This window comes from Eptesicus fuscus, chromosome 8 (genome assembly GCF_027574615.1).
Source record: "Eptesicus fuscus isolate TK198812 chromosome 8, DD_ASM_mEF_20220401, whole genome shotgun sequence".
NCBI classification, from domain to species: Eukaryota; Metazoa; Chordata; class Mammalia; order Chiroptera; family Vespertilionidae; genus Eptesicus; species Eptesicus fuscus.
In genome coordinates this window covers 96,738,699-96,882,877 of record NC_072480.1, presented here as the reverse complement: position 1 = coordinate 96,882,877, position 144,179 = coordinate 96,738,699, and the positions used below count along the sequence as shown (strand labels likewise).

General features: G+C 49.4%; 1 protein-coding gene across 1 annotated transcript; it reads left to right on the top strand.

Annotated features, from left to right (window-relative positions):
• The first annotated feature begins 24,115 nt into the window (after positions 1-24,115).
• Positions 24,116-124,037, top strand: STOX2 (storkhead box 2). The gene is made up of 4 exons (XM_008151890.3): positions 24,116-24,294; positions 107,303-107,455; positions 115,659-117,927; positions 123,568-124,037. The coding sequence occupies exons 1-4, from the start codon at positions 24,129-24,131 to the stop codon at positions 123,761-123,763; spliced, it is 2,784 nt and encodes a 927-aa protein (XP_008150112.2). The 5' UTR covers positions 24,116-24,128; the 3' UTR covers positions 123,764-124,037.
• The last annotated feature ends 20,142 nt before the right edge of the window (positions 124,038-144,179 follow it).

Here is a 144,179-nt window from a genome sequence, read left to right as displayed (position 1 = left end):
AAGAACGAGGGCGAACACGCTCTCCAAACAATGGACGATGCTGTGGAGGGCGAACACGCTCTCCAAACAATGGATGACGCCTCTTACAGAGCCTCTCTGCCTTCAGTGGGACGAAAGTGAATTGTCTTGCCCTAGCTGGTTTGGCTCAGGGGATAGAGTGTCGGCCTGTGGACTGAGGGGTCCCGAATTTGATTCCGGCCAAGGGTACATGCCTGGGTTTCGGGCTTGATCCCCAGTTGGGGGCATGCAGGAGGCAGCCTATCAGTGATTCTCTCTCATCATTGATGTTTCTCTCTCTCTCTCTCCCTCTCCTATCCTCTCTAAAATCAATAAAATATTTTTTTAAAAAAGAAAGTAAATTGTCTAATCTGTGCTCCGAGGGCAGCTGAAGTTACCTATGGGCCCCAAGATAGTCCAGGAAAGAAGTGCAACCTCAGGCATCAAGGGGGAGAGAAAATCTTAGGCCCCCTCGTGGAGAACAAGAAAAGACTTGTCTGTGAATTGAAAGGACATCATTGCAGCACAGTTTAGGCTAAGTATTCATTGAATAACTACATAAAATTGTTGTTGTTTGGAAAACTAGAATTCAACGTGAATTATGCACCCAGGTTGTATAGAAAAACCTCATTAAAATATGGAAATTTCCGTGCAAGATGATTTTTAGGCCGAAATGCATAGAAAGAATAATTTTTTATGTTTAACTATATGCTATTCGCGTCCCTTCTCAAGCCTACTTCATACAGCAATTTAAAATTTCCATCTGACCCTAGCCGGTTTGGCTCAGTGGATAGAGTGTTGTCCTACGGACTGAAGGGTCCCGGGTTGGATTCCAGTCAAGGGCACGTACCTCGGTTGCAGGCTCGGTCCCCAGCCCTGCTCGGGGCGCGTGCAGGAGGCAACCCATCGATGTGTCTCTCTCACATCGATGTTTCTCTCTGTCTCTCCTTCTCCCTCCCACTTTCTCCAAAAATCAATGGGAAAGTATCCTTAGGTGACAAAAATAAAAATAAATAAAATTTCCATCTGATTTCATTCTCTCTATGGCACGTGAGCCAGCAAACTCGTTGCTTTGTAACACTGACATACTGATCGGACGTATTATAGATTGAGACAATTTTGGCATCCTTCATTCTGGAGGTGGAACTTCATGTGAACAAGCAACTTTTAAAATAACTAGTTTTAACTGGGTTGAACTTGAACTGACCTAGAACTTAATTAATTACATGTAACGAGGGCTCCAGCTCATGTACCATTCGGTAATGTGTTTTATGACCAACAGCGCCATGTGAGACGTGTGGGCAAGTGACAGGTATTAGGACCTCAAGTCTAACGCACATAAATACCCCACTCGCTGTTCTGGGAAATTGCAGTGGGAATGTTGGTTCTAAAACAAACCCCAGCCTGATCTCTCTTTACGAGGACTCCGAAATGGAATTTGGGGAACCGAATCCCAGCGATGAAATGCCATTCCCGCCATCCCCTTAGATCCGCCTTTGTTTTTCTGTGCATAGTTTTCTGTTCATTGACCCTTGACGCTGCACACATGCTGGTCTTTATGGGTTCCTGCGTGTTGGGTTCCCATTTTTTAAAGCAATTATAAAAGAGAAAACAGGGCATTTCCCAGACATGAAACTCTCATTTCCCAAGGGGTCCGTTAATCCCGGGATATAGTGAGTTCTGTGAAACCGATTTCAATTAAATTCTATCCCTTCACTATCCCAGTCTGGAGTCTGCCCCTGGCCGCATAAAGAGGAACAAAGCCAAGACTTGGGTCGATGTCAGAAAAACATCTTTCTCCCGACATTTAGGTTGAATGCTCAGTTCTGGTGGTTGAACAAATGGATGGCAGAGTTTTAGCAGCTGTCAGGGTTCACTGTGCCGGGGGGTGCGCTTGAAACTGCTCGTCTGACATGTTTAGCTGCTAATTGTTAGGTAGGCTTCACATTTCATAGGACCTTACAGCTGGAAGAGGCCTTGGGAAACTGCCCGTCGGACCCAGTGGTTTGAGAAATGAAGCAACGAGGCCCACGGAGGTCAAGAGACTTGCTGACGGTCACAAAGCCAGCAGGTGACCAAGCCGGGACCCGAACCCTGGCTTCCTACCACTGCTCCAGTGTTTTTTGTTACTTATTTCTGAATAGAAGTTAGTGATATTTTTCATCCCTGTCCAGAGTCAGGAGGAACATTTCTCAAGGAATGCACGTTATTGTTGGAGATTTAAAATTCAGTCCATTTTACCATTAGACTTATGGGGGGGGGGTATGTGGAGGGGGAGATCACTTGTAAGTTATATAAATGTCTAACCACTATACTGTACACCTGAAAGTAATAAAATATTGAATGTCAGCTGTAATTGAAAACTTAAAAAAACACGTAGACAATTTTACATAGCCGTTCCTTTTCTTAAATTATTATTATGCACAATTTCTAACGTGTACAGAAGGGGGAGAGAATAGACACATAAAGCCAATAGCCAGCTTCAACAATGATGAGTTTATGGTCCACCTTGTTTCATCTGCCTCTCTACTTCCTCTCCAAGCCCAGATTATCTTGAAGCAAACCCAGACATCATTATTATTTCACCCATACATATTTCAGTACGTCTCTCCAATAGATTAAGACGCTTTTTAAAAACGCAAGTAGGATACTATTAACCTAAGTAAATTAGCATGATTCCATAATCTTGCCAAATGTCCTATAGTCTTTTCAAAAATCGATTATAGTAAATATATGACCATTTTATTTTCAAATATTTTTCCCCCCAAGGGAGGAACAAACTCTGTTAAGAGCGGTGGGTGTTGTGGGTCAGTGAGAAGAGAGGGCTGGGAAGGACTTGGGGTCGCTGACGAAACGTGCCGGACTGACAGCCGCTGAGGCATGGCCTAGGTACTCACTGTTTGGAGTGTTTTCGTCCTCCTTTCTGCCCAAACGAGTGCATTTTTGCACGATGTTTTCCAAAGACGTTGCAGCTGTTTTATTTTGTGTCCCCTTATGTGTCAGTGTCACCACGGAGAAGGAGAGCGTCGTGGCTATTTTTGGTGGCGGGTCTGGAACTGATTTTTCCTCCGTGTCAGCAGCTGTGAATACCCTGAGCTCCCGGCGCTCTAGTTTCCAGCACGGGATATGAGGTATTTTATGGTTGGAGACATGTTCTGCTCACCATCGGTCATATTCCAGGAAAAGCATTTTAGGGGAGATGGGTTGATCCTTTTTGGGGACAGGGTTGATAATGCATATATTTCTTCAGCTCATTTTTAATTTCTTTTTTATTTTTTTTAAGGAAAAGAGAGGGAGAGAGAGGTGGAAACATCAATGATGAGAAAGAATCATTGATTGGCTGTTTCCTGCTCTGGGGATGAGCCTGCAACCCAGGCATGTGCCCTGACTGGGAATTGAACCGGTGACCTCCTGGTTCCTAGGTCAATGCTCAACCACTGAGCCACGCCGCTGGGCTCATTTTCAATTTCTTTAGTGATGGAAGCCAAGAGCAGGTTTTCAACGACTTACACCTCAATACGTCAGATTGGCATGGAACTTCATGCCGCAGGACACAGAGGACAAAAGAAAAATGTCCTCCTTGCTTGTCTGCTGTGAGGAGATGCTGTGAATTTTGTCAAGCTGGCTACACCCAGAAATGTTCCCTGGAGACATTTCCTTCCTGGAGAAAAGCTAGGGAGAGCTGGGTCCTGGGAGTAAGAAGCGGGAAGCAGGGTTTTCCCGGAAGCAGCAGTCATTGAAGTAAACCCCCCAGGGCGTAAGCCAGCGGGTAGGAAAGGAATATGCCCTCATGCGTGGGTGCCGTGTCCCGTCATCACATCCGGGGCCTCGCAGTGGAGAGAAGTGTGGTCTGAAACTGGCTTAAGGCTTGCTCTCTCTGGATCAGATTGGCTTCCGGGGCATCACAGAGCCAGTGGCCACCGGGCAACAGGCAGATCTTGGGGTTTGCTTAAGATTTTTTCTCTCACTCCCCCATCCAAGGCATTAGTCGTCTCCCCGCGACCTGTCCGAATTTGGAAAAAGTCCTTCTTCCTCACCTTTCAATTAGTGCTTGTTGTTGTCTGTTGGTTTTGTTGTATGTTGGTTGTACTTGTTCTATGTTGGCTGTTGTTGTATGTAGTTTGATATATGCAGGTTGTATGTTGGTTGTTACTGTATGTTGGTGTTGGGTGTTATATGTTGGTTATGGTTGTTATATGTTGGTTGTTGTACCTTGGTTGTTATATGTTGGTTGTTGTTGTGTATTGGTTGTTGTATGTTGGTTGTACTTGTTCTATGTTGGCTGTTGTTGTATGTAGTTTGATATATGCAGGTTGTTGTATGTTGGTTGTTACTGTATGTTGGTGTTGGGTGTTATATGTTGGTTATGGTTGTTATATGTTGGTTGTTGTACCTTGGTTGTTATATGTTGGTGGTTGTTGTGTATTGGTTGTATGTTGGTTGCTGTTGGGTGTTGTTGTATCTTGGTTGTTGTAGTTATTGCTGTATGTTGGTTGCTGTGCGTTGGTTGTTGTGTGTGGGTGGTTGTATGTTGGTTGCTGTTATTGTGTTTGTTTTACTTTTACCCTCTGCCATTGGTCTTGGCTGGTTTAAGACGCAGAAGTGTTTCAAAAAGAAAGAAAAGAGGGAGGCTTTGTGACCGTAAGCTGTGCTGTGACGAGGGTTGGCCTTCGGCTCCCCAAAGGCCAGCTTCGGTGACCGTGGCCTCCTGTCTGCGGCCTCCTTGCCGAGTGTGAGTTATGGCGCCTCTGGTTCCCCTGTGAGGAGACAAACGAGGCTTCTCTGCTGGGGGGGCTCCTGTCTGCTCTGTCAGTGGTGCTGGGAGGCAGAGGGAACACCTCGGCTCTGGAGGCTGAGCAGTGCGGACACCGCTGATGGGTGGGGAGAGCCTGCGGGCCCACTGACCGGCCGCTAGCCACAGGCCTGCTCTTAAACCCGCTGGAGGCTAACTCTCTGCCCTGGCATTTGTAGGAGGCCCTCCTTTAAAGTTGCATAGTTCCTGAAAGCGCATTTAGTACAACTGGCCAGCACCCCACAGCCCAGACCCGTGGTCGGCAAACTGCGGCTAGTGAGCCACATGCGGCTCTTTGGCCCCTTGAGTGTGGCTCTTCCACAAAATACCACGGCCTGGGCGAGTCTATTTTGAAGAAGTGGCGTTGGAAGAAGTTTAAGTTTAAAAAATGTGGCTCTCCAAAGAAACTTCAATCGTTGTGCTGTTGATATTTGGCTCTGTGGACTAATGAGTTTGCCGACCACTGGCCCAGGCCAAGCGCGTTCCCAGCAAAGGGGAGCCACGGCCCCTTCATAACTGTTCACCTGGAGACGTTCTTTACGAGTTCAGTGTCCCGTGTCTCAGCCCGTCCCTGAGGCTGCTGGCCAGGGGCGTAGACTTCCTGGCCCCAAAGACGGGGGCCCAGATGACAGAGTGGACCTAGAGGGTTCTGGAAGGGAATAGGGTAACCCTATGTCCCCATTTGCCCAGGAGGGTACTGCTTGAAGCGTTAGGTGCTACTATAATCGACAGCATCTTTTTAAACTTTAAAATGTGTCCTACTTGAATAATAAATAATACAGTAACCCTAATAAAAGCTACTGGAATGATGCATAGGCGATAGCTAATCCCTCTGTGTCTGAAATAAAAATTCACAGCACCTTTAATATACCAAACGAATAGGAAGATTGAAGATGATTACCTATTAGCCTAATTACTCCTCAACATTCAAAGTTTAAAAAAAAAAATCTTTCAGATGGACTTAGCAGAAATTACTAAATAATTACATCTGTGTGTTTTGCATTCTACTTTAAAGTTAAAAATACTGTGAGTAATGATTAAATGACATCACATGGACGTCCTATCACTCACTGGGACTCAAAAGTGGTTATTTTTAAATAGAGTCTGGAATTTAAATATTATAATTTGATGGAATAGGAAACGAGCAAAAACCTTGCTTCTTTTTTGATACACGAGTTTAATTGTTCATGTATAGCATTCCCTTACGGTGCAGAAAGCCACGTGTTGGGAGGAAGACACCGTTGCATATCCGTCTGTGTCACAGGGCGCTTTTCACTGCTGGGGTGGTGACTTGCAGGCAGAACTGAGAAAGGAAACCTTTAAGTTGATGAGTCTGAAGGGCTTACCTCCAATCTCAGGCGCCATCCGTAGAAACCCACTGAGGGGCCAGCGGAGTCACGGGGAGAAATTTGTCTTCTATTTTACAGGCACCTATTCAGGGGTGGGGAACGGCCGGCCAGGGGGCCGTGGAAGGTGCGTGAAATCATTGGGTCTGGCCCTGCCAAGGCCTTAGGGGTGAGTTAATGAAATGTTTGACCAAAAACAGCAGGCTAATTTTTACGTTGATAATTTTGTATGGCCTGCGAATGATGTGACAAATGTCCAAATGGACCTTGGCAGAAAAAGGTCCCCCCGCCCCCCTGCATACATAAAAAACCCGCATGAGATAACTTAGAAATTTGGGGGTCATTCTAGCAATATAAAGATTTAGATTAACTATTCATTCTACACAAAAAGCACTGAACAAATAACCCTAAATCTGCTGACATCAGTCATTACAGAGGTAGAGGGGTGGGGCAGAAAAACACCCTGGACCATGACCCTGGGCAAATCACAGCCTTTGAGCCTTCATTTGTTTCATTTTTTTTTTTTTTTTAATTTTAATCCTCACCCAAGGATATTATTTCCATTGATTTTTTTTTTAGAAAGCGTGGAAGGGAGGGAGGTAGAAGATATATATATATATATATATCAATCAAGAAATATCAATGTGAAAGACACAGTGACTGGTTGCCTCCTGCATGTGTCCTGACCCGACTTGGAAATGAACCTGAAACCCAGATATGTTCCCTTGACTGAAATTGAACCCACGACCCTTCAGTCCACAAGCCGATGCTCTAACCACTGAGCCATGCTGGCCAGGGCCTTTTTTTTTTTTTTTCATCTTTAATTATGATAACCCCTACATTGCTGGCCTCGGACCTGATGAGACTCAATAAATAATCATGTCCTAGGCAAACGTAAGGCATTCCTTATTATTTCTTAGCTGCAGGCAGATCAGAGGGAAAAGGAAGTAGGTATAATATTGGTTCCTTGACGATCCCAAATCCACTTTATAAATCCAGGGTCATTGGTTGCATTTCCGCCGGACACACAGAGGGCGGGGGCCTACCATGAGCACGCACACAGGGGTGCCGAGAGCCTGGCTTTGGAAAGGCTCGGGCATCCGATGATGACTAAGGTGCAGTCTTCCCCGGCCACCCCATTGATTGATTTACTATTTTATTTTATTTTTCAATTACAGCTGACATTCAATCTACTTTCATTAGTTTCAGGTGTACAGCGTCGTGTGCAGGCATTTATATTGTTTAATACGTGACCCTCCTGATATATCTAGTACACCCCTGGCAAACTGGTCCAGCCACTATGGAAACAACAAGGAGGTTCCTCAGAACGATAAAAATAGAACTGCCTCCCAACCCAGCAGTTCCATGTCTGGGTACATATCTGAGGAAATCCCAAGCTCGCATTTGAAAAGGTCTGCGCATTCCTGTGCTTACTGCAGCGTTATTGACAACTAGAGGCCTGGTGCATGAAATTCATGCACAGGGCGGGGCAGGGTCCCTCAGCCCAACCTGCACCCTCTCCAATCTGGGATTCCTCGGACATTCCTCTAGCAATCTGGGACCGCTGGCTCCTAACCGCTCACCTGCCTGCCTGCCTGATCATCCCTAACCACCTCTGCTTGCCTGATTGCCCCTAACCTCTCTGCCTGCCTGCCTGATCACCCCTAACCACCTCTGCCTGCTGGACTGATTGCCTCTAATTGCTCCCCTGCTGGCCTGATCGCCCCTAACTGCTCCCCTGCCTGCTGGCCTAATCCCTAGCCGCCTCTGCCTGCTGGCCTGATCGCCCCTAACTGCCCTCCCCTGCTGGCCTGACCACCCCTAACTGCCTCTGCCTCAGTCTCCGCCACCGAGGCTTTATCCAGATCGATGTCCGGATGGATATCCGGAAGATGTTGGGTCTAATTAGCATATTGCCCTTTTATTAGTATAGATAGCCAAGATAGGAAAGCAATCCAGGTGCCCATCAGCAGAGGGTTGGATAAAGGAAATCTGGAACATCTATACAACGGGATATTGCCCGGCCACCCCTTTTTACATCACAAACCTCCAGTCTCCGTCTTCCTCCCCGGAGTTCTTTTCTTCCATCATGCTTACCCTTATTTCCTCTTCTGTACAATGTCCTGATTTACATGGGTTGCTCTTTTCTCCCGTTCATTGGCCTGTAGACTCCTCAGTGACAGAAGGCTCTGTCCTTATTGCTGTTATTTGGTTTTGTTTTTAAACGTTTGTATCCCTGAACTCATCGCCGTTACTAGCACAGAGCAAGTGCTCAGTGAACATTTGGCCTCAAGGAGCACAGGCCGGGGAAGCACTGGATGACTCCGTACAGTTGTAATGCTCTCCAGTGGGCGAGACCTGTAGTCGAGAGGCACCTGTTGTTACACAGACAGAGCAAGGGCTTCCGATGCTGCAGGAGGATGGGAGCCCAAAGGCTGGGGGAGAAGATGGGCAGCTGGTTGGGGAACTGACTGGCATTTGAACTTGAAGGATGAGTGAGAGTTTTCCAGGAGGATGGGAGATGATAGGCATGTGGGGCGAACAGGGCAGCTTCCCAGAATACCTGGAGATGGAAATGACGTTGTTGAGAAGCGGATGGAGTCCGGTATGTTACGTACACTGAGTTGGCCAGATTATGATGATCTCTGAACGCATAATAATCTGGCCACTCAGTGTGTGTGTGTGTGTGTGTGTGTGTGTGTGTGTGTATGTATATTATATATATTATATATATATTAGAGGCCCGGTGCATGAATTTGTGCATGGATGGGGTCCAGCCAGCCTGGCCAGGGGGAGGGGACATGGGTGGTTGGCCGGCCTGCCTGCTGGTCGAACTCCTGGTCGAGGGGACAATTTGCATATTAGCCTTTTATTATATAGGATATACACTGAATGGCCAGATTATTATGCATTCAGAGATCATAATAATCTGGCCACTCAGTGTATATTGCAACGAGAGCCCCAGGTGACTCCTTGGGCCAGACGATGCACGGGGGCTGTGGCAGGACCCCGCGTCACCCGGGGATATCTGTGAGCCCCCAGGTGGAGGCTGTTTCTGGGTGGCCCCGTGCGGTGTGTTACTTAGGGTGTGACTCCCTATTGCGGTGTCTCTGTGCTCAGTCAGTGGGTTTTCAGCTCACATGATCTTCATGTTTTTGTCATGTGATGAGTAACTGTGAAAGTATTTTCTACCGCATAAGCGTCCACTGGTTATCTTTTTTTTTTTTTTTTTTTTAATTTCTTTATTGATTAAGGTGTCACATATTTGTCCTCATCCCCCCATTCCCATCCCACCCCTCTCCCCACGCATGCCCCAATCCCCTGTTGAACTTAACCGTTGGATAGGCTTATATGCATGCATACAGGTCCTTTGGTTGAACTCTCCCCATCCCCCCACCCTCCCCCTACCCTCCTCTATCCTCCCTCTGAGGCCCGATAGTCCGATCGATGCCTCCTTGATTCTGGTTCTGTTCTTGTTCCTCAGTCTATGTTGTTCATCATTTCCTCTAGATGAATGAGATCAAATGTCACTAGATATATACTAATAAGAACTGAATGTGAGACGAGCAATAATATTTATGCTGACAGGCAAATGAATCAATCTGTAGCGAGCTTCCCCCTGGACCAACAGTTCTTTTGAGACCCAATTTCAATGTCCAGTAGTTCCTTATGTGTACATGTCAGCACTGACCCCTCAGCTCTGGATGGTGGACAAATGGTGGTAATGGAGGTCCGACTCCCTCTGGTTTGGTCTCGGCCGAACCCAGGGGCACGGCGTCACCTGGACTAAGGGGCACGTGGCCTCACCCATACCCAAGGGGCGCGTGGTCTCACCCGGGCCTGTGACCCAGCCTCACCCGGATGGATCCAGGGGCGCACGGCCTCACCCGGACCCAGGATCTGGCTTCACCCGTACCCAGGGACGCTTGGCCTCTCCCAGACCCAGGGGCACGTGGCCTCACCCGGGCTTAGTTGCACAAGGCCTCACCTGGATCCAGGGACACATGGTCTCACCCAGACCCAGGAACGTTTGGCCACTCCCAGACCCAGGGCCACTTGGGCTCACCCGGGCCTAGGTGCACGAGGCCTCATCCGGATCCAGGGACGCATGGTCTCACCCGGACCCAGGGACGCTTGGCCTCTCCCAGACCCAGGGCCACTTGGGCTCACCCGGGCCTAGGTGCACGAGGCCTCACCCGGATCCTGGGACACATGGTCTCACCCGGACCCAGGGATGCTTGGCCTCTCCCAGGCCCAGGGCCACTTGGGCTCACCCGGGCCTAGGTGCACGAGGCCTCACCCGGATCCAGGGACACATGGTCTCACCCGGACCCAGGGACGCTTGGCCTCTCCCAGACCCAGGGCCACTTGGGCTCACCCGGGCCTAGGTGCACGAGGCCTCACCCGGATCCAGGGACACATGGTCTCACCCGGACCCAGGGACGCTTGGCCTCTCCCAGACCCAGGGCCACTTGGGCTCACCCGGGCCTAGGTGCACGAGGCCTCACCCGGATCCAGGGACACATGGTCTCACCCGGACCCAGGGACGCTTGGCCTCTCCCAGACCCAGGGCCACTTGGGCTCACCCGGGCCTAGGTGCACGAGGCCTCACCCGGATCCAGGGACACATGGTCTCACCCGGACCCAGGGACGCTTGGCCTCTCCCAGACCCGGGGCCACTTGGGCTCACCCGGGCCTAGGTGCACGAGGCCTCACCCGGATCCAGGGACACATGGTCTCACCCGGACCCAGGGACGCTTGGCCTCTCCCCGACCCAGGGCCACTTGGGCTCACCCGGGCCTAGGTGCACGAGGCCTCACCCGGATCCAGGGACACATGGTCTCACCCGGACCCAGGGACGCTTGGCCTCTCCCAGACCCAGGGCCACTTGGGCTCACCCGGGCCTAGGTGCACGAGGCCTCACCCGGATCCAGGGACACATGGTCTCACCCGGACCCAGGGACGCTTGGCCTCTCCCCGACCCAGGGCCACTTGGGCTCACCCGGGCCTAGGTGCACGAGGCCTCACCCGGATCCAGGGACACATGGTCTCACCCGGACCCAGGGACGCTTGGCCTCTCCCAGACCCGGGGCCACTTGGGCTCACCCGGGCCTAGGTGCACGAGGCCTCACCCGGATCCAGGGACACATGGTCTCGCCCGGACCCAGGGACGCTTGGCCTCTCCCAGACTCAGGGCCACTTGGGCTCACCCGGGCCTAGGTGCACGAGGCCTCACCCGGATCCAGGGACACATGGTCTCACCCGGACCCAGGGACGCTTGGCCTCTCCCAGACCCAGGGCCACTTGGGCTCACCCGGGCCTAGGTGCACGAGGCCTCACCCGGATCCAGGGACACATGGTCTCACCCGGACCCAGGGACGCTTGGCCTCTCCCTGACCCAGGGCCACTTGGGCTCACCCGGGCCTAGGTGCACGAGGCTTCATCCGGATCCAGGGACGCATGGTCTCACCCGGACCCAGGGACGCTTGGCCTCTCCCTGACCCAGGGCCACTTGGGCTCACCCGGACCTAGATGCACGAGGCCTCATCCGGATCCAGGGACACATGGTATCACCCGGACCCAGGGACGCTTGGCCTCTCCCAGACCCGGGGCCACTTGGGCTCACCCGGGCCTAGGTGCACGAGGCCTCATCCGGATCCAGGGACGCATGGTCTCGCCCGGACCCAGGGACGCTTGGCCTCTCCCAGACCCAGGGGCACGTGGCCTCACCCGGGCCTAGGTGCCCGAGGCCTCACCCGGATCCAGGGACACATGGTCTCACCCGGACCCAGGGACGCTTGGCCTCTCCCTGACCCAGGGCCACTTGGGCTCACCCGGACCTAGATGCACGAGGCCTCATCCGGATCCAGGGACACATGGTCGCACCCGGACCCAGGGACGCTTGGCCTCTCCCAGACCCAGGGCCACTTGGGCTCACCCGGGCCTAGGTGCACGAGGCCTCATCCGGATCCAGGGACGCATGGTCTCGCCCGGACCCAGGGACGCTTGGTCTCTCCCAGACCCAGGGGCACGTGGCCTCACCCGGGCCTAGGTGCCCGAGGCCTCACCCGGATCCAGGGACACATGGTCTCACCCGGACCCAGGGACGCTTGGCCTCTCCCAGACCCAGGGTCACTTGGGCTCACCCAGGCCTAGGTGCACGCGGCCTCACCCGGATCCAGGGACACATGGTCTCGCCTGGACCCAGGGGTGTGTGGGCTCTCCCTGACCCAGGGGCGCTTGGCCTCGCCCGGGCACGGGATCCAGCGTCATCCGGGTCCAGGGGCACTTGGCCTCACCCGGTCCCGGAGTCCGGCCTCACCTGGACCCAGGGGCATGTGGCCTCACCTAGACCCAGGGACGTGAGGCCTCACTTATACCCAGAGGCGTGTGACCACACCCAAGCCCAGAGGCGCGCAACCCTGCCCGCACCCGGGTCTCAGCGGGGCCCCGTCTTCCCGATCCCATTTCCTGCCGGTCAATCCCCCCTCAGCAATTCCCCTGGCCATCCTTCCGGAGCTCCAGTATGGCTGCTGCAGAACTTGTCGGGCGGCGGCTCGGCGAAGCTCCGGTGCACCCGGTGCATGGCGGTGGGCCAGTCTGGCGTCGCTGTGTCGGCCCTTGGGTCTGCATCGGTGGCCGGTCGCCGAGCATGCGCACCTGGCCGCTTCCGGGGCGTTGAGATTCTTGACGGGCTCAGAGGTCAGCAAGCGCGGAGTCTCCCACCCCATGTCTCATAGGAGCTCGTCTGTCCGTGCTTGGCTGCCAGTGGAGCCGTCCCCTCAGCCGGAGACCGCCGGGGGAACTGCGCCGAGCACGTTCCAGGCCGGTGTTGTATCGCCTGAGCCATAGTTCTTTTGTGTCGCCTGAGCTGTAGTTCTTAAAGTGTGGTCTTTGGGTCACCGGCATCAGCATCATCCCACATCCCCCTCTTTTATTCTAGTTGTAGAGCATCTACTCAGCCAGCCCTATGGTGGTCTTGGATGGTGTCTGCTCTGCTCTCTTGTCGTAGTCTCAAAGTTGTAGTGGTAGGCAACAATCAGGCTTCCGCCCTATGCCTCCATCTTGGTCCTCCTTTGTATAGTTAAGTCTTGATTGGTGTTGGTGTCACTGGGGGGGCTCTCTTTGTCTATAAAGGAAGAGTTGCTGTGCAGGAGATACGTTTATGGGCCGGGTCTTGGTGCAGCAAAGCTTTGGCGCTCACTGAATATTCCCGTTGAATGTGTCCCTTATGCACGTGGTTGAAATCTGGTGTCATCTCCCACAGACCACTGGATGCCCTCGTTTCTGGGTCTCCAATGGGGTGTAGATCAGCTACTGCCTTAGGCACTCAGCAAGGATTACAGCAAAAACTGTAGTTTCTTCCTCCTGTCTGAGTGGCCCTGGAGCAGTCCGACTAGAACAGCAGATCATCTGGTCCGCTGCCAGAGGGCAGTCCACCCACATGCATAAGCCGTTGCTTGGGGCGCAGGTGTGCCTGCAAGACTTGCGGGGCAGGTCTTCAAGACGTGCGGGGCGGGTCCCAGGGCGGGGCGGGGTCTCAGGGCGCCAACAGGCCATGGTGCGGCGAGCCTTGATGGCTGTGAGTCTGGTCCTTCTGCCTTCCATGTATCTAAGTCCCCTCGTTCCGCACTCCAGCGCAGCAAACACTGATTGCTGGGCGCACCTCTGCAAGAGTCCCGCCTCTCCCCGCAGGCATCTGGGTCTCCCAGGGTTCGCCAGAAGATGGGTTTCAGGGTGATGGAGAGCTAATCTCCCTTAGGTTTGGAACAAAAGCCCCTTTCCCCCGCCACCAGCCAGACCCAAGCACCTCCACACCTCATCCCCTCCGATTTCGCTGGGTGCAAGGCAACAGAACAGCCTTTAACCTCCGCCGCCATCTTTTTCAAACTTCTCAATTTGTACTTCTTAATCCCTTCATTTCAGTCAACTTTACTGAAGTCTAGCGCCGCCGGGAGGTGCACGGAAAGGGCGCCCGGGCCTCCGTCCGGTGCGCGGTGCGCGCGTCCCGCGGAACCAGGCGCGCGAGGGCCGCGCGGCTGGGACGGGCGCTGGGCGGCCGCCGAGCTCCAGGCACCACCATTGCCGTGTTCCGGACGTCGCCGCCGCGGCGTCCCCCCAATTTATACTTCTTAATCCCTTGAATTCAGTCAACTCTACTGAAGTCTAGCGCCGCCGGGAGGTGCACGGAGAGGGCGCCCGGGCCTCCGTCCGGTGTGCGGGGCGCGCGGCCCGCGGCACCAGGTGCGCGGGGGCTGCGCGGCGGGGACGGGTGCTGGGAGGCCGCCGGGCTCCGGGCGCCGCCGCTGCCGCGGCGTCCCCAGCGTCCCGGGCCGGGCAGCCTGCGGGGGCGGCGGAGTTGCAAAAGTGAGTGAGTTTCCCAGGGTTTCGCCCGGAATGGGGTTCAGTGCAATCGGAGCCGGTGCTCAGCGCACTCCGGAGCCTTTATCTCCTTCCTGCCAGTGAACTCCGGCCAGGTCATCAGCCGCCCCCTCCTCTCCGGTTCCATCCTCCCCGCAGGCGCGTGTGCTCGTGTCTCCGCCCGTTTCTCCATACCTCAGGCTTTTACGGCTTCCCCGACTGTCCCCGTGGCCTTCTCCTTCCCCCCAGCTGTGGGCATTTCAGTCCGCCAGCTCTCCTGTGGTTCTGGACGATGTCCGTTCTGACCTCTAGTTGTATTTTTGAAATTGTTGTGCCCGGCTGCAGGTTAGGTGTTTAACCTATGCCGCCATCTTGGTTTTTGCCCACTGGTTATCTTGTAGCAAAGTCCTTTCAGGACTGTTCAATGTAAAGTTCAGGTATGCATTTTTCTTTATAAAGCGATGAAAGTTACAATTTTGCTGACCTTTTCTGAATACAGTGAGGTTGATAGGATGCCCTGCAGTGGGAGGGACCCGCTGGGATTTCAGCGAGGCCTTTGTGGTTAGTCAGTTCTGAGCCGAACAAAGGAGTTCCCTGGACATGGTGTGAAGTTGTGGCCGAAGTCTTGGGTGGTCCAGCAGGGAGCTCCTCTGCCCAGAGGAGCCCAGCAGTCCGGGCGGGAGTTACTCACTGTTATGTACACAGGCTGAGCCCGAGAGGTACCCGGTAAAGGGGAAGGATGACTCAATGAATCGCTAGCACTGTCACTCATGTAAATCAGGCCGTTACATCTCTGCCTTTTCTCCCTCAACTTGTGGAGGACAGCGACTCGAAGCAACTATAGTTAACCTGAACCTTACTGGATTTCATGTGAGAACACCTATTATTCATTTATTTGGGTTTCAGAGAAACATTAGGTCTTTATAAAGGATGCCTGTTCTCTGTGAGAGTGTGCCTGGTTGCTCCTGGCTTTGCAAATGACCAGATTTACGTATATTAGTATCTATATTTATTGATTGATTTTAGAAAGAGGAAGAGAGAGAGGGAAAGAGAGAAAGAGAGAGAGAGAGAGACATCGATTTGTCGTTCCACTTATTTATGCATTCACTGGCTGCTTCTTATATGTGCCCTGACCAGAGATCGAACCTGCAACCTTGGCGTATTAGGATGAGGCTCCAACCACCTGACCCCCGACAGCCAGGGCCCAAATGGAGTGTTTGTTCACATAAATTTTCAGGAGCAAAAACTTCAGAGTCTATAAACAAAAACAAATATTTTTTCCCTCTAGATCTTTACAAATTCAAATACATTCTTGAAAGACCCATTTCCCAGTAATAAATGGGTGAGACCTGACCCTTTCGGTTTACTTTGGAGCTTGTTTTGTGTTTACGGTCTGCCTGATGGAGTCTTTGTCTTTGGAGATAATAAAGGGAGGACGCGTGTACCCAGGGTGAGCAGGTAGGAGGACCAGTTCACAGGCCTTGGTCCTCCACGCTGCACACACAAGGCCACTTCTCGGCTGGGACTTTGTTCCTTGCTCTCTATTCTTCTAAATTTTGATTATATATATACTAGTAGCCCTGCGCACGAATCCGTGCACCAGTAGCTTACCAGTAGATCGCTGCTGCCCTCCTGTAGCTCCCTCCGCGCCACGCACCCCCCCCCCCCCCAGCTTGCTTGCTGCCCTGCCCCCTCCTGTAGTTCTCTGCCGCCCGCTTGTAGCTCGCTGCCCCACCCTCCTGCTGATTGGTGATCTGGTCATTACGTGGTTGGTCATTACACTTCATGGGGTAACGACCATTTGCATATTACATCTTTATTATGTAGGATATATATATATATATATATATATGTATACACATATGTATGTATATATATGTATATATATCTCCTATGCATATATATATATATATATATATATATATATATATATATGATTTTCCATTTTTATTATTTCTGAGTGCACAGTTCAGTGGCATTAAGTACATTCCCATTGTTGTACAGCCCTCACCACTGTCATCTCCAGAACTTGTTCATCTTCCCAAACTGAGACTCTGTGCCCACTGAACACTAACTCCTCTTCCCCCCCTCCCCTTTAGGCCCCGACAACCTTGGTTCTACTTCGGATTCTATGGATTTGACTATGCTAGTACCTCACTAGGTGGGGTCCTTCCATGTCTGTCCTTTTGTGTGTCTGGCTTATATCGCTTGGCTTAATGTCTTCAAGGTTCATCCATGTGACAGCACATGTCAGAGTGCCCTTCCTTTTCCAGACTGATTAACATCCCGCAGTACGTACAGACCACATTTTGGGTATCCCTTTGTTGATGGACACGTCGATTGTTTCCACGCTCTCTGGGTTCTGTTCTTGCTTGCAGTGACCTCTCCACCTGGACCCAGGTGTGCGGGGCACTGCTGAGTGCCACGGCCTCCGTGTACACGCTCGCTGGGCTGGGTGTGGCTGCCTTTCTGTTGTCTAAACCCAGTTGGTGTACTTGACCCAACGGAACAGCCCCTACAGTGCCGCTGTTACCACCTATAGCATCCTTGGCCCCGTTCAGCCTGTTTTGTTATTCGATGCAAAGCAGAGTTCATAAAACAGAAGGATCTAGCAAGGATTCAGGTTTTTGAATAGTTTCCCTCCATAGTGATCGATAGTAATACTAGGATTGGCTATTTTTTTTTTTATTGGTGCTTCTACTTGCCAGCAGTGAACTGGGACACTTATATTTATCTCAGATGTTCACTGCAGCTCTTTAAGAGAGATAGTATTACCATCACAATGGGAAAAAAAAGGCGCTCAAAAACTTTTCCCAGGCCCCCAACGAAGTAATGAAATGGCAGTCTCCTTGGCGTCACCCACCTCTCTGCCCTCTGCTGCTCTGACTGCGATTAGTCTGGCCTGGAGATGGCCTGGGACTGTGCCCACTTACCCCATCAACAGGCCTCCGAGAGACCCCGACCCTTCTTGAGTTGCTTCTCCTTGGTGAGCCCCTCCATCCCCAAACATTGCTTTCTTTGGGAGTAGAATGCACTGACGACCACTACTCATTCTAGCCTGTCAGGAGTGGCCTATAGGCGACCACTTACCTAGATGAAGAGACTAAGAGGAATCCAACTCGGCTTTTGTACAAATGCACCAGCTATGCATTCCCATCATGCTCAGCGGTTCTCTTAACCATGTGCTACCCTTAGGATTGCTCCCTTCCCAGGGTGTTTCACATGCCACCTGTCTAGATCTGTCTCCCGAAATGTGCTCCGGCAACAAGTGGTCCTATGATGAGTGCTTCCTGAGAACTTTTTGGTGATTGACAAGGGGCATTAGCACATTAAAGGCTCTAAGGGGCCCAGTGGGCCTGTTTTAACGGTAACACATTTTCTAAACTTGCTTCACAGTGGAGCCCTCTTCTCCGGTCACGTTTGTTCAGATCGCCTCATGGGGAGCTGCAGAGCCGAATGCTGACCGTGTGACCACCGCCAAGGCACACACAGCGGGGCGGCACAAGGACAGAGCATCTTCTGAGGAAGACCCTCGGTGCTGGGGCTTTCGGATACAATTGCAGCTGACAGTTTGGAGTCTGAGTTAAGGAAGACCAAATGTATTTCCCACAGTGCCCTAGGGACAAAGCGTTGGTCAGCTGGCTACCTCAGTTAGCTGCTTTTGGAGGCAGAAATACCCTAGGCCACTTGGGTGTGCAAATACTAGTACATATAGTAGATATAGATATAGATATAGATATAGATATAGATATAGATATAGATATAGATATGTGTGTGTGTGTGTGTGTGTATGTATATACTGAGTGGCCAGATTATTATGATCTCTGAACGCATAATAATCTGGCCACTCAGTGTATATCCTATATAATAAAAGGCTAATATGCCCATGTCCCCTCCCCCTGGCCAGGCTGGCTGGACCCCACCCATGCACGAATTCATGCACCGGGCCTCTAGTATACATATACATATACATATACATATACATATACATATACATATACATATACATATACATATACATATACATCTATATCTACACTAATAAAAGAGAAACATGCAAATTGACCATCATTCCGCTACACCCACCAGCCAATCAGAGTGAATATGCAAATTAACCCAACAAAGATTATGGTTAATTTGCATATGCAGGCTTGGAGTGAAGACTGAAGACAGCATAGAAGGAAGAGGGAGGGAAAGCTGAAAGTGGGGCGGCGGCTGCAGGAGGGTAAGTGCAGGGGTGGGGGACTGTGGCTGTGGAAGGGAAAGTGCGAGGGAGCGGCGGCTGCAGGAGGGAAAGCGCGGGGGAGGTGGTAGCTGCGGGAGGGAAAGCGCAGGGGGCAGCAGCAGTGGGAGGGAAGCCCGCACTCCCTTCTCTGCTTCACTCAGGCCGCAGGAAGCCCTATTCCTGCAGGAATCTTCCTGCAACGGGCCTCTAGTGTGTGTGTGTGTGTGTGTGTGTGTATACACACACACACACACACACACACACACACTGAGTGGCCAGATCATTATGCGTTCAGAGATCCTAATAATCTGGCCACTCAGTGTATATACACATGTATGAACATAGGGATGTAGATGTGCGACACGTAAGAACCTGCCCCAGTTCTCCACCTCGCAGGCCTCTGAAAGCCCTCCTCCTCTGGGAAGCAATCTCTTCCAGATTCCATGGAGCTCCATGACCTGGGCCACACAGCCACCCAATTTCAAGGGGTGTAGATAGATGTGTTTTTTATTTGATTAAACAACACATTTAGTAGAATTAAACTATTACTATCTTTCACACATCCTATTTCAGGAAGAAGCAGAAAGATACATTACTGTCAGACTTAGAATTCCGACTTTTATTTAACAAATACTTTAATCACGAAGTTTGCTGTCTATATCCGCCCATCCATCCATACAGAGACACCTGTTTCTTTCCTGCGTTTTCAGGTCTCTGGTTGCACCAAAGTCGCACTTTGGCAGACAAAGGAGGCTGTGGGCAACTGTGGCCGTCGTTCAGTAGAACGCTCCTGAGTTTGAAGAGTCTGGTATACGGCTGGAATTGCCAGTATCATATCAGTGGGTGTCCCTGCACCCCAGGGTATTGTGGGCCTAGGAGGTCCCGGATTGGAATTCCTCTTCTCCAGGCTACAAGGTCAAGACTCAGGCCCGTTACCTCTTACGGTTATTTTCCACTCCTACCAGTCTGCCTTCTTCTCACTTCAGTGGTTCGGTTTCTCGGAACTACTACATCTCCTTCAGTCCAGACAGTCGGTATGGGATCTTCAGTGTCTGAGGGGGGCTTTCTGTGCACAGCGAAGACCGGTTACAGATACTCAGGCCTTAATTAAGGTTCAATATCCTAAGGGTACAAATTAAAAAAATCAAGATTCCCTTTGCTAGAGATAACAACCGAAAGTCAAATTGTCCTTGAGTCCTGAATTCAGTTTGTTCTCTTTGTAAATTTGGTAATGTTTAAATAATCAACTAAACACTTTCAAAAACATCTGTCAACTCAAACTGAAGACTCATTTAGAAACACAGTGAAGTGTATTTCCTTAACTTGCATTGCATTTGTAAACATAGTATATTTAAAATGTAAAAAGCACTTAGCATGTGTGGTTGGGCAGGTTTCGAACCACGTCTTCCAGAGTACTCAACCACGTTCACTCGTTATCAAATACATGCCGGCATCGCTGGCCACCGGAGATACATCTCTCAATAAAAGAGAACAATGAATGACAATGCACAAAACTCCTGACCTCATGGAGTCTGCATTCTCATAGCTCTTCGATCCATTCCGCTCTTGCAAATCTAATAACCTGACGTTTTAAATGAGGAAAGTTTCAAAGTCAAAATTCTCATACTTTTCAACTCAAAACTGCCAGTCTAAAATCAATTATACATTTGAACTAGAATCACAATGCAAATGTGTCTAATTAGTGTCTCTAATTATCTGATATGGCAATACCAAATGTACAAATTCTTCTTAAGCCTGAATTTTAAAAATACTAATACTATAAAACTGACTTGCCTTGTCATTTCCCTATTTAATTCTAAACTTTCCTATTAGGTACTGGGTCTATTCACCTGAGCTTACTTGACGGACAGTTCATAACCCAGATTGTCGTTAGTAGGTCCACAGATTTGAAATCAGGACTAGGGACACAGGGCTTTCATGGGACCAGTGAGTCTTCCCATGGGACAGGTGCACACGTGGAGTGTGATTTGAACAGTGGCTATAACAACTGGAACTTCACATCCACCTTCTTCAGGTAGGATTGGTCTCACAATATGCTGTTTGCTAGATTCAAGCCTTACCTTCCTGACCTCGGTTGATGTTGTCACGTGACCTGAGTGGATAAATTGCTTAACGGCCCTTCCTCTCTGCTCTGAGTCAGCCACCTCAGCCTGTTTACTGCCTGCATCTCCTGTGCCCAGCTTTGTGGCCGTGGCTCCAAGGGCATCTGCTGAAAGTATGGGCACGCGATGATGTCACTCCTCTGCTAGGCCCGCATTCAGGGGTGCCTGAATGGAGGGGTAGACCTCTTTCCACAATATCTATCACACTACCCCTCCCCGTTCTTTCATATGAACAATGAATATTTTCTGGTTTAAGTTAGCTGCAGTTCAAACTTACTTTCCAGAAAATTCTGGCCTGACCACTTCCCTTTAAACAGATTTCCTCCTCAAGCCCTTCTTCATAGAAATCCTAAAACATTGCTTTTTTGCTTTTTTTTTTTTTTCTTATTACAGCTCTTCAGTGGCTCACACTGCACTTGGAATAGAATACAAAACCCTTAACATGGCCTGCAAGTTGCTGCATGATCTGGCTCTCGCGTTCCTCCATGACCTCATCACACACCTTTTTCTTATGCTCCAATTCCGGTCACACGGGCCTTCCTTCTCTTCTCCCAACAGAAGCCAAGATTCCTTCCCACCCCAGGGCCTTTGTATGTGCTGTGCACACTTTCTGTAACATCGTTTTCCCCACTGTTTGCTGAGATAACCCCTCACCCTGTAGGTTTCAGGTGAACTGTCATTTTCCCAGAGAGGCGGTTCTGCTTTGTGGAATGCACTCAGTCCGTGCATTTATTTGCTTACTACTTAGACCAGAAGCTGCATGGGACCAGGTGGTATTCTGTTTGCTCAACACCCATCCCAGTGCAGGCCTATACTAGACAGTCCATAATTACGTGCTGAATGAATGAAGATCACCGTTGCCACAGCAATCACCATTAGCCGTCAGTCATTACTACTGTAATCATTCATATAACCGCTTTCGGCTCCTGGGAGGTCCTGAGTAATTGTTTTTTTGAATTGAATTAAGATACCTAAATGCTAATATCTTCTGCATTCATCAATGCAATATTGTTTATTACTTTTCTGCTTCTTTACACATTTAGTCTTCTATAGCTTCATAAACTTAGATTAGTGTAAATATAAGTATCATGATACTTAATGGTTTTTGTTTGTTTTATACCCCGGGTATCCTAAGAGAGAGATTAGTTACATTAGCCCCAGGTTACAAAGGGCAGTCTTGAGATATGGAATGGGGGCTCTAGTTCTGGATTCTGTAATGCTTGTGGCTGAAACCCCGTCCCGCTCTGCAAACGATTTTCCAAAAACCTTGCTGCCCCCCAAAGAATTCAAGCCTTGGAATGGCACTGAATTATGCTAGCACTGAATCTGAACCATTTAGAACCCGCTGGCTCCCTGCCCCCCCCTCCCCCCATCAGCTTAAGATCCTAGCCCCTGATTATAACCCTGTCTCTGCACCACGGCACCTGTGGTTATGAAACCACAGCGTAAGGAAAATGATTTTGGACGGTGCATCGTCACACATGGGGAAACCGCTCAAAGATGCCACATAAAACACGACGTCGCAAAAGGAAACTGGGGCTTCTTTTTGTTGTTTATCACACCACAGCGTTTTTGGAAACCCCAGCAGGGAGAGGGGTGTTTTTGCAGATCCGGTAGCAGTGCAGCATCGCGGGGACTCGCGGCCGTGTGGCGGCTCGCCTTTAACTCCGGTGACCTCCGCGTCCCCGCGCCTCCCGGGCCGGATGCCCGGGCTGGGGCGGCGCAGCGCCCCCGCCTCCCCTCCGCGCCGCGCACTGTTGTCCCTTAGCGATTGGCGGTTGGACCCGCAGCCGCTGTGCGGAGCCGGGCCGGGGGCCGGAGCTGCGGAGCTGGAGGCAGGTTGGCGGGCTGGCGGAGGCTCCCGCGGGGGCTCCCGGAGAGAGGACGAGCCGAGCCGCCTCCACTGCGTTTCCCAGGCGGCGGAGGCCGGGCGCCCGGCGTGTGCGGCGGTTGGAGGAGCTCGCGGTGGGGCCCCCGCCTCCCCGGCTCCGGCTGACTTCGGGGTGGGCGCAGGTGGGCTGCGCTGGGCTCCGCCGATCTCCGTTCCCACCGGGCGGTGTCTCGCCCTGCCTGCGCCGGGGAGGCCCCTCCTGAGCGGATGTAAATATCCAAGCCTGGTCTCCCAGCCCGGGCGCCAGTCCAGGCCCGGCGCCTCCTCCGCGGGGTGTTTCACATGGAAACGAGAAGCCTGCCCGGATCCGCGCTCTGACTCAAGGCAGCTGGGTGATGAGCGTGAGACCGGGCGTCCGCCCTGCTTCCTGCCCTTCAGGAGCCGTTTTTGCGCGCTCGAACCCGAGCAGCGGTGCCGCCGTGCGGGCGTCTTGTCGGCTCGCTCCGCATCCTCGGCAGCCATGGCTCCGTCGCCGCCCTGGCCAGTGAGTAGGAGCATGCCTGTGTAGGGGGCACATGCGTGTCGGGGCCCACGCGCGCGCGCGCGCGCACACACACGCGCACAGGCACGCACAGCACCCCGGGCCCGGGAAGGAGCGAGGTGGCCGAGACGCTGCGGCCGCGAGGACGACTCCTGCGCCTCCTGGACCCGGCGGAGCCCACCGGCCGCCGCCGCCGCCTGCAGAGCTCGCCCGGATCCCGATGCACCCGCGCCGCCCGCGCCAGCCTCTGGGATGAAGACGGCCCCCCGAGGACTGCAGGGGAGGCAGCGCCCGCCCGCACCTGGGACTGCGGGCCGCGCGGCGGGTAGGCCCAGGGGGACCGGGCTTGGACACTGTCATCCCCACGCCTCGCGCTGAGCCGCCCCCTCCGGCTGCCCGGTGAGGGGGGGAGCCCGATCCCGGGGCAGCCCCGGAGGCTGGGGCTCCCTTGTTTGTTTGGGTCTTTTGTGCCGGGCTCCCAGTCGGCTGAGCACTCCTGCGCTGAATCGGGCCATTGTCTGCGCTCCCATCGCTTTCACGCTGCAAGTCTCGGCGCCCCCACCCCGCCCGCCCCCTCCCCGCCTCCTCCTGGCCGGGGAGCCCCCTAACGTGCCTTTCCCCCAGGAATCTGGAAGCTATAAGCCGGGCGGATTGCAAATGAAGTGTAATGCATTGTGGGACGTGTGTAAAAGCGGAGCCTTCGCCGTGGGGGGGTGTGGGGGCGTGGGGAGGGCCGGACCCGCTGCCGGCGGTGTAGACACCGACGAGGAGGGGCTGGGAAAATGCGCGCCGTGTGCGCCCGGGTCGTGCCCGCCGTAGACGGATGAAGCCGCACGCTGCGCCCCGGCACTGAGGCCCCCCCCGCCCCCACCCCCCCGCCAGGATCGGGGCAGCAGGTCGCCCCTCCGCACCATGAAGAAGACCCGCAGCACAACCTTGCGGCGAGCCTGGCCTAGCGCGGATTTCTCGGACCGGGCCTCGGACCGCATGAGGTCCCGCAGCGAGAAGGACTACCGCCTGCACAAGCGCTTCCCCGCGGCCTTCGCGCCCCAGGCTTCGCGGGGCTACATGACATCAGGTGGGTGACGGCGTCGGCTGGCGGCCGCGGGCCTGGGCCGCGGGGCGGGCTCCCCGCGCCGCTCCCTCCCGGGGTGCTGGCAGGGGAGGCCGGGCGCTGATGGATGCGCTAAGTTATGGGGAAAGCAGGGGGAAAAAATTAGCTCCCATCCACCATTTTGTACCTCCGCAAGATCCACAGCAGGCCCTCTCAATATGGGGCTGGAGAGCGATTCGTTCGGTGAAATAGGGAGGGGGCCGCGCCGGGCGCTGGGGCCGCGGGGAGATCCACGCCCGCCCGCCAGCCGCGGGCAGCGGCCCCCGGGAGCTCTGCGGGGGAGCCCGCGCCCAGGGTCGCCCCGCAGTCCCGGGCTTGCTGGCGCCTGCATGGTGGCCAGCCATCCCCTTGGGCATTGAAGCAGCCCCCCTTTGGGGAAAGGGAACAGGTTCCGCGCACAGGTCTGAAGGGTTTGAGTCAGGGAAGAGCCCGCATCCGTCCCCGGCTCGGCCGTGTGTGTGTGCACGCCGCCAACTCTGCTGGAGCTCACTGAGTGCATTCTGTGGGGCAGTGCTGTGTATGCGGACGGCACGCTCACATGATTCTGCGTGGACTGAACATAGGTTGCTTTGGGGTCGGTGGTAGGGAAAGAATGGAGGCTGTCTTGGGTATTTGCATGTCAGACGGGAAGGACAAACAAAACGGTCAACGGAAACCGAAGGCTCGGGAAAGGGTTGCATCTTAGAATGCAGAGCCGGGGGCCAGGCGTTTCCGAGGGAGGCAGGTTCCCTGGGAAATACCGCGGAATGGCTGTGGTGTGGGACTGGGGAGCCGGGGGGTAAAACCCCGGAGGAGAGGCTGCAGGAAGGAGAGGCTGGCACCCTTTCCTGGCTTTCTCCTGACGTGTGGTTGACCGTTTGTATGCAATCATGTGTAAGACATCAATTTCTTGTGTGGTTTTTTCATCCCAGAAGGATTAATTTTCTTCTAAACACCGAGTAATGAAAGTACATCGAAACCCAATCATTGCAAGTCCGGTCTTAACTGGGAAGATGGCTTTAAGCTTGTGGTTGGTACTTGAGAGTCTAACCCCACTCTCTTGCTCCTAAAACAGCAAGTTTTAAAACACTGGGGCAGTATACCTCATGCTGTAAAAATGTCCCTGTGACCACATTTCCATGAATATAAAACCTAAATAAAATAGCCATCTTTTTTTTTAATGCCAAACCTAGCGACAGAAGGATGTTGGCGCTGGGTTTTCTTTCATGAACAGCCAAATCTGTAAACGAAGCGACAGCTACGCTTTATACTTCAGTCACTTAAGTCGATCGCAGCTGTGGTTGCTCTATTCTTCCGACTGGCACGAGGAAATTTCGAAATACACCTAAATCTAACCCCAGAACGCATGTGTGCATACACCCATGTCGGCACGGCGTGTGCAGGTAACCCGGGTTTTGTGTGCTGAGGGGTTGAAAAGGCTTCATTCCACACGGACCAGGCGAGTGCCTTTCTTGGTGCCCCCGGTCCGTGCTCAGACCAGGTGTGAAGCTACAGGAGGGCAGGTGGCCGTCATTTCTTCAACGAACCTGCAAGACGCTTTAAGTGAGTTGGGGCACATTTGCTTGGAGCCTGATTTTGGTTACCTGGGCATAGCTCCATTACGATGCCATTTGCATTCTTCCCTCAAGAACAACTCTGCCATGGCCCGTCGTGCCAGGCATGTTCGTTTGGTCCTCTTTCCTCGTTTCATTTCTTGCCCTGCACATGGTGAGCACGTCTTGGGGGGATGTTGAAGGAGACGCGGTTTCAGGCTGGTGGGTGGTTCTCTGTGCAGCTTCAATGTTAGGTTGCTTCTGAGAAAAGAAACCCAAAAGGTGGGGGAAGAAGGGCTGTGTCATTCATTCAGCATTTTCTGGAAGTGACCCCCGCCCGGAGAGCCTTGCTAGATTCTTCTGGGGCCACAGGATGGCTTATCATCTGGCTTTGTCCAGGGAGGAAGGGCTGTTATTTATTCTTTATTTTAAATGTTAGCCGATGCGAGTAAGAAAAGCTGTGATCGCCAGTGGCAGGGAATTGTACATGTTCAGACGCCGGCAATGAACCCTGGAAGAGTAGGTGGAACCTTTTTTATACGCATCTTTTTGTTGTTGTTGTTGTTGTTGTTGTTGGGGGAGGGGAGGACCTTATCAATTTCCTTTTCAAATATGGCTCCTTTCCAAGTAGGAGTGTTGGTGGGAATGGATGGGGCCTGGGAACACTTTGAGATCACTTCCCGCTAGGCCTCTTTCTCTTAGGACACGCGGAGCAAGTCCACTTGGGTCAGGTTCGTGACTCTCGATACAAACAGAACCTTTGTCCCATGAAACGAAACGGAGAATGGAGCAGCTTAGGAACACACGAGGCTTTTCATATTTCTCCTTCCTGTTTGTCCAGCCATTTAGCGTGATAACTGCCGGTATCATTATACTTCGCTGTCACTAAAAAGAACTTTTTGTTGTAGGGATCAAAGGATAAGACAAGCCTCTTCAGAAATATACTAAATTAAATAACTTCATTGAGACTATTTTTAGAAATACCCCCCCCAACAAATATTCCTACAAAACCATGGGGGGGGGGGGGAAACGTGTTGTTGTTTTTTTTTTTTTTTTTTAAAACTTTAGGGAAAGTGAGAGATCCTTGAAAATTTTATTGATAGTTGTTCTTGTGGTCTGGCGTCCCTATCACGGAGTAGGTATGTCAAGTTTTACTCTGTTTATTAAGGCAAAATGGCAGGCATTCCATAATAGCTTTCCAATGGGACAGCACCCTTTTAAGCAGTCTTTTCTCCACTAATAAGTAATGACCAGTTTGAAAAGTGATTTACAGCAATACCCTTGACATTTAGCCTGTTTTTGTTTTTTGTTTTTTGTTTTTGTTTGTTTGTTTGTTGTACACCTTCAGGATAAATTACGCTCAAGCTCTAGAGGTTAGAGCAGACACCTTTAAAACTTAAAAATATCCTGCAAAAGGACAGTTAGAGAATTCCGAAACGTTCATGCCTTATATGACTGTGAAAGCCCCCGATTGATGCTGCCAAATCTACAATAATCCTAAGCATTCACAGGCCTCCTGGCAACCAGCAAGTTCACAGGCCGCGAGATGAGTTCATTGTTCATCTTGAAGATTAATTTCCCAATGAGAGTTTCTGGGTAGAAGGGGGTAGGGGGCGGGTGGGGAGTCTGGCCTTTTGTTCAGATCAAGATGAATAATCAGAAGTGCCTGCATTATCTGAAGAAGAGAAGGCGGTAGAACAAATGGGGTCATTCTTCCTCATTTGCTGAAACGAGAGGTAAAAGTAAAACTGCCACCCAGAGGGAACTGTCTGTGGTCCTCATGAGAACATGCTCATGTGCCTCCATGGAATGTTTTCCCGGCCCGGAGCCTTTTGCTGAGGAAGCTGTTGGAGCCTCCTGTGTTAGAACTGTGTGAACTATGACCTCTTGGCACAAACGATGCTATTAGCCTTTAATTGCATTCACGGCCCTCTTCCCTAGCCCTGAGGCTGCGTGCTCCTTGACATCCCCCGTGTAACGTCACCAGGTTTGGGCATTCTATTAGTCAAGATCGGAAAGTGGTTTTCCACCATAAAGTTCTACGGAGCCTGTCCATTAAAGGTGTTGCTTATGAAGGAGACCCCCCCCCCCCCCCCAAATCATGGCACTTTTCGTTTGATATTTACCACTTTAAAGCGCAGTGAAGCACTTTTCATAATACCGTTTTAAAGGATTTGAAAAGAAAGATGAAACAAAAGCCTCCAAACTGACATCTAATAAAATGTAAATCCTTTTTTTTTTTTTCTTTCCTGCTGATCTGCTATAAACAGAGGGAGGACTGGGCAGCACCCCGCCTTCATTAGTTTATTAGTTTTCATTTTATAGAAACAAGTCCTGGGGCACCGCTGATGGTGTCCCAGTTCCTCGTGTCCCGTTATTTTAAGAGACGGGGGGAGTTTTCTGAGAGCAGAGAACGGACAGCGAGGTTCTGATCTGGGCCTGTCAGGTGCTCCTGACCCCCGCCCGTCTGCTCAGGTCCTCCAGGTCCGCGCTCCCGTTACAGAACCGGCGGGGCGGGGGCTCTGGAATGAGCCAGCGCAGGGTTTCCGAGCACTCGCACAGAAAACGTTAGCAGTGACCTCTGCCCTTTCTCCTCATTGGAGTCATGTGCCTCCGCGCTTGGGGGCAGGTGGGAAAGTGCTCCTTTTGCAGAGAAGCCCAATTCCTGTCATCCCCCCACGTTTCAATCACTGTCCGCCCCTTAGGGCTTGTCCGGGTGACCGGAGGGATGGTGTGGGGGCATGATGGATGGACACCTGGCACGTGATAACCGTACACAGGTTTCAGTAAACAGCATCCTGCTGCCTTCGCCCCCCTCTTTGCAGAGACCCGTTCTCAGCCTCGCCGCCCCGGCCGGGTTTTAATTTGAAACGACCTGTGTTGACTGCTTTCGCCGGGCAAGTGGACGTGAGGGATATTACACTCGCTGGTGAATGACTTGGTTCTTTATTTCCCAGGAGAACACTGTGCTTACCAGAGGTCACCCCCCTGGGTGTTTCAATACCTTTTACACCCTTGCGAACGTTTTTACTCGACAAAAGGAATATGAGTATGTTGTATAAAACCCTTAGCATTTTTTACACCTCCAGAGCAATTCTGGCTTAAACCCCCTGTACCCCGGAGAGCCGGGACAGTTCAGACAATGGTATGTCCTTCGGCACAAGATCGCTTATGCTCGGTGCAGGTATAACCCAGAAGCAACATCCGGTTAGATCCTCGCCGCTGGGACCATTGGCTGACGCGTGAATTTAGGACAGGCTTTCGTAGATCAGTCCCAGACACGTGTGTGTGGCTAATCTATACGGTACAAAGTAGAGGTTCTTGTAGTGTGTAAGACTGTCGACTATAGTAAACTCTTAATTAACCTCAGTCACAGCCACGCAAGAAGGAGGTGACATGGGTAGTTTTGTAAGTGGATGATAAACTTTCCCTTCAGTAGTTCATCCCTAGACTCTTTTTATTTGACAGTGGAATGCATACCCCGTTGGTCAGAAAATCCTAATGATTTCTGCCTCCTAGATGTTTCTACAGTCCGCCCCCTCCCGCTTCATCTCTGTTGTTTAAATCTGCTCTTCCGTCACAATGTCTTCCAAACTGACCTGGCTTCCAGTCCAATTCCTCCTCCCCCTCCACGTGTGCCCAGAGGGGGTTTTATTTTTTTAAACCTCCCCTAAAGCAAAGCTGGTCATGTTACATCTCCTTTTACTGTCTCCCTCCTGCCTGGGGATGAGGGTCTGGGCCAGGGCTCTTCCTGGCGTGACCAGTCCACCTTCCCAAGCGCTTCTTCTCTCCCTCCCGCCTCTACCCTGTGCTCCAGGCTCCAGAACCCCTTCCGCTTCCAGAGCCACGCACACACCCCTTCTCCCTAAGTCTCCCTCCAGTCCTTCCTAGAGGAATCCCTCTCCGGGCATTTGTTAGCTACTTGTGGTATGGCGACGTGGTCGCATCGCGTGGCATCAGGAGTTGATGTGTGTGTCTCCCGTGCTAGCTGGCAAGTTCCTCGGTGGCCATACGTGTCTTATGCACGTCTCTGTTTTGCCAGCAACCACAGAGCTTGGCACAGAGCAGGCACCCAGTCAAAGTGTATTGGACGAATGAATAAAACACGGCTTCTCCTAAAAAGTTGGATGGAGCGATGGTTTGAGCTCCTAATGTGAGTCATCCTTCCATAACTACGGGATAAATATACATTCACATACGTAAGTGTCTGTAACGATAGGAGATTCTACTCTCCAAGGACCTGTTACCGTAGTGGTCGACCAGGAGCCTCCTCCTGTCGTGGTAGACGGGACCAGCTCTCAATGCGCCGACCGTTAGGACGCAGTAGGTAAGAGCATATAACCAAGAGCCCCGCGGGGTGGCTGAGAACGGTTGGCGGAAGTGGAACAAAAGGTCAGAGAGGAGAAGAACGTCAGATTCGAAAAGGCCGCCTGGAGGGAGGACTTGCTTGTGCCGTGAAGGACTGGGTGGGATTCCAGGAGACGGAGGAGGAGAAAGATGGGGTGGGGGAGGTTGTGGAGGCAGGTGAAAATGTCTGTGTGAGGCTGGCCATGCTGTCACTCCGGGGAGTGACTGGAAATAATGTGGAGCTAGGCCGGGTGGGATCTGAAACGTGGGTGGGATTCGGAGTTGATGGGGTGGCTCACAGGTTTGTGCGTTTGGGAGAGAAGGGACGAGAGGAGTGTTTTTGGAAGAGGTGTCTGGCTGTGGTTTGCAGGACACGGGAGGAGAGTCTGGAGGCCGGGAGGCCGGGAGGCGGTGGAGGGGCGATGTGGTCAAGCAGTAGGTGATGGGGGACCCCCACAGAGCAGTGTTTTCCAGTGCTGCTAGGCATCAGCACCCCCCCCACCCCAGGTTCTCCTACCCATGTCTGTATACCACCTGTACTGTTCTCGACGTCGTATTTTCCATTAACTTGACCTACCTCTTAATTTAAATGAATTAAAGAGAAAAGGTTATATTTTATGTGAAAGTAAAAGTTTCATTTGATAATTATAGTTTTCTAATCCCCATTGGGACGAATACGCTCCTCTTCCAGTAAAACATACTCACTAAGGTGACCTCCCGTACCCGGGTGGCCCTCCTGCCACACGGTGGGGAACCTGCAGCAGCCACGGGAGGAGGGATGGGCCGTGAAGAGGGAAGGGAGAATCGGGAGAGCAAGGAACTGACCGTTCACCGTAACTGACTCGATTTCAGAGGGGAAAGAAAATCAAAGGTGAATCCGAGATTTTGGCTGGAAGAGTGCGATGATTGACCAGGAAGCAGGGGGAAATGGAGCAGGCGATGAGTTCCACTTGGGACATGTGGGTTGATCGTCCAGGCATAGAGGTCCTTTAGGCACACAGGTGAACAGTAAGGGTTAGGGGTGTATTTGGAGGTCACCCGCTTAGCCACGTTAGTTGGGAACATGAGAATAGCTTAGCTTTTTATTTTTAAACTAGAGGCCCGATGCATGAAATTCGTGCAAGAGTAGGCCTTCCTTCCCCCCGGCTGCCGGCACCGGCTTCCCTCTGGCACCCGGGACCCGGGCTTCCCTCGTAGCCCCGGCTTCGTCCAGAAGGTCGTCAGGTCTAATTAGCATATTACACTTTTATTATTATAGATACATTTAAAAAATATATATTTTATTGATTTTTTACAGAGAGGAAGAGAGAGGGATAGAGAGTTAGAAACATCGATGAGAGAGAAACATCGATCAGCTGCCTCCTGCACACCCGCTACTGGGGATGTGCCCGCAACCAAGGTACATGCCCTTTGACCAGAATCGAACCTGGGACCTTTCAGTCCGCAGGCCGACGCTCTATCCACTGAGCCAAACCGGTTTCGGCTATAGATACATTTTTATTGATTTCAGAGAGGAAGGGAGAGGGAGAGAGAGATAGAAACATCAGTGATGAGAGAGAATCATTGATTGGCTGCCTCCTGCACACTCCCTACTGGGGATTGAGCCCCCGACCCCGGCACGTGCCGGGATTGAGACCATGACCTCCTGGTTCATAGGTTGATGCTCAACCACTGAGCCACACCAGCCAGGCTAGCTTAGCTTTTTGTACTTCATGTTCCGCCTCTTAAAGGGGGCCGATGACTGATTTATTTTCCGGCAGATGGAGGATCGGTTGGATTCCCGTAACTTGGAGTCCTACTTGCATTTCTGAAAGCCTGGGCCGTTGAGGTTAGGATTTCTTGGAGACCGACTGCTCTCCTGTCTCTAAAAACAAAGTACTTTTTAATTCTAGGACTTGTTTTATTGGTGTTTGCGTTCATTCAGAAGCTATTGAATTGTTGATGAAAGGGATATGCTTGTGATATTTATAGTCAGGGTTTGGAAAAAGTTACAGCCATACAAGTAGCAGCACAAAAGACCAGACCAGCTCTGTAAATAACGTGTATTTTAAACATCTGTCTTATACCTATTCCGTTGAAAAATTATGGCTCAGGTAACTCATATTCACAGTTCAAATCTCCATTTATCTTTTCTGCTTCAATCCACGATGGCCCCTCCAGGCCAAGTCTTCTCTTTCTGCAGATAAAAGAGCTGTCTGGCAGCTGCCTGCCGGGCTTGGGGGAGAAGGCCCGTCTTTCTGATGGGTGTGGTTAGAGAGGGAGGCACCCCCTAGCTCCCAGTTCACCCCCAGTGCAACCCGACTCCAGGTCCTAGCTCGCTGGTTCCCTTAAGACAGCTCGGAGACCTACCTTTTCTTGCTTTGGGCGTATCCAGCTTCTGCTTTGAAATCATTTCATTGTGAGATGAAATGAAGGCCCTCCTAGCGATGGAGGTACATTGGATACCTGTCATTGTTTTGGCTGCCCGTCCTCTGAACCCCCTTCCTGTGTGGTTTCCTACTGTTATGAGGCGAGTGTGCCCTCCCAAAGGAGATGTCCAAGTCCTCACTCCTGGTACCTGTGACTGTGACCGGACTTGGAAATAGGGTCTTCGCAGGGGAAGCTAAGATGCAGTCATACCGGAGTAGGACGTGTCCTTACAGGAAGAAAAGAGACACAGCTGCAGGGGGAGGCCAGGTGAGGAAGGAGGCAGAGACAGTGACGTGTCCACCAGGGAGTGCTGGTCACCAGCAGAAGCCAGGAGGGGGGCCTGGGGCGGATTCTCCCTCAGGACCTCGGCGGGAGGGGGGGGGGAATGCGCCTGCTTCTGCCCTCAGCCTCCAGACGGGAGGGGATTCGGAGGGGATGCGTTTGGCTTGTTTCCAGCCACCCAGCCGTGGTGTTTTGTTTCAGCACAGACCGGCGACCTCATGCACTGCCTCTGGCCCGTGGGGGGAGGCAGCACCCCATTTCTCTCTGCAGATGCTGCTGACCTTGCCCTGGGATTGCTTTCTTGGACTGCCTGAGATCGAGGGCATGGGCGTGACCTTGGCCTCGCCAGTGACCCTCTGCCTTCCAGACTTTGAGTCTGGCGCTGTGGGGCAGGGTCGTGGGTGGCGGTGGTGTTGCAGGAAGATGGCACTCCATGGCAGTGGGGCAGCCGCAGGGGGCGTCCCGAGTGGTGCCAGCCACAGTGCCTGTGCTTGCTTTTGGCTGCCCGAGAGCCCTCGCCGTCCCACGCCTCCCTGCGGCCCTCTGCGTGACCCAACGCACTTCTGTAAACAGAAGGCCAGGATGGAGAGCAGAAATACAGGCCGGTCGCGTCATGACCCAACCTCTCCGTTACTGACTGGGGGGTCTTGGACAGGTTGCCTATTTCCTCAGGGCCTCGGTTTCCTCACCTGCGAAATGGGAGCAAGAATGGTGCATACCATTATTTTTTGGTGGATTAGTATAGGTAAAGCACTTAGAAATAAGCTTGGCACATAGCGAACATTATATCTGTGTTACCTGTCATTAGTATTATTAAAAGAGCCAGCATTGGTTCTCTCACATGTAACTAAGGCCCCAGAGGACACGTAGAATCTTGGTAGTGGTCCCTTCTAAGTCTGACATGAAGAGGAAAGAGCGTATAGGCTGCGTAAGGAAGTGTGGTTGAGTCTTACTCTGCAACCCTGTCGCCTTCATTTTGTAACAATCTCCCAGGGCCCTCCCCACGAATGCCAGCTCCCCTGTCCTCGGCATCCGGCTACCTCCTCGCGTTTCAAACTCAGCTCACCTGTTCCCCCTGGAGGAAGCGCCGTGGCCTGATGGGATGTGAGAGCCCCTCCTGTGTACATCTGAGGTCATGTGCATGGCACTTGTCATTTTCCCGTCGGGCCCGCCCTCTAGACGTAAACTCTTTGAGGACGTGGCTCCTGTCTCGCCTGGCTGTGTTGTAGCAGGTGCCAGGTACGGAGCCGGTAGGTCGTAGGGGCCCCGTTGCCCTGCCAGCATTCCCGGCAGGGACAGTGACATCGGGACCTCTGTGCTCCACTCCTTTCTTGAACCGCAGTCTGAGTGGGTGCCCCGAGGTTGATGCTAAGACGGAGGCCTGCAGGGTCACTGGGGGCTGATCGGTAGTCTTGGTCCATTCACACTGGGCCGGGGGAGTGAGCACCTGTCCTGGGATTTTAAAAATGCCGCATGGGTCTTTGGTGAAATTAGGAAACACTATAGCTTTCGTGAATCCACTGAACTTCTAAGATAAAACCTCACGTTAGACTAGGTGCTGCCGCTTACGTTATAATGGGACAAGAAACCGAGGAAACGCATTTGAAGTTTCACCCTGAGTGGCTTTAAATTGAAAAGAGTATTTAGACATTTTTTTTTCTCCACACTGGCCCACTGGTTATTTGTAACCAAGACAATGAGTAGCTGTTGATACCCTTTTTAAAAAATGCTTTGAAGAGGTGTGCTTAGCCGGGAGAGAGCATGCCCAGAAGAGTCGAACCGCGAGTGAGGTCGCGGTGTCGGTGGGCTTCCTGCCTTGGCGATGCGGGCTTCCGTCGGAGGTCCGTGAGTGCCGTCAGACAGCAGAGCGTGTGACGTAGGCCTGCAGTCCGAGGCCCTGGGGCCTGCACCCACTCGCCGCCTGTGCAGTCTCGGCCTCTTACATGATCAGGGTATCCTGTTTCTGGTCTGTAAAATGAGGATCAAATGACACCTGATTTATAGTTGTTATGTGGATTAAGTGAGCAAATATATGCAAAATAGCATCGTGCTCAACACAGGAAGAACCTAGCACATTTTTGCTACTGTATTATTCTTTCTTTGGGGACATACCTCTGCAGGATCGACTCGTTTCTGCTGGTAAATGTTTTACACCCCAGGGTGCGGAAGAAGCGGACAAGCCCAGCCGGCGTGGCTCAGTGGTTGAGCGTCGGCCTGTGAACCAGGAGGTCACGGTTAGGCTCCCGGGCAGGGCACATGCCCAGGTTGTGGGCTCGATCCCCAGTGTGGGGCGTGCAGGAGGCAGCCGATTGATGATTCCCTCTCATCATTGATGTTTCTATCTCTCCCTCTCCCTCCCTCTCTGAAAATCAATAAAAAATATTTTTTTTTTAAAAAAGAAGGGGGATGACAGGCAACTAAAGTAGAGTTCAGTCCGATTCTTAGGCTTGGTGCTCATTTCATCGGAAACCAACTGTTCCATTCCTTACTGACTTGAGTGTGGGATCTCCTAAGAAATCTCCGGAATTATTCGCTTACCTAAGTGGGTTTGCTTGTCCTTGGATTTCCAACTTAGGAAAAATGGTAGAGAATCGTCGTGTATTTAACATTCCGTGAGAGAGAAATCTCAGCGAACGTGGCTTCCCCTAACACCAGGGAGAGATGCTCCGTGTGTGTAGTCAGACGCGGTTAATCCGAGGCTGTCCTGTTGGCGTTTCAGTGAAGGTTGGAGCCGAGGGTGGAGCCGTGTGTGCGTGTGCCTGCGTGTGCAATAAAAGCATGTCCCCGGGACTCAGTGTGCGAAACACGGGCCAGGAGAGCAGGTCCATGTTTCAAGGCCCGCCTGGAAAGTGAAGCTCAGCGGCCTCTCCCCAAACCGAGGGCGTTGTCTCCTCTGCAGTGCCGGCCCCGCCCCTCAGGCCAGTGTCCCCCGTGCGGCTGGGGACCGAGGGCCCCGGTTTCGAGGAGGACTGCGTGAGCGGCAGGCGAGGAGGGCCTGAGCCCCACCACCTCCATCTCCACCTCCCCCTGCTTCCCAGCCTCCCACTCCTCCTGTATCCGCTCCTGAGCTTCCACTTCCCCTGTTCATGTTCACCGCCCTGCCCTCCCCACCCCCTGCCCCCCAGTGTCCCTTCCTCAAAGCCCGAGGGAAGCACCTAAAGAAGGAGAGGGTGCTGAGCAGCCTGCTTTATGGACATGGCTGTCGCTAACTCAGAACTTCACAGGCCTCCTCTCATGATGATTCCAAAATGCGGTCCAGGCTTCGGTTGGTGAAAGCCCAGCTTTCGGAGGCTCCAGACCTCGTGGTCCTGTGTGCGGTGCTGTGCCCTGCTGGGCCTGGGCGGTGGGCACGTGTGGCGGATGTCAGAGGACATGCGTGTGGGAGGCAGAGGGCCTGGTAGGTGGTGGTATCACCCTGTCGTCCTCATCGTAAGGGCCAGAGGGAAGGTTTCCGTTGTCAAGTGCAGACGGAGGGGAGAACGCAGCACGTTCCCTCCGGCGCAGCCCTGCAGCGCGTCTTAGGCCGGGACTGAGCCTGGGGCTCCCAGGAGGCGTGGTTCACGGATACTCGGTGTCTTTCTGTCTGTCCGTCCGTCCGTCCGTCTGTCTGTCTGTCGTGCACGCAGGTCCTGCCAGGCTTCTGCTCAGCGTGGTGGTGGGAAGCCACAGGTCGGAGGGCCTGGGGCCGAGGCACAGGCTTCCTCCGGGGCCTGAGCATGGGCTTCCTGGCACAGCAGCAGAGCTCCCGAGCGCTCCTGAAAGGCAGCTGTCCAGGGGGAGCCTTTGACCGCTGCCCCTTGCCCCCACGGAAGGGAACCCTTTTTACTGAGCAAGTACTTGGTGCCCGCCAGCGCGTCAGAATGCCCTCCTTTAGTCTCAGAGCAGTCCCGGGGGCAGCCGCCAAGTCGTGTTTGAGGCAGCACAGATGACAAAACAGAGATCTTATTCACACACACACACACACACAAACACACTTTAAATCACGTATGTATCCAATGTCGATATGTTAACGGTTAGTTAACTTCTGATTTGTAAGCAGTTATGAAATACTGTCTCTCACTAGGGCCCCCGCCTGAGAGGCCTCTGTCGTGCGGGGAGGAAAGACGTTTGAGTTCCTGCTTACTCCAAGGCTCTGACCTCCAGCATTGGTGTACCTTCCATGAAGGTGATCTCTGCCCTGCCAGCTGGAATTCTGGGAAGACCGGGCCTCGCCCTCTCCCGGAGCGGACAGAGGGTGGGGGTGGGGGTAAGGTTGTAGCTGAATATTTCCCGGTCGCTGTTTCTTACCTTCTCTTCGGAGCGGGGTTCTTCTCCGTCCACGGTGAGCCCCTCAGCGGTCTCCACGGGCTGTCCGTCATGCAGGGGGCAGCCCCGATCCCGGCGGGGTTGAAATCGTTGGGGTTGCCCAGTTCCTAGGACTCAACTTGCTTGGCACAAAGGTAGCTGACAACAGCTTTGAAACTTCAAACGCAAAGGAGTCCCTCCCCCCGCCCCCCCAAACATAATTTCATTCACTTGTAAACCGTTTTCTCCTGCTGACTCATTTTCTCTTGTACTCCTCTTAACTTACGGAAATCTGCTGGAGAAACCCTGGATTCAGTGCAATCTATCTTTTACCATCTGTTTTTGGGAGAGTGTAGACTGAACATTATCCCGAGTATAACAATAGGCCAGCATCCAAATAACTGAATGTGACAATATACCCAGCCCAGTAATTTAAAATAATGGTGCCGGGGCGAAGAGGGAGGAGTTTTATGGGTCTGAATGATGTAAAACAGGATTCAGTCCAAGGTCATCAAGAAATTAATAAGCTGGGCATTTTGATGAAGACGATAAAAATGTAGATGGTTACAAGTGGGTAAATGGACTGTACCTTTGCTAAGAATCAGTTACGGTTCAGAGCACATCAGGGGGATGTTAAAAAATCTTCAGTTTGGCGGAGAAAGAGAAAAGTGTCCTTGCAGTTCCCCGGAGGAGGGTCACTGAGACAATTCTTAGCAGCCTCTCCCAGCTTTTCCGCGGTCAAGGAGGATGAGTCCTGTAACCCATGGCAACGTGGTGAGGGTGACTCACAGGAAAGCGTGGTCTCCATGTACTTGCTGCTCCCGCCCGTGGGAGGGGAGGCCGACGCCACGCGTTTGCGGTGGCATTTCCTTTTACATTTAATTTGATGGAATGATTTCATAACTGGTGCACTTGAGTCTGAAATGCAGAGGCAGGGAAACCAGACACTCGAATGTTTCTGGGGTTGGCAGTTAGCCAGGCAGGATCAGAGCGGTCACCCCGTCTCCCCGTGTGACCTGGGCGTGGAGCCAGAGCTGGTCACCTCGCCGGGGCTGTGGTCTGTGGACGCGCCGGTGCCGGGAATGAGGTGATCGTGGGTTCGGCTTCATCTTCTGGCTGGTTCCCTGGTGATGGTAATCCGGATACCGAAACGGCGAATCTCAATGGGAAAGAAATGCAGTAGGCAGAAATTGGAATCTTTTTCTCAAAGTTACCCAAAACTCACTTTTGAAGTGGTCTGAAGAGTCATTGCAGTCTAAGTACAGTGTCATAAGACCTTTTTCTGAAGGACCACCCATGTTCTTCTCTGGCTCTAGTCAAGAAAAATTGATCATCTAACAAGGCCGTGTCGGGGGGACTTGCTATGCGTCTAATGTTCCACTAGAGCAGGGGTCCTCAAACTTTTTAAACAGGGGGCCAGTTCACTGTCCCTCACACCGTGGGAGGGCCGGACTATAGTTTAAAAAAAAACTATGAACAAATTCCTGTGCACACTGCACATATCTTATTTTGAAGTAAAAAAACAAAACGGCAAAAACACCCGCATGTGGCCCGCGGGCCGTAGTTTGAGGACGCCTGCCCTAGACAATGTAATAACTATAACCAGGTCTGGAATTACACTAATTTGGGATAATTAGGAGGAAGATTTCTCTAAATAAGTGAAAGATTTAAATTTTATAGAAGGTTTAATGAAATGGAGTCATTACTTTCATGTCCTTAGGCAATCTGAGGAATGGATAAATTATTTATTATTAGCATATCAATTGTTGCCATATCAGAGTCTGCTCCTTTAGTATTTGAAAATAGGTTATTTTTTCCTTCTTCAATTATTGATGTGGCCCCGGAAACCTTGTTTATGCCACTTCTGCGTGCTCACTGAAGATGACCTTCAGCCTCGTCCCATCTCCTAATCCCCAAACTCCAAGTTGGTAGATTTCAAATGAAAATGCAATTGTGTTAGATGGGAGGATGAGCTCATTCTGCTTCCTTAAAGACATCACGAGTCTTCAGCTTTCTTTTTTAAAAGAAAGGAATAATGCTGTCATTATGAGAACAGATGTGTCTTTAAAACTCACAAACAATACATTAAGAAATCATAATACACAAATGCATAATACATAAACAGATATTGAGGATAAATTATTCAAGATAAACTTAAAAGGTAAAGTGGAGAAAGATGATGTTCAAGATAAAAATAAATAAATGATAAAAATTAAAAATAAGTGTACCATTCAAGATGAACATCCAAAATGATAAATATCCCGGAAGAGATAAATAATAAACACAATGCTTTCTCCAAAGAATATTTTAGAATGTGTGGTAATCACCTCACTTAACTGAGGGCCTGTAAGATGCCAGTTATATTCTCTCACTTAATTCAACCACCCATCCTAGGAGGTTGGCACTATGAATATACCAGTGTGCTGATGAGGAATCTGAGCTTGAACTGTATATAGAGTTAAGATTCAAATCCAGATCTGAGTTTTCTTAGTAAGAACCTTTAGTACTTCACCCTCCACTTTATTTTTATATATATTTTATTGATTTTTTACAGAGAGGAAGAGAGAGAGATAGAGAGTTAGAAACATCGATGAGAGAGAAACATCGATCAGCTGCCTCTTGCACACCCCCTACTGGGGATGTGCCCGCAACCAAGGTACATGCCCTTGACCGGAATCGAACCTGGGACCTTTGAGTCTGCAGGCCGACGCTCTATCCACTGAGCCAAACCAGTCTCGGCTTCACCCTCCACTTTAGAATTACAGTCAAGCAAATGGTGTTTTTAAGCAGACCCATAAAAGAATTAGGAGATGGAAACTGGGCAGCGAGCGAAGGATCAACAGACTATTAACAGAAAGAAAAAAGTGGTGTTAGTACAGAAATGGCAGCGTATTCTGAGGATCAGAACAGCCCGTCTTGATGAGTGGCAGTCATGGACCCGGGTCTTTTTCCAAGACCGTTATCCATTCTTTGCACACACAGACTTTGCCGTTGGTTTTCGGCTGGAGAAAAAGTCAACGCCAACAAGTGACTCCAGGCCCAGGTTTGGGGGAGGCAGCGTGTAGCCTGGCCTCTCCGTGTCCCGGGCATACACGGGAATAATGACCGCCCTCCTCGTGGGGTTGTTCTGAGGATTAAATGCCTTAATAAATGTAAAACCCTGAGAATAGTGCCCGGCACATAATTTGTGCTCAGTAACAGTGATTACTTATTAATAACAAGCTTGTGGTCTGAGTATGGGAATAAGCAGCTTTGGGTCTCCAAAAAGGGGTCATGTATTTCTTATTACCCACCCCCCCCCCTTTTTTTCTTAGAGGTAGGAAAGGTTTAACTGCCAGTAATTACAACCCCCTGACCTACAGGGGGCAGTTTTAATAGCGTGTTTAGAATAGGCTGGTTTTGCGGAACAGACATGATACTTCTTCAGGCCGCGTGCTGCTGATCTGGAAGGAGCAATGAGGACGAAATGGTCATAACGTCGCCAGCTGACGTTTCTGATAGGAGGTAGGCGTGTGCGTGTGTGCTGGGCTGACGTCCTAATTATGGCCGCATTTGGCCCTTTCGGGGGGCTTCACCCGGCGCCCCGCCTCTGGGGGGCTCTGCCGTCAGCCTGCCTGTCTCCTCCTCTCTGTGTGCAGGTCAGTGCGCAGACCCTCGGCAGGGCAGCTCCCGCCTGTGCCCCAGAAACGCACCCGGCCCTGTGCCTCTCCCGTGGCCGGCGGGTTGTCTTGCGGAGGATGTGCCGGGACCGGCGTGGGGTCGTGGTCCTCCACAGAGAGGACAGGACTGCACCTGTTCCCAGCGGGACAGGGCCCGGCTCCGTTTCGCATTGCTGGCTTCCCAGCGTAGTGGCAGCCGCTTCCTAACAGAGAGGCCTCCAGCCAGGGCCGCCTGCCTGTCCTCGGTGCCCTTGTTCCTATGGCCTGGGTGAGGAGGGGGGCAGCTCGAACCATGAGATGGTTTTCGATCGGGCATTGCCCTCCTGTTCGTCGCCGCGTCTTCCAAGCCCACTGCATGCCCACAGCCCCGGTCGCTGCCTTTCTTTGCCAAAGGACAACTCTTGGGGTAACAGCAACAGCAGAACGCATGCGCATGAGGCTGCGTCCGTGCCGGGAGGAGCTTGGGTTTCGCCCTCTTAAGGCTGGAGAAAAGTGTATTCCCGTGGAGGGAGGGCTGCGGAGGGAAGGCGGGAGAGAGGAGAGCCCTGGCCTTCAGGGCTCCAGGAGAGGCTTCAGTGACTAACGGGTGGTCGGGAAGTGGCTCCAGAACAAACTTGTGATTCTGCGGAGGCAGGCATTTTCCTCGTGTGTCCTGCCACGGTGGGTGGGGGCCCTCGCCCAGTGCGTGGGCCGAGCCTGGCACCGGCGTTCGGGCTGGCGGGGCTCTGTGGTCTGTCCTCACGGCTCCTGAGACAGGAGGGGTTACACACGTGGTGTCCTTGGGGAAATGGTCCTACGTTGGGTGCCAGGAATTCAGAGGAAATGGAGATGTCTGACAAAGCCACCTTTTCTCCAGGGAAAAAGAAGTTTGGGTCACGTGTGACCTGCAGACCTGGGTGCTGGTTTGGGCCTGGGGTATAACTCAAGCCCCGAAAAAGCGCCCCCTGGAACCGTGCTGAGAATGTACCCCGAATACATGTTAATTGCTGTCTTGGGTTTCATACACACAATCTGTAAAGAGGGAACTTCAAATTTTGGGGTATTGGGAAGATTACGTGGAATATCACCCAATTTGAAAATGCAGAGATTTGTTGAAGTCAGGGGACCCATCCATGACTAATGACTAGTTTCTTTTGTACGGCGTAGAGGGCGAGACCAAAAGAATATAGGCTGTGCCCTGTGTACCACGTCACCAGCTGTGGGTAAGTCAAGGGCTTTGTGCTATATTTTGATTCTGTGGTGACACTGGCCTTCCCCGGGATAACGCTGTACATACCTTAGATGCCGGTGCTGCAGGAATTCAGGGAAAAGCGTGGTGGGTCTAGAAGAAGTGTGCCTTTGCTCCTTGCACCACATTAAGTGGCAATACGGTGGGTCATTGCCTACCTGAGTGCAGGATTGAGACACAGTCTGTACCAATAACCCGCGGCCTGCCGGGCGTACTCCCGGTATTCTGACCGAGACTGAGAAGGTGACGGACTCCCTGGCCACAGATCGCACCAGCTTCTTCTGAGCCTTTTGTAAACATTAGAACTAGATGCACAGAGAGACTCTTGCTAAGGGTAACTCTCACTTCTCACCCCACCCCCACACGTGCCCCCACAGAGACCGCTGAGCAGCCCCGAGTGGTGGAGGCGGGGGCACTGCCGAGCCGTAGTTAAATGCGTGTCTGGGTGCAGCAGCCGGGCAGGCACACCTTCACTGCTGCCCGATGGCCTTTGCACACCCACGCACAGCTAGGTATCCCAGCCACATAGCTGTCCTTAAAAAAATATTTTGATTGATTTTTATTGATTTCGGAAAGGAAGGGAGAGGGAGAGAGAGAGAGAAGCATCAATGATGAGAGAGAATCATTGATCACCTGCCTCCTGCACTCCCCAAACTGGGGATCAAGTCTGCAGCCCTGGGGCATGTGCCCTGACAGGGAATGGAACCGTGACCTCCTGGTTCGTAGGTGGTCGCTCAACCACTGAGCCACGCCAGCCAGCCATAGCTTTTGTTTTTGAACAAGGAAATTGGATTTCATAAAGTTTTAAAGCTTAATATAATATTGGAAAGCTATATTTCTTTCCTTTTTTTTTTTTTGAAGAGCCATCTTTCCTTTTTATGCCATCCCTCGGTGTTTTTGAAAACCTGGTTCCAGACCGATTCAGATCTACAGTGTTCTCTTTTTTCTTGCATAATATTCCAGGCGATGTCTGTGGCTTCCGTAGGCGTCTCCAGTCAGAGAGACTGGGCCTGACCCACACTAGGCAATTCTATTGGGGATAATGGAAGTGTCTTGATTAGTGTCAAAATAGCCCTTAAAAATATTCCTCTGGAAACTAGGACTTGTTGTTGAAATGGTGGTATCAAACCCAAACTCTAGCTTGCGAGAGTAACTTTCTTCTTTAAATCTCTCAAAAGGTCTTCACTTATCATCGGTCATATTGGTTATATTGACCATGTGGTAATAATGCACCTCACTTAACTGAGGGCCTGTAAGATGCCAGTTATATTCTCTCACTTAATTCAACCACCCTTCGTCTGAGGTTGGCACTATGAATATACCAGCTTGCTGATGAGGAATCTGAGCTTGAACTTCTCCCAGTTTCCATCTCCTAATTCTTTTATGGGTCTGCTTAAAAACACCATTGGTTATATTGACCATAATATTGGCTATATTGCCATGTTTCTGGCGTTCTCTTCTGCTGGCTTCTTCGGTGACACCTAGCTTCTAGATGCAGGCGAGGTGTTCGTGCCAGGAGTCTGGGGCAGGAAAAGCACCGGCTCCTGGCCTCACGGCGTCGCAGACCGTTGGGGAAGACAGGAACGAGAGCGACTCAGTCTGCCTGGGAGGCTGCGTGCAGGGGAAGGAGAGGCCCACTGAGTGTGCAGAGTAAGGGGACCAGGAGGGCCTTTGCGAGCAGGCGGCCATGCAGTTTGCCACCCAAACTGGAACACCGGGGCCCGTGAGAGGGGCATGTTGTAAGTACGCCAGCAGAGCGGTCATAGACCCCAGCTGTCCCACACGCACTGAGACACCGGGGTACCCTGCTTCCAGGGGTAAGGAATTGGCGTGTCATTCAGGAGGAGATGAACTAGGAACCGGGCAAAGTGTTTCAATCTAGCAAGTGATGTGATAAAACTTTGCCTGTGGCAAGCAGCAGGGGAGGCATGGAGACCATGTGAGTGCCCGGGCCTGAGGGGAGCTGGCCGGGAGGGATGACAGGGGAGAGGCAGAGTGGGGGAGACCTGAGCTGTGTGTGGAGACCCAACTGACCCGGCAGATACAGTGGACGAGCCGTAAGGAATTGAGTGGCGCCACTGATCCTGTGGGTCTTGAGTGACCCGGTTACTGTTTTGAGCCTTGAGAAAAGTGCTGTTATGGCTGCCCCTCTCGAAGCAACTTGAACGTGGCTGTGACATGGGGAACCCGGCTTCCTCCCGCCCCCGCCCCCCAGAGCGGTGGACGGTGCGGCTGTTTCTGCCGCCGGAGAGCTGAAGGCATGCCCGGCAGGAGAGCTCCTCACCGGACCAGTGTTCCCAGCCCCTTGCAGAATGCGGCTCCAGAAACACCGAGTGTTTACAAAGTTTCATGCTCCAGAGCTGGCCTATATTGTCCCACGTATTCCTGGAATATGCAAATGAAGTTGGCAAGAGGCATATCCACATTCTGAATGGCCATGACAATAATAGTCATCAATATGACAATGCTTTCTGAATGCTTTACTGGTTCCTGTTTACATTGCTTCGATATTTAAATTTTTAAGGTGCATCAATTTAGGTTTCTCCTGAAGCTCCTGGGTGATTTCAGAAGCAGATTATCTGGATTACGTCCAGAAACATTGATTTGAATTTGTGGACAGATACAAGTATCAGAGCTTTCCCCAATGTGTTTTAAATGATAGTAGTTAATTTTAAATTTGATAGTGCAGGTTTTGCCAAAGACATAATTGGGAACGGCTTTTCTTAAGTATTTAATCATATTGAAATTAAAGTGATTACATAAAAATCTATACAAAAACAACAACAAGGGAGTTCTGGGTCATAACACAGGGTGTCCAACGTGGGCAATATAATGATTTCCATTTTGGGGGATACTGTGCTTAAAATTGCAGTATCTTATGTTTGGAAAATCATTTATCATTTACTTATACTGTACCGCATCCTCCCTTCCCCCCCAAAGGATTTGAATGGAATAGGTAGATATTTAAATATAGTATGTTTTTAAAATTAAATAAATGGAAAAGTGGACAAAGGGAGAATTAAAGGAAGAAAGGTGGGGTGTTTAAGAATTCAGGAAAAGGATATAGTGCTGGAAGCCACAAGAAATTCAAACTGCATTGCAACCTATTAAAAGATAAGAATATAAATATGCTATTTAATTGAATAATCTCTTCTCCTCTCTCCTGAATGCCCTGCCCACCCCTATTCTCTTAAATCAAGAAAAGACTTTAGCCCTAGCCAGTTTGGCTCAGTGGATAGAGCGTCGGCCTGAGGACTGAAGGGTCCCCGGTTCGATTCCCGGTCAAGGGCATGTACCTTGGTTGCGGGCACATCCCCAGTAGGAGGTGTGCAGGAGGCAGCTGATTGATGTTTCTCTCTCATCAATGTTTCTGACTCTCTATCCCTCTCCCTTCCTCTCTGTAAAAAAATCAATAAATATATATATTTTTAAAAAAAGACTTATTCAGTCACCTTGATTTACGTATATAGTTATCTTTTATTTTGATTTAACCTGTCTTTTATTTCTGTCTCCTTTATTGACTTATGTGGGCATACAGCACATAGTGACAGTGAATGAAAACAAATACTGTATCCAAATTCTTTTATCCCACAATCCCTTCATTTATGCAGGACTTTTCAACCCTCTGGGCCTCAACAGACCTTTTTTCCTTTTTTTTTTTTTTTTTTTAGGACAAATACTTGGGTAATGCTTCTTTTCCTATCCAGAAACATAATCTCACTAACACACCTAATTTCAAAAAAAAAAAAAAAAAATCCATGTGTTACCTGATGGTAAAAGAAGTGGGAGACAAGAAGAACGTAATTCATAATAAAAGAATGTGGATTTTAATACTCGAATGCGAGGCTCGGGCTGCACGAGAAGCCTGGAGCTGCCAGCGGCCGGCACCTGTCGGGGCCTCACCACGCCGTGCAGACACAGCTGACCCAGCCGAGCTGCCTGGGCGGCCCCAACAGGATCGCCGTCCCCCCGGGGGACACAGTTTTCTGAAATGAGCAGTCACTCAAGGCACCATCCCAACAAAGCCACGTGTGTTCCCCGTCCAGCTGTGACCCCCGAAAATGCAGTGTTACGAAAGCTGGGCAAAAACAGCTGTGTGTCCCTGTGCCCAGGGGAGTTCTGTCCTCAGTGAGAGTCATTACCAATAAATACTCCACCAAGTGCATGTTCACTGGGACACCGGGAAGCAGGGACACGCATCCTGGGGCCCACCCCGGGCACTGCGGAACTCCCAGCGCGCCCCCGGAAACGTAACCCCCTGGAGACAATGGCACCTTCTCACAGGCGTTCAAAACTTCTCTAATCCGTGCCACCCTGCTGACAGAGAAGAAGAGGAAGGTGAAAAGAAGCAATTTCAAGTTCATCGTTAGGGCAGTCTGTCCCTTAGGCCGGGACCATAGCATTTGGGGATCGGCTCCTTAGAGCACGATAAGGGTCAATGGGTCTGTCTCCCTGTTCCAGAAAAAAATGGAAGGGAAACTGAGGTGAGAGGGATGAAAAGTGGGGTGAGGGGTCCTAGGCTGGGCACAAGGGCAGAGCGTTGGTAGCTTCAGGGAAATCAGGCCAAACTGAATCCGGAAACATCTTTTAAAAAATCTGAGTATCTTCCGTCACCTGCAGCACAACTACTCAGGCCTCCTTTAGAAGGTGGTTGTGCGCACGAATGGGGTGATAACATATTGAAGGGACTGGCATTGTGCCCGAACCCCGACGTCCTTCAGAACTGCCCTTCAGAGCTGCCGGCTGCCCTGCCCCTCTCCGGCAGAGGTTTATAGCCAGGGTGTTGCATTGCCAGGAGCGGGTGTAAGACTAGCCATTAGGTGAACTTTTTTCTAGGTTCTTAATTAATTTTTAAGGTAGAAAGCCTGATATATGCTGCATTATGTGCCCTGCAGCATCCTGCATTTTCATTGAAATGAACTCTCTGCATTCCAGATTTGGATTTTACATTTCAAAAGATTCAATGAAGGGGAAAAAAGTTATTTTTTTTTTAAAGTGACAAAAGAAATACTTTGCTGTAGGAATTTCAAACACCGCACTTGTAAATAAAATTAAATGTGAAATCCTTGCCAATCCAGCCCAGCTTGCTAAGGGTAGCCAGCTGCTGGTGGATTGTAGACTTCCGCACTCCTGCCCTCTCCCCTGGCCCGGGCAGAGGCTTCTCCGTCCGGAGCCTCCGCACTGTCCCGGACCCTCCCTCCTGTGTCCTGCGGAAGCCCCCGGTAACAGGCCCACCGGGGCTGCGTGTGCGGCTCGACCCGGCACGGCTCCTCTTTGTCCGCAGGGCTGTGACCGCTGCCGTCACTTTATCTTTCTCCTGCGAGGGTTTGGCATTTTTTTTTTTTTCTTTCACAGTGGATCATGAATTTGTGGAATACAAGATTCTGATTTATTGTAATAAATTAATTTTATTTTAAGGACTTACGATTTTTATTTTATTTTATTTTTGGTATAAGAAAGTTGCTCAAAATTGGAAAATCTGGACCAAAACATTGAAATTGTGATTACACACGATGCTCTATAGGCAGAACTGTGTGTGAAGACCCATGAATGGAAAACCTGTTTTATGAGAAACTAAGGACTTTTTTAGACACTCAATCAGAAGTAAGTTTACTGAAAAGAAATACAGGTGTGTGGAAGTCTTTAACATTTAGAGTTGCCAGCTCGCTTATATTCCCATATGGTGTGAACAGCTGTGGGCTGTGGACAGTTTGTCTTATTCCATAACTTCATGCAGTATTCTCTCTCATAACCACTGATCAGTCTTGTAAATGCTGTGTCACCTATTTCCATCAATAACTAATGATTGGAAAAAGTTTTCAAGAATGAGCAATTCTTAAAGCATTGGAGATGTAATGTTGTGGCCAAAGAATGGAGGCTTCTATGTATTAGTAGTGGCCCGGTGCATGAATTCGTGCACATTGAAAGGAAATTAATTAGAAGAAATATTTTCAGTCAGGTCAAGTTTCTAAGCTTTCTAAATCTCCGCGTTCCAGCTAATGAAAAGAAAATACGATTCCATCGAGTCTCCTATCTACCTCCTCCAGGATTTCTGTGAGGATCAGGTGAGATGAGGCTTGGGAAAATGCTTCACAGACATTTGGTTAAAGTGTAAAATGTTTGCACCTGGGTATAAAGCAAGTCATGTTCCTGGGCTGAAGAAACTGCAAGGAGGCTGGTCACTAGGAAGCTGGGCGTTGCTACGTGACGTCATTACCTGGTGCCCACAGAGACCGTTTCTGGGCTGGGCTGGGCTGGGCTGTGGGTCGCATTTTGCGCCATGGGGTCTCTGCAGTGTCAGCTGCAATTTGGTGGGGTGTCACTCCGGGGTGGTGGCGGGGCCTGTGTCCCACTTGGGGGAAGCTGAGTGTTGCTTTGTCGGTCAGGTCCGCAGTGCTGTTTCTTTGTAAATGGCAAGTGTGCGTCACGGCAGCTCCTGCGTTGAGCGTCTGTCCCCTGGTGGTCAGTGCGCATCATAGCGACCGGTCAGACAGTGGATAGGACACTTAGCATATTAGCCTTTTACATATGTAGGTGAGTTTTCTTTGCAAAGGCATTATCTTATTAATATTAACAAACTTAGAAATAGGCATTGTAAGCCAGGAGGGGAGGAATCCTGACGGCATCTTGAATGTCCACGTGCACAGATCTCTGTGTGCTCAGAGGGGTGCATGGGTGTCTTTGATGCCGTTGAAGCGTCTCTGGTGGGGACTGTGATGATCTCCATCCCATGTGATGGGCCTTCATTGGCCTTTTTCTTCTCTGAGTCATGCCCTGCCTAAGGGAAAGGTCAGCATGTGCGAGGAAGATCCCAGACACCTGGAACTACGTAACCTGTGTGATACTTCAGTTGAGATAAAAACCCGTCATTAAAAAAATTATTAACCCGGAATTCTAGTTAATGTCAGTTCTCCATTTAGACATCGTTTGCTCGAAAGGCCGTAATCAGTTCTTCATCTGACGTGAAGGAGAGAGTGTCCGGTGGAGGGAAGAGCCTTCTGGCGTCACTTCCAGCACGCTCTGCCCCTCCCGGAGCCCCTCCCCCTGATGTGAGGCCAGGCCCCTGCTGGGGGTGTCAGCATGGGGTTGAGACCTACTCAGAGTGAGTGGGGCTGGTGGGCAGGTCCATGAGGACTTACATTAGAAAGCCGAGTGTTTGTCAGTTACACTGCAATAAAGCTGAAACAAAATAGCCTTCCTTTGAAGGGAGAGCTAGGAATTGTGTGAAGGTCATCTGAAACATAATCTAGTCTCTTGCCATATACATACGTTTTTACTCCTTAGTTTGTGAGTTACATGCCTATAGACTTGAAATCAAAGTTGTAAAAAATATAAAAATATCCATCACCTCCTGTCCTCTTTATTTAGTGTGTGTGTGTGTGTGTGTGTGTGTGTGTGTGTGTGTTAAGAACACAACATAGGATTTACCCTCTTGGCAGAATTTTAAGTATACAATACAGTGTTGTTAACTATAGATATTACGCGGTTCCATGGGTATATACTTATCGCCCAAGTCATCCAGGGTGTGCAGCCTTTTGTATGTCAGTCATCCCTCAATAAAGTCGTTTGAAATATTTAAAAATTGAAAGCAGGCACCTACCAGCTGATCGCAACTTGACGTTTGAGCAGTGTCTAAGCACGTTGTTAGTGGTCTGTCCCACTGGGTCCAGGCGTGGTGTGTGAGCGGAGCTGGTAGGAAGTCATTATCACACGCCCCACTTTAGGAGTAGTTTCTGTAGCCCAACAGGCCATTTCATCAATGGATGCTTTAAGCTCAGTTCCCTGGGCGAGTTGTTGGCACTGACTACTGATGAAAGATTAAAGGTGAGTTTTGAAAATCCAGTACCCCTGGCTCTATTTTGAGTAACAGTTAGAAAAAATATTGCAAGCTTGCTGAAATGGCTGTAACATCTTCTCCCATCGCCATTAACATTCCTTGTGTGAGACGGGCTTCTCAAGTATGACTTATTAAAACAAAACACCGGAGCGTTTTAGATACACATTATCCCTGCAAATAGCATCGCCGTCCAACCAGGTTAGATCAGTAAATTAACAAGCAGGAAGCAAACTCATTTGTCACATTAAAAACTTCACTGATATACTTAGTTTGTTCAGGGTGTGAGCATAGACATTTAATATAGGATTACTATTTCTCTCTAAATTACAAAATGACAAAGAATTATGAGTATAACAGCATTTCTCTAGATGAGTCCTTTATGGACACACTTTCTAATATTTGTCTTTTTTCCCCTGTGTTTTATTTGTTCTGATTGTATATATTAAAATGTAATTTTATCGCTGCAATATAATAAATAAAAATTTGGAAAAATGAAAAAGTGTAGGTTTGCTCTTTTTGTTTTTCATTTCCCCCCAGTAATTCATTTTTATTGTATTTTACAAAAGTATCCTTTGCCATAGGTGGTTTGCGAAGCACTCGTGCCACAATCCATCTGCAGTTGAAGAAATAAGGGGCCGTTTGGTTTATAAGCACTTAGGGTTTTTTTCAGTTTACAGTTGACATTCAATATTTTATTAGCTTCGGGTGTACAGCATAGTGGGTACACATTTATATACTGTATGAAGTGATCCCCCCCGATAAGAGTAGTTCCCAACTATTACATAGTTATGACAGTACTAGAGGCCCGATGCATGAAAACCGTGCAGGAGTAGGCCTTCCTTTCCCCGGCTGTCGGCACCCGGGACCCTGGACCCGGTCGACTCTCAGCCCTGGCTTCCGGACGACCAGTCAAATTAGCAGATTACGCTTTTATTATTATAGATTATTGGCTATATCTCATCTTACAAACATTCCTTTTTCTGTGAGTTTTTAGTGACTGTGCCTGTGCCTTATCGGGTCTTCACCATCTTTTCTGTTCTTTTTCAATGATAGTTTTTTCCAAGTTATTTTTCCGTCAGTTTGTTTACAGTAAGAGTCTATTTTATTCACAGAGTTTGTTCTTTCAAATGCCACGGCTCCCGTATGGTGACTTTGATTTCCATAGCTCACTGTCACCGTGGAGACAACATCCTGCCTAATTTTAGGATGTTTGTTTTGAAATGCATTTTAGAAATCCAAGCCTTCAACTTGTAATATCACTTATTACATTATACCAACTCTGATTAAAACTGCTGGTCTAATAGACTACTAATTATACATATCATAACTTCCTGATTCATAGGTCGAGGCTCAACCACTGAGCCACACCGGCTGGGCATAAAGGAATTATTTTTAAAATGAGAACTGTAAGATAAAATTGGTGAATAGAGTCAGCTCCTTGGTGTATACTGGGTAGAGGTCTGTCTTCAGATTTTGGACTTGTAAAATCTATCAGTAGTTCATCAGGTGATATGGATTTTTACGTGCTTTATAACAAACTTAACTGCTTGGTGACCTGGACCTAAGGATGGGGTATTAGTAACTGGGTAATATGGATTTTTAAAATATATATATATATTTTTATTGATTTCAGAGAGGAATGGAGAGGAAGAGAGAGAGATAGAAACATCAATGATGAGAGAATCATTGATTGGCTGCCTCCTGCACGCCCACCACTGGGGATCGAGCCTGCAACCTGGGCAGGTGCCCTTGACTGGAATCGAACCTGGGACCTTTCAGTCCACCAGCCGACACTCTTATCGACTGAGCCAAACCAGCTAGGATAGTAATATGGATTTTTAAGTGGTTTAACAAACTTAACTGCTTGGTGACCTGGACCTTAGGATGGGGTATTAGTAACTGGGAAATATGGGTTTTTAAGTGGTTTAACAAACTTAACTGCTTGGTGACTGGATCTTAGGACGGGGTATTAGTTTCCTAGGGCTGCTGTAAGAAAGTACCATAAACCTGGCGGCTTACAACAGAAGTCTCTTCTCTTAGAGTTCTGGAAGTCTGAAGTCCAAAATCTAGGTGTCAGCAGGCTCATGCTCCCTCCGAAGGCTGGTGAGTCCTTCCTGCCGCTCCCAGCTCCTGGTGGCCCCGGCATGCCTTGGCTGGTGGCTGCATCACTCCACTCTCTGCCTGTCTCCTCAGGGCTGCCTCCTCTCTGGGTGTCTTCTCTTCTCCGTGTCTTCCAGGACCCTTGTCATGGGGTGTGGCCTCACACAGCTAATCCAGGATGATCTTCTCATCTCAAGATCCTTCATCTACGAAGACCCTTTTCTAAATAAGGTCCCAGTCACTGGACTTAGACATACCATTTTAGGGGCCACCACTCAATCCCCCGCGCGTGGTAACAGATCTTCTTGGTAATTCCTGAGCATCTCGCGAGTGTTGTATCTGATGTGGGACAGTGGCTGCTGGAGGAGTGTGAGCGGGGGTAGGGTGGAGACGGCCGACTTGGGAGTCCACAGTCCTGGGCTGGAGGTCAGGTTCGAGTGTTCTCCTGGGCCATGTCTCTTAATTGCTCTGCGTCTCAACTTCCTCACAGGCAAAATGACGGGGTGAAGAGGCATCATACGCCTAAGAATCCCAAACGTGATAGATGCGTCCAGAGGCATCATCATTACAGCATTCCCTTAATTAAAGATGGACATTTTTTATCATTTCTGAAATCAGGGTGCCCCTTGCGATCAATCACTGGTTCCCTGACTTTGTGGGTTCAGGGTCTCTTTCATGCTTCCGTAAGTTTTTCATGGCACTCCTAAGGCAATAATAATAATAACAACAACAACAACATCACCAGCACCCTTCCCCCCAAACCTCATGCTGTTCTGTTTGCTAGGGAGGTAGGTCCAAGTGGTATTTAAACGATGTCCTAAAATTTCAGGAACAATTTGGAAAGTACTTTGTTCTGCAGTAACTCCAGTTCCTACGGAGATGGGTGCACAGGCTGGGCCCTGCCAGCTCCCCAGTCCTGGGAAGGAGGCTGGGAGGCGCCCCCCACTCGTCCTCCATGCCGGTTTTTACCCAGCGACCCCCACGGGGCCGGCGGTGGCCCCGCGAGGCTCCATCACCGGGAAGGCAGCGCAGTCTCACCTGAAACTGAGATAACCCACGCCGGTGCCGACGGGATGCCCGCCAGGGGTCAAGCGTTGTTTTCTAATTCGGTCACTGCATTTACCCCCAATCAGCCCCGGAAAAGCCTGGCTCTCTCCCTTCACATGCCCCGGTCCTCATTCCCCTTGCTGATGTAGGTTTTACATCTTACTCTAAACTCACTGCTTCTCCTCCATTTCCAACCCCATTGATTTAACGCCCTCAGGTTTGGTTTCATAATTCCTGCGTCCGATACCTGCTCCGTGAATGCGTGCTGGCGGATACCCCGTCACACAAACGACCTTTCATTCGGGCGAACAGAGGAAGCACTCGGGTCCATGGAGCTTGTGGCTGCCACTCTTTACGCCGCCAGCTCTGACCCAGTCCGTTGCATACAGAGGCCAGAGGATGCGGAGTCAGTAAAAAAGCCCTTAGTTGACCTTCTCATGAACCAAACTGATTCCTTTCTGAGATGACTGTACCGAACGATGGATTCAATGCACGGATAGAGACTTTAGTCATATGCGTTTGTTCATAATATTCCTTCTCACCCAGTCTTCTGGTTCTCTTCAGTTCTTTTGTGGATTCAAAAAATGTTTCTGGAGCACCTCGGTGTTTGTGTATAGGGCAGTGGTCGGCAAACTCATTAGTCAACAGAGCCAAATATCAACAGGACAGCGATTGAAATTTCTTTTGAGAGCCACATTTTTTAAACTTAAACTTCTTCGAACGCCACTTCTTCAAAATAGACTCGCCCAGGCCGTGGTATTTTGTGGAAGAGCCACACTCAAGGGGCCAAAGAGCCGCATGTGGCTCGCGAGCCGCGGTTTGCCGACCACTGGTCTAGGGGACCTGCGCCTACCGAGTGAGTACCAAGCAGATGGTGATAGGCAAGACGGTATCACATGACGTGCTTAAAGTACTTAGCACAGTGCCAGGCACATAGGAAGTCATCAGCAAATGGAATTAATATTAAGTTTATGCTTTATGCATTAAAAAGCCCCACCTGCCCTGGCCGGTGTGGTTCAGTCGGTTGAACGTCGTCCCATAAACATCGAAAGTTTATAGGTTCGATCCCTGGTTGGGTTGCGTACAGGAGGCAACCAATTGATGTTTCTCTCTCTTTCCCTCTCTCTAAAAATCAGTAGACATATATTTTTTAAAACAGCTCCACCAGAAGGATGAACGGTAAATCAATAGATCGTGAATATTTTATTGTAAACTTTGGCTAGAGAGAGAAAGCTGGACTTCTCTCTGACGAGACAGTGACTCCCTTGTTGACATTTGTCTGAGCGTCATGCCTGGACACCTCTCGCTCTTCAGTGATTAGGTTGCACATGTGTTGAAGGATCTGCCCTCGACCCATTGAACAATATGTATAGTCCTGAGGGATAGCTAATACATCAAAAGTGGTAAAACCCCTCAAGGATTAGGAAGTCATTAGCCTTCGTGCCCAATGTGTAAACAGCAGAGGACGCTGGCTTTGGCTCCATCAATGTAATTCTGATGTTCACAGATCAGCAGCCGGCAGTTAAATCAACTTTGACACCGGGAGTAGGCGTGTCAACAAAGGCACAATCCGATTTACTGTTGATTGATCAGCCCTCTAATTTCCTTTTAGTTTAGGCAGCTGTCAAGCACATTTCGCACCTCGTTGTGATACGCATATGTGCAAAGCTTCCTGCTTTAAAAAACAACAGAGAAGATATTTAGTAGATGTAGACCACTCCGGACTCACTCCGTGGGACCGGATTCGGGTGGTTAGGTCCTAGGACGGATCACTAAGAGGTTCTGGTACCCTGAGCGCATGCATACCTGTGAGATAACCCTTCACTCTTCATTTTTCTAACCTGTTTACACACCCATCTGGGTCTCTATTCCGCTTTAATTATAATTCTCCTTTTCTTAAAGAAATCGATATTGCATAATTTCCATTTGTAAATGGCCTTTTTAGGCACACCACAAAAACTTCTTGTTTGTAAAATACGGGCCAACTACTGTTTCAACTTGAGAAAAACAGCAGCCGGGACCTCGCAGAACCGCAGGGCTAGTGCAATGTTGAGATGTGACATGTACATGGATTTTCCCTATCGTGTGGTTTTTTAAAAAAAAACACACTTTAAAATAGTTAACTTTCGAAAGCAGTTCTTGTGGACCTGAAATGAGTCATTCTTACTGTTCTCGTCGTATGTTTTCATTTCATAAAGAAATAGGCCTCTTCCTTTGTATTTGGATAAGCAATTACTTATCAGCTCATCTGGGGCTTTGAATCCCAATCCTGGCAGGCGTGAGGTAGGACTTTGAGGAAGAACTTCTAGGAAAACATCTGTGATGCAATCGGCTTGCGGAATGGCATAAGGAGAGACGGGGATTTTCCGAATTTAATAGGGCTCATTCTTCCAGATGAAAGTGTAGGCTGGAAGAGAAGGGTGGCCCTTCATCATGAAATGTATTTAACCCCTTAACTCGCACTAATCGTTGGTATGGGGCGTATGGGGCAAGGGCCCTGTGTGTGCAAAGTTGGCAATCCGGGAACTCTCATCGTGAATAGGACCAGTCGCTAGTTGTTCAATTGATAACTTAGCTGACGCAGGGAGTCTTTAAAAACATATATATATATTTAAAATACTTTCTTTTAAATGAAAACCCCTTCTTGGTGCCGGGCCAGGGACTCCTCTTTGCATGTGAGTGTGTGTAGTTTTTCTTGACTAAATCATAGCTGTACTGGATCATCTCTGATTCCAGCGTCGGTGTCTGGGAAGAGGGATGGAGTGTGTTCATTACGCTGGGTGGTAGGTACAGGGGTGTTCATGTCCTGTTCTTCCAGCTTTTGAATATTTGGAATTCTTCATGTTACACATGTTTCTAAAATAAGAATGTAGAGAAATAAAGGGATCAAGAATTTAAAACACGGAAGGAGAAATGGAAGCGCAGGATCATCCTCGAGTTTTATGGTTCTGTAAACATCTAGCCAGGAGATGCACGGCGCTGTAGCTACTCTTTAGCATTGAGCTAAGGATCTGGGTTCATAGAAACCCATGGTGTGGTGGACAGAAGACAGACATGTATCCCACACAGTTACATTACAGTTATAAATCCTCTATCAGAGGGAGAAGGAGAGAACTAAACCTTCCTCGGAAGCTGGGGGAGACGTCCAAGAATAGTTGACGACACTAAACGAGAGAAAAGCAGTAGGCATTGTTAGTTCGTCCCCGCTGCCCAGTCTTGGCCGGGCTGTGCATAAGGAAGGCAGGCGCTCCCTGCCCCTCCACAGACACGCCGCCCAGCACCGGTGCGCAGCTGGGCTAGTGCACGCGGTACTGACCTGTGAGGCCTCCAAACTCTAGTGAACACTCAACCAAGACGATCTCGTTCCTCCTCGGGTAGTCATTGAAGATGCTTTTGTTTTTTCTAATTTTTAAAGGTATTTATATCGAGGTCTAGTTGACATTAACATGATGTACGTTTCAGGTGTACAACATGATTTGACACCTGCCTATGTTGCAAAATGATCACCACAGTAAGTCCAGTTGACATCCATCACCACACATCGTTACAGTTTTTCCCTTATCGTGAGAACTTTGAAGATTTACTCTCTTGGTAACTTTCAAATATGCAATACAGTATTGTTAACGACAGTCACCACGCTGTACATTCCATCCCCAGGACTGACTTATTTTATAGCGGGAGGTTTGACTGCTTCATCCATTGTGTCCACCCCTAATCCTCTGCCCATTTGTGTCTTTCAGCTTGGTTTTGTTGGTTTTGTTTTTCCGATTTCACATATGAGTGAGGGCATACCGTACTTGTCTTTCTCTGTGACTTATTTCCCTTAGCATAATGTCCTCAAGGTCCATCCAATGTTGTCATAAATGGCAATATTTAATTATTTTTGATGGCCAAACAATCCATGCATATTACATTTTCTTCATTCATTCATTCATTCATTCATTCATTGATGGGCCACTTAGGTAGATTGTTTTCATATCTTGGCTCTTGTAAATAATGCTGCAATGAATATGGGGTACAGGTATCTCTGTTTAAGTCGTGTGTTCGTTTCCTTCGGATAAATACTCAGAAGTGGAATTGCTAGATCAAATGGTGGCTCTGTCTTTAATTTTTTGAGGAACCTCGACACTGCGTTCCGTGGTGGCTGCACCAGTTCACTTTCCCAACAGCCGGCACAGGGCCCCCTTTCACCACATCCCTGCCAGCACTTGTTATCACTCGTCTCCACGTTCTGACAGGTGTGAGGTGATACCTCCTCGTGGTTTTGATCTGCATTTCCCTGATGATTAGTGATGTTGAGCACCTTGAGCATGCATTGAAAATGGGCGGACCAGTCATTTAAGTATAAATTCTCTGTTTGCGTTTGAGCACCAAGATGTCTGCTCGTCAAAAATGTTTGGAAGAATCTGTGTACTCAGCAAACAATGGAGCTGCCCTATTATAAACCCGTCTCATTCATTCAACAAATATTTATCTGGTATCTACCATGTCCAGACCTCCTACTAGGGACTGGGCACATCAACAGAGAAGACAGACACGGCTGCCGAACGATACACAATATGATACAATGCACTTTAATTTTTTATTTTGCACCTAAAAAACCCACACACATCATTTATGCATCCATTCACTTATGAGAAAGTGTTTTAAATGTACCGGAAAGATTGACGTCAAGTCCATGAGCATGATTTCCTCTGGGTATGGAGACGGTGAATGCATCACCTTTACCTAAAAGTTTCCATTCCTTCCATGGAAAAGATTAGGATACAATTTCCAACAATTGTCAATTTGGGGTGGTGACTATCCAGATATTTGCTATTTTTTAAATTTTCTCTTGTATTTTTATTTTTTCTTATGTAAAAAAACATACTTAATTTTATATTTCCAAAAGGGGAAAACGCAAGAGAATCTTATTGGCAGAATTTGGGGGATGGAGAGCAGGAGAGACAGAATTCGCTTTAGCTGAGGAGAGAGCTATGACCGCACAGCCATTCCTTGGTGAGAAAGCAAAAGCAACGTGACTTGCTATTTATTGGCTATAACTTTGTTTATTTAGAACGTTAAGTACTTTTATCTTTAGACTTGATAGATCGTTTCCAGGTTTCATCTGTGTTTTGAGCAAAGGATAGCTGGGCTCAAGTTCCTTCGAATGGGCGCAAGGTTCTCTGTGTGCCGCCAGGCCTGCATTCCAAATGGAACCCGTTGCATTTCTGGGGAGCAAACGTTTTGTGAAAACGAAGCAGGTTTGGTTTCCTTGGGGGTTGTGAGTGTTGCAGAGGATTGAGGGGAACCCTGTGACATGGGACAGCGAAGTTGTTTTACATCCCTGAGTCAAAGCACACCGCTTTAGCGGGGCGAACGGACACAGTACTGTGGGTCCTAAGACTTGGGTCTGACCCTCACCAAGGAATACATTCTTTCATCTCCGTTTGTTTTGTGGGACACGTCATTCCCATTCCCACAGCCACCTCGTCCTCTCGTGGAACGTTTCTTCGGGCTCTTTAAAAACCTGTCATGAAATGCTTCATGTTCTCAATCTGAAGAATACATTTTGAATGTAACTGCACAGCTCCTTTAGGACTACAGTTGTTGTTTTTTTAATGGAACAATCTAAAATATTTTCTGTGTAAATGGGCAGGCCAGGTAGATGGTTTTGGTACGGAAGCAGTCCTATTTCCTAAGTGTAGCTGGTCCTTTTCCAAAACAAATACGAGGTCTAGGCTGAATTTGAGGTAACAAACCCTTTTTAATTGTATGCAATGCCCTCTCGGTGGTTCATGAGATAGCAGGATCACCGAGCGGCTAAAATCCTGGGCTTGCTAGTCAGACTGACTTGATCTCAGTCTGACTGAATCCCGCATTTATTTGCTGTGTGACCTCGGGCAAATGTCATGCCTTCACTTCCTCATCTCTCTGTATAAAAGCCTAATCTGCAAAGTGTCCCCTCGCGAGTTCAACTGGGAGACCTGGAGTTCGATCCTCGCTATGACGTGCACTGACCACCAGGGGGTGGTGCGGATCGAAGGAAGGCCCTGGCCGGCAGCCTCTAGGGACCCTACCCATGCACGAATTTCCTGCACTGGGCCTCTAGTTGTAAAATAACTAGTCGTCAGAATAGCTCCTCCAGAGGTGATCGTGGTGGTGCGGATTAAGTGGGATTGTGTGAAAAGCGCCAAGCACAGGGCAAGGCCGTGATGACTCAGACTTCCCTGTCGGTCTCAGCACTCAGTGCTGTTAGTTACCCACGTAGTGTGCAGGCCTGTCTTTTGCCTCTCATACAATACACATCCCAAAACATGCGCGCTCGTCTCCGCCCTTTGGTGGTACACAGCACTCTGACGCCCACTTGCGGTATGATTTATGTAATTTCTCTGCGCTTCTATTTCCCACTCTGTGAAAAGTGAATAAATAATAGTACCCCCTCTTGGGCTCGTCCTGCGGATGAAATCAAGTGACCGTTGCTTCTCTCCGCTTCTGTGTCACACACACTCTTCGCTTGAAATGCCTTTTCCCTTGACTCCTTCCCGAAGACGCCTCGGTTGGGACCGTCTCTGTGGCGTGTGTTAAGGGTTCTTCGGGCCAGAGTTCCAGTGTTCCCTCCTGCGTGTCTCAGTCCCACGTGGCGCATACTAGTACATACTAACCCTACAGCAGCTGGCCTGTTGTCGTATCATGCGTTGGCTCTTGACTTGATTCTCTGCTGCCCTAAGTTGTGTAACAAGGTGCTGCTGTAACAAGCTCACATTTCAGGGTGTGTAGGGAGTGAGGTTTAACCATCTTGGGGGGGGCCTTATTTCCTTCCAAAACTAGAAGGCGATACACAGACTGTTCTTAGGTTGCACGTGTATTATTTGTCCTGAAACGCACAGGGAGCATTTCAAAATGGCCAGGGTATGTGTTTTCCAGTTTTAGGGTTACGTCAGTTAGTAGTGGGTTCAGCACACAGTTTGGGGAGTGGTCACTGGGCAGGGACCCAGGTGCTCTGGGCTGTTGCTCTAGGGACCTCGTGGCTCGGCACAAGCGGTGAGCGCTCTAGTGCTTCCTTCTGAGAATGGAGATAACGCGGGCGCCGCTGAGGTGGAAGGTGAGGGCGGAGGGCGTGCAGGAGGCAGTGGGTCAATGACTCTCTCATCATTGACGTTTCTCTCTCTCTCCCTTTCCCTTCTCTCTGAGATCAATATATATGTTCGGTGATTGGCTGTGTTCACAGTGCAGGCCTTCTGACAGAACTCGTTCTTTGACAACATTAAGCAGTTTGTTTCCAGGGAGGTAAATAGCACGGGATCTCCGGCTGCTCTTCCTCAGAAAACTTCAGGACTGAGTGCCCTCAAGAGGCATGAGAAGCACATGCGTGTGAGATAACCCAAGCCGTGCATATTTCAAAACGGGAACATTGCTGCAGAAGCCACGTGCTGCTTTCTTTTCTAAAAGGTGTTTTAACGGAGGTCTTAGGATACAAAGGCTATAATAAAAAAAGCATAATATGCTAATTAGACGGGACTTCCTTCCTGACGACCTTCCAGAAGCCCGGGTCCCGGGTGCCAGAGGGAAGCCGGTGCCGGCAGCCGGGGGAAGGAAGGCCTACTCCTGCACGAATTTCGTGCATCGGGCCTCTAGTCATTACATGTACTCTAAAAGCCACACCACGTCCCAGTTCACAAATTACCCACGAATCAAACTGTTCTCCTAAACATGAGGGTAAAGCATTGAGTACTGATGTTACCTTTATTCTAGAAACTTCTTTGGAGCTTTTCCTTGGTTCTGAATGATTTGAAATCAACCATATGATCATTTTCAAAAGTCTATCAACAGATCTCATCAACACATTAGATTCCTTTTCACAAAAGTAATTTAGTTAGGGGAGGTTCTGTTATATAATCTCTTTGCTGCTTTACAAATATGGAAACTTTTCAAATGGCCACAATAACTGGGATGGGTGACAAGGGAATTGGAAAGGCTGAGAAATACGCACTTTTACGATCAACAGCCATGGCTCCCGGGACGTGTTAGTGGCGGACCAGCTTTGTGGCACTGGGTCTGGAGTGACAAAGGGCTCTGTGGTCACAGTTTCTGGGGAGAGACTGGATTAAACAAAGTTCAACCATTTTTCTGGACTGTAGGAAGCGTGGAGCTATAAATACAGCAATACGAGTGCTCACTCTCCCTAAGGATGTATAACTAATAGTTTCCCAGGCTGATTTGACCACAAAACTGTTTTCTAAGAAACGTTTACTGGGAATCGTGTTTTCCGAAGTTTACTTTGGAAATGCTGATCTTTCCTGCCAGGGTGCTGAGCGGAGGTGGGGTCTGTGAGTGTGTCTCCCAGCCCCTGAGCGGAGGTGGGGTCTGTGAGTGTGTCTCCCAGCCCCTGAGCGGAGGTGGGGTCTGTGAGTGTGTCTCCCAGCCCCTGAGCGGAGGTGGGGTCTGTGAGTGTGTCTCCCAGCCCCGGGGGCCTGTGAGTGTGTCTCCCAGCCCCGGGGGCCTTTGTGCCTTTACGGCCTTGTGTTGTGATTGCTTCTTTATGGCCACCTCCCCCAGGCGTCCTGGGGGCAGGGGCTGTCTCTTGTTTGTGTTGTTCCTCAGTGGCCAGCCCAGGGCCCTACCTGTAATAGTTTGAACACTGTGCTGGATGGAGCGTTTTTTCTGTGCCGCGCACTATTAATGTGATATGTGCTATTATCATACCCCTTTTACAGAGGAGAAAACTAAGACACTAGGACGTTAAAAACTTGCCCTAAGTCACAAGCTAGTAAGTGGTGACCCATAGGAGGTGCTCCATAAAGGTATGGCTAATGGACTGATTTTTGCTCTACCCACGCCTGTGCTATTCATGGTAGTTTTGTTTTTATAAGTTAATGTTCGCTTTTGCAAAGGTAATTATGTACACGGAGTGGCCAGATTATTATGATCTCTGAATGCATAATAATCTGGCCACTCAGTGTGTGCGTGTGTGTGTGTGTGTGTGTGTGTGTGTGTGTGTTAGAGTCCCAGTGCATGAATTTGTGCACAGGCGGGGTCGGCCAGCCTGGCCAGGGGGAGGGGACATGGGCGGTTGGCCGGCCTGCCTGCTGGTCGAACTCCTGGTCAAGGGACAATTTGCTTATTAGCCTTTTGTTATATAGGATATACACTGAGTGGCCAGATTATTATGCGTTTAGAGATCATAATAATCTGGCCACTCAGTGTATATACTTTAGGAAGTCAAATAATACAAATACTGTAGTAAGTACACACACACACACACACACACACACACACACTCTCTTTCTCCTATCGAGTACAGTGAAAAATACCAGTTACCTGTCACCTCCATCTCCCACCACTTCTGATCCCCACTTCCCAGGGGCAATCCTCTAAGACACGTTTAGGTGTTTCTTTGGTATTTATTTAGTTTCTCAATAATTTGCTTGTGATGCTGTATCTTGATTTATTGATTTTGGATTTTACCTTTTTCTTCCTGATAAGGTAAATGAAAATTTCTCTTTCCTAATATACTCACTTCCCCTTCCCGTACTCTCTCAATGTAGTTATATAAGAATTTAAAAATAAATCAGAAATCAGTGTTTGTATTATGATGTGCATATAACTTTTATTTTTTAAAAGACCAAGTATTGTACTATGAGAACATTTACAGCCATTTACTTCACCTGGAGTTAAGGATTGTCTTTTTTTTACTGACTTTTCTATGTCTGTCTTTAATATTTTTCTCCAAGTGCTCCATCAGATGGGCCCTGTGCTCACCAGTATTTATTGTGTGGAGAGTGGTCTAGTATTTCAGATAGTTGGTCCATTTTCCCGTTTTCCTGGAGAATTTCCTTGGGGAGCGCCTGGCCTCCTCGGATCTGGCTGAGTGCTTCCTGGGCTGGCTGGTAGCTGTTCTTGGGGGTCTCCTTCTCACCGCTCCTCGGTTGGACCCCCTGTGTCCTAGACTCCGCGTCTTCACGTTCCGGGTTTACGTCCTTGTTTTGCTGGGTCACATCTCCAATAGCTTTCTGGGAATAATATGTTACGGTTTTGGGGAGGGTCCTTCTGCTCTGTGCCCTGTCTCTGTTTCTTTCAAATCCCTCCTCGGGCCTTTGTTTTGCTTTGATCTCTGGAGGCCCTGAGGTGCGGGCGGGTGGAAGCTCTGTGTGGGGCAGGGCTGGTCCTCTGGCCGGCCTCCTGCAGGGAGGGCTGAGCGGCTGCAGCGGGTCTTTCTCCTCCGCCAGTCAGATTCCCGGAGCGTGTGGCAGACTCTGCACTGGCTGCAAGCGTTCTAGAAGCTGAGGAGCAGCACGCCACTTTTCACGTGACCCCATTGTATTCAGAACCTCATCAGCTGCCCTAGCTGTGCTTGGGCCCCTCCGTTAAAGAGCTGTCTGGTTTCACCTCTCCAGAAAGGAACGTTTCTGCTGTCTGCCTCGGTTGAGAGGTAGCTCCCTTAGATAGAGGGGAGGGACCGAGTGCCCAAGTCTCCTCATGAAGTTCTCCAAACAGGAGTCCTCTTTCAGGCTGGCCCGTTCCTCATCTTGAGCAATAACTGCATTCCAGTGACTTTCCAGATTTCTCTCCCCCTCCAGCTTTTAATTTACTTCGTGTAACGTAAAAATTATAAAATGAATGAAGTGGACACCAGTGTACCCTTCCCCTAGGTACATAACGTTTTGCTACATTTGTTCCTTCTATCCGTCCATCCATCCATCCACCGTGTGTCTATCTTCTGTACCATTTGAGAGTAGGTGCAAATCATGACACTTCACCTTTAAGGGTACATTTCCCACGAACAGGATGTTCTTTCACATAATGAAATGCGAATCACCAAATTCAGGAAGTTGAATGTCGCTATACTGCTGTTACCTAGCGTACAGTTCATATTTACATTTTTCGGTTATCCCAATAATGCCCCATACAAATATGCCACTAATGCCCCTTTTTCTTATTTTTAACTCTTATTTTTCAATCCCAGGCTCTAGTCAGCATCACGAGTTGTGTGTCCTTCATCTCCTTTAAGGCAGAACGGTTCCCGGCTCCCTCCTGTCGCCTGTGCGGTTAACCTTGAACATTACAGGCCAGGTGTTTTGCAGAAGATTCCTCAACTGGAAGTGGGGCTGTTGACTTCTTCAGGATTAGGCTTAGATGAAGCCCTTGGCAGGGGATGCTCACGGGTGATGTTGCTTTCTTTTCAGTGCAGGGCATGAGGAGGCACAGGCTGGCTCTTGGCTCACCGGTGAGGCTAAGTTTGGTCATTGGGGTATGGTGGCATACCACTGTCTTTTCCCCTTTGTAATTAAACTAGAGGCCCGGTGCATGAAATTTGTGCACGGGTAGGGTCCCTAGGCCTGGCCAGCGATCAGGGCCAGTTGGGGCCTTCCAGCTGCCAGCTGGGGCCTCCCTTCCCTGGCTGCCCGCTGCCCGCTAGGGCCTTCCTTTCCCGGCTGCCGCCTGCTGGCTAGGGCCTGCCTTCCCTGGCTACTGGCTGCTGGCTGCTGGCTGCTGGCTGGCGGCTGGGGCCTTCCTTCGTTCCGTGCCGCCCCCTAGTGATCAGCACATGTCATAACAAGCGATCGAACTCCCGGTCTCCTGGTGGAACTCCTGAGGGGACACTTTGCATATTAGCCATAGATAGATAGATAGATAGATAGATAGATAGTAATTTACTTGTTGCTATTCTGAGACTGTATGAATATGTTGCTATTCTGAAGCTGTATGAATAGCTTGTTCTCCAACAATCTTTTACCCTAAGTTTTATCATACTTCAATAATTCTTGCTTGAACACTTTTGTTGCAATGGTGGTTACAAGTGCAAATTCTAGTTCTGTAATTTCTTCTGAAGGTGTAAGTTGGCGTTCATTTGTGTGAAATGAGAGCCCCATCCTTTCCTGCATCCCCCGGATTTCTGTCTGGTTTTGTGTCACAGTGGGCTCGTGGGCTCATTAGTCCGTGTCTTACAGTGTTTTGCACACACGGGGAGCCCATCAGTCTGGTCCCTGAGTCTTTTGAGGCGTCCCAGCAGGTTTTGAGCGTGTTCTTGCTTTCTGGCACAAACCGTGTGCTTTTCCCGCGTCGGGCCTGGAAGCAGTAACTTCTCTGAGGAATCCTTTGCTTTCCGTGGGGGCTAGTATTCAGAGCCCGGACCACGAACGCCGTGTGGGCTCATTGCACGGCGGAGCATGGCTGCAGAGCGCCGCCTGGTCAGAGCGGGCAGCCAGGAGGCCTGTGAATCCAGGCCCCGCTCCTGTCCCCGCCACGTCTCCGTGTGTCCCTTCTCCCACATGTGTGTTTACTCACTTCCTCAGGCTCACTGTACACACAGTGTTTCAGACTCACCCACCCACACCCCCCTCATGGCTGCTTCTCCTCCCGGGTGTCTGTTTACACTTTCTTCACTCTCCGCACTCAGCCCCCTCCCTCCATCTGCTGTTCCAGCTCCCAGGATCGTCGGATGGTTCATCTGCTCTCGTCTTCTCTCCCCTTCTCTTCCTCGTACTGTCATTGCCTCGGAGTCGGGAGGTGCTGCCCACAACCTGCCCGTCTCACCGGGAGCCTCACCCTGGGTGCTCCACCTGTGGGTGACTTGACTTGAAGTGAGAAGACAGTGAGAGAGCAAACACTGTTTACCTGCAACACCCCAACTCGCTCAGCCTGGGCCCTCCCCTTGACCTCCGCAGTCCGCAGTCCGCAGGCCTCTCCTTTAGCCTCCGGGCAAATTCGAGTTCCTTCCACTTCCTCGGCAGTTCTACTTCTAACCCCCTCCGGGGTGGGGCTTCTCCTCAGGGGTGTTTGGTGACAGACCTGACAGTTCGGGGATGTGGGCAGCACTGGGGACGCTGGCCCATCCGCCTCACGATAGACTGGGCGCCGCCCCGCCCCGATGACTTCAGAGAGGAGAAGTAGGAGGCCTGCCTGGAGGAGGCGAGGCCAAGCCTCTCCGATCGGGTTCTGACATCTTGGTTTTCCCACTTAATTGAAATTGGTACAGGTGTTCCCCAGAAACTGTTCCCCTTGGATTTGCAAAACCACACTGATGCCTGTTCTCTCTGCTCCCTCACAATGAATATAGTTTTAAATTTCAGTTTTCATCCCGCTCTATGAAAGAGGGTGAGTGGGAAGCTGAAAAGAAAAAGAAAAACAAGAGACATTTTTACCGTAGGACCCTGAGAATGCCTTTGGTATCCGTTCCGGTTATAGGTACAATGAGGGACACAAGGGGGTGTGTTTTGTGTGTGTTTTTAAGGTGATATATGGGAGGCAGCACCTCTGGAACAAGGGGGAGGTTTTCATGGATGTCTCTGAGCTTGGGCACACAGAAGCTGGCGTTTTCCTGCCGTGGGTTTTCCCCCGCGGAGCTGCCCGAGCAGGGGTCCCTGTTGGTGGTCAAATCTGAAACATATGGCGGGCCCACCGACCGGCTTCTCGCTGGAACCGCTGTTAGCACTTGCCATCCTGGCGGATTTTATGGGATCCCCCCCACACACACAGACACCCCACCCCCGGGCTTTACTTATTTATTTATTTACGCTGCTTGCACTGTGGAATTGTGGGTAAAGCTGCTTTAAATCAGAATCGTGTTAAATAAAAATATTTAAAAAGAACATTTTGACCGGGAAGAATGCGAACATGTCAACATAAATCACCTCTGCTGATTGGCTTAGATTTTTTTCAAACCAGGAAGGACATCTTGAGCGACGTCCCTGGTTCGGTTTTGCTTTGCTGCAGATTAGGTTTAGCGACAAATTCCATCTGGCTGGAGCTACATGCAGTCTCTCTATTGATTGGTTATATTGGGGCTTCATGGGAGTGTCCTTCACCTCCCTTTTCCCAGCATTTTTTAAAGCTCCATTGGGGGTGGGATGGGTGGGGGGGGTGGGGGTGGGGGGCGGAAAGACAAGAGAAAAAGGACCCTGCGTTGTTTCGGTTTGCGTCCAACATGCAAAACACGGTCCTAAATTTTTAATTAGCTAAGTGAGTGGTGAAAAGGGAAAGTAATATACCAAGCCTGGGTGAGCAGCTGGGATGTGTTGCCATGACGACAAGTTCAGCAGGCTGCCAGCGAGCATGTCAATGGGTAGTGCTGGGAGAGGGCTTTGAAACGGCGCCTGCTAGCCACAATGTGATTGGTCACGCCTCTGTTGTCTTTGTGTGAACCGGGGGATGCTGGGAAAGACCTAGAGTGAATGCTCAGCTTGTCTCAAGGATGCAATGAGGTAATGCTTCTGAGTCTTCGGGGATTATGAGCTCCTGCCTCCAGAAGACTGCAGTCCGGAGTGTGCCCGTTCCTACGTGCATGCATTACTGACTGGAACGCGTGAAGGAGTTCTGCAGCTGCGTTTCTTCATGCTTCCATACGTGCATGTGTATGTGATAGAGAGCTGAACACGTGTGTGTGTTGCCTATAGAGTCTCGAGCGTATTCTAAAAAAAAGAGAGATAACCCTCCATATTAGTCATCCTGCTGAGCGTCAACATTTCTTTTGATTGCTGGCGTCAGTGACCATAGCTGTTGATGGATAAGTGCTATGTTACAGTGCATTTTGGTTGGGTAAGCAAACTTGTTCGTTTTTGGGGGGAGGATATTTGGGCATTGATTACTTTCTAAAGTCTTATTTTATGATGTCTTCTCATAGATGGGAAGGCGGCTGTGCAGCGTGTGTCGGATTTGCTTGGTCAGGAGCTTTAGTTCATTTTAGGTTCCTTGAAGTTGGCCCATTTATATCCCAATATTGATCATAGATGGTTTATCACCAATTGAATAGAATATTCGACCGCTCCAAAATGATCTACTAAATCATGGGTTTGACAGTGGAAACGTAAAGCCCCGGAGGGGCACGGCACTTACAGATGCAAAGATGTGGGAATGTGGACGGGCTGTTTGAGAAGCAAATGCATCAAAATGCCAGTGTGACGGAGGCACGAGCTCAAGCCCGCGCCCTCGCTCGGCGCCGAGGCGGTGACGTGGCCGCTCTCCGGGGCCTTGGCGGGTGGGGAGAGGATGCTTCATCACATGCAGAAGCGGCAGCTGGTGCCGGGGACGGCGCGGGCAGCAGCTCCCGGGGCTGTCGGGATCACGGAGGGGGAAGCGAGTGGCTGGCCTGGGTCATCGTGTCCGAAAGGGGAGGCCGGGGAGCCGGGTTTTGGCTGGAGCTGGTCGAGCTGTCATCTTGCCACCCTGTTGTGTGCACCTCGCAGAGAGCTCATAAAAATGTATAAGCCTTTAAACGGACAAACAAAGAATAAAAACACCTCCAACAATAACGGATGGTTTCGGCGGCGGCGGCGGCGGCCTGGTCCGGCGAACCTGCCCGCTCCCTTGCTTTCCGGGAGGTCAGGCCACGGGCGTGTGGTTGAAACCATCCCAGTTCACGAAATACAAGGCCGTGCAGCAGGAGTCAGGACCCGGTCTCGCTGCAAACCACACCTTCTTTATCCTCTTAACGGATGGAAAGCCTGCTCTGATTTGACCCAGCTGTGTGCTTTCCATGTGTCCGTCTTCGTAAAGGGAGGCTTGACCGGGGGTCAGTAGGTGTGACAGGACGTCTGGGTTTTAAATGCTGCAGTCGGTTCTGAATGCTGGTGGCACCAATAGGGCCTTGGGTTGTGACTTCCCACTACCACGTCGGCCCTGTCTCGTGGCGTCAGTGACAGAGCCGGCCGCCTGGGTGCACTTCCTCCCTGAATGGGGAGGCCCCGGGAGGAGAGTCCTTTGTCTGAAACGAAGCAGGGTGCAGCGACCCCGTGACCAAGGCAAGAAAAATCCACCTGTTGAAAAGATAGGCACTTCTTCTCCACGGAAAACTGGATGTTCCGTCGCCTCCATTTCTCTGGGGAGAAATGAATGGCGTGGTTTCCCGTCTTAGGCACGCTATGTTCATTTCCACGGTTTTCAGGTTCATTCATGATTCCATTTTCCTAAGATCGGATGCTCTGTAGAACTGTCCGCTTGTGACCGGCAGGATCCGCTGCCTTTGTCATCTTGCAAGTCGTGGAAAATCCTGACTTTAAAATTTAGGAATCGTATGTATTAATCCTTAGAGGAAGGCATCTGTATTTTGTGTCACGATGAGCTAACTTGTTTTCCTTTAATCAAGTAAAAAAGTTCTCATCTTTTATTGAGGTGGTTCACTCTGTCTCTGTGGATCAGGTTATCTCCCCAAATCTTCGTTAGTAAGTCATTTTGGAGCATTTTACACACGCCACATGAACATGCTGAAGATTAAGTAAAATGGAAAGTACAGAGAGTTTCTGTGGCCTTGAGTGTTTCATAAGCTTTTTCCTAGTTCAAAAGCCCTCTCGGCGAGGAGGAACTGCAAGTCCCAACTAGCGTGAGTCATGATGTGCTGTGACAGGCTCCCCAGCCAATGGCTTCTGGTTGATGCGCGCAGAGATTAATGGCAGACACGGGATTGCATCTCCTCGCTTTCATCACCGATAGGATCAAGTGAAGCTAGTAGCTTAGCAAAGGGCTTTGCTCCGTAAGAACGTGCAATTGGTAATACTTGATGGTTTGTCAAGTTTTCAAAAATGTGACCCTTTGGAGAAGGCTAGAGGGGGAAAAACATGCTTTTAGATTGAGGGATTAAAGCAACTTAAAGATATATGCTTTCTTTAAAAATTCACCCGTTACAAACAAGTCACAGGCCCACCACACTTATAAAATGGGGTTTACTGAGCAGCAGGGGCAAAAGTTTTTGCAGGAAAAGCAAAACTTTAGAAGGAGAATGAAATGAGGGGCTGCGAAAGGTAGACTATCCCAGGCGTTAAGGCCTTGGAATCAGACAAAGCCCTGACTGTTCCACGTTCCTTCCCTGTAACTTTGGTCACTGACCCTCTCTAAGGGGAGCCTTCCACCTAGTCACCAGTCACAGAAGTCACTGCCTCTCGGTGGGAGTGAGGGGACCTGTGTACACAGCTCGGCCTGTATTCAAGGGACGTTCCTCTCGATGTATCTGCTTCACAGACAGCCCGTCAGCGTTTCCAGATCTTTGCATCGGTAAATACCGCATCCCTTTAGGGCTTTAGGTTTCAGATGTCAGCCTTTTTGGACTAGGGAACTCAATGCTACATGTTGATTTCATCCATTTAAAAATGTAATGTTGCACTAGCTGATTGGGCTCAGTGGTTAGTGTCGGTCCGTGCACTGGAAGGTCTTGGGTTTGATTCCAGTCAAGGGCACGTACCTCAGTTGCAGACTTGATCCCTGGCCCCCATGAGGGCTCGTGTGGGAGGCAACCAATCGATGTGTCTCTCTCAAATTGATGTTTCCTCTCTCTCTCTCTCTCTCTCCCTCTCTCTCTCTCTCTCTCTCCCTCTCTCCCTCTCCCTTCCACGCTCTAAAAATCAATGGAAAAATTATCCTCAGGTGAGGATTAACAAAAATTTTTTAAATGTTATGTTATTTCTAATATGATAAAAATAAAACCTTACAAATGCATAGCACAGTAATCAGAGTGCAGTAACTGGGATGGAGACTAGTACGAAACCCCTTCGTGAAGAAAGGGCTTTCTAGTTGAGGTAACAGCACGAGTTGAGCAAGGACGAGTCCCTGCTTAGAGAAGACACTTGCAAGTCTCTCCAGCACTTGGGGTTACTAATTCATATTCAGATGTTATGTTTAAAAGGATGCGTTTTCAAATCTTCGCAATATAGCATCTCCTTTTTTTATGGTGCAGTTTACACATTCGAGTGGTTTTAACATGTCCAGTCCTCTTGTATTTGGAACTACTATTGCTTAGACTGGATATGTGGCGAGGTTGTGTGTAACATATAATGCTGGCTTAGCCCATGCTGCCCTTATCAATTACTACATCTTTATCTTGGCATCCCGAGTTGATGGTTTACTTTGTAGGATGGTATCGTGTCTTTTTCTTCCTCCTAGTCCTTAGCCCAATGCTAAGCATACAACAGGTACGGATACATATATCTTATTTAGTTGTTTAAAAAAACGGTGGGTTTTTATGTGGAAACGTTGCTGTCGAACTCAGACACAGGAAATGGAAAGGTTCTATGAAATCTTAGACCTGGTGCTCTCTGAATTTTCTTACTGTCAAATCGTGTTTCTCATCTTTACCCAGGTCCCCTTTCACCTAACGTAAAGCCTTATATCCTTAAAATGTGAAATTAAAAAAAGGAAACGTGGTTGGATTTAAATGAAAGCAATTGTACTGTGTAGGTGAACCTCAGAGCCCCTCCTGGCTTCTGTAAGCGTCTGCATTGTCTTTGCGAGAGAGGGGATGTGAGAGGGTCCAAATGCGAGAATCGTGTTTGAATCCTGGGCACAGTGTACCCCTTACTTACCGGGGGACAGAACAACTTCCTGGGTCTTGGCTGTTGAAGCGAGGATCACCCCTATGTCCCAGGGTGGCGCTGAGGAAGGTGACCTACGTAAAGTACCCAGCATACAGCACCTGCCAGGTAGTAGGTGCTCAGTAAATGTTAGAACGCTTTATCTCCTGTTCGCACTGAATTGCTGCAATGACCCTCTTCTTTTAGCCTTAATGGGGTATCTTTCCTGCTGGGGTAGGAGAAAAATGATTTGTTTCTTCAACTTTGGTAGGTTATTCTACAGAGCGATCTTTCCGATATGACAATAAAATTTTAATCCCATGTCTTTATGTAATACCCTTGGTTTTATCCCCTTGAAGACAGGGGTGTAATTGATAGCCACATACTTAGAGCCTTTGATATTGATTGCATCCCTGTTTTCAAGCGGATGAAACCAAGGGTATCACATCAATATAGGAGCACGGGCAGGAGGCATGTGCTGTCAGTCACTTAGGGTGGTGGGCGGGAGAAACCGGCAGGGTTTCTAGGGGTTCAGGTGGGAACCAGAGGCAGGATCTGGCCAACAGAACGTTTAGGCATTGAGTAGACTGGCTCTGTTGACTCTTTGGATTATGGGCTAGAGCTGTGGTCAGCAAACCGCGGCTCGCGAGCCACATGCGGCTCTTTGGCCCCTTGAGTATGGCTCTTCCACAAAACACCACGGCCTGGGCGAATCTATTTTGAAGAAATGGCGTTAGAAGAAGTTTAAGTTTAAAAAATTTGGCTCTCAAAAGACATTTCAATCGTACTGTTGATATTTGGCGCTGTTGACGAATGAGTTTGCCGACCACTGGGCTAGAGGGATGGGCCGAGAAGCCAAGACAGGAACCTGGCATTCATGGTCACGTGGCTGCATGGCTGGTGGTGTGGAATGTGAGCTCGGGTGCAGGAGGCGGCAGGCGTCATGGCAGAGCTCACACATTCAGTTCTGGACAGGCTGAGGCGGAGGCGCTGGGGATGGCCAGACGGAGCTGTCTGTCAGGAGAGAGGTGGGTCTGGAAGTCAGGGCAGAGGGTCAGGGCCAGAGAGGGCAGTGGGTACCCACCGGCTGTGCATCAGGGTGGGCGTGCCTGCGCTGGGGTGGGGCTGGAGGAGCGAGGCCAGCTGGGGGCCCAGCCCTGGCCAGCACTCCCTTCTGGAAGCCCGCAGAGGAAACGCAGAGCCTCCGTGTGAATTTAGAACCCAGGCTTCCTTTTAATGGTTTCCACATGCCTGGTTTCCCCGAAGGCATTGATAAGTTTACTGTTTGGAACTGGAAAGCCAGAGCTGGAAAACAGCACAGCCATCTAATTCCGCCCACCTGCATTTAATAGACAGCAGTCTAGTCCCGCCCACCTGCATTTGATGGACAGCCGTCTAGTCCCGCCCACCTGCATTTGATGGACAGGCTGGTGGGTCTCAGAGACAGAGCACCCTCCCAATGACAAAAAACGCACTTTCCGCAGCAGAGGCTGTGCCCGGGGCGGCTGTGCACTCAGGCCACACCACACAGTAGGTCTACCTTTGGTGAGAGCGCTGCAGGTGGCTGTGGAAAATAGAAGGTACTAAACTCTCGACCAGAAACGTAGCATGAAAAGCTGTTATCCATCTTCAGAGGGACACCCTTTTAATGAGAGGGAATGGCCTAGCCGTGGCTCCCGAGCCACATGTGGCTCTTTGGCCCCTTGAGTGTGGCTCGGTATTAGAACCACTTCTTCAAAATAGACTCGCCCAGACTGAAAACCGACTTCTGCGCGTGGGCCACAAGTTTCAGTCGCACTGTACGTGCGCGCCCGCACATGGTATTTTGTGGAAAAGCCACACTCAAGGGGCCAAAGAGCCGCATGTGGCTCACGAGCCGCGGTTTGCCGACCACTGGCCTAGGACTCCTGGCAATGGCGACGTAGTCCTCTAACTAGTCTGAGAGCTGTTAAATCAAGCACATTGTTCTTTACTTGGATGAATGTTGCTTCAAAACTTCTCCGCCTCAGTGTAACTCTGTGGGTATCATGGTTACTTACGATTCTGTCATTAAAGCCGTTTATTAACTGTGACCGTGGGCACGACACGTAACTCTCCTGATCCCACCCGCACTATGGAGAGGGTAGTATCCATTTCAGACGGCGAGTGAGGGAAGTGGCATGGCTAAGGACGCCCTGACACTGCCCCGTCCCCACGGGCACTCCAGCAGGTGCAGGCGTTGTGAACAGGAAGGAGGGGAGAGGTTTCTGAGGTCCCGGGTGGACCCTGGGAGAGAAGAGTGGCTAAGATGATGGGAGGGGTGCACACAGGGACATGCTGACGGTGGCATCATCAGAAAAGTAAAGGGCTCCGAGGGGGTGGCCGCCCCTGACTTTGGATGTTGGGACCCAAGAGGTACCTAACCTAGATCGTTTGTTTCCCTGTGCTCTGATTGGCTTGTCTGTGTCCTTTTAGTTTGCTGAAATCAGACAACGTTGGATGGTAGGGTATGGTGAAATGGAGATACGAAGAAGGCAGGTAGGTAGGACCCTGTTTTGGACTAAAGAGATCATCAACTTTGGGTTATATAGGAAGTATGAACAACGGAAACTTATTAAACAGTGACTTCGTAACGTTAATCTTGGAAATTAAAATATGAAAATCCATTTTATTTTAAAGCAGAGAAGCCAAAATAAAGAAGATACAGCTTAAGGAAAAATAATGAGGCGATCCAGTTAAAAAATAAATTGATGAGCACACACGAATGAAAGAGCTGAAAACAATGCCTTTCATTAATCAAGAAGATATCGGGGTCAGTAACACTTGGCTTGCAAAACCCTGGGCGACACGAGGGTGTGGGGGTGCTTGCTGGGTGCCTGTTGGGACTTCACATACCTCTGCCCTCCCCCTGTCGCCCATCCGAAATCCAGTCCAAGCCTTCTCAGACCTTGGGCCTGCACAGACTGAAACATGTCAGCGAAGTGGAAGATCACCAGCGCTGAGTGCCAGCACGCGACGCCTTTAAAAATATGATGCCCTGACTGGTGTGGCTCGGTTGGTAGGGCGGCATCCCGTGGCCTGCACGGTTGCTGGTTCTATTCCTTTTCAAGGCACCTGCCCAGGTTGCGGCTCGATCCCAGGTGGGGTGTGCAGGGGCCAGTCAATCGATTTTCTGCTCTCACATCGGTGTTTCTCTCTCCCCTCTCCTTTTCTTTCTCTCTAAAAACCAATTTAACAATCTGTTAAAAAATAATACCTGTTACCATAAAAGAGGGGACTATTAACATTAACAGCAGGGCCATTTTAAACACCCCCACCCCCCCCCCACCCCACACACACACACACAAAGAACATAAGTAGAAAAACAGTTTTTTAATCAAGTAAAGTTACCTTTATGAAAAGTTTTCTCGGTGTCCCTTTACGCTAGGATCGATCAGTCTAGCATGGCCGGTTGAAATCCTTGTCTACACAAGATGTAAGACCAGACTTTGGAGAGGACTGGTCCAGCTGTCATCTTCCTGGCTCCCAGGTGACCGGCCCAGGACAGCTGGGGAGACAGAAATCCTGCCACTTGTGCCCCCGACTCGGGGCTGGGGAGACTGGCACTTCTCTGGGCCACTGTGTGCCCCAAGCCCATTTAGCAAAAGGACCTTTGTTGCCAGGCAGTGTTTTTCTCTCTGGAGACCAGGTTGGGTTGGGGAGGGGAGAGGGCAGGAGGGATAAAAGGGGAATCGTACAGCCCAAGCCGGTGACCCTTCAAATACTGACGGCAATTAAGTGCATAGGACTCTCGGCTACTTGGGCAAGAATGTTAGACTCCAGCGTAAAGTGATCGTCTACAGTATCACAGTGGGTATGATGTTTTCCTTCGTCAGTCGTATGGTCTTTTTTTTTTTTAATATATTTTATTGAGCCGAAACCGGTTTGGCTCAGTGGATAGAGCGTCGGCCTGTGGACTGAAAGGTCCCGGGTTCGATTCCGGTCAAGGGCATGTACCTTGGTTGCGGGCACATCCCCAGTAGGGGGTGTGCAAGAGGCAGCTGATCGATGTTTCTCTCTCATCGATGTTTCTAACTCTCTATCCCTCTCTCTTCCTCTCTGTAAAAAAATCAATAAAATATATTTAAAAAAAATATATATATATTTTATTGATTTTTTTATAGAGAGGAAGGGAGAGTATGGATAGAGAGTTAGAAACATCGATGAGAGAGAAACATCGATCAGCTGCCTCCTGCACACCTCCCACGGGAGATGTGCCCGCAACCAAGGTACATGCCCTTGACCGGAATCGAACCTGGGACCCTTCAGTCCAAAGGCCGACGCTCCATCCACTGAGCCAAACCGGTCAGGGCAGTCGTTTGGTCTTAAGCTAAGCATTTCATGGGGAGTGGGACTTTAAAGGGGACAGTTTTGCTGTTCTTCTGAGAATGACTTCATTATTTAAAATATGAACATGGTACACATACTGATTTTTTTTAAGTTAACAGAAAAAATTACTAATCTGAACACATCATTAAGAGTAAAATCTCCTTTATCAATGTATGTGTTACTTAAAAAATACAGGAGAAGAAAAAAAAAAAGGTAAAACTTAAAAACTGGGCAGTGGTTTGTCAGTAAGGACAAGGAGAAAAGTTAAAATGTGGAAAAAATACATCATGATATTTTTATTATAATGGAGCTGACCAAATAACTGGTTGATAAATTTTATAAATTTAGAACTATTTTATATTAACAGCTTAGAAACATTTACATTTTAAGATTAGTTTTATCTGAACTCATTCCTAGCTTATTAACTCTGGTTTTACAACTTGCAGGGCCTGCAGATTTATTTGTTTGTTGGTTTGTTTGTTTGTTTTCTCACCCAAGGACATGCTTATGTTGATTTTAGAAAGAAGGGAAGGGAGAAGAAGAGAGAGAGAAACATGGATGTGAGAGTGAAACATCGATGGGCTGCCTCCCACGTGTGCCCCAACCAGGAATGGAACCCGCAACTTGGGTATGTGCCTTGACCCAGGAATCGAACCCGTGACCTCTATTGTATAGGATGAAGCTCCAAACAACTGAGCCACACCAGCCAGGGCAGGGTTTAGGGGATAAGTTTCTGTGTCTGGTGTTGTGGAAACTGTTGGTCTGGGCCAGTGGTCGGCAAACTCATTTGTCAACAGAGCCAAATATCAACAGCACAACGATTGAAATTTCTTTTGAGAGCCACATTTTTTAAACTTAAACTTCTTCTAACGCCACTTCTTCAAAATAGACTCGCCCAGGCCGTGGTATTTTGTGGAAGAGCCACACTCAAGGGGCCAAAGAGCCGCATGTGGCTCGCGAGCCTCGGTTTGCCGACCACGGATCTAGGACTACAGATCCAAACAAAACAAAGTGTAAAGGGGCTGATCTGCCCAGGCATGAGAACACTGCACCACCCTGTCGGCTCTCTCCGTCTCCCTGTGTAACTGTGTGTGTGTGTGTGTGTGTGTGTGTGTGTGTGTGCCGGGGGGGGGGGGGGGGGGGCGGTATTTCATTTGAATTCCCTGTCCTGAATTTCAGTTAGAAATCAGATTTCCTTCATTTCATAATTTCTCATTGTTTTAAAAAACAATGGTGTTGCGTGTGATATTTCAGACATCTCCTGTGGCCTTTGCCCTCCGAGTACCGACCAGAGGTGTCCACACCGGGATGCCGTGTACTTGGCTGCCCGGCCGCGGGGCGGACGGGAGAGCCGTGCCGCCTCGGTTGTGGGGGAGCTCCTCGGTTGCGGGGGAGCCCCTCAGGGTGGCCCACTGCACAGGGCAGACCAAGCACAGCGTGTCACTCTGAGAGGGGAAGCCCTTTGGGGCCCATTCCCTGGCCAGGCCACGCCCCTGTCCCCCACCAGATCCTGGCCTAAGTGGACCCTTCCAGTGTCATGAGGGGATCATGTAGAAGGAAGGGAGGCCACTCCCTGTGCTCAGGGAACATGTTTGGGTGACTCCCCACTAACAGCAGGGGGCACCCCCTGAATCAGTGTGAGCTGAGCGGCCTTCCTCTTACCCGGCCCCCCAAAGTGCTGCTGCCAGCAGCCAGAATTTACACCCTCATTTGGACTGGATGCAAGTTGTTTTGTGTTGTTTTATTTTTTATGTATAATGTGCTTTTAAACTTTTATTGGTTGTTTGTGTTTTTTATTGGTGACTCTATTACAGATGTTCCCCATTTCCCCCCCTTCGCCTCCCTCCACCCTGCCCCCGCCCTCGTGCCGCCGCTGTGGCTTCCAGGTTGTCCTTTGCAGTGGGGTAGCTTTATGCACTCACCCGCCACCCACCGTGCTGACCACGCAGGACTGCTCCCCGGGCCTGAAACCGCCCTCGCTCCGGCATGCTGGACGGTGCGTGCGATGCAGACACTGTCTCACAGAGCTCTTTACGATGTCACCGGGGGGATCGGAAGAATGTGGGGGTCACGTTATTTCTGGATGCGAGCATCGTTGTTGAGATGTAATGTTTGAGAGTTTTGCTTTTGGTGGCAGTTTTTGAGTTGATAGAGTGCAGAAGCTGGGCATGCTCAGACACTGAACAGATCCGAGTGACGCCCCTCTGGGGACCGCAGGTGCCAGCCGTGTGAAGGAGGAGGAGGAGGAGTGAACACACGCGTCTCGGCCACACTCGTTTCTCCTCTCAGTTGTCCCGGCCTCAGCCGAGCCTCGGGAGGGGCCCTCGGCGCACATGGAGTGTGGATAACAGAGAGAGGGTCAGGAGAGGACGCCCTGAGCGCCGTGATTACACGCGGTGCCGGTGAACTGGTGTGGGGTGCCGTGGGCGCCTCCTTTCTCCCGGCTCATCTCCTGCCGGTGAGAAAACTCATTAGTGCTCATGCCAGAGGGTAGGCTGGGGGAATGAGATAGCAGCACCGTGTCAATCACTTCAGCTTCTCATTAGCAAGTCCCACGAATACGTTGTGCCAAAGAGGCCAGGACCACAATAAAGGAAGTAAATTCTAGTTGACTGTGTCTCACCGCCGTTATCGCAGAGGTGCATAGCGGGAGGGGTTTGGTATGTGGGAAATGGGTGAACTGAAATTATATCATTTTGAGACTAAAATTTTAGAAAAATATATTAATCTCAATTAAATACTCCCTAAAATAAAAGTCTTTATAAAAGGAAAACAAGGAACAAAGCTAACATATTTACTTCTATTATCAAAGGTACTTCATTATTAAATATTATTATTGAGGTTATTTAAACAGTAGAAAGTAATTCCAATAAGTAGAAGATTCCACTTCTGAGCGAGATGGAGCGAGCACAGTCCGCCCCGTCTCTCCCCCAGAGCAGAGCTTGAACCCTGGACAGAAAGCACGGAGCAGCTGTCCAAGGACTCTGGAAAGGAGATGGCAGCAGGCAGATGGGGGAAGGAGACCAGAAATCAAAGTACCACGACTGTGGTTGTGACTTTCCTGTTTCTCCCCGCTCTGGCATCACCTGGCATAGACCCAGAACCCAACAGGGCATACTGGTATGGACAGAAAGATTTCTTTTAAAAAATATTTTTTTTATTGATTTCAGAGAAGAAGGGAGAAGGAGAGAGAAATAGAGACATCAATGATGAGAGAGAATCATTGATCGGCTGCCTCCTGCACACCCCACACTGGGGATTGAGCCCGTAACCTGGGCATGTGCCCTGACCTGGAATCGAACCTGGACCTCCTGGTTCATAGGTCGATGCTCAACCACTGAGCCATGCCAGCTCGGCGTCAGAAAGCACGGAGTCATTATTAAGATAATTTCTCACTTTCTCGCCTCCCGAGGAGCAGGAAAAGGGACTCTGGCATTCACAGTGCGTGGGGAAATCACTGTTCCTTTTCTTCTCTTTTTCATTCTTTCCCATCCAGCCCGTACTCAGAGCTGCATGGGCGCAGTAGCAGTGGGGTCTGGCGGTCATCTGACTGGGAAGGTGGGGAACCCTCCTCTCTGAGGAGAGTAGCTGTGCTCCCAAGAGTATCGGGTGGCTCCCCTCTCTCCTCCCACCACTTGGCACCAGACCGAGAAGGTTGCTGGGAGAACGTGGCTGAGCAAGGAAACTAAAGCCTCAGCCTTCTGGGGAAGGGCCATGAGAGAGGGGCCCCAGGGAACTGCAAGGTGTTGAGATCACCGAGGGGAGGGAGCTCAAGAGAGAGATCACACTTCTGAGCCGTGCACACATGCCTCTGACCCCAAGGGCCATTTTCAGACTATGAACTAGGCCAGTGGTCGGCAAACGCATTCGTCACCAGAGCCAAATATCAACAGGACAACGATTGACATTTCTTTTGAGAGCCACATTTTTTAAACTTAAACTTCTTTTAACGCCACTTCTTCAAAATCGACTCGCCCAGGCCGTGGTATTTTGTGGAAGAGCCACACTCAAGGGGCCAAAGAGCCGCATGTGGCTTGCGAGCCGCAGTTTGCCGACCACGGAACTAGGCCGCCACAGAGGCTCAGGTGGACCATCAAACGGTACACACTCGGGGCAGCTCTCGAAAGCATTGCCAAGGCTTTGAGCACCGTGACATTCACGTCGCACCTGATAGAAGGTGATTTGGAAACTGCAGCCTGAACTTAACCAAATTGATCGCCTCCTTCAAAAGAAAAAAAAGACACCAACATGTTCCTTAGGGTCTAAAACCTCAGATTTTCATACCATAATAATCAACATTATGCAGAATTACTCAGCATATACTAGTAAAGATCCAGGCTAATCTCAGTTTGTATGGGAAAGGACAATCAACAGTTGACAATGCTGAGGTGTCCCATGTTAGAATTATCAGACAAACCCTTTAAATCAGCTATTATAATATGGCCCAAGAAGTGTGCTCAGACACTAGTGAAAAGAATGGGAAAGTAGAGGGGAAAGGAATAGAAGATAATATAATGTAGAACCACGTGAGGATTTTAGAACTGAAATATTTAATATAAAAATATATGGATGTGCTCAATAACAGAATGGAGAGAAATGGAGAGTCTGTGGACTTGAAGACAGATTAATAGAAATGATCCAGTCTCAACAACAGAGAATAAAGATTGAAAAAAAAGTAAACAGAGCCTCAGGGTATATGGGCCAATGCCAAAGATATCTAACATTTGTGTCATCAAAATACTGGTGTGATCTTAAAAAGTATGGAGAAATAATGGCTAAAACTTGCTAAATTTAATAAAAGATGTAAACTTCCAGGTCCAAGAAGCCCAACAAATCCTAAACAGGATAATAAAGAAATCCATACTCAGACACATCATAAACTGCTGAAAACTAAAAGGAGAAAAATCCTGAAAGCAGTCAGAGAAAAATGATATATAACATACAGTAGAAGAACAAATTGAATGACTGAAGATTTTTAATTAAAAACCATGAAAACCAGTATGAAGTGGAACAATATTTTGAAAGTATCTAGTGAACATATCTTTCAGATAAGAAGGGGAAATAATGTCATTTTCAGATAAAATAAAACAAAAAATAGTCGACTGCCAGAAGTTCTACTCTAAAAGAAATGCTGATGGACAGAAGGCAACCAGAGGAAAACTTGGAGCGTCAGGAATGAAAGAAAAGCAAGAGTGGTAAATATTTATATAAAAGTAATTAACTATTCTTCTCTTTGTATAATGTTGGAAAACAAATATAATGGAGTTTCAGTGTATATAGATGTAATACATATGACGACTATAAGATAAAGAGAGGAGGGTAAAGGGACCAATATTGTGTAAGGTTTATCACTTGAGGTAGTAAAATGTTAATTCTAAGTAGACTGAAAATTTAAGTATGAATACAGAAATGCTTAAAACAACACCTAAAAACACTATACAAAGAAATATGTTAAAAGCTCAACAGATCAATAAAATAGAATACTAAAAAATACCCAGTTAATCCAAGTGACAGTAGGAAAAGGAAAACAGGAACAAAATGATGGTAGAAACATTAAAAAATAATAATAAAATGGTAGATTTAAAGCCCAACATTTAAAAACTACATTGAATATAAGGTATCTAAACATACCAAAAAACAATGATCAGAATGGATTTTTTTTAATGACAAAAGGATATCTTTTCTACAAATAATACATTTTAAATATGGTGAAACGAATAGGCTGTAAGTATAAAAGGTAAAAAGACATTCCACGCCAACACTAATTAGGAGAAAGCTTGAGGGGCCGTGTCAATGTCAGAAAAGGTAGCCTTCAGAGAAAGAAAAATTCCTAGGGATAAAGAGGATCATTGATAAAACAAACGGATAAGTTCACTAAGATGACATTAAAAAATGTATGTACCTCTTACACTGTATACAGAAATCAACTCAAAGTGGAATTTAAGATGTAAACCTAAGACCCAAAACTATAAAACTCTTAGAAGAAAATGTAGACAAAAAGCTTCATGACGCTGGTCTTGGCAATGATTTCAGTGGTTGTCACTGGGTATGACACCAAAGTACAGGCAACAATAGCAAAATTAGACAAGCAGGACTGCATCAAACTGAAAAGCTTTTGCACAGCAAAGGAAACAACCAACAGAGTAAAAATACAACCTATAGAAAGGGAGAGAATATATGTAAACCATATACCTGGTAAAAGGTTAATTTCTAAAACATACAAGGAATTCCTGTAACTCAATAGCAAAAATACAATAAAACAAAACCTCCAAAACTAATAACCTGATTTAAAAATGGGCTGGTGTGAATAGAGATTTCTCCAAAGAAGATAGATAAATGGTCAATAGGTATATGCAAAGATGCTCAACATCACTAATCATCAAGGGAATGCAAATGAAAATCACAATGAGATAACGCCTCAGACCTGTTAGGACAGCTATTACCAATAAACAAACAAACAAACAAAGAAGAAGATGACAAGTGTTGGCAAGGATGTGGAGAATTGGAAACTGTAGTGCACTGTTGGTGGGAATGCAAAATGGTGCAGCTGCTATGGAAAACAGTATAAAGATTGCTCAAAATATTAAAAATAGAGCTACTATATGGCAGAAATCCCACTTCTGAGGATTTTCCAAACGAATTGGAAGCAGGATCTTGAAGAGATATCAGCACTCCCATGTTCCTTGCCGTGCTGTTCACAATAGTCCCTGATGTATGAATGGATAAAGAAAATACGGTATATACGTACAATGAAATATATTGAGCCTTAAAAAAGGAAGAAATCTTGCAATATGCAACAATGGGAATGAATCTTGAGGATATTCTGCTAAGTGAAATAAGCCAGTCACACAAGGAGGAATACTGCAGGATTCCACCTATGTAAAAGGTCAGACTCATAGAGGCAAAGAATAGAATGGTGGTTGCCAGGGACTGTGGGGAGGGGAAATCAGTTGCTAATCAACAAGCATAAACGTTCAGTCATACAAGATGAATAAGTTCTAGAGCTTTGATAATACAACACTGTACCTGTAGATAACAATACGGTATTTATTCTACACTTAAAAATCTGTTAAGAGGATAGACCTCATGTTACGTGTTCTTATAAAAATAACTAGAGGCCCGATGCATGAAATTCATGCAAGAGTAGGCCTTCCTTCCCCGCTACTGGGACTGGCTTCTTTCTGGCACCCAGGACCCGGGCTTCCCTCACAGCCCCGGCTTCATCCCGAAGGACGTCCAGTCTAATTAGCATATTATGCTTTTATTATTATAGATTATTTTCAAAAAAGAGTATATTAAAAGTATATGTGCTTAACAACAAAGCTTCAAAGTATGAGGCAAAATAGAACTGAAAGGAGAAATGGGTGATTATAGTTGGGGACTTCAACAAGTCTTAGTAAGTGATAAAACAAATAGGCAGAAAACCATAAAAATATGGGAAAACTGAACAACATTCTCAACCAACTAGATCCAATTGACCTTTTATTTTTAAAGTTTTAAAAAATGTATTTATTATTATTAATTAAATTTATTGGGGTGACATTGGTCACCAAGATCATATAGTATACATTGACCTTTATAAAATATTCATCTTCAAAATAGCAGAATATACATTTAAGTTCTCAGAGAACATTCACAAAGATAGATGAGCTATTGAGACATATAACAAACCTAAAAGCAGTTAAAAGAATTGAAATAATTCAAAGTATGTTATCTTACCACAATGGAATTTAACTAGAAGTCAACAACAGAAAGATAACAGATAAATCCCCAAATACTAGGAAATTAAACAGCATGCTTCTAAGTAATCCATGGATCAAAGAGGAAGTTTCAGGGAAAGTAGAAAGTATTTTGAGATGAACAGAAATGAAAATAGAACATACCACAATGCATATGAAGCAGAAAAAGCAGCTTAAAGAGAACTACATAGATTAAATGCTTCTGTTAGGGAAGGAAAAAAGGGATCTGTAGTGACCAGTCTAAGCCTTCACCTAAAGAAACTAAAAAAAGAAGAACAAAATAAATCCAAAGCAAGCAGAAGGAAAGAAATAGTGAGTAGATATTAATGAATTTGAAAACAAAATTAATGGAGAAAACCAATGAAATTAAAAGCTGATCCTTTAAAAAGAGCAAGAAAATTCATACAAGGAAATAAGAAATAAAAAGTATGAATATTAGGTGTGAAAGAGGGCATATTGCTACAGACTCCACAAACATTGAAAATATAATAAGCGAATGCCACAAACAGCTCTAGGTACATAAATCCAACAATTTACATGAAATGGACCAAATCCTAGAAAGAACATCCTATCAAAACTCCTCAAGAAGCAATAGATTACCTGGAGAGTCCTATATCCTTTAAATACATTTAACTTATAGTTAAAAATTTTTACCCCAAGAAACCCAAACCCCAAAACTCCAGGTTTAGATAGTTTCACTGAAGAATTCTACCAAATGTTTAGGAAGAAATACCACCAATTCGACATGATCTTTTCTAGAAACTAGAAGAGGAGACAACACTTCCCAACTCATTTTATGAAACCAGCATTACCCCTATGTCCAAAACCAGACAGATAGTACAATTAAAAAAAAACACACAAAACTACAGACCAAAGTTCCTCATAAGCATACTAGTAGATGCAAAAATCTCCCCCAAAATATTAGCAAATTGAATCCAGCAATATATAAAAAAATAATAAACCATGATCAAGTGGGAATTAGGCCTGGAATGCAAAGCTAATTCAGCATTTGAGAATCAATTGATGGAATCCACCATATTAACATACTACAGAAGAAAAATCACAGACTAATATCAATTGATTCAGAAAAAGCAATTGATAAAATTCAACATACATTTATAATTTAAAAAACTCTTTAGGAATAGAAGACCACTTCCTTGTAGGGTAAAGGACATCTACAAAACTCTGCAGCTAGCATCATACTTAATAAGACTGAATACTCTCCCCTTGATTAGGAACAAGGCAAGGACATCCACTTTTACCATTCCTATTCAACATCAAATTGGAATTCCTTAAGAACTAAAAGACTTCCAAATTGGAATAAACTGTCCCTATTTGTAGACAACATGGTTAACTACATAGAGAATCCCAAGAAATAAACCAAAAAAGCTCCCAGAACTACATTGGTGGTTGAACTGCAAAATCGTATAGCCAATCTGGACAGGGGTTTGGTGGTCTCTTATAAAGGTAAACCCACCCTGATCATACGACCCCGAAATCCTGCTCCAAGTGTGTGCACCCCGATGAGTTTCAGTAGCATTGTGCTCAGTGAAAGAAGCTAGTCTCCGAAGGGTAAATACTGTCTGATTCTATTTATATGACATTCTGGAGAAGACACAACAATAGGGACAAGGAACGTATCAGTTGTTTCCAGGGATTAGGGGCGAGTTAGGAGCATCATAGGGTTTTGGGGGCGATGGAACTGTCCTATCTGACTCCATCCTGATTGGATGGTGGTGGCACAAATCTGCATGTGTTAAAACTCATAGAACTTGTACATCAAGAAAGGCCTTTGCTTACTGATTAACTAGGTTGGTTCTGTCCAGTAGAACTTTCTGAGGGGATGGAAATGTTCTATACAAGGTGGGGCAAAAAGTAGGTTTTACAGTCGTAAGTGAAACAGTTTATTCTTGTATTATTATTTATTAACTAGAGGCCCGATGCACGAAGATTCATGCAAGAATGGGCCTTCCTTCCCCTGGCTGCCGGCACCACCTTCCCTCTGGCCGGAGCCGCCTCTCCACCTTCCCACGCTGCCCAGAGGCCCAGAGCGGCTGGGGTGGTGCGGAACGCATACGTTGTCACCACGATGCAAGCGTCCTGCCCCGCCCCCGGCCGCTCAGTGCCTGTGTATGCAAATTAATCCTCCATCTTTGTTGGGTTAATTTGCATACTCACTCCTGACTGGCTGGTGGGCATCGTGAAGGTATGGTCAATTATCATGTTACTCTTTTATTAGTGTAGATTATTGTATTATTTTCCACATGAGCAACTGCAAACCTACTTTTGCCCCACCTTGTAAAGGCTATGCCCAATGAGTATGAGCCCATGCAGCTACTGGCGAATACTGTATGTTGAATATCTTATCTGTGTATGCTGTGCCCAATATGGTAAACACCCATGTAGCCACTGAGCACTTGAAATAGAGGAACTAACTTTTTAATTTGATTTAGTGATTCAAGTTAAGTAGCCATGCATGGCTAATAGCTACTGTATTGGACAGAGCAAACACAGGTGGTTGCCTAATCACTGTGATCCTACACAGCAAAGAAAGATCATTTTTCATCCATTCATTATAGAGAGGCAAAAGAGAATACGACTGGTTTGTATTTTTTAACATCAGGATATTATGATCCCCGCCCCCTAGTTTTATAAACACTTCATTAATAAGATGATCTAACTTCCATGAGATGATGTATGGTGATGGCACTGAGGATTGGCCTAACATTAGCGGATGAGTAGAAGTTGGTGATAAGGAATGGGTAAAGGAAATTAAAGCCCAAATCATGTGGTTTTTGTTGTCGACAACTATTTGACCGTTTTAAGTGCTGAAACCACTGTTTCCAGCCACTCTTTTGGGTACTGAAAATACAGCCTGAATCCTGTTCACTCGCTTGTCATCGGAAATGGAAACAGTAGACACGAGGAGTCAGTCTAGGGCAGTGGTCGGCACACTCATTAGTCAGCAGAGCCAAATATCAACAGGACAACGATTGAAATTTCTTTTGAGAGCCAAATTTTTTAAACTTAAACTTCTTCTAACGCCACTTCTTCAAAATAGACTCGCCCAGGCCATGGTATTTTGTGGAAGAGCCACACTGAAGGGGCCAAAGAGCCGCATGTGGCTCGCGAGCCGCAGTTTGCCGACCACGGGTCTAGGGCAAGTGTGTCAAACTCAAAGGCTAACACGGGCCAAATAAACGAGGCATGCGGCCCACGGGCCTCGAGTCTGACATGCTCGGTCTAGGGCCTATTGAAATGTCCGAGAAGCAGCCCACAGAAGGTCCCCCACCTCCCTGAGCGTGTGCTGGGTGAGGGGCTCGTCCCCCTAACGGGCTCCACTGAAGCCTGTGGGAAACTCCGGGCAGCCCAGGTGCACCGAGGGCAGAGCGGGGCTGGAAATGTTTGGCCAGTATTATTATTATTATTATTATTATTATTATTATTTTATTTCTTCTTCTTCTTCTTCTTCTTCTTCTTCTTCTTCTTCTTCTTCTTCTTCATCTTCTTCATCATCATCTTCTTCTATCTTCTTCTATCTATCTTCTTCTATCTTCTTCTATCTATCTTCTTCTATCTATCTTCTTCTTGTATCTATCTTCTTGTATCTATCTTCTTCATATATTTTTATCGATTTCAGAGAGGAAGGGAGAAGGGATGAGAAATAGAAACATCAATAGGAGAGAATCATTGATTGGCTGCCTCCTGCACGCCCCCTACTGGGGATCCAACCTGCAACTTGGGCCTGTGCCCTGGCAGGGATCGAACCCAGACCTCCTGGTTCATAGGTCGACGCTCAACCACTGAGCCGTGCTGGTCGGGCTGGCCAGTATTTCTTACCCTGACACTCTGTCTGGACTTAGTTTGCAGTAAGTTTTCCCATTTTGTTCATAGTTTTTTGGGGAAGTATTGTGATACTTTCTTATGTGTGTTTACTTTTCATTCCTCAGTTAATTGGAAGCACCTTGAGGTCAGAGGTTAGTTCTATAGATATGTCTCCTTTTTAAAAATATGGCAGCCTTGGCATCTTCTATAATTCCTCCCCCGCGCCCCCCCCCCCCCCCCGCATCTCATCTTGCAGAGTTGGAATGCAACCCACAGAGAGGATACCTTGGCCGTAATTAAATAAGCCGGTGACAAAGTAGTTCAGTTTGTCCGCTCTCACCTTCTAGCTAATTCCAGCTAAAAGAGCTTTTAGGACTCAGTAATGGCACAGCTTTGAAGCACAGCAGTGCTGAGGATAGCTTTGAAAACTAATTGGGAAATACCACCTTCAGGGGTGTTTTCAGCTGTTGTTGCTTCTCAAATTGGGGGCAGATTTGCCTCCAGGGGCTGGGGTTCACACCACAGGTTTATGCAGCCTTGCGATCACCGTGGACGGTCTGCCTAGGGTCGGTTCACATGTAAAATTTGGAAAGTAATGCTGAGTGATGTTCAATGGAAACAGGTTTTTATTTTAATTTTGCTATTAAGACCAAAAGCACCGTATTACAGAGTATAATATTTAGCTGCATGGATTTCAGGGACACTTGAAAACAGGATCTTTCCCCCTTGCATATCATGGGCTCCCTTGAACATACGATGTACATAGTGGAAATACTGTGTACAAATGTCTGAGATAGGCTCAGCTGTGTTTTTACCCGGGAGGTCAGAAATGAAGAGCCCACACATCCCAATGCTATTGTGGTGAAACTATAATGGAGAAGGGTAACGCCTCATTCTCCCATGCTTTCCCATAGTTTCCTTGCAGTTTTATATCAACACTTCACATTTAAAATCTGTCTTTTTAGCTGAAAACTCACAGGTTCTCAAGTTTTACTCGCTTTACTTTCACCGTTTTCTTCCTTGTCTTCTGTGGTCATCGATTAGAAGAACGAAGGGTAGAAAAGTGGTTTATACCGTAGTGAGTGCCGTGTAGAAGGGCGGACACCTGCCTGCTTCATCGGTAATATCTGACCCGAAGTGCGTCCAGAGAAGCGTTAGAGTTTAATTTTCTTCTAGTGAGTTCTGCCAGGCCTTGTGGAGCAATGGAACCCCGTCTGCCCCGAGAATCAGGACACCTGGGTGCTGGTTCTGGCTCTGGGACCAGCTCTTGCAACCTTGGGCAAGTCAGCTTCCCCACTGGCTTACCCTCAGTCAAATCATGACGTACTAGACTAGAGGCCTGATGTACGAAATTCGTGCGAGGGGCATGGCCCTCGCAGCGCCGGCTGCCTCACGGCCCCGCCCACTGGTCTTTCCGGAAGGTCATTCCGCTGTCTGGTCTAATTAACATATTAGCTCTTTAGTCTATAGGATGACTTTCGGTATCTCCTGCAGCTCTAAAATGTCATTATTCTGTGTTCCCAATCCTACGAGGATTGGTCTGATCCGGAGACTTTTGAGAATTTCAGTGAGTAACCCAGAGCCGCCCTGTTCTCCACTCTGTATTCATACAGATGCTCTCCGATGCTTGTAGGGAAACCAAGTGTAGTTGGTCTTTACATACTTAGTTTCCCGGTCTATACCTGTTGCATCTAATTCAACTTTAATTGCAATGATTTCTTCCTCTGTAACAGAAATGCACGTAACTGAGTAAATCCTGGGCGATAAAGGCCTTGAGAACTTTGGAACTTTCTGTTTTTATTAAAACCACTTTCGCTGAATTTTTAACGTGTGCCTTTTTATCAGCTCGCATGCAACCAGGGAAGCCTGATCTGTTATTGGTGCCCAGGGTTCCGTTCAGAGGACTTCTCCTCCTCCCTTTATTCCTCACCCTGAACTACTACTCTACCCCGGGCACTACTCTGAATGCCAGACTCTCCCCCTGGCACCGACAGGCTTGGGGTAGAGGATGGGCAGGTACTTCTGGAAGTGAGTTTCCGCTGGCATCCGAACAGTGCGTGCTGGAAATTTTGGACAGTTCCTCTGAAACGGAAACGCCCTTCCTCCCTCTGCGCTCCTCTCCGCTCCTGGTTGAAGCGTTCAGGGTCTCCGCATCTTGTTTAGGGTCTCAAACAGGCTCTTTCCTTGTCCCAATAATTACCTTCTCTCTTTGGATGCATCCTGTACCCCGTTGCCAGAGCAGCCTAAACTTTTCGCCTCAGTAGCATCACTCCCCTGTAAAAACCCTGAATGCCTTTCTCCTACAATCTCACCTTCAGAATCTTAAGTCAGCCTGACCGACACTTTGGCGTACCCTCTCCCTCATGTGTCCTTCCATGTCAGCCACGCTCGGTGACCACCCGCCGTTCTCCAGGACGTCTGAGCTCTGTGACCTGCGTGGTCTCTGTGCACCCGGCTTCGCCGCCTGGACGACATCCCTGCCTTTTCTCTCCCTCCCCTTTACTTGTTCACCTTTGGAGCCCACCTCAGCTGCCGTGTCCTTCCTGAAGTGCCAGCCATTCCTCGCCCCGTCTCCTCATGATCTCTCTCTTCCATGAGAAATAACCATCTTTTTTTGTGGCTGTTGTTGTTCTGATGGTACTTTTTCCCTGAATGAGTCAGAATGACTCAGATATTGATGCAAAACTGAGGCTTGATGCTGTAACTGCCTCATCTCCATTCTCACCTCAGCAACAAGCAGCGTGCCTTCCACGTGGTCGTTAGTACATGTGTGTTGACTTGACCCACATTGGATTCGGGGAGGTTTAATGTACTACTGCAACAGATTAGGGGGTTTTCCTCTGGTATTGGTACCTTTTTTGCAAAAGGGGGGAGAGTCTTGGCATCGCAGACTTCTGCCTGGCGATGGGGTTACGCAGAGAAGTCCCCGGGAGAAGCAACATCGGAGCATGCAGTCAGCATGAGCTGCCATAAGCTTAGAAATACTTGTTTGTTGAGAACTCGGGGCTCCTGTAGGGGTAGTGCTTTTTAGGGAGGAGACTTACTAATGGCTATAACTGATGCCAAGTGAAGCTCATGGTAAATATAAGGCGGGTCATTTTCTGACCCATTCAACGCCTCCTCTCCCTCAACTTCCCAGTAGGAACCTCAGCCCCAGGCAGACCCACCTCATGTTTCCTCACCTCCTTCCCATCAGTACCCTCATACCTTGGTTCATTGGTTTCTTTGTCCAGGTCATTCATCCATCCGTTCATTCATTCATTCATTCAGTACAGATTTCTCTAGTACCTCCCAGTGACAAGGCACTCTTCAGGAATACATCTATAAACACGAAGCACACGAAAACCCCTCTCTTCACGGAGCGCACGCTCTAACCAGCGATGCCCTTTCTCTTGGCTCTCACCTGTCCAGGTTCTAGGTCACTGTTTCAGCCCAGGTTCATATGTGTACACATTGACTGATTGATTTCAGAGAGGAAGGGAGAGGGGGAGAGATAGAAACATCAATGATGAGAGAGAACCATTGATCGGCTGCCTCCTGCATGCTCCCTACTGGGGATCGAGCCCACAACCAGGGCATGTGCCCTTGACCGGAATCGAACCCGGGATCCTTCAGTCCGCAGGCCAACGCTCTATCCACTGAGCCAAACCGGATAGGGCTCAGCCCGGGTTCTTTCTCCTGAGCTCTTAGGTGTGCCTGTACCTCTTCTCCCTTTTGACAAACACTGTCTTGTACTCTTTGCACTTTTTATGTGTGAATATCTTACCTCCTCAATTGCATTATCAGCCTCATGAAAGGAGAGACCATGGCATTGGTTAATGAAAAAGTTTGCAGGTACCCATAGACACGCTCCTCATTGTCTAAACTGTCTCACACATTTGCGATTAAGCACCCAATGAATATTTTTAGTTGGTTCAAGGGTATCCGTTGCTCTCTGCTTTATCTGGTACAGTAGCTCTAAGGTTAGTGCTACAGCATTAGTCCTCAAAACAGTTTTCTAAGAGCCTGGGTGACCGTGTCACTGTGTGGTGATACTATTTGACCTTTTGCCCGGTTACCAGTCCAGTGCCAAGCACAGAGTCTGCCCACACCGCCCCGACTGAGCACACCACCTCTGCGACATGCTGTGTGAGGTCCGTAAATCTTCGCTGCAACTCCGACGCTGTTATTAAAAGGAGCATGAGGCACCAGGGCGAGGACGAGGGCTGCTGCTTGTGTCTGTAGTTGATTCTCGAGCTTATCTCTCCGTCGCAGACTGCCATCTACAACATCGGAGTGTCTTTCCTGCCTTTACTTCTGTGTGGAGGCTCATAGGTGTCCGTTCATCAAACCCATCTTGCTGTTGGGAGGACCAGACCATGAGCTTATGGTTATGGTTTTTGCCTGATCAATGACGCTCATTTGCCTGGTCCTGTAGTCGTCGTCTGTGGATTGAGGCTGGAGGTCAGTCCATTGGGCGCTGTAGACCCGGGCAAACATGGCCACCAAGGGGCAGAGCCCGTGATCCTGACCTCACTGGCCTCCCGTGCTAACAAAGCGAATGGGCTTCCATTTAAATTTAAAAATGAGCTGTGGGGTTTTTACAAATGGTTTCTCATGGTTATTTTATTATAGTAGTTGAGAGGCAGTATGTGTGGGGATTAAAATTACAGACTCCGGGGCCTCCTGCCCCAGGTTCAAATCCTGCCTCAGCCACCTACCAGCTGTGGGAGCTGAGGAAGGCGGCTAATCTCTTTTTAAAATGGGGACGATAATGGTTCTTACCTTGTAAAATTTAGATGACTTTCTGAATATGGGCATAGTAGACCTGTAAATAGACAGAAGCATACATGTTTGGATATTAGAAAGTTTGGATACATTTTTCTTTGTATTTTTCCATCCTTTTTCTTTGAGTATTTTGTTTTGTTTTTTTCTTTATCTACTTGTTTAATCTTTCCTATATCATAGAGGAAACTTGAGTTTTTAGCGATCAAGAAGTGCTCCCCACAGGCTCTTACATTGCCAGAGCCGAAGATACCTGTTTAGATGTTCCTCTTGATCCACCTGTTCTATAGTTACGTCACCGCATTCTTCAGGTGCAGGTGTGTGGTAGGCACACTTTCTGACCCGATGGCTGTCCCACCGTGCCTGGCAGGAATGGGCCGAGGGAGGTGGATGTTGGTGGATTTATAACTAACGACACAACCCAACTCACAGACAGCTGAGTAAAGCTGAGACGCCCGGGTAGGAGGCCCAGGTGCTGGGCCACCGGCTCAGTCTGCCGAGTGGATGGGGACCAGGTGACAGAGAAAATGAGAGACCGTCATACACTGGAAGGGAACCTCAAGAACAAACCATTGCCGATCAAACAGACGAGGCACCCTGGATGAAGTTCTTCTTCTTAAGTGCCTGCATAGGACCTGAGGTCATAGTTCATGTGAAGAAATCTGACACAGCAGCCAGTAACCTGCTGGCGTGGCTATGGAGTCCAGAACCAGGGAGGGGACAGGGCCATGGGTGGGGCTCAGCTGGGGTGTACCCGCTTCTTCATACAAACATTCCAAGAGGGACGTTGATGACACCAGAGGGGGAGCCGTCCCTGGAAACGACGGGGGCAGAGGATCTGGAAGGGTCCGAGGGCGGCAGGAGCTGGCGAAGCTTTACTGAATGATGCTGGGACCACACGTACCAGTGGATCGATGAGTGAGCATAGAGAGCGCATGCTTCCTTCTCCTTGTCCCAGGGTGTGCGCAACTGGAAGAGATGACTAGGAACACGGGGGCTGGGCTGCTATTTGTAGGTATTGGGTGAGTTATCAGGCAGAGGGGGTTCTACATTTTCTCGGCTTCCCAAGGATGGGGTGGGGCCCACCGTGTAGGGTTACACCAGAGATGCGCACTGGCTCGGGTGAGACCAGGGCTGCTGGGCGGAGGTGCCGGGAGACGGGCTAAGTCCCAGGGGTTCAGGGAGGATGTGCTTCTGGTGGGGCTTTAGCCTGGGGGAGGTTTGGGAGAGTCTCGCCGAGAACCTGTTATATTTTTGCTCCTCCCAGCAGCTCGGATTCTGCGCTGCACTTGGTTTTCATCGTACCTTAGCGATGTATCCGCGAGGCTGGGGGAGAACCGGCTGTACGAATATCATGTGCTCCCCACGTCTGTGTGTTTCTGAGGGTGGGTTAACCGGCCGCCTCTCTTTGGTTCCTGAATGGAGACCGTGAGAGGTGCCTGTTCTGCGTGGGGGAGTGTGGGCCGTGCTATTGCTGACACAACAGAACTCGTTTCTGTCTGGATCGCTCTTTTCCTCTCGGACTCCATTTTTCTCTGGTTTTGATGCGATTGCCACCATCTCTGTCCTTCTCTCCTCTCCCCCGGCCCCCACCCCCCTTCTCCTCCCGAGAGGTCTGTGTTATTTCTTGTACGCCGAGTGGAGACCGACCGTGTTCTCTGTGGTTCTGCCGACATCAGTTCCTCTGTGTGCCCGTGTGTCTAAGTGTGTGTGTCAATACAGCGTGTACACGTGCCTGGGCGGGGGTTACTCAGCGTGGAGCGAGTAGTGAGTGGGGTGCAAGCAGTGCAGCCAGGGAAGTTTTTATTCAGATGTGTGATGGGTTTTTATTTTTTTGTTTTTTGCCTTACTGATCTCAGACGTAGACTCTTTTTTTTTTTAAGGCAGATGAAGCGGCGATGTAAAAAAAAAAAAATCCTATGAATCACACCACCGTGGAGTTCCGTTGTGTTGTGAGCTCAGGAGAGCCTCACGCTGAGAGCGAGTCCCTGACACAGTGACCCCATTCCCGGCGCTGCCTTCCCGGGGGCGGCGGCCTCTGCTGCGGGGCTGCCGGTGAGACCCAGGCTTGCGAGGACTTGCACGCAGCTGGAATTTATGGCAAAGGGCTCGCTGCAGCCAAACTTTGATCCAGGGCGCTGTAGAATGGCCTGGCACACACAGGAGGGAGACCTGCCCTTCATGACAATGAAAAGCCAGGAGAGAGAGAGACAGAGAGGGGGGGGGGGGGGGGAGAGGGAGAGGGGGGAGAGAGAGAGAAGGGAGAGAGAGGGAGGAGAGAGGAGAGAGAATGTGTCAGATTTATAATTACAGACTGGTGAGTATATGACGCTAGATCAGTTTTAATGTGTGTGTTTTCCTTCAAGCGTCCGGAGGTATGTGCCCTTTTTCCTGTTTTAATGATTAAAAAAAATAAATAAATGAGAGTTGGTGCTAATGCACGCGAGGCGTCTGGGCCCCGTGGAGAGGAGGCCGTGCCCGGCAGCCCTGGCCGGGGGTCCTTCCCCAGCCCGTCCCCGGCGCACAGACAAACCACAGACAAAGGAGCCGCACACACAGGCCGGCCTGTTCTCGGAGCGGAGCGCTGACTCACGCGGCTCACAAAGGATTCTGGGCAGGGCAGCGCGGAGGCAGGCTGGCTGATGCATCCCTGTGACTTCACTTTGCAGAGAACCAGGCGGAAGAGGAGTGACACTGCAGATTCCCGAGGCCCTGCAGGGGGACGCTGGCTCCGTGCACGTGGCCGTGACCTGTGGCACAGGCTCGGGGCAGCCTCCCGCCGTGCCAGGCAAATAGGATAAAAGGACAAAGGATTGCCCCCTAACATTGTCACCAGCCGAGTCCGCGGGCAAGGCCTTGGCCAGGTGCTTTTGAACTGAACGGGTGCCCGTACCTCGAGCCCTGACTTTTGCGACGAGCTGCGAGGTCTGGAGCTGGTGTTGTAACGTAGACCCACGAAGGTAAAGTACCCGCTCCCGCCGTGCCCTCGGCAGCCGGTCTGAAATGCTCGTTGCGGATGTTGTGACTCGCAAGCTCACTCTTTCTTCTTATTCCAGATTCTAGGACGTCCGTTTCTGTCACTGGCTCCTTCTTGTGCCCGGACGCAAACCCCTAGCCTAGCATGCGCCCGGCGTTAACGCCAACGCTGCCGGGGGATGGAGCCAGTCCAGAAAGGGCCAGGTAGGTCGCCCTGCTTTTCTTCCGAGAGTGGTTGTGTGCGCAGAAATGCGGTCAGATCCCTGCCAGCCGCCCCTTCGCGGCGGGTGCCCTGTCCTCTGAGGAGCGGTCTGTCTCGCTGTCACCCTCTCCGCAGCCTCAGTCTCCAGCCATCCCGGTGCCCGATGCCCCGGAGGCTGCCCTCCAGGGGCGACCTCGCCAGCGTGGTGTTTCCAGAGCATCAGCTCTGAACCGGGGAGTCGGGCAGCGCCAGGATATTCACACAGGAAATGATTAAACTGCTTCGGATTCCCATCAGCCGTCATCTCTCTTCACTCCTCCGATGGAGGCCTTCAGGAAATATTATTGGAAATGTTTTCTTCTCCATTAATCTGGCCTCTGAGTTGCCAATGGCCTGTTAACCTACTCCCATCGCACTGAAATCCCAGAGAGCCTGATCTCTCTGCTGAGACAAACCCGACCTCACTCCCCTCTCACGGAGGCTGCTGCTACCCAGGAGGGAAGGAGGCGGACTTCCTCCGATTGCGCAGGGCTGTTTTCTTACAATATCCGTGGGCGTTTCACACACAGGCTTTTCCATTTTTAATTTTTTTTTTCAAATAGTGAGACCCTGAGGTTGGGTCCTCAGAAGTGGGTGACAGGCCCCGCTTCCAGAGTGAAACTCGCACATCCAGAAGCATGGCTTTGCCGCCCCGTCCAGTTTGTCGCTTTGGCACTTTTTTATCAAAGACGTTTCTGAGAGTGTTAAATCCCTCATGTAATCCTATACAATAAAAGGCTAATATGCAAATTGTCCCCTCGACCCAGGAGTTCCACTGGGAGTTCGTTTGACCAGGGGGCAGGGCCAGCCGGACAACTGCCCACAGCCCCTCCCCTTGGCCAGCCCCACCCTCCCATCGCCCCCCCCCCCTGATCAGGGGAGGGGCTGGCCAACCTCCCACGTCTCCTTCCCCTACCACCCCCCCCCCCCAGCCCAGCATGATCAGCCCCTATTGGGGTGGGTTGGCTGGATGCCCCGCCCCATGCATGAATTCACGCACCAGGCCTCTAGTTTATAGTAATGAGAACATTGGAAAAGAAGGCAAGCTGTGTATGGGCTGGGCTCCTTGAACATCGCTCTCCTCTTTGCTCTCATGTCCATCCCATAACTCACCCTCTCCCGGGAGGCAGGGAAGCACCGTCCTCCCTCATGGTCCATGACGGCTCTTCTTTGGGTAGCACTTGTGGGCATCTTCGAAGCATGCTGAGGATGCTGGATGTTTCAAAGGATGTTTGGTCAGGAAAATTACAAGCATAATATGTTGAGAACATCCTATATAATAAAAGGCTAATATGCATAGTGACCAGTCACTATGATGCGCACTGACTGCCAGGGAGCAGACACTCAGTGCAAGAGCTGCCCCCTGGTGGTCAGTGCACTCCACAGGGGGAGCGCCACTCAGTCAGAAGCCTGGGGCTCCTGGACTGCAAGAGGGCGTGGCCGGGCTGAGGGACCCACCCCCCAGGTGCACATATTCTGTGCACTGGGCCTCTAGTGATTATGTAATGGCCCCACACGCATCGATTCTACTCATAATTGTATGCTCTGCCCCCTGAAAGGGCCTTGCTACCTGCGAGAGGCATAGGAAGGGAAAGTGTTTTCTTTAGAAAAACTTTTAAAAAATTATCATATTAGACCGTCTCTTCCACACAGAGCTCTCCTTGGTTACTCCAACTGGAGGTCTCTTTTCAGTCTTCTTATGGCATTTGTTTCTGTGTTTCTGTGTGTGTGTGTGTGTGTACATACATATTTATTTCCCCAAAAATGTATATACACTGTAACAGCTGATAGCTCAATTTTGAAAATGAAATGTATTTTAATAAACACTGCCTTTATAATTATTCAAAGTGTGTGTATACATTTTGGGGACTATACACACACACACATACACACATACATACACACATATATATATATATATATAGTTAAATATTAATAAATTTGTATGACAATTGATTTACTGGTCATTCATGTCTCTTCTTGTTATATATCTTCTAAGGGTGTTTTAAACAGTATATGGAACACGTTACAATTGCTTGTATTCTCACACATTTATATCCTGTTTCCCCACCTAAGTGGTAAGCTCACTGAAAGCAGGGATCGAGATTTATGCTTTTGTCCACAATTCACATCTCCTAGAGTTCCCTGCACGTGGAAACCACTCAGTAAATAGCTGATGCAGTTAATTTGTCACGGAGGGTGGGAGTGGTCTGTTTTGTTCACGCGAAGAGTCTTGGTGGCGTAGAGGCATGCAGGGTCGGCCTCGGGAGTTCTGCATGTGATGTGGGAGGGACGCTTGTTCTTCCTGAGATGGGGGTGCAGACAGCGCCTCACACTGCTCGTTGAGGATTGCTATTTTAAGAAAAAGGTAAAGGTGAGCCCTTACCTGTGGACGTCGATCATGGTTTCCTTAATTAGGAAGAATAATATCACTGGACAGGCCTCCCTGAAGTAAGGAGTATGCATAACTCTGAAAGTTGGTGTGGGAGAGTTTTCTTTAATCCTACAAGACATTTTCCTTAGAAGAGAGAACCAACATGACTATTAGCATCTCAGGTTGCTTCCGAAATTACTTAATTCCTAGTGCATTGGTCTGGAGTGCTTACTTAAATGCCGAGTTTCATTTTTAGGTAAAAGATTGGCCCAGCCAAGATTTTGAAAGAGACCAACTTTCTTTGATATTTTTTTATATTCTTATAACTCTTTATTCATATTTTCCCCATCCCATAGTGCCCTTCTCTCTCCAAAGTCCCTATGCAATGAATGTTTCTCATTTGCTTTAAGACCATTTTCTCCCGACCCAGTAATACATCCCAAATGCTGTATGTTTATATATATTATAAATATTAACTTTTCTGCCTCCCAGTCAAAATATTCCATTCACTCGGTGCACATGCTCACAGATAAGAATCAAGAGGTGAGCAATCTGACTAAATGAATTAATTCTAGTGTAAGAAAGACCATTGCCCTCTTAGCCTTCCCACAGAAGTGTCTGCTTTTTAAAAACAACAACAACAGGGTGTTCTTTTTTTAAGACCAGATGGTTTCCCTGTTCGTAGAAATTCAAACACCATATAAGAGTATATTGAATAAATTCAGATAGGCTTGGGGAAGACAGTTTTAATACTAACTACCACTTACGAAATATTTATTAGGTCTCAAGGACAGTGTAGGCATTCGCAGCCATTATGTCATTGAATCCCCTCAATGACTCTATGAAATAAACATCACTGTGTATACTTTATAAAAGAAGAAATCAAGGCTCAAAAAATTCATTTGCCATAACTCACACAAACTGAGGAGCAGACGTGGGCTCTGAACCTAAGGTTTCGATGACAAAGTTCATGGCCTCTGCCGCATTCTCGTGATGCTGAGTTTTGGAGAGAAAAGTTACTTCTTGGTACAGTGCGCTGGGAGTTTTCTCTGTACTCGTTCATCCCTGTACAACCGTGTAGTTCTTTCCTAACAACCTCCATGGCCGTTGGAAGGGTGTTCAGCTGTTGGGGAGTCAGCAGCAGCCATTCAGTATAATTTTGTTGGAATTTGGGGACCATCAACATACACATATTCGAACTATATTTAATTAGGCCTTCTTGTGCTATTCCCATTGTATTTTACAGAAATCAGTCATAGTAACATTGTGATCCCTAAACTGATGAGGCAAAGGACACAATTTTGAAAAACGGGGATGGCGATTCTAACTTATAAAGCGGGGCCAAGGGTGACCCTGGATTCGAGATGGATTCGTTCACGAGCGTTGAGAAACACCATCCGTGGGAATCGGAGCATCTACTGTGTGGCTAGTGTTAGGCTGGGTTCTGATGTACAGTGGAGGTGGAAGAGAAGAAAAATGGGAACGGAGGTCCCATTCTACATGGTGTCCTTCTAACAGAGTAAAGGAGACACTGGGTTCCACAGGAACTTGTCAGCCAGTGCTTCACAGAATGGCATGGCAGCTGAGAGATCTTGTTCAGTGTTGTCCGCGAGGACTGGCATTTCATCATGATGTCATCCTTGGTGGTCAATGCGTTTAACTTAGTCCTGGATGAAGGACTAGAGAGTGAGGTGGAAGCTGGCGATGGAAAACATCTTGGTAGTTAGCAAGGTCTTGCCTTGCCTTGTCTATATATGTCGTTCCTGTTTATTCAACAAACTTGGTGCCTGCTCTGTGCCTAGTACTCTGCTAGGTTTTGTTCCATAGTGCCAGACACATGCCACACTCGGGTTGTAATGTGGAACCTTAGCAAAGGTTTGAAGCATGTAACCTTTTTTTTCAATCCTCAGCCAAAGATATGTTTTTATTGAATTTAGAGAGAGATGAAGGGAGGTAGGGAGGGAAGGGAGGGAGGAGGGAGAGAGAGAGAGAAAATAAAATTGATGTGAGAGGGAAACATCAATCAGTTGCCACCCATATGTGTCCTGACCAGGGATTGAACCCTCCACCTAGGTATGTGCCCTGACTGGGAATCCAACCTGCAACCTTTTGGTGCATGGGACGATACTCCAGCCACCTGAGCCACCCAGCAAGGGCTGAAGCATGTAACCTTTAAGCTACAGATCTATTGCAATAGCAGAATGGTCCAAAGTGTGCGCTGTGTATTAGAGAAGATGTCAGTTATCGTCCTAGGCATGGTGGATCGGCCAGGAGGTCTCACCCTTCACTGCCCATTGACTGCCCTTCTTTCCCCGATCCTCCAGTTTTTCTGGCTTGTCTGTCTCTGCTTATTAAAGAAAACTCTCTTTTGTAAACCAATGAGCTGATTGATTTGTCATTTCACCTGGCTGCATTAGACACCTCTCTGCATCAGACAGAAAGCATAGCCCATTTGCGTGTGTGTGTGTGTGTGTGTGTGTGTGTGTGTGTGTGTGTGTGTGTATGCGAGCATGTCACCTCGCTGGCTCTTGTGTAACCTACTGTCATTAGAAGTTTCTTAGTATGTCAGAGCTAACAATGGCCACCATTGACTTATTATTAACAAGAGCTTCTTATGTACATTGTCCTTTGAATTAAAATCATTTATTCAAATAATAGCTTAGGAATGGGACCTTCTTTAAAGAGACCCATCAAATGTTGAAATCCAACATTCACAAACTTTAGAGAAGCTCTTACAGAATTTCTAAATGTCCTGAAATTCCTTTTCATGCCGACTTCCCCTCCATTGACTGTTGCAGTGGGGGCTCAGCCTTCAGTTTCTGAAGTCAGTGGCATTTAAACCAAACATACCGTAAAGTGATACAAAAGTGCCTTCTTTCAGCGGCGGTTTTCTTTGAAATTTCAAATACAAACGTTTGGAAGTCAAGCACAGCCCTTTGGTTTCACAGGAGAGGTAGCAGCCTTGGGCTCCGGGGCGCCGTGCGCTCTGCCCCCCAAAAGGGCCTGGCCGCCTGCCCGAGGCCTGGGAAGGGGAAGTGTGTTTTCTTTAGGACAACTTCTAAAAATTACCGTCGCAGACCGTCCGTTCAAGGAAACCGAACCACATTTATACATAAAATCGGGGTTAATAAACTGAACTAAGTGGTAAAACACGAGACCTGCCCGATGCTTTGCGTCAGAGAAGCTGTTTGCTTAACCTCGGTGAGCTTACGGTTTCCCGGGCCCGTGGGTATTGAAGGTAAAACCTGGCCCATTAGTCGCTCTATGCCTGGTTTGTTGAAAGGAATAGGGTTGTATTGTCGCCGTGCGCCTGTACGTTTTACAAGCAGGTTGGGCCGTTTTTATGGGTCGCAGGATCTGCTCCGCGTGGTAATTTTATGGGCATCTATAATTGTGACTTCAGTGTTAATTTTGGCAGCTCGGAGAGCAAAAACAGGCCCACGTTGGTCCTGAGGAACCAAGCGGGGCAAGACTCTGCGTTAGAAAGAGTAAGGGATGGAGCCTTTCTCAGAAGGGAAAATGAACGGCCCTCTGTTTTGCTATTCTTCTTAAACTCCAACACCGTGTCTCCTGCAAGACGGAGACGGGAGTCCTGCGTGGGGCTTTGAGGCCAGGGTTCTGCTGCCTCGATGGGGAACCTGAGCACTTGAGCCCGAAGGAATGTTTGAAATCACTTCATCTCGCCCTGACTGGTGTGGCTCCGTGGATAGAGCGTCAGCCTGTGAACTGAAGGGTCCCAGGTTCGATTCTGGTCAAGGGCATGTACCTTGGTTGCGGGCACGTCCCCAGTAGAGGGTGTGCAGGAAGCAGCTGATCGATGTTTCTAACTATCCCTCTCCCTTCCTCTCTATAAAAAAAATCAATAAAATATATATTTTTTTAAAAATCATTTCATCTAAACTGTCATCTCACGGACGAGGAGCCGGACCCAGGGCAGTCGCTGTGATTGGTTGTAGGAGACTGGGCACTCTCACGGTATCCCCCGGACCTCCCGGTTACGAATCAGGTCAGGTTCAGAGCCGCGCTGGTAAGCACGAACTTCATTGGGGTCACAGGTAACCGTTCGATCCGGAGGCCGGAACACATTGGCATTTGTGATGGAAAATAGTACTTAGCAGTAAGCAGGGAAATGGGGATGCTGGGGCCTGGAAAACCAGATTACTGGAAGAAGGCTGACCTGGAAGGTGGACGTCGGAGTACTTGAGGGTTGAGGGTTGCCGTTTATTCTGTCGCCGTTCCGTACGCGTTAGTCTGAAGATGGTCACTTTCGATGGAAGAAGATGGAGTTACGTTTGCTCTTGTACTAAGTGTCTCTTGGAAAGCGTGGGCATCGCTCGGGAGGGGATGAGTGAGAGTTGGAAGTCACATCTCCTTAGGGGTCGTGTTGTTCTCCCTCATATGCGGGGGTCCGGTCCAGAGAACCCAAATGAATGACCGAAAGAGAAAATGGGGTTTGTAAAGACAGAGCTTTACTACAGGATGGTTTGTGGAGCCCCCCCCCCCCCAAATAGAACCAAGATTGGAACAGTTTGGGAACTTGAGTACCTCAAGGTATGGGGTCGATGATAAGCACTCAGCTATATTTCTTCAGAGGATGAATTATGTGAGAGAGAATTTTTTAAAAGAATTCCAGCTAAAGGAACTGGCCAAAAGCTGCATGGGAGAGTGCGTAGAGGGGTTTAAGTAGTGAGGATGTATGCATGTGAGGAGGCTGTTTCTGAGACGGTAACTAGCTGCAGACGGTCACAGACAGCGAAAGCCAGCCTGTGCCTGATTCGTGCCCGCCGTCCGGACCCTCCTTGTCAGCTGCCTGGGTGACGGTAATGGTCACCGGCGTGTCCTCCACCGTCGCACAGCGTGGTTCTCTCACACAGCATGTCGTGTCATTCCTCTGTACGAATGCATGCACGGGTCCTCATTAGCATCAATAAGATCAAAGCCTTCTGGCCCACCAGGACCCGGCTTCTCTTTCCTCTCACTCACCTCCAGCCTGCCCTGCGGTGCCGGAGCTCGCCTGGCACCCCCGGGCTGTGCATGCTGCGTGCTCTGCTCGGCGCTCCCACCTCCCTCGTGGTCTCCGGCCTCCACTCCGTCATCACCACCGGGCAGATTTCCCCCGGTCCCCGTGTGTCTCATAGCACCTTCGATGAACGCAGTCTCCACGTGCTCACCGAGGTCTGTTCCATCTGACGTTCGGTGCTCTTACAAGCAAAGGCGTTTTCTTTCAATGGTAGCATTGTCACGTCTTCTCACATTTTAAATGAAATTTATTGAATGCTTACTCCGTCCAAGGCACCGCGCTTGGCTTTATCTGAATCATCCCGGATTTGACAAGTGTCCCCTGAGGACGGTACCTAAATGGATGTTTGTAAGAAAATAAAGCTGGAATAAAACCTATTTACCCCTTCTTGTTAGAACAATAGGACAGCATTATCGCGGTTTAGAAAGAATTTGTTAGCCCACACAGTAGCTATGAGTTTTTAGAGGAGTTGTCTTTATGAACGTGTTTGGAACTAATTGTGGCCGTGGGAAAATGTATCCTGTAAGTTATAGACAAGCAGCAATTCATAGTTTATGCACAGTATGGTAGTTTCTTTAGATGGTGGTGGCCAACAATGTTTCAGCAATGTATTTATATTCCCTTGTTTTCTTTGAGCGTAAGTGTGGTGCAGTTGGAAGAATGTTCTAGTAGTATATTTTAACAATGACTAGTTGACTCATGAAGCAGGTCTGCTATAAGACCCATGGTGAACTGGAATAATGTGTTATGTTGTTTAAGAGATACCCGTGATTTCTTTAATACAGATCTAAATGCATCACTTAGTATATAATTATGTTTCTATGGTAACTGCTCTGTTTGGGGAGGGGTTATTATGTTTCTGGGGTAACTGCTCTGTTTGGGGGGAGGTATTATTATTAATAGGGGGAGTCATAGAAATTGCATATAAATTAGGTATATTTGACCTGTTAAATTTTGTTTGTTTTTCAATTATTGAGCAAAATATGTTAAGAAAATCACGATCCTTAAAATACCCTGAGAAAGTCCTTGGGTTATAATGTTATAAATGGATATTCATTCATTCAGCAAACATTTATGGGGTGTCTGGTGTAAGCTCTGCATTATTCTAGGCTCTGGGAATGTGGTGGGAACGTGGCTCATGTTTCCTGCTGTCCAGGAGCTTACGTTCTCGTGGGAGAGACAGACAGTACACCAGGACACACACACACACACTCACACTCACACACACACACACGTTCACGCTCGGAGTGAAGACAGCAGCTGGGTAACAGTCTGGTTCCAGTTCAGTGCGTGTGGTTTTTCCACACCGCCAAGCAATTCTCGGACCCCAGGTGGGGCGCGGTGGGGTGGTCCCAGGGGTGGCCTCTGTAGGCCTGGCGAGGAGCTCCGGTCTTTAGGGGCCGTTGGCAGGCGCTGCAGGGATTTGTGCAGGGAAGTGGCGTGCGCTCCATGCTTTTCTAAGAAGGCCTGGTTGTTCTGTGAAGAAGAGAGCGTCGGGGCAGGAGGGAGAGCTGGTCACCAGCCGTTAGGATGGGCGAGGGACGCGGCGATGGCGGCTTGGAGCAGGGATGGAGGAGAGGGAAGGGACTCAGGATTGCCGATGGGGCTGGGGGTGGGGAGGGAGTGCACATTCATTTATCTGAGTGCAGTGCACAGATGAGATGACGTGGAGATAGTCACTGAGAGCCCCCAAATTCCATTTTGTCCAAGTTGAAAGTCATTGCACATATTCTTTATTAAAGTGGGGCTGAGTTTTTTTCAAAGCAAATGCAAGCCAGACACTTAGAGCATGCTGCCTCTTATATTTATTTGGCTGCAGTGAGTGCAAAGACATTTGTGTAGAAGATGGCATTTAAACTAAACAAATAATTTCAGCTAAAAGCATAAGGGCAAATGGGACCTAAACTAGTTTAGTTTGCTAGAAGTTATTTCTTTTCTACAGAGAGACCAAGTTCCCTGCAACTTATACAAAATCAGAAAATAGACCTGCATTTTAAAAACCATATTTAGTAAATTTGTACTTGTGATCTTCCGAGACGTCCTTAATTATGAAGGCGTTACCTTCCAAGTGGCACACAGGTCAAAGGTCCTGGGGCGGGCTCTGATCTCCCCCTTTGCCTGCCGGCCTCACCTCTCTTCCATCTAATTCACAAAGTCATTCCAGGCGACGTTGGGTCCACCTGGCCATCCTAGCAACTCATCAAGGGACGACCTGGCCTCGGTGTCTGGTCCTCTCCTGGAGAAGGCGGAGGGAGAGAGGGAAGCCCAGACGAGATCTCTACGTGGCTGTGGCTGTGGCTGTGGCTGTGGCTGTGGCTGTGGCTGAGCTGCAGGCCCCCGAGGGGAGGGGAGAGTGGAACAGGTGTAGCTCCCAACTCCCTCCCACCTGTCCATCTGCCGCGCCAGCCGCCTCCACTAGTTCATCTTTTACCCAGGAGGCTTTAGAGCGGGGTGGGGAGCCTTTTTTCTGCCAAGGGCCATTGGATATTTAACACATCATTCACGAGCCATACAGAATTCTCCGATTAAAAATCAGCCTGCTGTATCTGGTCAAACATTTCATTGACTCACCCCTAGTGCTTTTGCGGGCCTTAAACGGCCCGTGGGCCAGATGTCCCCCACCCCTGCTGTAGAGTAAGATTTTGCTTAAATTGAATGGTAAAACAAGTTCTTAAATATTTAAATCCACTCATCTAGGGAGCAGCACGCTTCCCCACTGAGGTGGTCCAGCCACAGGATTCCGTCATTTCTGAATCCCCAATAGGAACGGAGCCTCACCAGCCAGCGGGTGACACTCACACCCACAGCACAGCCCGGAGCTCCGTGTTCCCCCTCCCACCCACTGCCACCCCAGCCAACATTTGCAAGACTCCCTCCGAGGCCTCCTCTTTGGGACACGTACCTCCCAGGGGCCCCAAGTCGTTGGGTTCCTGGCGTCTGCTGGTGTTGACCTCTGCTGGCCTGACCCTGTTTTGGATTCGAGTTCTCCTCCCTCTCTCTGGTTTTGGGGGAAATGTCTCACACTCTCCTCATACCCATCTGGCAGAGAAGGGCAGCTCAGCAGCGCTGATCGGGGCTGCAAGGGATGCAAGAGAGAGGGGAGCATTGATGTGAGCTGGGGGGGAAGGGGGTGGCAGGGCGGGGAGGCGTTCAGGCCTTTGGCACTGGGATCCTGCCGCTGCGTCTGGCGCCCCTCATCTGGTGGCTGTCATGCCCAGGCCCTGCTGCCTGGTGTCACCCATCACGTCCCTTCCCACTCAGTCCATCAAAGCCGGGTTCGAGTGGTTTCCCAAAGGGCCCCTGGACTCCATCAAACCCGGGGTCGTGCTGGGCACAGCTCTCAGTGCCTGACAGCGAGGGGGCCGCCTCCCCGCAGCGTGCCCGGACACCTTCCGGGAGGGTGCGGCTGAAGGCCACGGGCTGGCCCGGGTCTGGGTGCTGGCCGGCCGTGCAGCTTAGAAAGAGGGAACGCGGGCTTAGGAAACAGGAGAGGCTCTGTAAGTGCACGTGGGAAGGAAACTTAGCGCGCAGACATTCTACCCTGCCGATGGCTTCCCCCCGCTTTCTGTAGGGCCTTTTTCAAGTGAAGCCTTACAGAATCCGAAGTCTGACATGGGAGGCCTGGGCGTCGGAGCAGACGTTCCCGCTCTCCCAGCCTCTCCCGCTGTTGGGGGCTAGGAATTCTCGGAGCGGAATGGGAAGTGACTGCCCCGTGCCGCGGAGAAGAGATGCGGGAGTGAAGGCGTGCATTGCCCATCGTCACCTCCTCCAGAGCCCGGCCAGGCAGCCCCTGGCTGCCGGGGTCGGCCTCCCCGCCGCCGCTCTTAGATGCAACGCAAACGTGTGCAGAGGCCACAGCCCTTCCTGGGTGTAGTCCGCCCCCTCCGGCCCCCCAGCCCGTGCGGTACCGGCCAGCGGTCATCTTCCTGAGTCACGTCTGATGGCACTCCCTACATTCCCTCTCTGGCTCACCGTCCCCCGTAGGATGCAGGCCTTGGGCACTCCGCTCTTTCCTGCGCCTGTGCCCACACCCCGGGGGCCTTCTCTACTCCCCAGAAACACCTGCTGGTGGGTTCTCCCACCCCCTTCCGCACCCCGCCTCCCAGCCACTGACACACTCCTGCTTCAGCCCTGGATTCAGGCTACAGGTCCCCCATAAAACCTCCCATTTCCTGCTTCTCCGCCTCACCCCCATCTCCGCTCCCTGCTCCAGAGTTGGGGTTCAGCTTCCTCTGGTGCACCTTGAACTTTGGTCTACGTATCTGACTCCTCCACTTGAATGGAAACTCCTTGAGGGCAGAGGTGTTTGGGGGGGAGAGGCCTTCATGTTCCCAAGCCCCCAGCACGCCCGACCGGAAAGGCACTCACCATTTGAATGAATGAGTCCTCGTTACCACAAAGGCAGCGTCCCGCTGTAGATGCCAGTTAGTAAATACTCGGCTCCAAGTTAATAAAAGCGGAGAGCGTGGCTCCAAGCCTCGAGCCTTTCGGTGCCGGGTTTAAAGGCGGCGCCTGGAGCTCCCGCGCTTCGGTGGGAGTCTTTCCACCCGAGCGGACGGACGGCCTGCGCGTGTGTGAACAGCACCGGGGTTTGGCGTTGGCCGTGCTCACGGCACAGGGGCCGGTGTGGCCGTGGGAGGGGCGCATGTGACAGGTGGCTGGCTCTTTCAATGATCTGCTCACTTGAACCTTGTCTTCCTGCAGGTGATGTGTCGCCCATCAGCATGTCTCCCATCAGTCAGTCTCAGTTTATTCCACTCGGGGAGATCCTCTGCTTGGCCATCTCAGCAATGAACTCGGCACGGAAACCCGTCACCCAGGAAGCCCTGATGGAGCACCTGACCACGTGCTTCCCAGGTAATGGGAGAAGCAGGGAGCACTTGCCCCGCGGACGTGCGTGCTCTGGCTGCGCCCGGACGGCGCATGGACAGGTCCTCTCGTGTTTGAATCTCACAGGAAAAAAATCGTTGCCAAAAGTGACCAGAAACTTTCCTTAGCTTTCTAATTAAACATTAAGGCGCCTGTGTTACTTCAAAAATAATTTGCCTTCTTCAGCTGTAATACTTTTTTAATTGGCACCGAGCAAAAGAAATTAAATTGGGATCCGTGAGGAATTCTGGCAAAAACTCCCGAGATTCCATTCAACCTTTGCAACACAACCTTCTTTAAATACATGAACATCATGAGTCCTGGGAGTGAGTCAGAAACAACTGAAAATTTTAGTCCTAAGGGATTAAACGAGAGAGAGAGAGAGAGAGAGAGAGAGAGAGAGAGAGAGGTCAAGATAAATGTATCTGGCATGTTTACGTCATGGCCTGATGAGTTTTCAGAATATGGTATTTGGTAAATTGGTTAAGATCTCATTATGAAAGAAAAAATGTTTTCTCTTAACTGTTATCAGAAGAAGACAGTAGCCCAGCTGCTGTGTGGAGGGCCTCGGCTGCACACACACACACACACACACACACACACACACACACACCGTGCTGGAAGGTGTTAGGAATGGGGCGGAGCTAAAGACGGTGGGCCCCCTCTCCAGGAGGCAGCCCACTCTCGGCCCCAGTGTGTTATCCCCTCTCCTCCAAAATGTAAGGCCCTGCCAGAGTTGCCAAGTCTCCACCTTCTGCAAGAGCATCTGGAAATTCAGTTTTATGTGGCATCTCTACGTCACCCTAAGTATTGGCAATCGTGTGCGTGTAGATTTTACCCTGGGTATGCCGACGGCACACAAGCCAAGTAAAACACATTACTGGGCCGTCAGTTTGTCAGCTTGATTTGGATGCACCCTCTCCCTCGATGGAAATAGAGCTTACTGACGTTAAGCACAGACGCTTCACGTATTTTCCATTCGGCTGACCAGAGACCTTGGTAAATACAGGGTGTCCCCAAGAAACGTACACGCACTTTGAATGCTCATGACGTCAGTGTTCATTAACATGCAGTTCATTTTCAAAATTTAAAAGAATCTACAGAAATGAAGAATGTTCTTGTCAGCGCCTGTTTTCACACTGATGACCGTCTGGTCCGGGCACTGCTGATAACTCGAAGCCAGGGAACCGCAAGCGTCAAGAATCATTTCGTTCGGTATTTGTGTGCCCTCAGTTCGCCGACTGTGCTGGTTTTGTCCCATAAACGTGGTGTTTTATGTGTCTCCATAAAATAAAGTCTAGAGGCACGTTAGGATAAATTTTCTTTGTCTGCCTTCACCCATTGTTTCAAATCAATCACACCTGAAAAGGAGTGACAGTTAAGTGAGTTGTCAGCTGTTAACGTGTGTATACATTTTTGGGGGGACACCCTATATAAGCGGTTGGTTGTATCAGTTAGTGTTTGCTGCAAAAGAGCTGGGTAACAAACCATCACAGAGCATCAGTGGCACACAGCAGTACACAATTGTTTAGCTCCAGGAGTCAGAGGTTCAGATGGGTCCCAGCCAGGTGGCTCCTCCTCCCCTGCACCCCATCCTCTCAAGCAGAGCCCCATTCCGTCTATTGGGGTGGCAGATGCACAAGAAAGCCCAGCCGGTTGCACAAGGGCTCTTCAGCCCTTTGGTGACGTCACACCCAGTCACGTGTCATTGGCCAAACTCAAAGTCCAGGCTTGGAAATCGCTGTGGGGGAGGGCAGAAAGACTGCTTCCAAACTAAGTAGGGGTTGACCAGACTGAGTCTCCCCACTTTTCCTGGTGACGTGTTCTCCTCTTTCAGCGTCTCCGTTAACGTGTGTGAAAATGATGTGTATTGTTCAAAAACTCGAACGGGAACCCGCCCTTGGAACCTATGAATTGTCTTAAGTTTTATAACGTTTTCCGATCTCTGCATGTCCTTCCCTGTCTGATGGTCTCTCCTTGTTAACTTCCAGGCAAATCCGTTTCCTTTCGGTAGGAAGGTGAGAGAGGGGTTGGGTTGGGTGGAAAGCTGGTCTCAGTTGTTGAGGCTCTCAAAACCTGAATTCCTGATGAACTTCGGGCGTAGAATCGGAAAGTGATGGGACGAGCAGATGTTCCCCATATCCACCACAGACATACCTCTTTCAGTGACAGGTGCCCCCCAGGGATATAGGCAATTCAAAATGTCAGTCATTATACTTGGGGGGCTTACACATAAAATCATCATCATCAATATCAGTGGCTTTCAGGGAAAATGCACAGGTAGAAGCCTGGAAAATGACTGAACAGAGGATGTTTCTAGGGTTGTGTGTGTTTTTTTTTGTTTTTAATTAAACATTCTTTGATCGATATACCTCCAGATACAAAACATAAACACTTTAGATGTAACGTCTCTATGGAAACGCTTGGTAAGGAATGATTACGGTGTACTCACGATTCTGTATAGTGTTGTAAGGGTTCTGAGATCATCGCTTGGAAGGCCTTCAATCAGCAAATTCTAGAATACAGTTAAATTTTTGTTTTGTAGTAATAGCCATTTTTATGAATTAGGCCATTTCATTTAATATAACCGCATAGTAAACTCAATCGTGAAGTCTTAAAAATGAACCTTACCATTTAAAAAAAAAACACACTTATTTGTATTTTCTTTTAATTTTTTATTTTAATTGATTTGAAAGAGAGAGAGAGAGATGTGTGTGTGGGGGGAAGGGTTTGATGTTCCACTTACTAATGAATTCATTGGTTGATAATGTATGTGTCCTGACCGGTGATTGAACCCACAACCTTGGAGTATTGGGATGATGCTCTAACCACCTGAGCTACCCAGCCAGGGCAACTTCTTTCTGTTTCAATATTACTGCATGGGTGCTACCGTGTGAGACCTCAGGTTTACATGCGGGTTTGTCGTCTGGATGACTGTGCTGCACAGCTCCTGGGGTGTCATTCATGAGGCTGCGGTGTAAGTGGGGTCTCATCTCAGGAGCTGAATTCTGCGTGATACAAGGGGCGTGGCAGCTCCTTTGAAGTTGCTTTCTCGTGTACAGGCAGTTTTTGTTTTATGCTGGCGCTCAAGAACTGCATAGATAAGGTTTGGGTTCTATCACTAATTCAACTGGCATTTGTCTTTATTTTGTGCAGAAACACGCGTGAAATTTAGGGGAAACATTGCGATTTTCCCGGCCTTGGAATCGTTTGCGTGAAAACCAGTGTGCGTTTCTCCAGAGTAGAGCCTAGATTGAAAGTAAGCATGTGGGCCAACAACGAGACAATTCTGTGAAATAATTCCGTCTTCGGAGGCACTGTTCCCTTCCCCACCTGGTCGCTCAGGATGCCATCATGCCTCCTGAAGGCGGTAACGAAACAGTGTGTGTGCTACATCACGTTCATGGCCTCTCTCCCCTTGAGAACTGCAGGCCGCCACCGAATGCTTTCGTATCCCACCTCCACAGTGTGGAAGGATCGGGGGAGCCCACCCTTCTCCGCTTCCCCAGCCGTTCTAGGTTGCTATACCGTGTTCTTTGAAGGTAATCTAGGTTTCCATGGGACTTGACCCAAAGTTGAGGTTACTCATAGCTAATATGTATCGAGAACTCGCTATATGCCGGGCACTGTTGTACATACATGAAACTCATGTGAACTCTGTGAGCATAGGTGCTATGACGATCCACATTTGGATGGTAATAAATAGAGGCTCAGAGAGGTTAAGCTGCCTAAGGAGATACCAATTGTATTGGTTTTGTAGAGCAGCTACCACATGGTACAGGTGGCTTAGACAGCAGAAACGTATTGTCTTACAGTTCTGGAGGCTAGAAGTCCGACACCCGGGTGTTGGTAGGGTTGGCTGGCTCCCTCCGAAGGCTGAGGGACAAATCTGCTCCAGGACTGTGTCCTTGGCTCGTAGACAGCTGTCTTCTCCTGGGGTCTCCTGTCATTGTCTTCTCTATGCATGTCTCTACGTCCAGACTTCCCCTCTAAAGATGATACCTGTCACGTTGGCTGAGGGCCCACCTAGCGACCTCATTTTAACTTGATTATCTCTAGAAAGACACCCCCCCCCCCATCTGCAAGTAAGGTCGCATTCTGAGGTCCTGGGAGTTAGGACTGCAGCATATGAATGGCAGAGGGTGGGGGGGCATAATTCAACCAGTCGCATCAATGAACGGCGATGGATTTCTATCCAGCAGCCTGGCCCTGGAGCCCAAGCGGTGGGTCAGACACGGTTGAATATCGGCAGTATGATTCAGCCTGACCTGCTTCCAGATTACCGTCATGCACCTCATATGATATTTGGTCAACGACAGACCCTATAGAGGATGGTGGTCCCGTAAGATTACAATGGAGCTGAATTTCCTGTAGGAAATGGAAGGACATGTGGTTCAGGAGGAATTTTTCTCTCTGACGGGATCAGTATCTGTGGGGCTTGGCAACAGATTTCCTCTCGCTCACAGCTCCTCAATGCTGAGGGCATAGCTTACATCCCAGTCTGTGAGCCGCTGACCTGTTTCAGCAAGAGGAGCCGGTCCCTGAGCCCTGTGTATTCAGAGGACTGCTGCCCTCCACACCTCGTCAGACGGTCCTCAGAGAACGTTGCTGTACATCCTTTGTCAAGGACCCGAGGTCCCGTACAGGGACACGGGTCCCCGGGGGCCACCGTCACAGGTATGAAGAGCCTCGGCCACTTTATAAAAGCTCTCTGTGGTTGTGTGGGGCCAGCCTGTCCCCAGACTTTGGAAATATTTCCAGGTTGTAATGATAGAAAGCATAGGCAAGTTGTCTTCCCTCCACCAATTCAATGCCAGAGCGAGCCTTTTGTGCCAGATGGGGTCAACGGAACCAAAAACCAATTCCCGAAGTCCACATATTGAGTCCTCAGTTCTGCGCCCTCTCCAGGTTAGACACCCTCTTTTTTCACGAACACGCACAGTTTCTTCATCGGACCGCTGCCCCAGCATGCACTAGCCAAGCCACCTGGCCACGACCGCCCCTGATGTCTGTCCTGACTGATCTACAGGCCACCTTTCAGTCCCACTGCCTGTCACTATGGGGACCTAGGCCCTACCCAGCCGGCTTCTCCTCCATGTTTCCAATCAGTCCAGCCCACCCCCCTGCGCATGGGTCACATCAGCGGCGTCGGTGTTCTATTTCTGACCCTGTTGGAAGGAAGCAGCGGGAGGGCGTGTGGGACAGTGCTGTAGGGTCTACCGTGGTGGCCCGTCTGTCCTAGGCCTTCACATCCACTCACCACTGACTCACCCCGAGCAGCGTCCCATCCTGCCAGCTCCATTCACGGTAAGTGCCCTGTGCAGGTGCACCATTTTATAAAAAATAACCTTTTATTTCTCAGTTACAGTGGACATACGCTATCGTATTAGTTTCAGGTGTGTAACCCAGTGACTGGACGTTATATAACTGACTACGTGATCACCCCCATCAATTTAGTACCCACCTGACCCCCCACACGGTTCTGTTTCAGTGTTACTGACTGCTCCCTATGCTGTGCTTTACGTCCCCGTGGCTGTCCTGTAACGCCCAATTCGTCCTTCTCCATCCCTTCACCTTCTTCACCATCCTCCCAACTTCCTCCCATCTTCCACCCAGTCTCCTAGCCCCCTCCCCGTTTTTTAAACTCTTTTATACCACATTTTACTGTGCCTTCTCTATGTTTAGATAGACAAATACTATCGTTACGTTACAGCTGTCCGCAGCATTCAGTGCAGTAACATGCTACACAGGCTTGTAGCCTAGGAGCGATAGGCCACATACTCCATGCAGCCTAGGTGTGTAGTAGGCTGTACCCCCTCGGTTTGTGTACGTGCACTCGGAGATGTTCATACGACGGCGAAACCGCCCGAGAATGCATCTCTCAGAATGTATCCCTGTAGTCAAGTGACGCGCGACAGCTCAGCATTAAGGTCGGTCTTGGAAATACCATCGCCCTCGGTGTGCCCGGCAGTGCGTAGTGGAGAACAGCCAAGAAATAAAGCAAATTCACTACAGCCTGGAGAACGTGTGCTCTCTTAAGTACGTGTCCTCCTCATCCTGCCTCGTAAGGTAGACTGGACATAAAAACGCACACAAAACCCTTTGAAAACAGTATCCGTTATTGTACAGAGGAGAGTCTTTCTTCTCCTTCTGAAATCTCTGTTCTGACAAATGCGGCAGCGTGGGGCCAGGGACCAGACAGACGTAGAAGGTCTAAGCGTTCACGAGTGGAGTGTACTTCTTAGGGCTCTCTGGTTACGAGGTAGGAAACCCACCTCCGACCTGCTGACGTGTGCCAAGAAGCAGGCTCTGACCTGAACTCCCCCCGGGCTGTCATCCGTCCCGGATTGAAGGTGATGATTGGGAAATGGGATGGTACTACAGAATTAACAATGATCAGGTCCATTGGCCCTTTTATATAATTTACAAAATTCAGTTTACTAAGTAAACTTAATCTTGGAAAAAATGTATAGAATACCTCCAGATATATAGGGGAGCCTCTATCTAGTTTAGATTTGTTTTTCAACACCAAGATGGCTACTTCATCCCTGCCCCCTAGTTGCTTTTGTTGAAAAAAATCTTTTGTTCATTTATATCATATCATGTAAAACATTTTTTATGTCTCCCCTCATTTAGAAATATTCTGCCTTTAACAACTCGGTTCAGTAAAGCTTTGTAACCACAGGAGCAACCTAACCTCATCTAACGCCTCTTCCCCACCCCCTCCAGCTCATTTGTATTTTCCCATTCTGTCGGTGGTAATACTCATGAGAGTCATCAGAGAAAACGCGGATTCCCACTAAACTTAGTGGGCACCTTTGAAAGCCGTTTACCTGCTCTATGATGATCCTTTGAAGCGTGGCCAAATCAATAGGGTTTTGTCTTAGTCCGTTTGGGCTGCTGTAACGAAAGACCATAGACTCGGGGGCTTTGACAACAGACTTTGTTTCTCACAGTCCTGGAGGCTGGGAAGTAAGTCCGCGTTCAGGGCGCCCACACACCTGCTGTCCAGTGAGGAGCCTCTTCAGAGAGAGGGCTCTGGTCTCTTCTCCTCCTCATGTCACATCCTGAGGGCTCCATGCTCATGACCTCACTAAACCTCAGGCCCCACCTCCTAACACCAGCATGTTGGGGTTTGGGGCTTGACGCTATGAATCATGGGGGGACACAGCAGACTAAAAAAATTAGGAATCACATTTGCAACAGCATGGATGGGCCTGGAGAGGATTATGCTAAGCGAAATAAGCCAGTCAGAGAAAGAGAAGTATCACATGATCTCACTCATATGTGGAATCTAATGAACGGAATCCAGAGACATAGAAGCATGAACAGACTGTGGAATCTCAGAGGGAAGGTGGGGAGGGTGGGTGGGTGGGTGGGAAGAGATCAACCAAAGAACTTGTATGCATGTGTGCATAACCCATGGACACAGGCAATAAGGTGGTGAAGGCCTGGGGTATGGGGTGGGGTCGGGCTAGACAAGGTCAAAGGGGGAAGAAAGGGAACACATGTAATACTTTCAACAATAACGATTTTTAAAATCCTATATAATAAAAGGCTAATATGCAAATCGACCAAATGGTGGAACAACCAATCGCTATGACGCACACTGATCACCAGGGGGCAGACGCTCAATGCAGGAACTGCCCCCTGGTGGTCAGTGCACTCCCACAAGGGGAGTGCCGCTCAGCCAGAAGCCCTGAGCTGGGCTCATGGCTGGCAAGCACAGCGGCGGTGGCAGGAACCTCTCCTGCCTCTGTAGCAGAGCTAAGGATGTCTGACTGCTGGCTTAGGCTTGCTCCCCTGAGGACGAGGACATCCCCCGAGGGCTTCCGGACTGCGAGAGGGCATAGGCCAGGCTGAGGGACCCCAGTCATATGCACATTGGGGGCGACCAGGCTGGCAGGGGAGCAGTTAGGGGCATTAGGCAGGCAGGCAGGCAGGCAGGTGAGTGGTTAGGAGCCAGTGGTCCTGGATTGCGAGAGGGATGTCCGACTGCCAGTGCGGGATTGGGCCTAAACCGGCAGTCAGACATCCCCTGAGGGGCTCCTGGATTGGAGAGGAGGGTGCAGGTCGGGCTTTTATTGATTTCCGTGCACCGGGCCTCTAGTAAATAAGTAATAAAAAAAAAAATCAGGCATCAACAACGTGTTTCCTCTCCCTTCTCACGCGTGTGTTCTCTCGCTCTCAGGTGTCCCCACCCCCAGCCAAGAGATCCTGCGGCACACCCTGAACACGCTAGTGCGCGAGAGGAAGATCTACCCGACCCCCGACGGCTACTTCATCGTGACCCCACAGACGTACTTCATCACCCCTTCCCTCATAAGAACTAACAGCAAGTGGTACCACCTGGACGAGAGGATCCCCGACCGGTCTCAGTGCACCTCTCCCCAGCCCGGAACCATCACGCCCTCTGCCTCGGGCTGCGTCCGGGAGAGGACCTTGCCCAGGAACCACTGCGACTCTTGCCACTGCTGCCGGGAGGACATGCACAGCACGCACGCGTCCACCCTGCAGCGGAAGCCTGCCAAGGACTGCAAGGACCCCTACTGCCCCCCGCCCCTCTGCCAGGTGCCCCCCACCGAGAAGAGCAAGAGCACCGTCAACTTCTCGTACAAGGCGGAGACGCTCTCCAAGCCCAAGGACGGGGAAAAGCAGTCCAAAAAGTTCGGGCTCAAGCTCTTCCGGCTGAGCTTCAAGAAGGACAAGACCAAGCAGCTGGCCAACTTCTCCGCCCAGTTCCCCCCCGAGGAGTGGCCCCTGCGGGACGAGGACACGCCCACGACCATCCCCCGGGAAGTGGAGATGGAGATCATTCGGCGCATCAACCCCGACCTCACCGTGGAGAACGTCATGAGGCACACGGCGCTGATGAAGAAGCTGGAGGAGGAGAAGGCGCACCGGAGCAAAGCGGGGTCCTCGGCCCATCACAGCGGGCGGAGCAAAAAGAGCCGGACCCACCGGAAGTCGCACGGCAAGTCGCGCTCGCACAGCAAGACGCGCGTGTCCAAAGGAGACCCGTCGGACGGCTCTCACCTGGACGTCCCCGGGGAGCGGGAGTACGACTTCTGCGACCCCCTGACCCGGGTGCCCAGGGAGGGCTGCTTCATCATCGAGCACAAAGGCGAGAACTTCATCATGCACGGCAACGCCAGCGTGCTCGAGCCCCACTTCCCCATGACGCCCGAGTGGGACGTGTCGGGGGAACTGGCCAAAAGGAGGACTGAGATGCCTTTCCCCGAGCCCTCCCGGGGGAGCTCCCACTCAAAAGTGCACCGAAGCCACAGCCATACCCAGGACCGGCGGTCCAGGAACGAGAGGCCCAGCAAAGCCAAGGAGAGGTCCAGGTCCATGGACAATTCCAAGGGCCCCCTGGGCGCGTCCTCGCTGGGGACGCCCGATGACCTGGCCGAAGGCTGCAGCCAGGATGACCAAACCCCCATCCAGTCGTCCTACATCGACGACAGCACCCTAAGGCCTGCCCAGACGGCCGGTCATCAAAGGGCTCACCTTTTGTCCCCGAGCTATAAAGAGGTGTGTATCCCAGAACTAGTCGGCGGCGGCAAGGAGCCGTCCAGCGCGTGCGGCCTCCTGGAGCCAGGCAAGCCCCCCGAGAGTTTGCCGTCCTTCGGTGACCTCAATTCCTGTCCAACGAAAACGGCCACGGACGACTATTTCCAGTGCAACACCTCCAGCGAGACGGTGCTCACGGCGCCATCGCCTCTGGGAAAGAGTAAAGAGGACCACGACCCTCTGGCCCTGGCCGAAGGGGTGAAAAAGCTGCCGCTGTCAGACAGGCAGACCCCGCTCTCCTCCAGGGAGCCTGGGGGACACAAGGAGGAGCCGCCCGCAGGGCCAGGCGGGGGCCCGGCCGCTCCGGGCGCGGCGGCGGAGGGGATGGCCAACGGACGCCTCGTGCAGCATCACAGCGCCGAGCCCAGCAGCCTGGACAAGAGGAAAGAGATCTTCAGCAAAGACACCCTGTTCAAACCTCTGCACAGCACCTTGTCCGTCAACAGCTACCACAAACCCGGCCTGTCCCTCCTCAAAGCGCACCCCAAGACACCCGCGGACACTCTGCCGGGCCGATGCGAGAAGCTGGAGCCGTCCCTGGGCACGGCGGCCGCCCAGGTCCTGCCGGCCCTCCAGCGCCAGCAGGAGCCGGGGGGCACCCAGGAAGCCTCTTTTGACTATTACAACGTCTCCGATGACGACGACTCCGAGGAGGGGGCGAACAAAACCACCGAGGAGGAGAAGAACCGAGACGACGTGGGCACCATGCAGTGGCTCCTGGAAAGGGAGAAGGAACGGGACTTGCAGAGGAAATTCGAGAAGAACCTCACCCTCCTGGCCCCCAAAGACACGGACAGCAGCGGCCACCAGAGAGCCACCCACTCGGCCCGCCTGGACAGCATGGACAGCAGCAGCATCACTGTGGACAGTGGATTCAACTCCCCACGGTAGGGAGAGCCGCTCTGCACACACACACACACACACACACACACACACACCCGCCCGGGGCCTGGGGCCGGGTGCAAACACCTGGAAAAAGGCGGCTCATGGACGCGGGTGCGGGTTGGGTGCGCTGTGTTGGTAACCGCCTGCCTCTGGCTTCTTTTGCAGGACTTGAAACCAGTGTTTCTGCAGCTGTAGAGAGCGCCAATCTGGACTGGTGGGTTGGCGGCCCCCTCACACTTGCCTCAGTCCAATCTAAGACCAACATTGCCCAGTATTTTTTTTTCCGTGTTTACATTGCCCCCATGCTGGTAAAGAAAGGGTGTTTTGTTTTGTTTCGTTAAGTGCTTCAGAGATTGAGCAGAATGAGTACTTAGTGGGGCCTGGGAATCAATTGATTGGCTCAAGGACAAGAGTCCCTCTAGCGAGAATATACAGTTGACTCTTGAACAACCTGGGTTTGGACTGCACGGGTCAGTTAGGGGCAGCTTTTTTCTTTTTTAAAATGTATTTTTATGGATTTCAGAGAGAAAGGGAGAGGGCAAGAGAGACAGAAACATCAATGATGAAAGAGAATCATTGATTGGCTGCCTCCTGCACATACCCCTACTGGGGATCGAGCCCGCAACCCAGGCATGTGCCCTGACCGGGAATCAAACTGTGACCTCCTGGTTCATAGGTTTGATGCTCAACCACTGAGCCACACTGGCTGGACAAGGGCAGATTTTTTTTTCCCAATAAATACCGTAAATGTACTTTCTCTTCCTTATGACTTCCTTGATGACATTTTCTTTTCTGTAGTTGATTTTTTAAAATATATTTTATTGATTTTTTACAGAGAGAAAGGAAGAGGGATGGAGAGTTAGAAACATTGATGAGAGAGAAACATCGATCAGCTGCCTCCTGCACACCTCCTACTGGGGATGTGCCCGCAACCAAGGTACATGCCCTTGACCGGAATCGAACCTGGGACCCATCAGTCCACAGGCCGACGCTCTATCCAGTGAGCCAAACCGGTCAGGGCTGTAGCTGACTTTATTGTAAGAATACAGCACGTAATACATATAACATACCAATAAGAGTTAACTGACTGTTATCAGTAATGCTTACAGTTAACAGTAAGCTATTAGTAGTTAAGTTTTGGTGGAGTCAAAAGTTACACACGTATTTTTGGCTGTGCAGGTGGGGGAGGGTCAACACCCCTAACCACTGTGTCGTTCAAGGGTCAACTGTAAAAGCAGATCTCAAAACCTTCCCAGTGGGTGTAGAAGCTTGTTGCCGTGTTAACCAGCTTCCTGGTGGCCCTCTCCACCTTCCTCATGCAGCTTCCTCTCCCCACGCACGTGCCCACAGAGAAATGGACCTTGTTCCTCCCGCAGAAAGATTGGGGGACTCTGCTCTCTTAGATCTAAGCGCGTGCCAGCACTGTTCTTCCTCCTCCTGTAGAGCTGACACAACCAACCAGGGTCCTCTAGTCCCAGTCCTTGTTTTTAGTGGGTGCTGGTGACTCGGCGAAGGCTGGGCAGTGGAGAGTATGTAACGCTCGGTGGTCACATCCAGTGCATTGAAGTGGTTCAGGGGTTCAGACAGCAAAAGAGAGTCTACGCACCTTCCCTTTCTTTCTGCTTAACTCTTCCTTCTCCTCAAAGAGCAGCTCGGGGCCTCATTCTCCTACTAAACTCTACTCCAGATTGGTGACTCTGAGATGCAGAAATACAATGAGAGATGGACATTTCTCACTAACTGTGATTCCCAAGATTTTATAGTATTTATAAATTTAACAAGTGTCCAGATATGGTTATTTTCATTATTAAGAATTATAATTAGTCCTGTTGTGATCATTTCACTGTATCTCGGGGTAATTTGGGGATAGAGCATCCCAAAATTAGAATTGGGAATCGTTAATCTGTCACAGATGAAGCCTTTGTTTTTTCTTAAAGGACTAGTTCTTGATTATTATCATCATCGTCATCATCATCATTGTCATGTAATCTTTCATCATCATCATCATCATCATCATTGTCATGTAACCTTCTTTCCAAGTTAACCCGTGTGGAAGTCCAGTATCTAAACAGACCACAGAGCTGGCACTCTGGTTGAAGTGGTGAGAGAGCATGGGTCCCAGGTCTCTGCCTCCGTCCCTTGAAGAGCCCTAAGGGACCTCAGGGAGCTTGGCACTCAGTCTGAAAACTACTGGGGCCTATTAAGTGACTTTTCTAAGTCATAACCTTTGCTCACTATTTTCCAAATCAAACCTTATTTACCAGTTATTTTGCACATCCTTTTCTTTCTATTTCTTTCTTCTACTCCTTTTTCTCCTCTTGAATTTCTAGCAGTAAAAATTTGAATTTCCATACAGGCATGATTGAAGGTCTGTAATGGATGGTAGAAGTTCAAGACCGTCACCTATGGAAGGTGTGCTTTACTTGCCTGTACCTTATGCTCTACTCTTTCTTATTAAGACTCTACCCACCTGATGCTTTTTACACAGCAGTTTCCTACCCTTCACGTTGCCGCTTGATCCCTGGACCTCCACGGAGGGAAAGCGTTAGACCTCCAGAGATACTAACGGAGACGCTGAGGGTAGCTTCATGGTTCTAACTCAAGAATTTATGAGTGGGATTATGTCTTGAAATAAGTTTCTTTGCATTTCTCTAAGTGCTTTGTCATGATAGAAGGTAAAGGCTGTTCACAGGAGACAACCTTCACAAATTAGCTCTGTGTCTGTCCACTGTTACTAGGTAGAATTTCCTCTGTAAGAATATGTAGCTCACCCATAAGTTTCATGCAGTTAGCACATAGCGGTTTCTTCCTGTATCCCTTTCATATTTAATGCGCATTGGTTACAGGCTAGATGACAAACTGGCTTTCTATACCCATTTTTAAACTGTATTTTCTGTGCACCCCAGTAAATTCACAGAGCTGCCTTTCTAATGAACGCGTGAGGATAGTCTACAAACGAGAATTTTTGAGTTATAGGGCGTTTTACTCACGAGCGTGAGGAGTATTTTAGCCAAATGGCATTGTCATACTGACACCTCCCCAGGGTTGTGAGGTACAGAAATCTTAAGTGGGCCTTTTACTTGGGTCTTTCAGTAAATAATTCACCAAGCAACTAAGATTCAACTAAAAAAAAAAAAAAAACAAATTAAAAAAACCCCACAGAAATAGTGATTGCCATATTCAGCTTTCAATCCAGTTCAGCCACATTCCCAGAATTCCTCAGTCCCTTTTCTTAGAAACTTAAAGGGGATTGAGAAGGAAAAAAAAACAACAACATAGAAACTTAAGCTATGTCATAGATCTAATATTGAAAAGGAAATTTTTTGACATGAAAAGTCTGCTGTTCCAAATCTGAGCCCCAAGCTGGTGGATAAACATAGTATGAAAGTCAGAGGCTGCCAGGGATGTGTCTGTCTAATGTACCGTGTGCCGTGTGCTGGGGGCCGCACGAAACACATGTTCCAGGAGGGTGGACGACAGAGTGGCTGGGACAGGTCTTCTGCCTGTAAGACACGGAGACCTCAAGGTGGCACTCCATTAATTCTCTTATTTAAAAAAAAAAAAAAAAACACGTTTAAATTTGAGGGATATTTTTACTGATAGCGCTCCATCTTCATGAACGTTTTCGTCATCGTATCCTGAGCCCTCGGTAGGAATGCCACACACTGGAGGTATGTATGTATTTATCACGATGAGGAGGTTGACCATGGCAGAGAGGCATCGTGGAGCAGAGACAGCTACCAAGATGGTAGGCATCCCTCGCAGGGAGGCGTGTTTGCAGTGCCTGGCCTGTAGCAGGTACATGTTAAGCCCATGCCTTAACTAACAGCTGGTTTAAAAGTGGGTTTTTTGGAACTTTAAATGCATTTTCTCATAGAAAAGGACCCCCATGGATTCCCACACCAACCCACACGGCAGCTGCTTTATGCATGACATGCTAGATACAGAACAGAAACAACTTCCACGTGTCTAGCTTCGCAGTGTGCAAACTCTTCATCGACGCCTGTGTCTTCATGGCCGCTCTGTGAGTAGGTAAATCACGTAACTCTCCCCATGTTAAAAATGAGGAAGTTAAGTACCCGAGGGAAAAAATTATCGTGATTAAGGATGAAACTGAAGGAACCTGCCATGAAATCTCTGGGGCTGACATATTTACTCCCTCCCTCCCTCCCTCCCTCCCCCTGACGGTGCCTCGGCTACAGGGCTGGCAAGCCTCCGAGGGGCTTTCCTAGGGAAGGGGCCAGGTAAGTGGGAAGCCCCGCACTTTCCGTCCCTGTCGTCCGGACGCGTTGCGTATCCTCTCGGCAGGCCCAGAGTGGCCGTGGGCACGACGGAAGAACTTCTGTAAATGTCTTGACCTTCTGGCGCTACCCTCGGCAGCCAAGGAATGCCCAGCGGTCTCTTCGGTAGTCGACAAACACAGTTTCTTTCGAACAGTGAACTCGTGGCTCCTTGGTGAGAAGCAAACTCAAGGCCACAAGGGGTTAAGATAAAGTGACCTGTTGGTAAGGGCTGCCAAGGTCTAGGGTTCAGGCAAAATTGCCATCCGTTTTGGAGGAGGCGGGGAGAGTGGCTGTCCACCATCGCCCTTTGACCTGCAGGCTAGCCTCCGCAGGCGTCGCTCGGTCCTGGGACCAGCGCTCATCAAATGTTTTATAAACCTGGACTCTGTCCAGTGGGGTGGGTGCTTTGAGCACCGTGATGGGTTCTTCGGTCTCTCTGTGAGCTGGTAAGTTTCTTGTTGCCATTTGAGGACCTTGAGCATCCGTTCAGTTCCCATCAGTCAGGCCCGTAAACCTTATTCCTGCTGTTGCCCCACACATTGGAAATCTTCCAATGTTCTAAATCTCTTGGAGCAATAAACTAGCTTCTGGTATCTAACTCAGAACAATGAAGAGAAACCAGAGTACTAACGTCTTTGGGTCACCTCTATTCTCTAAGAATCTCTTAAAATATAAAATACTCCTACCAAAAGTGCGGGTGTGTGTTGAGGGCGGGGGCGGGGCGGGGCGCGGATAAATGTAAACTTCCCAAACAAGTGAGTAACATCTGAGATGCCTCAACTGAAAACATAATGTATTTTCTCTAAAGTGTGAACATTTGACACAGAGGTGTGAAGGTGTCTACAAAGGATTTTATTTCCACCAGTGCGTAGGTTAGCCAATGGCACGCTTGAGGTCCAGGACCGGCAGAATCTGCCCGTGGAGAATGAAAACAGAACCATGAGGGTACAATTACTGAGCTGGTAGAGGAGCAGTTGTGTCAGTGAATTCCTGGCCTGAAATGAGATCATTACAGGTGTATATTTATGAATATTTTAAAAAAACCCGATGCGATCGCTGTAGATCACATTGAATTTTGAAGGTGTTTCCTCGAATGGGCCAGGAGGGGAAGGCATTTAAAGTGCACGTAGCTGTAGAAGACCCTTCATGCCTCGGGCTGCTGGTTGCACACGTGTGTGCCGCTGCCGGAGGCGTGCAGGCAGGCGCATGTGTAAATGCTCAGGGGGAGGTGGTCTGACTATGACATTATGAGGCCGCAGAGGAAATCCATTAACTCCATCGTGTGCTCCTCCTCTGGAACTCACTCTGTAATCATTTATGTTCCAAACAAAACAAAACAAACCCTTTTTACTCTTTTAGCACTCGGGAGAGCCTGGCCTCCAACACGTCGAGCATTGTGGAAAGTAACCGTCGCCAGAACCCTACCTTGAGCCCGGCCCATGGCGGAGCCGGCCCGGCCTTCAACTTCCGAGCAAGCACGGACCCCCCCACCAACGAAGCTGAGAAGTTACAGAAACCTTCCAACTGCTTGCAAGCTTCCGTGACGAGTGTGTGACCGTCGTCCGGCCTCGGATCTCCGCCTCGTTCGACACAGCCAAGTTTACGACACTGGGACTGATGTTTACATCTTCGGAAAGACAAGCATCTCAACCACAGTTTTGGTGTTTACTTAAACTGTGCTGCTAAGTAGGCTAGAGCAAGACGCACGAGTCTTTCTTTCGGAGTATTGCTTTTTCCCATTTATGGCTCTGTAGCGACAGAATAGCAGTAGGGGTGATATGTACACTTTTGCTTCACTAATTGTAACTGAGCACACATAGGAGAGTCTAGACACTGTAAGTGTAATACGCATTTTCAATGTCATGCAGTTGCCAGCGCCATGTTCCAATGCCACAGGGGCGGGTTGCTCCCAGTCTGTGGGCAGGTGGGGCCACAGAACTGATGCTCGACACTCCCAAACAAACAAACAAACAAAAACAGCGAAGCCACCACACAAGGTCCCGTGCCAGGGCCCGCGGGGAGGGGAGTCCGTGCCAAACAGCCGAGAAGGGCCCCCGGCCCCCGGTGTGTGGATCGCTTAGGCACCGTCATGTCCTCACTGTGAGTTTCCGTGGCGCGGTTTCGCAGGAGCCCGTGGGCGCGTGCCCGAAGGGGTCGGGGTGGAGATCCTGGGAGTGTGTGTTGTCGGGATTTTGTTTTTTAAGTCCAAGATGCTTGTCTGAGTTTTAACCTTCCACCATCACAAACAGGAATATAGGCCTTTGGATCTGAAGTGGGTAGAAAGGAAGGGGCCCCCAGCCTGGCTGGGCTCGGCACTCCAGCTAGAAGAGGTAACGCGGACTTTTAGGAAAGGTGTGAGTCGGAATCGGTGGGGAGATCATTTCCTGTCCGGGAAAGGGATGATGATCCCGTCTTATGATCATAGATACGATAATTAGTTTGTTTAAAAGCAAAATGTTCTTTGTGATACAAATGAAGAGTATGGCCTGGGGATGTTATTCTTTCTAATGGAAGGACATAAATCTATTTTATGTAGTTTTAAATAGAATGCCTAAATTAGGCTGTGGGAGATAATTTTTAGTGGTTCTAGGAAAAGAGCAGGTTTAGGGAGAGTTGAACTTCAGGCCTTTTATTCCTGGAAAGATATCTATAGAGAAAGCATTAAAAGTAGTTTTTGATCAGAAATATATAGGTGCCCATGTAATGAACAACAGAATGTGCTCATTCTGCAAATGTGGTATAATTCTAACTTGTACTCCCCTTACAATTGACCGGAATAACCATTATGCATACATGAACTATGCCAGAGTGATGTTTACAGAGACTGTGTAACCAGTTCCAGGAGGCATGTTTAGGTGGGTGCGTGGCTATCGGCCCAGCGTATTTCAAGATGGCTTGTTCACATTTGGCTTTGGTTTACGATGCCGCGTTGAATGCAGAGAAAGCCGGGCGGCAGCAGAGGGATGACAAATGGCCAAGCTTCAGCTTTCCAGGAAAGAGCCTTTCCTGGGGCCCCGCGATTTATTTTATGGGAACAATGGAATCAATGTAGATCCTGGGAAAGCATTCGCAAAAGGGTTACAGATGACGCAAGTAAACGGTCTGACAAAAAAAAAAAAAAAAGAGTTTATTTAGTTCAGTGGCATGTGATGTTTGGAGCCATAAAATACATACCCAGAAATCAGTCTCAGACCCAGCCAAGGCGCTACAGCGTGTGGGAAGGGCTCCGGCCCCAGGGTCAGGCTTCATCGCTGGAGGTCCGTTTAGAGACTGCAGTCGCACGCGCGGCCGGACTGATTCTTGCAACATTGGGGTGCTCCCTCGTGCTTCTTCAGATACTTGGAAGTTGCGTGGGGAACCGGACGCCTCGGGCAGCAGAGGTTCCTTGTCCGTGCTGAGGTTGTCTGTGCGGAGGGTGAAACCCAAGCACAGGTCTCAGCTCCCACACCACTCAAAGGCTCCTGTCAGTTGGCGTGCCGTGTCATGCCTCATTTCCTCCGAGGCATGCCCGGATGGCTCAGCGAGCCTCTGTCTCACGGCTTAACTATGTCCAGAAGGAAGGATAATGTCTCTAAGAGACTCCATTCCGAGTCCGTTTCCTTGGGGAGTTGTATACCGTACAGTTACTAAATTCTCCTGTCTAAATTCATCCTCCCCCACCCCCACTCCCCCCCAAAAATATCCTGCTCTCAAGTGTTCGTCATACACTCAGTTCATAAATAACATAACCATTGAAACAGTCCACCAGCCTCAGGTTGATCCTCTGAAAGTCACCGTCATCTGAATCAAATGCTGGATGACCCGGAAAAGAAATCACTACCTTTAGAAGCTTTAAAATAGGAATTTATTACTATTTTGCAAGAAATCGGTTTACAGAAGACATTGTTCCAATAAAATGTGTACACTTTCTGCCCGATGCGATGGGGTACATGATTAAAAAAAAAACAAAAAACCTCCCTTAGACCAGCAGCCATGAGCGTAGAAATGATCGACTTTAAAGGTGATGTGGTGTAAGCAGACGTCCCAGGTAGAAGCAGCCCCGTCTGATCTCTCCGGGCTCCTGAAGGGGGGGAGGGTGGCAGGAAGCACATTACAGATGGGACCCAAGATGGTCCACAAGCGAGGTTCTGGGGGACCAAGCTTCGAGGACACCCGTGTCCTCCGGGGAAATGGTAGCTTTGTGCCCACGGCTGCTTATCGAGTCTTCACTTAAAAAAAAGAGCTTGTCACCCGAAAGGTTTACAGAATCGAATCCGGTTGAATCTCTGTGTAGCGTTCAACGTTCAAGGGTCAACCCATCTGTTGGCATTTTGCACACTTATGTATTATTATGATACAGCATATTACTTTATGGTAATTTTTATTTTTGCATATAACTACCTCCATAAATTTGATGAAGCGGCAGCCGTGCGTTGATGTGTATCGGTCAGAAAAATCGGAGTTCAGAACTCGCGTGCCATGAGGCCATGGCGTGTGTGTGTGTGTGTGTGTGTGTGTGTGTGTGTGTGTGTCGGCGATCGCCTCCGTGGACTCATGACTTTCTCATCGCCATGGTTTTCTTTCACGGCATTATTTCACCTTCAGATGTCAGCCTGTCCCTCCTCCCCTCCCCACCGAAGCGCCCTTGGTTTTGTGATGAATGGTGGGAAGTTTAAATTTCTTGTCTCCCCTCCTCGTCCACCCGCCCCCCCCCCCCCATTCTTGCTAAAAGTTCCCCCTGGCGAAGAGCCAATTGGTAAACATAACGTAGCAAGCGATTTACTCCCATAAAAATCTGATGTGAATTCTAGGTTTTCAGTAACCGAAGACACACGAGACACGTGGACCCCGAGTGGGGAGCCCTTCAGTCCTCTGCCTCCACCCCATGCTGGCGTCCGGAGCCCGGCGTCCCTCCCAGGAAAAGGGCTGTGCTGTGTGCCCACGACCCCTGTCACATAGGCTGCGTTCCATTTTATATATTTGTACGTCTCAGGGGACCTAACTGAGCGGGGGGGGGGGGGGGGGGGGGGGTGCACCAAATACAGAAGGTGGATCGGAGAGCTGAAAGGCGACCGGCTGGGTAAAGATGACAAAAAAATAAAAATAATAAAAATAAATGACCGCTTCTCTGACTTCGGGAAGCAGACATTTTTTAAAGTGAATCTGGGGTAACAAAGCCGAACACCAGCTGTCCCCAAGTCTCCCTTTCCCCAGCCCAGCCAGCATCTCTAAAATGCAAATGCCAGTTCTGTTGCGGTCACCGCGGGGAGAAAAACGCCCTCGTCGATGACAACAGAAGCAGCGTTCCTGGGCTGGGCTGGCACCGCTTCCCCAGACTCCACCCGGGAAACCACTCCCCGCCACAGAGTGTACTTGAAAATAAGCTTCTGGTTCAAAGCGTGGGCCTGTCTCACAACTCGGTTGTGCCGATATTCTGCAGAGGCTCCGTGTATACCCTGGGCAGTGTTTGGAGCTCGATGAAAAGCCCACCCCGACCTGTAACGACTTTGCACATTCGTTTTGGGATCTCAGAGCTCCCAAAGCACGCGGGCGCCCGGACGGCTCCCCGCGCGGCTCCTCCGTCGTTCCCGTACCTGAACACACGGAGGGAGTGACACGATGACCCAGGACACGGCGGCAGCTGTCGGTGGTCTCTGTCCTATTGGAGAGACACCCTGAGCAATCAGCCAACACAATGCTGCTTTTTTTCTGATGTGTGCTAATAAAGTCGAAGAAAACGAACACAGCTCCCCACCATTGTCCATTTTCATTCAAAAAGTCCAGGGCGCTTGGGATGTCACACCTCCGTGCACCTTCCCGGGAGCGATTGGAGAAGGGGGCCGTCCGTCCGGTCCGTTCAGAGCCACTGCGGTCGGCAGTAGACCTGGGCGTGCACTGTGTTTCCAGGTGCCTATCGGCTCTGTGATTCCTGGGCTAACATGCCGTCTCTCAAGGAGCACGGCGGCTCCGGGCAGTGGAAGGTGCTGAGACGGAAGTTTCAATGAAGAGCTGTTTCAAGGTCTCGGTGCTTCGTAGCGCAACAGCACGCCAGCCCGCATCGAGCGCTGCTCGGGAGAGTCTGCGTTTCCCAGGGCGCTGGTCCAGTTGGGAGTGTCCTCAAATTAGGAGATAGGACATCCTTGATGAGGGCCTTCTCTGTGGCCACAGGCGGGTCGCAGGACCCGCGGGCCGCGTTCTGGCAGGTGACGGACCCACAGAAGTGGCCCTTCCCTTCCCCCTCCCAGCCCCCGGGCCCCCCGGCCTGTCCTGCCCATTGTCTGGGCGGCCCGTTCTCGTCTGTTCCTGAGTGGCTCTCCTGCACGTGTGTAGGGCTCGGGGAAGCTAGGACACAGGAAACACAAATGCAACAGCCATGGAGAGCGTCGTTTTGCTTTGGGTCAGTAAAATACGGGCAGGAAAGAGATCACCATCGGTCTGATCTTTGCCACGTCAGGGAACCGAATCAGCTGTCACTCCGTCACTCTCCCACTAGGGTTGACAGTATTTAGGCGACATCCGATATTTCCCCATTTCATAGGTTACACACACACACACACACACACACACACACACACGCAATTCATGCTTAAACTTCCTGGTGTGTCTGGAACAGACCTCGGCATCTCCCTGCCTGAGCTCATCTCGGCGTCTTGCAGCAGCAGCCCAGAGATTCCCCGGCCATGGCTCCCCTAACACACCCTCCTGTGTCTTCACAGTTGTGTTTTCTGTGACTTGCAGTTGCTGGTTTGCAAGGTTCAGCATTCTACACGGCTCCAGGGGGACTAGACCTCCTCCTCATGATTGTATGTTATCTGTGATCGGGCTTTAAATCGCTCCTGTTGGCTTCAAATGCGAACACACACATGCACACGCACACGCACACACCCTGCCAACGAGGGAAGGGGCTGTTCCCCACGCGAGGCAGTGATCCCTTGGAGCCCACGGAAGGCTAGAAGCTTGTCTGGCCCACGTATCGCTGCCTACCTCCCTGTCCGAAGGTTGACCTTGGCCCCCCATTCCCTTGCTCCCACCAAAAAGAGGTACCAAATCTGAGATCTGGGATCTCCAATTTCAGTCCTCTGCCGTTCTAGGACATTTATCATGAACTATACACGCAGCAGCTCCTCGCCTTCCCATCCTCCACGGTCCTCCCTGCCTCCTCTCCGCCACCCCCCCCTCCCCGCCCACCTAGATACCCAGACACCACCTCGGTTTCCACATCGGGAGGGCGAAGTCGTGTGTGGCATTGGCACACATGATGGTTAGCACCAGAGCTAACCCCAGGTCACCTTCCTGTGAGTATCGACAGCTACAAATTAAGGTCCTTAGAGTAGTTGACATAGATACGACTTCCTAGCAGAGAATTAAATTTCGACGTTCAGTTTAAAGGGATCGTAATTCTGCAGGTACCCTCCTCTGAGTGACTGAATGTGACTATTGCATTAGGGGTAAATGAATTAAGAAGTGCAAGTGGGATTTACTGTATGTTAGAAAGGAGTTTTGCAGCCAAGACTGCCTTGAATAAAATGTGTTTGCACTGAAAAAAAAAATTTTAAATTACTTGGTCTCTGGTTGCTGTAAAGGTCATCCAAGATGGATGTTCTGTTTATATTGTATAGTATTTCATATGAAATAATTACAGTTCATGAAATGTCTTCCCTAATGTTACTGATTTATAACAGCACATTTGTAACATGGTTTTTATCGTGTCAGTGTGCCATATTGTAAATGATGATTACTTGTCATGCTTAGTATAATAACTTAAAAGAAAAAAAAAGCACAGGGATTTTTGTAAGTCTATATTTGAAAGTCCCTCCATATGGTAATATTGTGTTCATGTTGTTTATGTAGTGTTGTGTGGAATATCCATTTTGGATTGTGTTACTTTTTAAGATATTAAATAACATTTGGTTATATGTCTAAGTGGATTTTTTTTTGGCACCCAGGAAAGAATAGATGAGATCAACTTATTTCCCTGCTCTGTTAATATGATTTCATAACAAATTTTTATTACACAATCATGATTAGAGCTTTTGAAGTAAAACAGCTGAAAATAGGAATTTCTGGTCAAAATCTTTTTCCAGGAATGTTGAAAAACATCACATTTTTGACTAGCTATTCAAATGTAAAAGACTGAGGCTTAGAGATGCATATAATTAAGTTTTCTATCGGAAATTATAAAGAGATGTGGATGTTGTTTTCTTAGCACTCAACTCCTATCCCCAAATAAACGTGACACCCCCCCCCCCCCCCCCCCCCCCCCAGTAAGCATTCGCAGATACTGGCATCCTCCAATGAGGTGCTTGCACAAGTTCGGAATGCCTCCAGGCTTGATTGCCTTCAGAATCTGCCCATTGCTCCTTTGTCTCTGCTCAATGGTGGCAAATCTTTGTCCTGGGAGAATGGACTTCATTTTCTCAACCCAAAAGTGATCTGTTCAAACCATTAAGCTAGGACATAGCATTCTTTTCTTTAATGTTGATTTTTAGGGAGAGAGGCAGGGAGAGGGATGATAGAAACATCCATAAGAGAGACACATCGTCGGTCAGCTGCCTGCTGCACGCCCCCTATTGGGGATCGAGCCCACAACCTGGGCATGGGCCTTGACCAGGAATCGAACCGGTGACTTCTTGGTTCCTGGTTCGACACTCAACCTCCGAGCCACACCAGCCGGGGGAACCAGCATTCTTAGTAACACACAGGATGGCACTGCAGAGTGGAGCCTGACTTTCTTGTCAAGGTGACGCCCAAGCAGGCTTACTGCTTTGGACCATGGCAGTCGTGGGGATACGTGGGGAGACCTCAAGGCTACAACTTGGAAGGACAAGCCTTATTTTAGTGGAAAGAGTTTGTCTCTATGTTTCAAACTGCCCCAGGGCAGACACTCCATTTTTCACGAGTGAAGTTGGGAAGAGCAAGAACACTGAGAACGCATTGTGAGTTTCACGCCGGGACCAGGGGCTGCGGGGCCGGGGGTGCCTCTCACCTTGGCTAGTCAGCTGGACACGGAGGCAATGTGGCGGCTTCCTGAGAAGAAGCAAGGCGGGACTCGGACCCCTTCGAGAGAATGGTCACAGTTCAGAAGAATCTTTTCTTTCCAAAGGAAGTGGTATGGTTTTAACCTATTTTTAAGTATGCAGAGTGGTGGGATTTTTCTTTCCTCCCATAAAGACAACCCAAGCAGAGTACTCCACATTTGCCCCAACCCTGTTCCAGCTATGAAATCAAGAGCCACTGAATAATAAAAAGTCACTCACCCGACTTTAATCACTCATTTAATGGTGAAAGCTTATCCCTACTGTGGGAATACGTGGATTCAATGACATTCCACCTCTTTGAGCTCAGTGGCTCCAGACTTTTCCTGTAAAGTGAATAGTTCATCATGGGACACATGTGTGTGATGAATATTCACAGAGCGCCTTGCACGCACCACACAGGAGTTTCAAGAAAAATGAAGGCACCTGCTCTCGAGATAGGCTGGGGAGGGTTTCTGGTGAGCCTTAAAAGAGTTGCATTAGAAGTAGGACGTTGGGCGTGAAAGGGAGGTTCGGTACCTTAGATGAGACGAGAGAGGCCAGCGGTGTGGGTCTGGGATGCAAGGGGTGACATGGAGCAGATGCTCAGTGAAGGGGCCAGTCTCCCTCCTCAGTCAGAGCGAGGACTTGGGGGCTGTGTCTGCGGCTCAAATGGAGGGAACGTCCTGCACCTTGAGCCAGCATTGGGCTTGTCTGGGTGACCACTTACATGGGTGACCCCAAATTCCATCGAACACGCTCCTCCGAGGTCACCTTCCTTCATGTCTTCCTTTCTTCTCCTTGTTGTAAAGTTCCATGCATTATTTTTCTTTGCTGTTACTAGGGTGTATTTTACTTTACTTTTTTCTCTACGTAAAACCAATAATTTGTGCTTGTTGTTATGCTATCTTGTCTATTAATATTTGTACTCATTCCTGATCACCATTATATATATGTAATTATCTGTAATGTTTATTAATATAGTAATATATTAATAACATAGGAATATGTAACATAATTTATATATATACCACTGATTGCTAGTGTTTTAAATTTCATATTTATATTGCCTTTCCCTCTTTGTATCCACAGTCCACTATTTTCCTACAATCTCATTTTCTCTCATCTTTGTGCTAAGAGCCTTTTGTTCTTCAACGTTTATATAGAAATCTATCAAAAGCCTGAGAAATCACTGGCAACTTTCAGAGATAGATAGATGGGTAGATAGCTTTTGCATTAGACCAGAGATCTCTGTATTGATATCGTCTGTAAGTAGCAATGAGACAAAAAGACGTGCAAGAAAGTTCAGTGTGGCTCCCAACCAACCACAGTGAGGAAGGTATGAGTTCACTGGTTTTTTAGCCCTTCCGAACTTTCTGGTACTTTATTTTAAATTTTCATTTAATTTTTTAAAATTTTATTTTAGAGAGAGGAAGGGAGAGATGGAGAGAGAGAGAAACATCAATGTGGGAGAGAAACAGTGATTGGCTGCCTCCTGCACACGCCCCCGACTGGGGACCGAACCCAGAACCTGGGTATGTGCCCTGTCAGGGAATTGAATGGACCGCCTGTTGGCACACAGGATGATGCTCCCACCCGCGGAGCCACACCAGCCAGGGCTCTGGTACTTTCAGATGCTCTGGTTCACGTGTACATTTTCTGATCGGATCCGCCGCTTTTCTGAGGAGCCCTGGCTTCTTTCCTTGGAGGATGGCATTAGAAACCAAGACCGAGGTGCTAGGAAAGCCCACCGCTGCTGGAGAGCCCACGTTTCTAGGCCCTTCGGCTGAGGCAGCAAGGAGACAGAGCAGGGAGATACTCGTACATGTGAGTATACTCACCTGTGTATATGTACGTGTCCATAAACATTTCCACAGGTAACATCTGTATCTCTAGTGAGCTCCATGTGAGTTCATACTGATGGAGCCAAGGATGATCCGTGACTACAGAGATCACGCTAGCCTTGTCCCCTGCTTATCTGTGACCCCCTGCTCCACCCTGAGAGGCCCGGCTCTGCTCAGCTGTTCACTTGCAGCAGATGAGTTTGGTACTTCATCCGTGGCACTTTGTAAAACTGATGAGGTAAATATGGATAAACACGGAAGTGAAAAAATAGAACATTTTCTCAAAAAATAGACTACCTAGCGTGACAGAACGGTGAAGACCATAAACTTATTAATGGACATATTGCGTCCCACTAAGGTTGACCTGAAGAACTGTAAGGTTCAGAGGAAAGGGAGTCGTGTTAATATTACGTCATGGGTGTCTTCCCTTATGTCGCCCTGTCAGCGCTTGGACAGTGGTGTGTGGACATCACAGTAATTACCTCATGTTTGGTAAGCCCCGTGTCCTTCCCCCCAGGCCCGATCGCACATGTCTAAATGTTAATCATGTTTCAGGGTCCAGCCACATGCCTGTCTTTCCCCGAGGGATTTTCTGAACACCCCTTTCCACTCTCCTGCCCTGGCCAAGCAGGGTCTCTTTCCCTCCCTCACATGTGTCATTTCCAACCCGGGACCCTCCACTTCTGTCTTAAAGTCAGGAGTTCAGACTCCTGCCCAAGACCATGACCTCAGCTCAACCATCCACGCCACGTTTACGCTATTTCCTGGATTTCCTGGGGGCACTTCCTCTTGCCACTGCTTCTCGGTGACCCTGTGAGCTCCGGGAGCTCCAGTACACCTTCGTAGGCCTGCTGTGCGAGAAAGGGCCCGGTGTGCGGCCTTCGGAGGGACTTCAAAAGGGTGGCGAGCTCCGCCCACGCCTGCTTCTAACCTAAGTCACCGGGAAGTGCACTCACTGCGCTGTTGGAAGTGTGTCTTCCCGGTCACAGGAGGAAGCCAGGGAGCAGGGGATGGCTTTGGAAAGTCAAAACTGTTCAAAGAGGGAGAGCGGATGGGAAGGCCTAGTGCCTGCCTTTGGCCCGTGGGCTGGGCTCCGGAGGGACCGTCTCCATGGAAGAGGGGTGCAGGGAGGTGGCCAGAAGCCAGAGAATTGGGCAGGAGAAGCTGTGGGCTGAGGGGCAGCTGGAGGGCGGAGTGCAGAGTTCATTTGCGGGGAAGGGAGCGCTGTGCGGGCGCCCTGCAGGGCTGCGGGCAGGTTCCTCCCAAGCACCCGTCGAGGCGCCGCGGGAGTACTAGTGCTTAGGACCATGCCCACAACCTGTTTCCTTGTAACCGTATCTGAAAGCTAAAGACAGCGGACCGTTATTTATGCAAACTTTCCATAAAAGTGGAACAAAAATTTTACTTTCTCTCTCTCTCTCTCTCTCTCTCTCTCTCTCTCTCTCTCTCTCTTGATTTCAGTTTCCCCCGCACCGTAGCCACATGTTTTTCTTTCTGTTTCTTGTCATTTCTTCCCCACCCTCCTGCTCCTTCTCCTTTTGCATCTGTGAGATTTACGCCACAGCTAATTTTTCATTTTAATGTTCTCATCCCCCTCCACACCCCCCGCCCCATCCCAAGCTTTTAAAGCAAGTTCTTGGTTTTGATTTCTTGGTAATCTTTCTGTATATCTTCCTACAGCCATGTCCCCAGCGGTGGCTAACTCATTTTGTCGCTGTCATGTGACCAGAGAGTTCTAACCAACAACTTGCTATGGTTCCCAAATACCCAGGTTAGCTAAAAAATAATAAAGCAAAATAATAAAATAAAACAAAACAAAATAAAACGTAAAGCCTTGCTCTGGGTTGCCACGGACATCAGACCCCACGATGCCCTCACAGCTCCGGTTTCCCTGTGCTGTTGGCATTGGGCATTCAGCCATGGCCCTAGAATGAAGCTGTTCTCTGAGGCACAGGGTGCAGAGACCGTGACGGCTCCTGCCCTGGGCGTGACGGGGGTCAGGGTGCACTGAGTGACCGCAAGGTCAAGTTCCCAAAGGGGGCCGTGGCGTGGCAGGTGCGCTGGCCAGAGGCTCCTGGTTCCCGCCTCTTCAAAGCCTCGCCTCTGCGAAAAGACCCCTCTTCATCTTCGCTTTCTGCGGGTGCCCATCTTTTGTCACAGCAAGCAGATGTTATTTTAAACTCAGAACACCGCTCATAAAGGAAGTTTATGAATCACAATAAACAGAGGAAAGGCCACAAATTATGACTCGGTGTGTCCTCTGTTTTAATCCTCTCTGGTCAGCTAAGCCCTTCCTTTCTCGGAGCACCTTCCGGCCACCTCGCCTCTGTTGGGGGCTGAACCCCAAAGCTCGTCGATTTCTCTTGCGCATGAAAAGCCTTATTAATTGTTTAAAGTTGCAGATCGCTGTGCTCCCTGCTTTCCAGAGCAAAGATGTCCTCCTGGGCTCCGTGACGTGCAATCCGATTTGTCACACGAGGTGGGACTCGGGGGAAGGTAAGGACGGCCTCTTTAGGCCCCGAGAAAACGCCGTCATGCTGGGAGACATGCACCACGTGTGGCCAGGATAAGCGGCGCTTGATTTGTTCTTATTCTTCACTTTAGCACTTCACCATTCTCCCCCAACCATTCGTCACAACCAGCCCCTCTCCCCTCGGAATCTAATGGCGAGTCTCCAGATACTTCCTGCTGGGCCCTGAACCCACGCTTGTCAGTTCATGTTGTGGTTAATTCATCCTTATCATCATTTGTAATCAGTGTGTCTAAATCAGAGACTTGAAAAAACATCACCCCCAAAAGATAGTCCATTAAAGGGGATGGTTTTTTTTAAAATCCAGGACCTTGTTATTGTAGATTGGGGTTTTGCAAAGCTAGGTAGATAAATGAAGCTTAAATTTGATAGTACCCTGAATACTGCTTTTCTAAATTCAGAAATAAATAAAACACCGTTTGAGTAAGGAACCAAAGTCAATAGGAAGATTATACACAAATATACCTGCGTGTATTGTCCTACCATTTGAATATTCATTTGATGCAATGGGTATTTTGAGCAGCAAATGCTCAGTGCTTTCCTTCTGGCTGCTAGGCAGCCCGGTCGGCTCCGGGGACACAGAGTGAAGGTCATAATCGCTGTCTTCTAGGGGCTTCCGAAGGGAATGTCACCCCATGCCTGGACCAGTAGCGATGCGACCAGGGTGCGAAACGCTGAGGAGAGCGTGGGACAGCCACCTGCCTGGTGCGGCCCCTGTTCTGGAGCGCTCCCACCTGCTCCCCACGGAGGGAGCTGGCCGCCAGCTCACTCATCCAACCCCTGAGGCTCAGCATGCGGACCTGTTACAAATATGGGGATGGGTCCTGCCACCCCTACTTCACAGGGACGTCTGTGAGGGTCGCATGGGCTCCATCAGGTAAGGGACAGAACCAGCACGTGCTGCTGTGGCGACAGAGGGCGGTGCGCCATCATGGCACCGTTGTGGCAGAGGCATTCTTAAGGCGACGGGGACAGAGGCTGGACACTCAAAGCAGGTAAGGACCGAGGGGCCTCAGAGTGCTCCAGGCATTGATAACAAAGATTTAAAAGCAGGAGGAAGATACATTTGGAAGACAGCGACCATGCATAATGCACCCTTTACACGTAAGGTTTACTTTCATGGATGCTGTGAGTGCGTGTGGGGGACAAGGGGAGCTAACATTACCCATAAATTTTCTAACACAGTTTTGGTACAGAACATCAGAACTGGTCATCGGGAAGTGTGACACACTGGAAGACTGTCACATGTCATTCCGTATGCCCGTGTCTGGGGATGGAGCCATCAAATCGCCCCCCCCCCCCCCCCCCCCCCCCGCCCCCCACACACACACACACACACACACACACACACACACACTTGCTTTACTGTCTTCAGCCTGACTTTCAGCAGGAAGTCCTTGGTTGTAGCCCATCCCCCTCCAGTCCTTTTAGCACCGGGTGTTCTTTGCTGTTCTTCCTTTCCCCAGGTACGTCCTGTGGGCCCCAGTGGATTCTGAAGCCCTTGAAGTTGGGAAGGCTTCCCCACTGGCAGGTGCTGGTGAGCTGTTCTCCCTGCTTTGTGTTAACACGCCCCGAATTCCGACCGTCACATCCACTTGGGGTCCCTTGGGGGTGTCAGGGCATCATTCACAAAGCAATATGCTCGCACCTGGCTCTACAGAAGAAGCCTTCAGGGCCGAAACCGGTTTGGCTCAGTGGATAGAGCGTCGGCCTTCGGACTCAAGGGTCCCAGGTTCGAGTCCGGTCAAGGGCATGTACCTTGGTTGTGGGTACATCCCCAGTAGGGGGTGTGCAGGAGGCAGCTGATCGATGTTTCTCTCTCATCGATGTTTCTCTCTATCCCTCTCTCTTCCTCTCTGTAAAAAATCAATAAAATGTATTTTTTTTAAAAAAAGAAAGAAAGAAAAAGCCTTCAAGACTCCGGAAACTCCTGTGGTTTTGTGCTGAGTCACCACACCACCCGCAGTCATTGATGTGAGTTTGCCATGATCTTGCTCTATTTTCCTTGTGATTTGAAATGCTTCAATACCAAATCTGAACTCAAAATACAAATCCACATGTTACTCTTCTGCTTAACTCCTTTCAAGGGCCCAAATATGTAAATCATATCCAACTCTTTTTTTTAAAATATTTTTTTATTGATTTCAGAGAAGAAGGGAGAGGGAGAGAGAGATAGAAACACCAATGATGAAAGAGAATCGTTGACTGGCTGCCTCCTGCACGCACCACACTGGGGATGGAGCCTGCAACCTGGGCCTGGGCCCTGACTGGGAACCGAACCGTGACCTCCTGGTTCATAGGTTGACGTTCAACCACTGAGACCCTACTCACTCAGGATTCTGATTCGGTGAGCCTGGTGGTGCCCAGGCTTAGCTATTTTGGGGGGAAAAAATCCCTAAGATTGAGCCTGTTCCCTTCACTATCTCCCTCCTCCTCCTCGTAAAGAAGTAGTTTGAAGTTTGCTGGTGGTTTCTTCAAATGGCCTTCAGGAATCGGGAAATGTTCACCTTTTTCTTTCCTGCCTCCTCAGACGTAGGTCTAACAAGCCGAACGCGAAGTTATGCCACTGTCAAGCCGAGACGCTGTACACAACCGCTCACATTTTCCAAGGATAAGACATCCTCAAAAATTCCTTCCTGCGCTTACAGAATCCTCTTTATACCGGAAGCCTCCTCCGTAGGTATTCATTCTCCTGGCTCCGTGGAGATGGTAAGATTCTGCTCCATACGCACAGCCTGCTGACCCCAGGCATATCCTCTCCACCACACCGACCCCTGAGCCATTGCTTCTCAACGCAGTGTGCCCCTCACCCTGTAAACACACGTCCGTCCGCGGAGGAGAAAACCATCCCCAAGGCTGCCTGCCCCTTGGCGAACATGGGAAGAAGCTGTTTGTCTTTGAGCCACTTCTCCCTTCTCGGTCCTTCCGCTCTTCTCTCATGCGCTGGAGGAGAGCCAGCCGCTGTCTCGAAGAGTTTCCTTTCCCAAAGGGGTTCGTCTCATAGAAGAGCCTACAATCGGAGGATGCCAGTGGACATCACCTTCCGCGTAATTTCCGAAGAGTCTGTGAGGTGTCTTTCCGTCCCAGTGTCTGTAACGAGGCTGTTGAGGGGAGGGGCTGTGTCATCTTCGTGTCTTCTGCTCTGACACAGGCATCCGCGTTGAGTGAACGGCTGAACAAATGCATGAAGAAATGTGTGTGTGAGAGCGGCCGGGGGCGGGGAGGATGTAGGCACTGGGGTGAGGGGACCTTCAACAACGTTGCAGATCAGTCAAGGTCACCTGGCATTCCTTTGATCCTGTTGTGTTGTTGTTGTTGATCCTCATCTGAGGATATTTTTTCCATTAATTTTTAGAGAGATTGGAAGGGAGAGAGAGAAACATCGATGTGAGAGAGATACATTGAAGGGTTGCCGCCCGCAGGTGCCCCAACCAGAGCCGGGGACGGAATCTGCCACCCAGGTATGTGTTCTTGACCGAAAATGGAATCGGCGATCCTTTGGTGTGCGGGCCGATGCTCTACCGCTGAGCCACACCGGCCAGGGCTGATTCTGTTTTGTTTCAAAGTTTGAACAGCTAAATGAAGAGCCTAGGAGATGGAGGTCCCCTCTTTTAAGAAGCTTCTAAGTGGAATCTGTGGCGGTGGTACTCGTAGATTCTCGGGGTGTTTTTATCAGTATTCCTAGGGCGGCGGCATGAGCAATATATTTTAAACAAAACAACTGATATTTGAAAAGTATTTGAGATAGAATGTATTTGTAGATTTGGAAGATAACTTGAGTAAAGTTAGAATAACCTGTCCTGAGCGATCTCTAGCCTCGCCTGTGAATTACTGAGCCGTGTGCCACCGTGTGCTCACAGCCTGAGAGAGTCCACCACACACATATGTGTTCACGCCTGCAAACAAGACAGGTGTTATTTTGACGTATGTATTTTCCTTTGAATGTTTCTGTGAGTTTTTAAACGAAACCGGGACCATACAGCCCCAACTCTTTTGCCACCTGCCTGTTCCCCATAGTCTCACGAACGTTTGTCACGTCTTTAAATCTCCGTCTGCCACGTGCCTCTCCGTGGCCGCACGGCCAGTCTCTCCTTCAATCGTTTGCCTTCTGGTCCTCGTTGTCGGCCATTTCTTTAAACGTTTTCCTCACATTGACGCTCTGGGCTGCAATGCGCCCCCCTACAGAATCTGAGTGCTTCCTGGAACTAGAGTTCTGAGGTCAAAAGCTATTTGCGTGTTCAAGGCTTTTCAAATGGATGGTCAAATTACCCTCCACAACGCTGGTGCCCACTGACACTCCGCCAGCGGTTGTTCGGAAGTTTCTTTCTTAACCCGTTTAGAGGTCACGGTCACGTTGGCGCTTCTGCAACTGTGGCCAGTCCTCGGCTCTGCGTCCAAGGGGCGGATTCTGGTGTGTAACCCATGACATGCTTTAGCAGAGGAGGTTCCACACATTTCCTCACTCGGTTTTAGCAAAACACATCTGTGATCGAGGGCCCCTCTAGAAGTATACCATTTGAACCGGCCATTTCTAATTATAAATATTTCCAGAGAAAGGAACTCTTTCGCTTTTCTGTCCTTTTCCTCTGCCTGGCCAGGAGCAGCATATGCAGAGTTTACGCAGACGATGCTTTGTTGAGTTGTACACTGGGAACCCGCGTCCCAGTAAATTCAGTGAAACACTTATTTCCGCTTTCTCGTTCTCAAGTCCCCAAGCACAGCGCAAGGCCGATGCGGTCTCCCGCTCGGCAGGGACACGTTCACAGAGCAAGCCGCATGGTGTCCGCCGGTGCGTCTGGGTCGAAGAAAAGCATCTCTCACTCGCTTGAGGATGCAGCCTCTCGCCTGAGATGGTTTTCATCGCAGCCCCCGGGGACAGCCGCCTAGAAACTGCTTGACGGTGTTCCTCTCTGTTGGTGACACGAGACTCCCAAGATGCAACAGGTTTTCCGATCTCCTATGCTCCTTTAATGAAGAAGCTCAAGGATACTTCGCGCTGGAGGAGCTTTGTATTCGACATCTCTCTCTCCCAAGGCAGCTTTGCCCGGCGTGCACCCCTCAGTAGTGGGAGCTTTCTGTGCAAATGGGCTGGTCAGAAAGGAATGATCTTCGGGGAAGAGCAGCTGCTCCAAGTCACAGACTATTCGCAGACGGCCCCCCGCCCCCCCGAGGGAGGCCCCTATTCTCAAGTTATAACAGTCAGCAGAAGATCAAAACCCCATCGGGTGATAGAGAGTTTAAAAACCCTCCCTCCCTGGTGTTTGGAAGGCCTTGTAATGCGGTGCACTTTCACGGAACCAGACATTGTGATAAAAGAATATTGGGGGGAATGTTTAGATGCTCACTGAATTCCAGAACTTAGAAGGAATGGTCTCGTTTCACTGTGAAAGGTTAATAGCTGAGCCTATGTCATAAGCTTCAATGAAATGAGGGGTTTTGGTCCCATGCCCCCAATAATAAACAGTTACAATTTTTAACACATAAAAGCTGGAGACCTTTTTGTCCTAATTTAAAATAGCAGGCAAATAAATTTCTTGGCAACAAGCAAATGATTGCTTTTTTAAAAAAAACCCTGTAAATATTTCATGTGTTTAGGTCATCAAAAAAGAAATAACTGCTACTTTCAGCTGCCTTTGCACGTACACGCATCGTTTCCACGTACACAGGCAACAGATACTATTCTTCCTGCTGATCATGCTGATGCCCTTCCTGGTTCTTAGCCATCTGCTTATGCAGGACCCATAGTCCTGGAGGCAGCCTGAGCTTGCCGCTTCCTTCCGCATAAAAGGAAATCAAGGCCTCACAGAAATCATTTCAGAGTTCCCCCAAGACCTGTTGCGACTGAAGTGGACTCTGAATGAGCAACCACGATAGCAGTCAAGGCCCTGTCGGTTCCTGCCTGTGGTGTTCTGGCTGAACCCCGTGTCCCCACGAGAGGTGACCTGAACGCCAGCCTTCCCGGGGGGCGACTCTTTTCAAACTATTAGCAATCCTCAAGGTCTACGGAGGAGAATCCCGGCGGCAAAGAGACTGTGTCCTTACGCTAGCTGACCAGTGTCTCAGAAGTCCTTGACCTTGTGGCTGTTGGAGTGCTTGCACAGAGAGAGGAAGGAGCGTGCGCTTGGGTTTCCGTCTGAGTCTCCCTGGAACAGCTGGGGCTTCTGCTTATCTGGAGGGGGAGCGTCCCAAGGACTCCCACCTGGCACTGCAGTGAAAATGTTCCCTCAGACCCCTGAATTCTCTCGTCTGGCACAAGGAAGGAGGAAAGCCTGCTGTTCCCTCTGGTGGGCTTATCGCGTGCCCCCGCGTTAGATTCATAGCCAGAACTCAGCGCTTCCCTGGTGTAGCAGAAGGCAGAAGGCAGAGGATGCGTCCCAGATGTTTCTCCAAGGCTGTCGTCCCAGATATAATAGATTACTCGGGAAGTCCAAAATAAAGAGCTGTGCCCTTTCTTTCCTCGTTCTCCCATCCTTCCCTCCCTCTTCTCTTTTCTCCCTCCCTTTCTTCCCTTTCCTCTTCTCCCTTTTCTTCCCCCTTCTCCTCCTCCCCCTCTTCCTCCTCCCATATCTCCTCCTCCTCCTCCTCCTCCTCTCTCTCTCTCTCTCTCTCTCTCTCTCTCTCTCTCTCTCTCACACACACACACACATACACACACACACACACACACACACACACACACGCACCTTTTTATTTCTTTTCCGATACATTAAGAGGTTTGAAGGTTGACTAATGACCTTATGTTATGGAATAACTTGCCCACACTTCAGTCAGTACCACGGGTGCATTGGGCTGGTTGGAGATGTTTCCGATGTGACAAACTTGGACATCACACCGGAAGGTGGAGGGGACTGGGGGATGAACAGCACCTCGGGGCATTGGCCCACTGGCCATTTCTAGCCTTCCTCACGGCTGAGCCCCTTGCGATTCTATTTTGGTGATAAGAGCTGCGGTTGATTCCTTCCTACATACTTTATCCCTTGTTGCCTTGAAATCATAGGGAAAGCTAGCAGAGCTCCCTAGAAAATTCCAGAACATTTTCAGCTGTTTTAGGGAATGTGGAATTAATCCTATATAATGAAAGCGGGGAGTGGCAGGGGGGGCAGCGAGAACGCTATATAATCCTATATAATGCTGAGTGTCTGGTCATCCAGTTGTCCGTTCAACCAAAGTGTAATATGCTAATGATATGCTAAGGCTGCTCAACTGCTCACTATGACATGCACTGACCACCAGGGCACAGACGCTCTGACCGGTAGGTTAGCTTGCTGCTGGGGTTAGGCTGATCAGGACTGAGGGAAATGGGCCAGACACGCCCTGGAGCCCTCCCGCGGTCCCTCCCCAGCTGGCCAACCTCCCGCATCCCTCCCTGGCCTGATCATGCACTGGTGGGGTCCCTCAGCCTGGCTGCACCCTTTTGCAATCCAGGACCCCTCGGAGTATGTCGGAGAGCCAGTTTCAGCCCAATCCTGCAGGCCAGGCTGAGGGACCCCACTGGTGCAAGAATTCGTGCACCGGGCCTCTAGTAATAATAATAATTGGGCGTCCCTTATTTCTCCACTACTATGTTAGGCACTTAAGTAGGCTAGAGATGGTGATCCTAAGATGAATTCATCACCTGGTTTCAGAGATGAAGGGTCTAAGATTCATGAGAGCACAGGGTCCTTACTCATGGCACAAAGCTAATAAGATTGGGAACCAAGGCTGCAAACCCAAACCTGTCTAACTCCAAAGCACATGTACGGCGGCTGGCGGTCGGAGTGCTCCCAGCCCGGCGGGTTCCAGGCATCAGCACATTCACAGAACCCGAAGCGTTGGGAAGAGATGTCCCCGATTGCTCTTGGGGGCTCAGTCATGGGCTGTCGTGCCTGTGTCCCTGTGGCACCGGGTCCCACAGCCTCGTCGTGATGTTGGGGAAGGACAGGGACAGGGACAGGGACAGAGATGAGTGCCAGGCCTTTCTCATGGCTGCCGAGTTCAGAACATGCTTTCCTAACGGCAGCGTTCTTTCTTTTCTTGCTCTCAAATCCATCCAGCTGGGATGTGTGAGAATTTTTCTCAAGTCAAGGCATTTCCCAAACTAACGTGGAGAACAGAGAGGAAAGCCAGAGCTACGCTAGAGGGCTTGTCTGCTGCCTTCACTAGAGTAGACTTGCTCTGTGATCTTACAAACCTGTAAACATGGCTTTCCATTCTGTGGTTTCCCGTCTGACAGGATGGGATGAGGTGGTTGGCATCCTCTATTTCTCCAGAAGAGGAAACATGGACTTGGAGGGCAGTTGTGTTGTCCAAAGTCTGGTAAACAGCAGAGTCAGAAATCAAGCATCAGCCAATCGCACCCCAAAGCCTAGACCGCTCAGGGATGCCACGCTGCCTGGAGGATTTGGGACGGACAGAAAGCCTCTCATTTTGCATTCTATTTATACACCAAGTCCGTGATAACGACCGTGATTCCACTGTCTTCCAAGCCAGACTCACACAAGGTCATGGTGGGCCGTGTCCACAGGCTCACCAACCACAAGGTTGCTTACAGAAGACAAACTCCAGAGGAAAATGAACTCCACAGAGCACGCCGAACGCGTTTCTACGGTGCCGAGCCATAAGGAG

Bases quoted from the DNA above. Each gene is read 5' to 3' on its own strand.
- STOX2 (XM_008151890.3), top strand. From the start codon at position 24,129: ATGAAGAAGACCCGCAGCACAACCTTGCGGCGAGCCTGGCCTAGCGCG. The intron at 24,295-107,302 runs GTGGGTGACGGC...GTCTTCCTGCAG, and splicing joins GCGGGGCTACATGACATCAG to GTGATGTGTCGCCCATCAGC. The intron at 117,928-123,567 runs GTAGGGAGAGCC...TTACTCTTTTAG, and splicing joins AGTGGATTCAACTCCCCACG to CACTCGGGAGAGCCTGGCCT.